Source organism: Rhinoraja longicauda, chromosome 3 (genome assembly GCF_053455715.1).
Source record: "Rhinoraja longicauda isolate Sanriku21f chromosome 3, sRhiLon1.1, whole genome shotgun sequence".
In the NCBI taxonomy this organism is placed as follows: domain Eukaryota; kingdom Metazoa; phylum Chordata; class Chondrichthyes; order Rajiformes; family Arhynchobatidae; genus Rhinoraja; species Rhinoraja longicauda.
In genome coordinates, this window is record NC_135955.1 from 52,510,872 (window position 1) to 52,655,050 (window position 144,179).

At 39.9% G+C, this 144,179-nt stretch overlaps 3 protein-coding genes and 1 non-coding gene across 10 annotated transcripts; 2 read left to right on the plus strand and 2 right to left on the minus strand.

The window, feature by feature from the left end:
* The first annotated feature begins 580 nt into the window (after positions 1-580).
* Positions 581-2,627, plus strand: LOC144592254 (uncharacterized). The gene is made up of 2 exons (XM_078396786.1): positions 581-1,765; positions 2,586-2,627. The coding sequence occupies exons 1-2, from the start codon at positions 581-583 to the stop codon at positions 2,625-2,627; spliced, it is 1,227 nt and encodes a 408-aa protein (XP_078252912.1).
* A 1,593-nt stretch (positions 2,628-4,220) lies between these two features.
* On the plus strand, positions 4,221-108,351 carry shc3 (SHC (Src homology 2 domain containing) transforming protein 3). 6 transcript variants are annotated; one of them, XM_078396128.1, is made up of 13 exons: positions 4,221-4,238; positions 6,252-6,416; positions 48,690-48,760; positions 54,959-55,022; positions 55,990-56,109; positions 72,085-72,138; positions 73,199-73,250; positions 76,665-76,791; positions 89,415-89,598; positions 92,301-92,397; positions 97,438-97,638; positions 103,899-104,194; positions 106,568-108,351. In XM_078396128.1, the coding sequence occupies exons 1-13, from the start codon at positions 4,236-4,238 to the stop codon at positions 106,694-106,696; spliced, it is 1,563 nt and encodes a 520-aa protein (XP_078252254.1). In that variant the 5' UTR covers positions 4,221-4,235; the 3' UTR covers positions 106,697-108,351. The 6 variants fall into 6 exon arrangements, with proteins under 6 accessions (XP_078252254.1, XP_078252253.1, XP_078252251.1 ...); XM_078396127.1 differs by lacking the exon at positions 4,221-4,238 and adding an exon at positions 4,753-4,859; XM_078396123.1 differs by lacking the exon at positions 4,221-4,238 and having other exon boundaries at positions 5,595-6,416.
* Positions 82,708-82,812, minus strand: LOC144592519 (U6 spliceosomal RNA). The gene has a single exon (XR_013547143.1). It is a non-coding gene; the product is annotated as a U6 spliceosomal RNA (small nuclear RNA).
* A 4,584-nt stretch (positions 108,352-112,935) lies between the features above and the next one.
* On the minus strand, positions 112,936-119,750 carry s1pr3b (sphingosine-1-phosphate receptor 3b). Of its 2 annotated transcripts, none has more exons than XM_078396973.1 (2): positions 119,189-119,750; positions 112,936-117,589 (listed from the first exon to the last, which is right to left on the minus strand). In XM_078396973.1, the coding sequence occupies exon 2, from the start codon at positions 117,576-117,578 to the stop codon at positions 116,469-116,471; it is 1,110 nt and encodes a 369-aa protein (XP_078253099.1). In that variant the 5' UTR covers positions 117,579-117,589; positions 119,189-119,750; the 3' UTR covers positions 112,936-116,468. The 2 variants fall into 2 exon arrangements, with proteins under 2 accessions (XP_078253099.1, XP_078253098.1); XM_078396972.1 differs by having other exon boundaries at positions 112,936-117,716.
* Positions 119,751-144,179: the final 24,429 nt, after the last annotated feature.

Below are 144,179 nucleotides of genomic sequence, written 5' to 3' on the forward strand. Positions count from 1 at the left end.
GCAGGTCAACGGTCACTGGCAGCCTCTGGCATTTTTCAGCCGGCAGCTCGCAAAACCTGAGCTGAAATACAGTGCCTTTGACAGAGAGCTCCTGGCCCTCTATTTAGCAGTTCGCCATTTCCGATATTTTTTGGAGGGCCGCTCTTTTGTTGCCTACACGGATCACAAACCTCTCACGTTTGCTTTTTCTAAGGTTTCTGATCCGTGGTCGGCCCGCCAGCAAAGGCACCTCACCCTCATTTCTGAGTTCACCACCGATGTTCGCCACATCGCGGGTAAGCTTAACGCCGTGGCTGACGCCCTGTCCCGGCCGGCCACTTCCTCTGTTGCTGCGGTGGGGGGCGAGGTGGATTTCCAGGAGCTAGCGGAGGCTCAGCGCCTGGAAGGAACTGCCTCAACGTACGCCTCCACTGCCGCAGGGTTGCGGTTGGAACAGGTGGCGTGTGGCCCCACAGGTACCACACTTTGGTGCGACGTTTCCCTTCCCCGCCCTCCCCCGGTGGTGCCGACCGCCCTGCGGCGTAAGGTTTTTGAGGCCATTCATGGCCTGGCACACCCGTCCATCCAGGCGACCTCGGCCATGGTGGCCGCCCGATTTGTCTGGCACGGCCTGCGGAAGCAGGTGGCCGCTTGGGCCCGCGCCTGCATCCCGTGCCAGACCTCTAAGGTCCACCGCCACGTCCAGCCCCCGTACCAGACTTTTGTGGTTCCCCCCGTCCGTTTTTACTACATCCATGTGGATTTGGTGGGTCCATTGCCCTACTCTCGGGGCTATACTCATCTATTAACGGTGGTCGACCGTTTTACTCGTTGGCCGGAGGCTCTTCTGTTGTCGGACACCTCGGCGGCCTCCTGTGCACGGGCCCTGGCGCTACATTGGGTTGCCCGTTTCGGCGTCCCGGCTATCATCACTACCGACCGGGGCGCCCAATTCACCTCGTCCCTCTGGGCCGCGCTTGCGCAGCTGTATGGGTCCCGCTTGCAGCAGACCACCGCCTACCATCCCCAAGCTAACGGGATGGTAGAGCGTTTCCATCGACAGCTGAAGGCGTCCCTCTGTGCCCGCCTGACCGGCCCTGACTGGGCCGACCAGCTCCCCTGGGTCCTCCTTGGTATTCGCACGGCCCCTAAGGCTGATCTGGGTACCTCCTCGGCGGAACTTGTCTACGGTTCGCCCCTGCGGGTGCCGGGTGACATTATTCCCTTGTCCTCCCCCTTGCCGTCGTCCATCCCGTTGGTTTTGGCTTCTCTCCGGGCGCGGGTAGGTTCCCTGGCCCCAGGTCCAGCCTCCAGTCACGGAAGTACAGCAGTGCACGTGCCGGCGGACTTGCAGGATTGCGAGTTTGTTTTCCTCCGGCGGGACTCCCATCGCCCCCCTCTACAGCTGGTCTACCAGGGCCCGTTCCGGGTGCTGAAAAGGGGGACAGTTACCTTTACGTTACAGGTGGGAACCCGTCAGGAGCTCGTTTCTGTCTCCCGGCTCAAACCGGCCCACTTGGACCCGGACCGTCCCGTGCTGGTGGCTCAACCTCCTTGCCGGGGCCGACCTCTGGCCGGCACACCTGTTTCCCCAGCTGCGTCCCTTCCCTCACCCCTCGTGCCTCCACCGCCCTCGGTTGGGTGCACTCTGCCTTTTCTAGCTACGCCCCCATCGCCTATACCGGCGGGCTCCACCTTCCCTCCCCCTCCAAAGGAGTCCCCATCGTCTCCATCGCGGGGCCCTTCCCGCCTCCTGCCACGCTGGCGGTACCGGCCTCCCCTCTTCGTACGCATTCGGGTCGGGCGGTCCGGGCGCCCGTGCGGTACAGTATCGAGGGTTCTGGGGGGGGTCATGTAGGGACATAGGGATTGGTTGGAAGGGTTCGAACCCTCGGATTGGCCAGCGAGGTCACGAGGTGGGTTAGCGCGGTAGATTCGTCAGTCTAGCGTTGGACCCCTTTTAGGTAAGACGTTAAGTAGTAGTCTAGAGCATTGAGTGTTGCGAATTGTCACGGGATTTTTAGAGCTGTATAATAAACTTTGACTGCAGCATCCATCGCTATCGGACTCACTACAGTTGTCCACTTTATAGTAACTAGGCTTGTCAATGCTAAATTTCTCTTCTGTAGTTCTCAACTGTTTCCATTTGGTCACTGCTTGACCGCCACTAGTTTTGCTTTTATACTCTATTCAGAGTTTGGAAGTCGTGTGTCCTTCCTTAAATTATCTTGCTGCTCTGAATTGATACACTTGAGCTTAACGGTTCTCACTGCAACAACGAGTTTACCACCAAATTACTTTTTTAAGTCCCTCATTGTCGTGTGACGACGACTCAATGTCAATCCTCTCACCATAACTCCTGCCATCAGTCTCTACACTGAAATTCTGTGCTGGCAGAAATTTATCCATGCTTGTAGAGGTCATTTCTTTAGACATTGCTATCTTGCATGCCTATTCAGATATCAGATATAACAGATTTTAATAAGCAGAAATGGGAATGCTTATTCCCATTGTTGGACCACACACACTGAAGTTTTAATGCCACATCAGATTTTGTTAGAAAGATTAAATAACTGTCAATTACATTCCTTGAGCTCTGATTGCAGGCTCCAAACTTTAATGCTGCACAGTCTCCAGCATCAGGTTGAAATGATTTTACATCTTTTCTAATACTTTCTGATGTGGGATGTTGATTGGCAAAAGTTTACAAATATCACATAACTATCTTTAACAGGAACACTTGTTTTGTGTTCACAAATAACCCCATTCCAAGCATTTTCACCTGCATCCTCTACTTCAATTGTTATTCTCTCTAAAATTACTCTCCATCAATATGATACATGAATGGAAGAGGTTGGTGCTATGTAATATATACTGAGATTTCCGGTCTGTACTGAGTGTCATTTTTTATTGACTCTCATTTTGATAATAACGAGGCTTGGCTGTACTTGAAACAAACTTTTCCTCTACTTCCATTTCCTCATGCTCGATGAACACCTCAAATGCAGACATTAATCTTGAACTTCGGACTCAACCTGCCAAAGTCCTCGACATCTACATCACTTTTATTACATGCACTACTTTATCCATGGATTGGATGAAAAATTTGGAGACTAGTTATTCAGTATTAAGATTTGACTGTTACAGCAATGATCCACTGAAATTGTAACAAAGTTACATTGATTAACTGAATGAAAGTGGGTTTTTTTCTTAAGTTATATGACTGAGCTCATATATTATTTGGAAAAATCTTGCTTTAATGGTAATGAGGGCAATTGTCTGTGCAGTACGCGACCTGTTTGCTGCAGTCCACATTGTGTTGCGAGTCACGCAGCAGTGAATGAGTGAGATTGCAGGATTCTCTTTGTTCAGTGGTTGGATAAAAATGAATGCCCTTAACACCTACATGCAACCAATCTGTGCTGCTTCCTGTGCTCTTGCTCTTGCTGCAGCTTTAATTATTTACTTTACGAAGTAATTTATACTGCAACAGGAATTTCTGATGGTCCTGATTAACCCATTTTGCTCAAAAATTACCAATGCTGCATGCAGGCCAATTGATTATGAATAACAGTACATAGAATTTATGAAGGTATCATCAGGGATAATGCAAAAATAGAACACGTCAAATATTTTCTCCTTGATCTAAACAAAATGGAATTTAGAATTACAATGTCTCTAGCCACAGTGTTATTTTACTACTAGCAATAAAGGATTGATTTGGTAACAAATGTGTCATTGTATCTCATTAACCTGAAAATTCAGACAAGCTTTCAATTGGACGTTATAAATATAAACGATTTTTTTTTAAAGTGTTTAAATTCTTTACATTTTCTTTGATCATGAATAGCACACAGCAAGTACATATTTTATTATTTTCAAATAATTTAAAACAGTGGCTCTTTAAATGGTTCAGCTTGCTGAATAAATAATTTTGAATCTTTACCACAATATTCAGTAGACCCCATGCACTTGAATATTAATTTGATATGTTAAATACACAATATATTTTGTTTGCCATTTTTATGTGGTGTCAAAAAATCTTACTTCGAGCTTTCTTTTACATAATAACCAAATTCATGTTATTCTTGATTTAATGACTCAATGCCATTTGGAGGTAAAAATCTATTGCCTGGGCGCAACTTTACAGCGCGGACATATAATCAAAAATATTTTTTTCCTTAGTCTGATATCTGCAACAGTTTGATATTTTCAATAAAATCATTAACATTCAAAGCACAGAAAAACTGAACAGAATGGTATGTATCCACTTTGCCGATGTGAATGGACCAGATGGATGCATCTTCTTGGGGGTCAGATAAAAATATATGTGAAGGAGACAGCTATAATTAAATTAGCATCTCAAGTCTGCCTCAACCATTTTTAAATGTGCATTTTGTTTTGTTAAATTTCAAGCAGATACTACTGAATTGAAGTAATTAGTTTATCTTGTATATATGAAAGAAACACACCTGTTAGGAAAATGGAAGAATCCACTATTCAGAAATCCTATCCTGAATGAGTCATCCAAGTTCTTTTTCATTGGATAAAGCCATTAGCACCCAAGGGATTGTTTGGCAGATGCAGCAAGGCCTTATTTCATTCACAGAATTATTGGTATGCGCCCTTACCATTTCATTCAAATAAATATAAATGATTTGAAACATCACTTTCCCATTGGATAAAAAAATTCTTATTTTTTATACATGCTGGAATGAGATGGTATTGTATTAAAACCTAATTATTTTCTAAACAGAATGCATGGGAGCTGTGTTAAAATATAGAGAAATTAATGCAGCAGAGATTATGAATGAGATTTACATTATGCCTCTTAATAATGGTGTTTCTCTGCAGTGAAGGAGGAACTTATCACTAAAATGGTGGGTAAAAATGAAAAGCACTATTTAATGCTGCCTTATAGCTTTGGAAAACAGTTCAATTCATTTTAATGGAATAAACCACTATTGAAAATGCCGAAGCTGCTGTCGCTCTGTCTTAGTTGTACAGTATTCTGAGAATTTTATTTTGTAAAAACATTGCTAAATGAGGAAAGTGTGAAAATGCTCAGTAGTATATTTTATTTTACCTTTCGATACTCAGTTTTAAAATTGAAATGAATGAAATGGAATTATATAAATTAGAGCAGATGTATTTGATTTCATGGTTTTTATTACACTCGTCTGTATTATTGCAGAAAGTTAAAGCTATTTCTCAGTTCCTTTACTATTCAAATCCAGGATTGTGACTTTGTTATAAATAAGATTAGATGGTTTTCTGTCATTTGATGTGTTGTTTAATCCACATAGACATATGCAGGGATTTTTGTAAAGCTATATAACAGCTGTATTCAGAAAGGGAAGGGTGTTTAGCTTGCTGAGTTTAAATGACCGAATGTTCGAGCACAATAACATATATAAGAAGGAATAATTTTGCTGAAGGTGAAATTCCTGGTGATTAGAGCAGTTTACTTTCGGAAAAAGAAAAATTCCACGGCTTTGGGTGAAAATGCCTTTCTATCAAAATGGGAATGGGAAATTTGAAAATTGATTGGTTCTGGTGTGCTGTAAGTGGGTGGATGGTTTTGCAACAGGAAGTGATTTGCAGTGTTCAGTGAGCCTTTTGTTGAAAAGGGTCTTCTCATTTGTGTGAGTCATGCTTTTGCTGCGAGCAGCTTGGCAGCTCCAAGCAGGACGGTGATCTCTGTCTTGGCAAAGTACAACTGTACCAGGCCCTTACCTGTGCACTTTGGAGATGCATTTCTGTGGGTATTTATTTGCCTGGGTTGAGCAGGTTGCTGTTGGCACTATGAGAGATCTGGCATAGTGGAACTAATGCATTCTAAGTTTGCATCAGATCTGGATATACATGTACAGAAAACCATATAGAAGGGCATGCTTCACCGTACAAAGTATAATCGTTTCAGGAATGATTCAGTGACATCATTCGATGATCTTATACACAACTTATCAATGAACGCCAAGGGCTCGACTGTTACGACGACAGCAACAACATCTGCTGCATCTTCATACCAAGAAACACCAGAGGTGCTCCATAAGGACCAGGAAAATGGGCCCACGACCCTCTGCAACTTCATGCAAAAGATGTCCCATTTGAAATTTGCCAGCACAGGCAGCCTGTTGGGCATCAAAAATCTGTCTTCTGCATTGAAAGACCTTGCCTCTTCGAAGCAGCAAGGCTGTTCAAGCACTCCTAGCTCGGTTTCAGCAGCAGTAGACACATGTAACCCTGTCTCCTCCACTCCGTATTCTCAGCAGGACGTGAACAAAATGGGCACGGACAAGAGGACCAAGATAGAAGATATTCACTTGGGTGGAGAGGATTGGAATCACAGTGGAGGCTTTGTAAATAAACCCTCACGAGGGTGGCTGCACTCGAATGAGAAAATCCTGGGACCTGGTGTGACGTATGTTGTAAAGGTTGGTTATTTTTTATCTTATAGTCTTGTCTCAAACTTGAAACCATAACATTTACAAAGCCGGTTCATTAACTCATCACTTCACCACATAGGCTTTAATCTCAACCGACAGCAGAATTAAGTTATACATCATATTTGTGCAACTTCAAAAGCTTGAATGTTTGAAAAATAGCTTTATGTACTTCCTACTTGTATGTGTGTATATATATAGCAAAGATTACATTGAAAATGAAGATTATGTACTTTGCTTTCCCATGTCATATTCTTGAAATAATATGTAATGGTGGCTGTTGTAAATTATCTTTTGAAACTGTGTAGAATTTGTAAAATTCCTATAAATCTTTCTAAGATTTATTTTGTCAGTCTTGAGTATTAATGTATAGCTCAGATGCTATTCATGGAGCTGGTTCTAATTTTAAATTTAGATACCAAAAGCTGAAACCTGCAATAAAAGTCTAATAATGCTATAGTATAAATGTAAAACTTTATCTTGAGCATAACTTTGCTTTAATTATTTGTCCATCATATAGAAATAAATATTAATAACAAAACACCAAAATGTGAAACAATGAATCTTGTTCAGTGCAAAACTATAAATTCTTGTGAAAGGGTTACTGCCAGTATAATTGTGTGTTCGAGGGATTATTGCAGATGCTAAATATTTATCTCACATCGGAATCCTGGTACGGTGAAGGGCACAACAATAAAATAAATTTATAACAAGAAGAGAATATAACAGAAATGCTTGTACAAGTACTTGCTGTCAGAATGCACTTGAACTTGAGGTAAATGGGTTTATATTATACACTTGAAGGAACCTTTCATACAAGGTAATCCGTTTTTGTGAATAGTCATATTGTGGAGGTACATGAAAATGACTAATGAAATTTCTAAATATTATTTAGAGTGATATAAATTACATTTAAAGGAAACTACAGGGATGAATACCTTGCTGTATTTTGCACCTGATCCAGAAAATAAGTGTGCAGCTAAAAACTGTGTACTTTAGGACTGACCATTGACCATACAAAAAAATGTTACAGATTTTAGATACTCATAATAATTATTATTATATAAGCTGAATTGGGCAGATGGGGATATTAGTTTTCATGGAGTTTTATATGAAGGTCTTGTCCCATTCTTATGCTGCCAAATTATTTAAGAAAAAGAAATCATTTTGATAAAAGGTTTTCATCCCCAATGGTCAAGAGCCTTGCAAACTCAGTGTGCCTAGAAATAATTTTCTTTTATGAACATTAATATTTGAAATTACCCTATCCCCTTAATATATTAAGGAAATTCTCCTTCCATTAACTGATGGTGATCTGGATTATTCTTTTTTTGCTGCTGTTCAAAATGGTGGTTTTAAAATCAGATAACGTTGAAAGACGTATTTTTACGCAATTAAATTCCTCAGAGCAGAATGTCCAGTTAATTTAAAAGAAATAAAACTAACTACAGCTTGATTTATTTCAGAGCTACATCTGCACTTTGAACCATATATTCTGAATTTTAATGTCTAGACTATCTGAAGAAATATTATACTGAGAATCACGGTGCGGCTTTAACTACATTTCATGAAGCCAGTGCAAAGGATTTAAGAACAACAATGTGCAATAATCTAAGAATTATGTTATTGCAAATTAAATACCTATCCAGCAGACATAGTGATAAACCCTTTACATGTTGGACTGCTCTTGTTCGGACAACTTTCTCTTAAATTCTTGTAGTTCAATTTGAACCATGAAAAGTGTAGTTAGTGACAGAAGTGTCATTCCTTTTATCATTAAAAATCATCTTTCAATTTACTGTTCATGAGAAGGAAGCAGTGAATAAAATGTACATACAATGCATGCACTGTGATGAAACATTGCTGCTATTCTTAATGGCTGTGTATCGAACAAATTTGTACCTTGCTTGCAGCATTTTTTAATTAGTGCCTCATGTTCAGTCCTCACTTCATGCACCAATGAAATAAATAACCTTTATTGATACAAGTACAAATCATCCCAGCTTTATACTGAGCTTTGTATTTTTAGATGTAATGGGGTTTCTATGATGATAAATTTGAAAAAACAGTCCAAGGTATTTTTTATTGAAAAGGAAGAAATGAAAGGAAAATATTAAAAGATTTTGGGTTTTGTTAGAATTATTAATATTTTGTTTCAGAATTTGGTTTTATCCATTAGCTTGCACCAGGGATTATTTCAAGTCGGGTCATAGGTGTGAATGATTGGTAATTATTATATGGTGCTCACTTCCATTTAGAACTCCTCAGAAGATGAAACCATCCATGCCAACAAGGATAAAAACCTGAACAATATTCAAGCTACAGCTGATAAGCAGCAAGTAACATTCACGCTGCACAATTACCAGCCAATGACCATTTCCAAAATAAATCCCAATGTCCTCCCTTTAATGCTTAGTGGCACTGGCCTGTTTCAATCACCCATTATCAGCACCCTGGAGATTTGTTACTGACCATAAACTTAACAGGGCATGTTATTATAAATACTGTGGCTACAAGAGAAGGTCAAAGGCTAGCTAATTAGCAACGATCTTCTCATCTCTTCATTCCCTAACTTCTTTCTGTCACTTATGAAAGACTAGTCATGATGGAGTACTCTCCATTTTTCTGAGGGCAGCTATTACAACACGCAAAAGCTTGAAACTATTCAGGACAAAACAGTCCATTGACTTGTATCATATACACTTCTCTCAAAATTCACTCTGCACACCTTAAGCAGCACTTTAGGGCGGCACAGTTCCACAGCCATTGATGCCTTACTATGCCAGAAACCTGGGTTCAACCCTGACTATGGACTCTGCACACCTTAAGCAGCACTTTAGGGCGGCACAGTTCCACAGCCATTGATGCCTTACTATGCCAGAAACCTGGGTTCAACCCTGACTATGACCGTGTGGGTATTCTCTGGGTGCTTCGGTTTCCTACTACATTCCAAAGACCTGCAGGTTTGTAGATTAATTGGCTTCATAAATTGCCCCAAGTGTGTAGAATGCGAAACTGGGATAATGGGTGATCATTTTTTGGCCTATTTCCACACTGTATCTCTAAACTAAACTAAAGCACGCAAGGTCCGTAGCGTGTACCATCCACAAAATATATAGCAATTTGCCATTTTTTCTTGGGTCAAAGCTGTAACGTTTATTAAATAGAATAGCAAAGACCAAAAGCTCACCTCTAGTTTCACTGTAAGACACACTATACTTTAATTGTCACTGGGTTAAAATTATAGAACTACTTCACCAACAACAGTGTTGAAAGTACCATTACGGCTTAGGATGCAGAAGTCTAAAATCAGGTTATCAGGATACCTTTTCAAAGGTAATAAATGTTGGTCTTCCCAGCAGCATCCATATTCTGTGAATGACAAAAAAAGCCAATGAAGCCTGATTTCACATTTATATTGTAGAAAGGAACTGCAGATGTTGGTTTAAACCGAAGATAGACACAAAATGCTGGAGTAACTCAGCAGGACAGGCAGCATCTCTGGATAGAAGGAATGGGTGACGTTTTGGGTTGAGACCCTTCTTCAGACAGTTTATATTACATTCATATTAATTGTCTACCAATCCCATGGACACTTGAATGTTATTAAAAATCACGTCAAAGGCACAGGGAAAAAAAAATTGCAGACATATAACAAAGAAAGCAGAGCTAATGTCCAATTCTACTGTTGCAGTGCCTGTCTGACTGAATTAAAATTTCAAAAGCTGCTAGGTTGCTGCAGAAACCAGTGCCATTTTGTTTATCCTTTGCATGAATATGGACCTTGCAGGCAAAGCCAGGATTTAAGGTGATATGAAAGTGATTAGGGAATTCCTGGAGTGATGAAACAACAAGTTGTTCCTTAGTGTGGATGTTGTGTTCGGAAATGAAACTTGCAGGTGTTTACCTTTCCATATTTCTACTGACTTTATCTTTTTAGATGGTAGATGTCGCAGGTTTAAGAAGTGTTACACACACAACTTGGATGTAAATGTAGATGGGTTGGTAAGTAATTTTACAGCGATACACTATTGGTGGAGTTGTGGACTGTGAGGAAGGCTGTCAAAGTATATGGCGGGTTATGGAGCAACTACTGAAATAGGCACAGAATTGTCAGATGGAGTTTAATCCAAGCAAGTATGAGGGATTGAGCTTTGAGAGGTTGAATGTAAGGGGAAAGTAAACAGTTAATGGCAAGACCCTTGACATCATTAATGTACAGAGAGTTCTTGAATTTCCGAGTCCATGGCTCACTAAAGTGGCGACACAGGTAAGTATAATGATAAAGAAAACGTATGGTATGCTTGCTTTCATCGGTTGAGGCATTGAGTATGTGTCACAAAGTCATGTTGCAGCTTTATAGAACTTAGGTTAGGCTGCTTTTCGAGTATTGTCTGCAGTTCTGGTTGCCCCATTACAGGAAGGATGTGGAAGCTTTGGAGTGGGCGCAGTAAAAGGTTTACCAGAATGCTGCCTGGATTAGAATTAGCTATAAGGCAAGGTCGGAGAAACTTGTATTAGAATGTTGGTTGACGATATTGAGGATATAAAATTCTGACTGACCCATAGATCTGGTAGAGAGTCAGAACCTTTATCCCATGGTGGAAATGTCAAAGACTGGAAGGCATAGCTTTAAGAGGAAACATTTAAAGGAGATGTGTGAGCCAAGCTTTTTACACAGAGTGATGGGTGCCTATTCACTGCCAATGGTGCTGGTGGAGGCAAATATGATAGTGGCATTTAAGATGCCTTTTGATAAGTGTGTAGATATTCAGGGAATAGAAAGCTAGTGATCACATGCAGAGTAGAGGAGATTATTTTAACTTGGCATTATGTTCATCATAAAATCACGGGCCAAACGACTGGTTCCTTTGCTGCACAGCTTTGTTTGTAGGTAGTACATACAGCAACCATGGTTCACTGGTGGTGGAGAGAATAAATGGACAAGATGGTGGACAAGCTATCAGGCAGGCTGGTTGGCTTTGAGACACAAGAGACTGCAGATGCTGGTATCTTGAGCAATAAACATTCTGCTGCAGGAATTCGTGGATCTAACAGCATCTGTGGGTGGAAAGCAATGCTCGATGTTTCAGGTTTAAAACCTGCATTAGGTTCTGCATCAAGTATTTCACTGCTGTTCTTTGGAGCAGTAATTTTAAAAAACATATAAACAAAACTGTCGCAATGATGAGGCCTTCCAATCTGTTGTTTCCGAAATGTCCTCGTCCTTCCAGAAAAATGGCTTTTCCTCTGTCATAGTGGATGGAACTCTCGATTGCATTCCCTCTGTTTTCCACACGTCTGCTCTGAACCACTTTTTTTCCAGATAGAACTGAAATAGAATTTTCGTGGTCCTCATTTTTCACTCACCAGCGTCCACATTCAATTAGTTTGCACAATTTCTGCAAGCTCCAACATAATTCCCTCTTCTCCCTTTTCTGCATTTTGCAGGTACTGCTCACTTCATGATACCCTGATCTACTCTTCCGTCCCCATTCACCACCCCTCCCCCGTGGCACCTTGTCATGCAACCAGAGGAGATGCAAGACCTATCTATTCATTTCTTCCCTTCCAACCATTCAAAGCAACCATTCCAGGCAATTTACTTGCACTTCTCTCAATCTACTGTACCGTATTCAGTGTTCTCAATGTGGTCTCTTCTACACTGGAAAAATCAAATACAGATTGGGTGATGGCACCTGTGCTTAGTGTACTGGGATGAGCTTCCTGATGCATGCCACATTCATTCTCATCTTACTACTGTTCTGACCTGCATGTCTGTGGCCTCTTCCAATGCCACAATGAGGCCCAAAGTAAATTAGAACAACATTTTATCTTCTGCCTGGGCATGCTTTGGAATGAACACTGCATTTTCCAACCTAAAGTAAACCGCCCACTCATTGTTTCCCATTATCATGCTTATGCCCCTTTCTTACATTGTTTCTTTAAAATACTTCACTAGCGTTCAATACTCACGTTCCTTATCACCTGATCTGCCTTAACCTATCTCCATGTAATTTTTTTGTCTTACACCTTTCTCCTCCCAGCTCTGCTTTGAAAACTGTTCACCCTTCACCCTTCCATAGTCATAGAGTCAATAGCACGGAAATAGGTCCTTCAGCCCAACTTGCCCATGCCGACCAAGATGTCACATCTACACGTCCCACCTGCCTGCGTTTGGCCTATAACCCTCTAAACTTTTCTATTCATATACTTTTCTGAATGACTTTTAAATGTTTTTTTAGTACCTGCATCAACTTCCTCCTTTGGCAGCTAATTCCATATACCCACCACTCTGTGTGAAAAAAATTGCCCCTCAGGTTCCTATTAAATCTTTCCCTTCTCACCCTAAACCTATGTCCTTTGTTTCTTGATTCCCCTACTCTGGGTAAAAGACTGCATTCATCCTACCTATTCCTCTCATGACCTTATACACCTCTTTAAGATCATCCCTTAGTCGTGCTCTCCAAGGAATAAAGTCCTAGCTTGCCCAAGCTCACCTTACAACTCAGGGCTTCAAGTCCTGGCAAGATCCTCGTAAATCCTCTCTGCAATCTTTCCAGCTTAATGACATCCTTCCTATAGAAGGGTGACCAAAACTGAACACAATGCTCTAAGTGCGGCCTCACCAATACATTGTACATTGACTGGACGCCCTGAAGATTGGCTGAAAAATAATTGGTTTCTCTTTCCACAGATGCTGCTTCACTGGCTGTGTAATAAGCTCATAGGAATAGGAGTAGAATTAGGCCATTCAGCCCATCAAGTCTACTCCACCATTCAATCATGGCTGATCTATCTCTCCTTCCCAACCCCATTCTTCTGCCTTCTCCCCATAACCCCTGACACCCATACAAATCAAGAATCTATCTATCTCCACCTTAAAAATATATACTGACTTGACCTCCACAACCTTCTGTGGCAAAGAATTCCACAGATTCACCACCCTCTGACTAAAGACCACAGATTCACCACCTTCTGAGTAAAGACCACAGGTTCATCACCCTCTGATTAAAGACCACAGATTCATCACCCTCTGACTAAAGACCACAGATTCACCACCCTCTGACTAAAGACCACAGATTCACCACCTTCTGAGTAAAGACCACAGGTTCATCACCCTCTGAATAAAGACCACAGATTCACCACCCTCTGACTTCTAACATTTTCTGTTTTTGGTAAAGAAAATATTGTTCAAAGATTCCCAAACATTATTTTGGTACATCTCATTTAAGGGATTTGTGGTTTATTTTGTGTTCCCCTTCATTGTTTTAAGTATAAATATTGAATAAATCTAATTATTTTTACAATTGTTTTTACGTCCATGGTGATGACATGCTTTGAGAGAATGATTACAATGCATATCAACACTTGCCTTATTGAGGAGCTGCACCCGCTACAATTCACCTACAACAGATCAACGGAATCCAATTTTGCTGGCTCTTCACTCTGCCCTGGACCACTTGGATAATAAGAACACCTACATCAGGCTTTTGTTCATTGAACACAGCATGGCAATCAACACCTATCATCCCCTCCAAACTTATCATCAACCTTGGGGAACTGGATAACTGCTCTTCTTTCTGCAATTGAATCCTCAACTTCCTCATCAGCAGACCGCAATCATTTTGAATTGACAATAACTCTTTCTCCTCAATCACTATCGACACAGGAGCACCACGGCTGTGTGTTCAGTGTCCTGCACCTTTCTCTCGTTAACTGTGTGGTCAGGCATTGCTCCAACTCTATGTTTAAATTCACTGATGATAATGCTGTTCATGGGTAATGATTAGTCAGAGTACAGATGGGAGATTGATAATCTGATTAAATGGTGGCAGAACAACAATCTTGGTCTTAATGTTAGTAAGGCAAAGAGGCTGAATGTTAACATCTGGAAAACCGAGGATCTGTGAACCTGTCTTCATCAACAGGATGGCAGTGGAGCGAGACAACAGCTTCATGTTCCTGGGTGTGCATATCTCTGAAGATCAGTCTTGGGCTCTGCATGTTGATGCAGTCACAAAGAAAGCTCATCAATGCCTTTACTTCCTGAGAAGATTGAAGAGATTTGTTATGCTGCCAAAAACTCTTATCACATTTTTACAGGTGCACATTGGAGAGTATACCGACTGGTTTGGTAACTGGGACATCGAGGAATTAAGGAGGCTGCAGAAAGTGATAGACATTGTCCAGTCCATCACAGGTATTGACCTCCCCACTTTCAAAGGATCTACCGGAAGCACTTCCTCAAAAAGGCAGCTATTATCACCAAAAATCCATACCACCCTGACCATGTTCTCATCTCACTAACTGTTTGTTCCAGGTTCAAGAACAGCTTCTCAGCCAACCAGCAGGCTCTTGAACACTGCATAATACTAATACAACACAACATCAGCAACTACGATCTTATGGACTTTGATTTTGTAGCACTACATACTTTGCACTCTGGTTACCTCATATTATTGATAATTAATTTATTGTATTACTGATCATTGTATATTTATTTAATATGTTATTGCACTAATGTGTGAATGGGCCTATAAAACTGCAGCAAGTAGGAATTTAATTGTTCGTTTGCCGGTACTTATGAGAAGCACATTTGACTCTTGATCAAGTGACCCTGCCCCACATTTTAACATTACCATTTATCCTGGGTTACCAACCTCTGTTTGAAAAACTAGGATTAATGCCAGTTTATACTATCTTAATCAATCTATACTGGTGCAGCTCCAGATAGAATAGTTAGCTCATTATTTAATTAATCATGTTAAAATATGTAAACATAAATTAATATAATTTTCAAAAAAAGTAGTAAAAGGTAATCTATTTTTTTAATTTGACAATTATTGCCTCAAATTGATTGAACTTGAACATTTTGAAATAAAATATATATCTATCCTCTCTGTTTAAATGTTTTGAATGTTTCCTTCCCCAATGTAAATGTCCACAAAGTGTCCGCTGTTGCTTTGATATATGAATAAGATATGTTATATTATGGTTGCTTTTCTTTTACCGTGCTGCTCAGACATGGTAGCATTTTTTTTCAATTTGCCGAATTGTTTAATAGCTGATAAAGCATGTAAGATTATTTTAATAGTAACTGTTGAAAGCAATTGGCATGTTTTAATAGAAGACTTTACTCCATAGTGTCTTTGAGTTATCTGGTACTTTTGTGAATTAAGGTCAGCCTTCCCAGTTCTGATGTAGGATTCTGCACCTGTAATGTTAATATGGGAAAATTTATAATGGGGTACAAAAGGTTTTCTTCATGGAGGAGAATATAAGTAATTTCCCAGAAGTACCAGGGACTCAGGAATGAAGTGACAAGGAGGATATAAAGATAATTAGTATCAGTAAAAAAAGAGCGCTGCACAGATCAAAACCCTGAAAGCTAATAAATTCTGAAGGCATAATCCAAACCTTGAGTATAAAACCAGGAAACTGAAAATAACGGATGCGTTCCACCATTTTTTTCCCAACCTTTATCGAATGTAGAATGGTTCCATATTCCTGTGCCAACGAAGGGCATAATTGCTAGACAGGCACTGCGGCAGAATGTGAGTATTAATCAAGAGAAATGTACCCAGTTGACCTTGTTCTCACCAATCTACCTGTGGCAAATGCATCAGTCTACGATAACACTGGTACAAACGGCCACTACAAAGTCCTCGTGGAGACAAAATCCCATTTTCTATCATGCTGTATGCCACTACAGACCTTCTAAAATAGCATGGTATCAGGACAGGTCTGGCAGCTCAAAACTGTGCCCCCATGAAGTGCCTTTGACTATAGGTAGCCAGAGAAATATAGACAATAGACAATAGGTGCAGGAGTAGGCCATTCGGCACGTCGAGCCAGCACCGCCATTCGATGTAGTCATGGCTGATCATTCTCAATCAGTACCCCGTGCCTGCCTTCTCCCCATACCCCCTGACTCCGCTATCTATAAGAGCTCTATCTAGCTCTCCCTTGAATGCGTTCAGAGAATTGGCCTCCACTGCCTTCTGAGGCAGAGAATTCCACAGATTCACAACTCTCTGACTGAAAAAATGTTTCCTCATCTCCGTTCTAAATGGCCTACCCCTTATTCTTAAACTATGGCCCCTTGTTCTGGACTCCCCCAACATTGGGAACATGTTTCCTGCCTCTAACGTGTCCAATCCCTTAATAATCTTATACGTTTCGATAAGATCCCCTCTCATCCTTCTAAATTCCAGTGTATACAAGCCTAGTCGCTCCAGTCTTTCAACATATGACAGTAATATACACTGTAATATACAATAGGACAAATATACACTGTAATTACATTACAATTACTTAGAGTCATAGTTATGCAGAATGGAAACAGCCTCATTGTCCCAACTTGATCATGCTAACCAAAATGCCCCATCTACACTAGTCCCACCTGCCCACATTTGGCCCATATCCCTCCATACCTTTCCTATCCATGTATCTTTTCAAATGCCTTTTAAATGTTGTTGCAGTACCTGCCTCAACTACCTCCTTGGGCAGCTTCTATATACCCCTCACCCTGTGTGTGTAAAAGTTATACCTGAGGTTGATATTAAACTCTCCCCCCCCCACCCCACCTTAAACCTATGTCCTCTGGTTAATGATTCCCCTACTCTGGGTAAAAGACTGTGCATTTATCTTATCTATTCCCTTAAGATCCTGTACACCTCTGTATGATCACCCCTCATCCTCCTGTGCCTCCTGGAAAAAGTCCTAGCCTGCCCTACCTCGCCCTATAGTTTAAGCCATCAGCTCCTGGCAACATTCTTGTATATCTTCTCTACACTCTTTAACAACTTAACATCATCCTTCCTATGGCAGGGACCAAAACTGAACACAGTACTCAAACGCGGCCTCATCAACGTCTCGTACAAAATCTGCAACTTTTTAAAGAATTGATTTAAAAAAATTGAAAACGTCTTTAATAATTGATTCTAACAATTGATTCTAACATTTTTTCAACACTAGACGTTAGGCTTTTTAGTCTATTGTTACTCCTATCACCCTTTTTGAATAAGTGTGCCATATTGGCAGTTTTCCAATTATCTGGCGCTGTTCCAGAATCTTAGAATTCTTGAAAGACTACACAAAATCACTGCCCTGGTGCCCACCTTTTTAGAACATTGGGATACAACCCATTCGGGTCAGTGGGCTTATCAGCTTTTAGCCCCATCAGTTTGCCTAACACCAATTGTTTAGTGATGGTGATTGTATTTACTTCCCTGTATTATTTAGTATTAATGCAATGCCCCTCTTATCAATGTCTATCTTCATTGAGTGGTGGCTCCCAAGACATAAACCCGGTTGGTAGAGAACTTAGTCTCTGAAGATGTTGACAGTAAGATTGATCCTCTCATATGCTTGAAAGAACGAATCAATGCTGTCTTGGAGCTCACCTCGGAACTTGTGCAAATACAGGCATTAATTGCATATTTCAACCCCACTACCGAGTTTCAAGTGACCATGGTTCCAAAGTGTCACAGGTGGAGTATAGTTGCTGTACGCTTAACAGTTTCTTGTTAGCTTTGAAGATTAGCTCCATTCCCAAGGGATGTTTGTTGGAATGAGATGCAGCCTTGTAGCAAGAAAGGTTGAGAGAAGCGTTGGGACAATGACTTAGACTTGACAATAGTCTTCACCGAGATTAGTTCCATCATGAATCTCTTGACTAGTAACATAGCTTTGACTCCATCAATTGGGAGAGACTGTTGAAATTTCCCCTCAAATTCAGATGTACTAAGAAATTCATCTCTCTCTTTGCTCTACAATAGAGACATAGGAGGCCCATGAGGGAGAAGTCAAAGTGGAAGATAGATGGAGAAATAAAATGACAGGTAGCTGGAAGTTCTGGGATTGAATGGAGATATTCTGCAAAGCATCCACCCTATCTCTATTTGGTTTCTTCAAACTTTTCTAACTTTTCTTAGTTCTAATGAAAGATCATTTGTTCACAGATTCTGCCAGACCTGCTGAGGTCTGCTTTTATTTCAGATTTCCAGGAGTCTGTTTTTAATTCTCATGTATTTTACGAGGGCTTATTTGTAAGCTAATGAGGAAAAACCTGATATGTCAGGAAATTGGAGAGATCTTTCAAAGGCAGGCCAAGGAAAAGGCACATCGGATCAGATGTTATAATGAGTGGAACTTCACAAACAGGCAGATATGATTGCATAGGAATACTCTGAAGCATGTGCACCTACACAACTCCACTCAAATATAGAAGCAAAGATGCACGGTCATAAAATGTAAAATGTCCGAGTAACGATGCATTACGTTTTATCATTCATGGAACATCTGAGTGATATGTTGCTCTGTGGAAGAGGAAAAGGAACTATAGGATGGTTTATTTTGAAGTGAATATGTTGACAGGTTTAAATGCAATTAATAGAAAAATAATTTTCTGGGGTGGATGTGCAATTGGTAAAAGATTGATATTTTGCATCCCAACAGTCCTTGAGAAAACAATGGTGAAGCTCTTTCTTGAAGTGCAGCATTTCTTCTGATGAAGGTACTCCCATACTGTGAACAACTGGAAAAGGAGGATTTGTTAGATGCCGATGTGGGTGGGATAAAAGGAGAGGATCAAGGTGACTCCAAAGGTGTTTTCCCTGGGGCAGGGGTGGATAAGGGCAGATGAGTGGGAACTGGAGGGAATATGTGTGAAGGCTTCATGAACTTTGGCAGAGGGAAAGCTAGGTTTCCAAAGAAGGAGGACATTTTAGAAACTTTGGAGCAGGAGGCTTCATCACGAGAGTGGATGCAGTGGAGCGAGAGAAATTGACAAAAGGGTTGCCATCCTTACATAGAGCAAGTGGGAGGAGGTATTATCAGGGCAGTTGTGGGAGTCAGTGGGTTTATGGTAGATTTCAGTGGCAAGTCTGTTTCCTGAGATCCAGACCAAGAGATCCAGGTAAAGACAGATGGCAGAGATAGTCCAGATGAATTTGAGGACGGGATGCAACTTGGTAGCTAAGGTACGAAAGGACATTTAGTGCTGGAGTAACTCAGCAGGTCAAGCAGCATTTCTGGAAAGCATGGTTAGGTGACATTTTGAGTCAAAACCCTTCTTCAAAACACTTCAGAAGGTCTAGACCCGAAACGCACCTATCCATGGTCTCCAGATATGGTGCCCGACTTGCTGAGTTACTTCAGCACTTTGTGTCCTTTGTGCATTAATCAGCATCTTTAGCTCTTTGTTTTTACTACTTGGCGGAAAGGTGATGGAATTAACAAAAGTCTGCATGAGTGCATGAATCAGTACCGATGCAGTCATCAATGGAGCAGAGAACAAATTGGGGGCATGTGTGGGAATAAGCTTGGAAGGACAGTTTCAAACAGCCTACAAAGGGACACAAGCAACTAAGGCCAATGTGAATGGCCATGGCTACACTGATCTGCAGACAATATGAGGAGTGGAAAGAGAAGTTTGACAATAAACTTCACTTAACTTGTGGGCAAAGATAAATTCTGCCAAGCGAATGAGAGTCTAGAGTGTGGGAATAGCAAAAAGTACATCTGAAGGAGGTGTAAGTAGGAAGAGATGAATGAAATCTGAAACACCAGGAGAGAGAAAATAACTGAACGTGAGATAGAAAACTGGAATAGCTATCACCTGAAATGTTTTAATTCATTATTGGGTCACTGCCATGTGCCTAGTGGGAAGATGAGGTGCTATTCCTTCAGGTTATGTTGAGCTTTATCAGAACAGTGTAGGAAGCAAAATACAAGAGATCAGAATCAGAGTGGGATGGAGAATTAAAATGACAGGCAACTGGAAGGTCAGATTAGATGGAGTCTACAAAGTAGTCACTCAATCATGTCTATTTTTACTTTTTTATTTATACCCTTTGTTACATTTCACCTACTTTATTTGATTCACATATTTTTCCTCATTTTACTATTTAATTGTAATCAAACAACTGCACCTCACATCCACTTTATTCAGCTACACCTTGAATCAGAAATAGAACTGTGATCTTTATGGATCAGTATTCACATGATTGGAGCTAATTCAATGTACTCCCAACTACAGTGGCAAGCAAAATATATTGTTACTATTTGAATCGGAAATCTACAATTAAGTAACAATGATGACATCGCACATGTCCTGTTAATTTCCACAAAAGAAGATTGGAGGGATGGTGATGGGGGAACATTTAATCCCTAAATACATCTGGAACCAAGTTGAGTAGGAAACAAAAACAACAAAAATGAAGCAAAGATGAGCCCAGTCCAGTTACATTACAATCATCAACAGTTTTTAGATGTAAAGGAGAATGTCTCGGATTTTAATTGTTTGTTAGTTAGCTAATTAGTTTAGTTTATTGTCATGTACAGTGAAAAGCTTTCAGCTGTGTGCTATCTAGTCAGCAGAAAGAGTATACATGATTACAATCAAGTCGACCACAGTGTATAGATACAAGATAAAGGGAATCACTTTTAGTGTAAGATAAAGTCCAGTACAGTATGATTAATGATAGACTGAGTGTCTTTAGTGAGGTAGATGGTAGATCACGACTGCTCTCTTTATTAAGACAGCTAAAGGGAGGTGGGGGAATCTCATGGAATAGATAGATGCTTTACCAGCATACCACGCGAAGAAGGTCACCATGTTTTCCTGGCCCCCAAAACGTACCTGCAAATCTTTCCTGTGATCATATCACCTGATCCTATCTGATGCTTTCCACGTACACTAATTCTATGTTGTCCCGCTTTCGCATCTTACAAACTAGGGTCAATTTACGGCAGCCAATTAACTTACAACCCTGCACGTCTTTGGAATGAGGGAGGAAACCAGAGCACCCAGTAAAAACCTATGCGGTTACAGGGAGAACATACAAACTCCACACAGACAGCACCCGAGGTCAGAATCGAACCCTGGTCTCTGTTGTTGTGAGGCAACAGCTCTACTGCTGTACTTTACTGTGCCGTCCCTGTTTGTAGATTTTAGGGAAGAACCAACTGTGGATAGTTGGAGAGCTGCAAACCTGAAGGCTGTGGAGGTAAATGCTTCAGAGTAAATAAGGTCAATGATTGTCTGGGAGAAAATGCTGTTGGTTTGGTGCTGATGTTAGATTTGGTCATTGATGATGGGGATGGTGTGAGTTCAGAGGCAGCTCACCCCCTCCATTTCGACAACACAGCTTACCTCCTCCATGACACACTGGTCCTGAGGAGCACCTTCAACACTGACTGGTTCCACCAAGATGCAGCACATAATGCCACAGGAGATACTTTTTCCCTGTGGCTATCAGACTGTACAACTCATCCCCCTTCTGTTGTGGGGTAGACTGACTCCCCTCCCCACTCCCAAATCTTTGCACATCCCCAATCCTGGACTTTCAACTCATCACTTTAATTTCATGTATCAGATTGTGTATTATGACTGTTGGCAGACCAATTTCCCTCCTGGGATAAATAAAGTTCTATCGTATCGTATCGAAGGTAAGCTAGAGTGATTAAGCATAGTGGAAAAACAGAGGAAGGCGATGTCACGCCAGCAGTTGGCTAATAATATAGAGAATGGAAGAGGCTAGAAGGAGGAATCCAGGTGAATCATGAAGACAGAAAAAAGGATTGACAATCTGTGGTGAAGAGTCTTGGCCGAGGAATTGGGTTCAGAAGTGAGCTCAGTGTAAGAAGATCTCAACATCACGTCGGGCTAGGAATTCACTGAGAAGGGAATATAGTGGAAAGGAACCAAGGTTTTTGTGAAGGACTGATCATTTGGGATCCGAGTTATTCAGTCCTCTTCAATAATCCCAACAAAAATACTATTTTGGAGTAGGAGTAAGTCCCTCACATCTGCTCAGTTGTTCAATCAGATCTTGGCTGATCTCAATGTAACTCCAATTCTGCCTTTTTGTCTATCCCTGGTAACCCTTCCTCCCCTTGAATTTTTCTGCCTCTGCCTTCCAAATATTCATCTACTCTACTTCCACTGACTTTTGAAGAAGACTTAACACTCTGGGGAAAAAAAACCTCTTCAAGTTTGTCTTAAATTGGACAACTAATAATAATAGGTGACGCCTCTTTCTAGATGCTCCCAAAAAAGGAAAGATCCTCTCCACATCTACCCCTGCCAGGACCCCTCGGGATCTGATAAGCTTCTATCGAGTCATGAGTCACTCTTCCAAACTCCAGAATAGACAAGAATGCCTCCCCACCCCCTAGCTTTCCTCATATGTCAATTTGCCCGATCTAGCTGTTGGTAAATCTTTTCTGAACTGCTTCCAATGCAATAACATCTTTCCATGTATGAAGGGATTAATAATGCGCTCACCACTCTACAACCTCTGTTCCATAATCTCTTCCTGTATCTCTCATTAATATCATAACAACCTTAAATCTCTTCCTCTGTCTTCTACATTTCCCTGTTTGTCTTTGTACCATTGGTCTAGCTTCTCAATCTGTCTGGTGAAAGCCAGATAATGAACTGCAAAAATGGCATTAAATGCAGCAGTACGTAATGAAGTTTTGTTCTACGAGATTTACTCCAATTTGTACAGGGTTTCCTCATAATTTAACTTATGCATTCCAGGTATGATTCTGGTAAATCTAATAGAGTATCTTGAAGTTCAGCATGTTCTTTGTAAGTTAGGATGTGCAGTATTCTTCACAGTGTATAGACACAAAAAGCTGGAGTAACTAAGCGGGTCAGGCAGCATCCCTGGAGAAAAGAAATAGGTGATGTTTTGGGTTGAGACCCTTCTTCAGAATGAGAGTTCAGACTAAGAGTCTCGACCCAAAACGTCACCTTTTCTCCAGAGATGTTGCGTGACCCGCTGAGTTACTCCAGCTTTTTGTGTTCATCTTCGGTTTAAACCAGCATTTGCAGTTCCTTTCTACACCCTTCACAGTGTAGCGGATAAGATCAAAGCCAGGCGTTTGTATAACTGTAGCATAACTTCTACCTTTATGTTTTCAAGTCCTTTTGATATAAAAGCCAGCTAAACATTTGCCTTTTCAATCATGTTCTATAACCTGTGACAGTTTATTCCCTAAGTCTTTTTGAACATCCAATATATTTAAGTTTTTCAGCATTCACAAAATGCATTGTTATATCCATTTTAGATCCAAAGTGCGAATAATGGTGACTCCATCAATTCCAAACTCTTTGATCCTGATCCAGGTCCAATTCCATGAAACACTGAGAATTATGTTATTCCTCCTTGGCTAGAGACATCCTTCACCATTAACTACACAATCTGTACCTTCAACCCAAAATATTCTTTCCATTGAGTCATAAATTCTACAGAAACAATTCTTCCCCAACCTTCACTTTCTTGAAGAGTGATGTGGTACTTACAGTGGTTTACATTTTTTGTTTTTTTCAGAGAGTTATTCCAACAAAATTGGTTTGTAATGGTGACAATCTAAGAGCCAGCATTTAAGGGGTCCTCTGATCCTACTCTTACCAGACCTTATCGTGTCATAATCTCTGTATTTCACATTTATGCAATGAATGATCTGTTTATCTTTCACATAAAATATGAATGATCTTTTAGGCACTGTTATTAAATGTTTTGAATAAATAAACACCATAATCAGACTTATTTTCCTGAGAAAATGGGCTAAGAGGTTCATGCCTGAGTTCCTATCCCTCTTTGTCTGGGATGAACTTTGGATGGATAGGAATGCTGATGGCAGAGACTATCATTAACTTGTAAGAATTACAATAACTGTAGCCAAGCTTTTTAAAATATTTTGCTCTTCTGTATCAAAGAGGAATTTGAATCTGAAGCTTAGCGAAAATTAGGGAGGCTAACTTTTCGGGTGCCTGAAAATTGGTCAGAGACTCAAGAAGCAGCAGTACCCTATGAGTACTGCTTCCAATGCAACCTACACACTCCTATCTTTATTCTATCTGCTACTTATGCTATATACTAAACCATTTAATAGTAGTACTGAATGTCTCACTGAGGACCCCAATAAGGTGTCTAGAAGATGGTCTGCATTATTTAAAAGGAAGATTTAAAAGGAGAGAAATGTGAGGTGTTACGTTTTGGGACATTTAACATGGGCAGCACCTACACAGTGAATGGTAGGGCTCTGGGGAGTGTAGTAGAGCAGAGGGATCTAGGAGTGCAGGTACATAGTTCCTTGAAGGTGGAGTCACAGGTAGATAGGGTGGTCAAAAAGGCTTTTGGCACTTTGGTCTTCATCAGTCAGAATATTAAATACAGAAGTTGGGAGGTCATGTTGCAGTTATATAAGACGTTGGTGAGGCTGCATTTAGAGTATTGTGTTCTGTTTTGGGCACCATGTTACAGGAAAAATGTTGTCAAGCTGGAAGTGGTACAGAGATTTATGAGGATTTTGCCAGGACTCGCGAGTGTAAGCCTTCGGAAGAGGTTGAGTTGGCTGGGATTCTAATCCTTGGAGCGCAGGTGGATGAGGGGTGATCTTATAGAGGTGTATAAAATCACGAGAGGAATAGATTGGGTAGATACACAGAGTCTCTTGCCCAGAGTAGGGAAATTGAGGATCAGAGGACATAGGTTTATGGTGCAGGGGAAAAGTTTTAATAGGAATCTGGGGGGTAACCTTTTCACACAAAGAGTGGTGGGTGTATTGGACAAGCTGCCAGAGGAGGCAATCCCCTCCTCACCTTGGGCTACCTCCTCTTTGCCTTCTTCTTCGTATCCCATTTCCTTGTCCTTTCTTCTTAATTCATTCATTTGAATTGTTTAATTCAAGGCCGACTAAAAATAGCATTTCTCTAAAGCATTACTGTGAAATGCATGTGAAATTACTCAATAAATAGAAGTATATTTACAGTAATGTTTACAGTATACATAGAAGTTTATGTTCTGAGGGTGCATATTTTTAGCATCCAAAGAACTCATTTGTAGAGCATCCATTTTAGAAGTATCTGTTTTCAGTTACACAGACGTGTTTATTGCAAAAGAATTACTGGCGGTGTAAATCATTACAAAGGTGGCAATTTTATGTTAACAATGTTAGGAGATTCTCAGCTGAAATGATCGCAATATCGAGATTCCTATATAAGTGTTTAGGGAGAGGTATGTTATTACTTTAAAATTGTACATTAAATGTTGATGTGCTTCGCATTCATAGATAATAGTTACATAAGGGGCAATGTGTACCTTCTACATATGAAACAGACATTTCTACTGGGCTGGTTTATCACCTCATTTAATACTAAAGTAAGCTGCAGTATTAGTGTGCTGAATTCTATTATTCTCTTGATGCTTGACTGGGTGGATTAGGGTTAGCCAGGGATGTCAGATGAATGTGTGTTGTGTAGACTCGATATAAACCATCAAGGGAAGGAGGTCTAAATAGCTGGCATATCCGAGAAGCATCATTAATTATAATTTAGAGTTGTCAGGATTATATTTACAGAACTGTTCATGCGGGGCAATCCTGGAGTCCAGGAAATTGCAGTGTGAGCAGAGGTAACTAAATACCCATAGTAATTAGGGTCAGGGGGTGGAGAATGTTCGTTAAGCATATTGTTTCAACTTTTATTTTGTATTGGTGCAATGGGTGAAGATGTGGTCATGATTAGGATGGGATTTCAAGCACTGGATGAAAGGAGGGATCACTGAAAGTGGCAACATGCTCAAATAGACAGCTCTCATAGAATAGATGTAGCATTCCAGATCCAGTAATAATTACAGCAACAGCTATCTCTGTCCAAATAGCTCCTTAAATTCATTGGAACTTTTCAATAGACAATAGACGCAGGAGTAGGCCATTCGGCCCTTCGAGCCAGCACCGCCATTCAATGTGATCATGGCTGATCATTCTCAATCAGTACCCCGTTCCTGCTTTCTCCCCATACGCCCTGACTCCGCTATCCTTAAGAGCTCTATCTAGCTCTCTCTTGAATGTATTCAGAGAATTGGCCTCCACTGCCCTCTGAGGCAGAGAATTCCACAGATTCACAACTCTCTGACTAAAAAAGTTTTTCCTCATCTCTGTTCTAAATGGCCTACCCCTTATTCTTAAACTGTGGCCCCTGGTTCTGGACTCCCCCAACATTGGGAACATGTTTCCTGCCTCTAACGTGTCCAACCCCTTAACAGTCTTATACGTTTCGATAAGATCCCCTCTCATCCTTCTAAATTCCAGTGTATACAAGCCTAGTCGCTCCAGTCTTTCAACATATGACAGTCCCGCCATTCCGGGAATTAACCTAGTAAACCTACGCTGCACGCCCTCAATAGCAAGAATATCCTTCCTCAAATTTGGAGACCAAAACTACACACAGTACTCCAGGTGCGGTCTCACTAGGGCCCTGTACAACTGCAGAAGTACCTCTTTGCTCCTCTACTCAACTTCTCTTCATGCTAATTCTGCACGGTCAGTTGCTCGGGTATCTCCCCAAATATATATAGTATATATAGTAATAGAATTGGACAGATGATACATTAAACCTAGTATGGACACAGAATGCAAATTGACTCAGACCATATTCTTAAAATAATTTTACTTATGCTAGATACAAATTTTGGGTAAAACAACTTTGGTTTATTCCTTGGGGGAAAAAATTCCAGATGCAGTGGTGGGCACAGTTAATGAAAAATTCTGTCATTCACAGAGTTTGAAGTTTGTTGTTGAATCTACGACAAATCTCCCTAATGATTATCACAAAAACTTTTAAAGTCAGATCAATCGCACTCTCTATGAATGAAGAAATAATGGCATGAATTATGATTACAGTTTCACATGCTTTATTTGTTTTCAGAGGATTTGTTAATGTCTAAGTAATATAAAATTTAATTGGCATCTAGAATGCAACCTCTATCTGATTTCCAATTAAATCAATTAACCTGGCCCAATATATTATTTGTACCCTGGAATTAATATATGATTAAGCTAGTTTCAATATTTTTCGTAACTTTGCATGGTTGGCCTGGCCAACCGTAGCCATTGGTGTCCTCCACCACTGCTCCACCGCTCTGTGTAGTTGCAGGTCACATCAGGTCCATGTCCGCTGCCTCTTGGAGTGGTGCCCAGTCCAACCGAGGCACAGGCTGTTGCAGGGGCTCCAGCGGCACACTCCACCATCGAGACCGGCCTCTTGCATCCGGTCTGCTTACCGGCCCTCTGTCTGACTCCCTCCTCTCCATGCAGGTGAGCCAGGCCTGCTGTCGGGTATGGCCGTGGCACACTGGGGTGTGACCTTCTGCCATGAAGAGGTTATCGGCCTTTCTCCTCGACCACTGTCACCAGCACCCTCCTCTTCGGTACTTTGGTCTTCGGGGGACGAGCAGGGGCTGGGTTCCACGGCTACCTCTCTGCAGGCCTCCTGGCCTGCCGGGTCCTCCTGCATCCTCCGGTGGGTCTCCGGTCTGAGGCAGGTGAGCCGAGCCTTCAGGGTGGGTTACCAGTCCGCAGCGCCGGGTGAGGCGGGCCTACGGTGGTATTTTCAACTAAGTCAAAGATGGCAGTGGAACTGTGTCTGGCTACACAAACATAGGTATAGAGAGATTCATGGGGATGCACACTTGAGCATACAGCCTTGAGATACCTCTGTGCTGAAGGTTAGCAAGAAGGAAGTGGTGTTGCCAATCTATACTGATTGAAGTCTGTTGAGGAGGAATTCGGGGATTCAGTTGTATAGAGATGAGCAGAGACCCAGTTCCTTGAGTAGGATGATATGTTTTGAAGAGATTATTTTTTTGAACACTGAGCTGCAGTCAACAGCCTGACATACATGTTCTTGTTGTCCAAGTGGCCCAGTGCAGAGTTGAGAGTCAGCTAGATCGCGTCAGCTGTTGATGTGTAGGAAGGAACAGCAGATGCTGGTTTACACTGAATATAGACATAAAAGGCTGGAGTAATTTTAGTCCGCTGTTGATGTGCTGTGGTGGCTTTAGGCAAATTGTAGTTGGTCTAGGTTGTTACTAAGGCAGCAGTTTATTTGTGTTACAACTATTTTCTCAATGCATCATCAGAATCTTGAAAAATTAAAATGATAGTTATTATCCTGTTTAAAGCTGATGTTATGCTGGAGTATTTGCACCAACAAAATTCTGCATGGGACAGTAAAAATATGGACCATTAATGTCATTAGAGGTAGAGAAAGATATAACCCAGAAAGCCATTCAACTCCTCATACATGTGTCAGCTTTGCTTTTCCACTAAGATTTCCCAATTGATGTTTTATCAGCTCAGTATTCTGAAGGTTATTTTTAGATGCTAAAAAAGCATGATGAATCTATATTTAGAAAAGGCAGTTCATCCAACAAACGCTCTCCTTCCAATGAAAATACAAATTTGCTCAATTCATGACTGTCTGTTATCCAATCGACCTATTTGGAAGTAAGAATAGAAAGGCAGATTATTATCTGAATGGTGTCAAGTTAGGAAGAGGGGATGTTCAACGAGATCTGGGTGTCCTAGTGCATCAGTCCCTGAAAGGAAGCATGCAGGTACAGCAGGCAGTGAAGAAAGCCAATGGAATGTTGGCCTTCATAACAAGAGGAGTTGAGTATAGGAGCAAAGAGGTCCTTCTACAGTTGTACTGGGCCCTGGTGAGACCGCACCTGGAGTACTGTGTGCAGTTTTGGTCTCCAAATTTGAGGAAGGATATTCTTGCTATTGAGGGCGTGCAGCGTAGGTTCACTAGGTTAATTCCCGGAATGGCGGGACTGTCGTATGTCGAAAGGCTGGAGCAATTAGGCTTGTATACACTGGAATTTAGAAGGATGAGGAGGGATCTTATTGAAACATATAAGATAATTAGGGGATTGGACACATTAGAGGCAGGAAACATGTTCCCAATGTTGGGGGAGTCCAGAACAAGGGGCCACAGTTTAAGAATAAGGGGTAGGCCATTTAGAACGGAGATGAGGAAGAACTTTTTCAGTCAGAGAGTGGTGAAGGTGTGGAATTCTCTGCCTCAGAAGGCAGTGGAGGCCAGTTCGTTGGATGCTTTCAAGAGAGAGCTGGATAGAGCTCTTAAGGATAGCGGAGTGAGGGGGTATGGGGAGAAGGCAGGAACGGGGTACTGATTGAGAGTGATCAGCCATGATCGCATTGAATGGCGGTGCTGGCTCGAAGGGCTGAATGACCTACTCCTGCACCTATTGTCTATTGTCTATTGTCTATTGTCTATACCTCCTGTGAAATTTCTCCCTGAAGGTCATTAATTAAAGCACCAGGATGAACATTGTTAGCGGGTGATGTGATTTGATATTGGTGAAATTGTCCACTTACAGTAAGGCTCATTAAAGCCAAGAGTCAAATAAATTATTTTTATTAATCTGTTCATTTTCCATTACAAAGAAAACCCAGACAATTCTGTAAAATTGTGCTAATTTTGAGGTTCTGCTCATGTACCTGAATTCTGCAGCTTTCATTCGATTAGATTGCACCTGGTGCAGTCGCTTACAGTAATTTCACACATTACTCAACAATGTGATTGTTTCTGCTTCGGAGACTGGTATTGCCAGACATTACATCATGGCTGATGCTTTGTCTGAAATACAAATAACAGAGCATTTTAGGGGCCAAAAAAGATTATAAGAAAAAATGCAAAAATTCCATTTATATTCGCCCCTTTAATATCCTCAAAATGTCTCAAATTACTTTTTAATCAATTAAATGTTTTTTTAAAATATTGTTTTTCATTGGCAGAATTTTATGTCCGGCAAACACCAATCAATAATGGTGGGACAATGGCCAAATAATTTGGTTCAGTGAGGGATAAATTGATGGTTGAGGGATTAACATTTATCAGGGTGTTGGGACTATCTCCATCTTTTCCATCAACTAGGAATCACAGATAGGGTTTCAGCCAAACATCTTTTCTGAAAGACAAGACCACACTGTGCAACACTTTCTTACTACTGCAATGGAGTATTCACCCAGATGTTTGTGCTTGTCTCCAGATTGGAAATTAAAACTACAGCCTCTGCTTCAGAATTTTTTGTTTATTGCTTATATAAGTAAAAGTTTGAATTAATAAACCCACAGACTATACTCAATTATCTGCTGTGGGAGATCTAGCATTATGTCGCCACAAGTGGTAACCTTCTCAATCTAACCTTTGTTGTTCCAAATTGTAACATTTTAATTTTACAACTTTGATTGATGTTGAACTATTAAAACTTCAGTTAGTAGAAAAATGATCAATATATTTTTTAAATAATCTTAATTAAATATGCATCTGAACATTTAAATACTAACCTAATGTTAAACATTGAGTCTTGGATCTTGCAATTCAAGGCCAGCAGGAGGAAATGCCAACACATAAGAACACTGCAGGACCTTCTAGCCCCTTCACAGTGTGGTCTGCATATAGGACTAGGGCTTCAGCTTGAGTGGTTGAAAGCTGGCAGTATTGTTTGGAAGCACAGTCCAGCATGATTTGGCCCATAGTTGAAATAAAATCAATTAGACCATTTTGTGGTCCTGTAAGGCTAATGCTGCCACATTGCTATTTTATTGCCATCGAATGCAAGATTATAATGTTTTGTAATGTTTGTGTGCTATAGGCAACACATAATCTTTCAGAGAATGTTAAAATTGAATCATTGAAACTTTTACTAATGCTGCATCTTAGTTTTACATTTTCCAGAGGCAAATTGAGAGATGCCACTCTTTGTCATTTTGCATAACGTTACTGATAAAACAGGGAGTAAAAGTGTAAACTGTTTATATAATTTCTCCAGTTTCTGTTTGCAAAACACCTTCAAAATGTGACCTGGTATCTCATGGGGGGGAAAGGCAGCCTCTCAGAATAGTTCTTCAATGACTGGGGAAAGAGTTCAATATGTTTCGCATTTTACTTCAGTAGTCTGGGTTTTATTCACATTATTAAGGGAAAGTCATCTCAAACTGTTAACTGGTTAGGTCGCAAATGGAATAAACCTGTAATTTCACTGAGTGCAGCACTGGATTATCCTTCAAATTTGCATTAATTGAAGATATTACTTAAATGATCCAAAACAATGATTAGAACTCTTTCCCGAGGTTGCAGTTCAGTCTGTGAATTAATCTGTCTGCCATAGAATTTCTGTCAAGGCTCTTTTAAGGAAGGGGTGGGTGTGGAAAATGGTTGCCAGCAAGAGGGACAGAGGGACAGAGGGACAGAAGTACATTTCTGGCTTATTGGTTGGGATGGATTGAGGCGATTGTGGTCTCAGAGGAGCTCAAGATGAACAAGTAGTGTAATTTTAAGGAATCAGGGTTGGAGGCATTGGAAGATCAGCTTGTTAGGGCCATAGTGATTAAGTTGCTAGGACCATTGGTGATGTCAGGGTTTAAGTCTAATCGAGGTTGGAATGATGAAGTTAGTGGATGGACAGTAAGTGGCATTACTGGGAGGAAGTTTGTCTAAAAGATGGAAGACAAATATGGGAGCAACCTTATTAAAAAAAAAATTGGTGATGAGCAAAGGTGGGTTTTTTCAAACGAACATAATCTAGTTTCTCCAAAAATATTTAAAAGAAACAAGGAATCGAAAATAACATTACCTCGAGAGTCTTTAAGATGGAAGTTACACCAGGAAATGTCTGGTCAAATTTCCAGATGATATGAAAGGCAAGGTTTCCAATATTTCATTGTTGTGAAAATGGGTTTGCAATTGTGCACTGCTGGAATAATCTATACAATTTGATCAAATATCTGGGTAAGGATCTTTCTTAAGGCAGCTACGTCAATAACAAAATGTCATAGTCCTTTGCTTTATAGCTGCCTTCATAAAGTAGATCTGTTCCTTGATGGAACTTTAAAAAATATATAATGTACTCTTTTATTGGCATTTCACAGAAAACACATTTCCATAAAACGGGTTTCAGGTATAATGCTATATGTATACATCATCCACTTATGTTTGTCTTGAATTGCCTCTTTTTGTAATTTGTACAAAACAAATATAGAAACAGAAACACAGTAAAAACTACAAACACTTAGGGAGTGATCCTTTCTTTACCATATAATTTAAAATTTGTAAAATTAAAGTCTGGCCTATGAGGCGTTACATAATTAACCCAATTTACCCAGCATGTCACAAATAAATCCAATTTAAAGTTAACATATGCTGTTATTTTCTCCATTTTATAAATATCCATTGTGATATCAATCCATGCATTCAGAGTTGGGCTCTCCTGTGATAACCATTTCTTTGTGAGAGCTTTTTTTATCAGCTACCATCAATATATTCAGTAAGTATTTGTCTTTTTTCCGCCAGTCTTCAGGTATGAGTCCAAAAAACATAGTCTTACTTTCCAGGAGCACATAATATCTAAAAATGTCTTGTAAGGCATCATGTAACTCTCTCCAAAAATCTTTAATAACAGGACAATCCCAGAGAACATGATAATGATCTGCCTTTAAATTTCCACATTTTCTCCAGCAAACTGGAGAGTTCCCACCATAATGGGCTTTCTGATAAGGCGTAATAAAATACCGTATCAGGCTTTTCCAACTAAACTCCCTCCAATTTTGTGAGCTCGTACACTTCCATTGATACCTCCATATTGCTGTCCATTCTTCCTCAGATATGATTATCCCTCCTTCCTTCTCCCATTTCATTTTAATATATAAGGTTGAGTGTGATTTAAGAATCAGTAACCCTTTATACATACATGAAACAATTTTACTACCAGTATTTGAATTACACGCTTTCCTAAATAATCCCGTCAAACCTATACTCGACTTCATTATGTTTTTAACATTTGTATTATCTCTTCATAACAAGAGGAGTTGAGTATAGGAGCAAAGAGGTCCTTCTGCAGTTGTACAGGGCCCTAGTGAGACCGCACCTGGAATACTGTGTGCAGTTTTGGTCTCCAAATTTGAGGAAGGATATTCTTGCTATTGAGGGCGTGCAGCGTAGGTTTACTAGGTTAATTCCCGGAATGGCGGGACTATCATATGTTGGAGCGACTAGGCTTGTATACACTGGAATTTAGAAGGATGAGAGGAGATCTTATCGAAACGTATAAGATTATTAAGGGGTTGGACACGTTAGAGGCAGGAAACATGTTCCCAATGTTGGGGGAGTTCAGAACAAGGGGCCACAGTTTAAGAATAAGGGGTAGGCCATTTAGAACTGAGATGAGGAAAAACTTTTTCAGTCAGAGAGTTGTGAATCTGTGGAATTCTCTGCCTCAGAAGGCAGTGGAGACCAATTCTCTGAATGCATTCAAGAGAGAGCTGGATAGAGCTCTTAAGGATAGCGGAGTCAGGGGGTATGGGGAGAAGGCAGGAACGGGGTACTGATTGAGAATGATCAGCCATGATCACATTGAATGGCGGTGCTGGCTCGAAGGGCCGAATGGCCTCCTCCTGCACCTATTGTCTATTGTCTATTAACGTAGTTCCGCATCTGTAAGTATCGATAGAAGTCTTGTTTTTCTAACATGAATTTTTCTTTAAGCATTTCAAAACTTAGCAGTGTTCCTTCTTTCATTGTGTTACAAAGAGCAGTTATGCCTTTAACTGTCCACTCTTTAAACCTACTATCTAATTTATCAGGAGTAAAATCTGTGTCATATGCGCACCATTTAAGGATTGTAATGTCTTCCTCTAAATTATACTCTGTTATAACTGTTTTCCATATTTTAAGTCAATTTTCCCCAAGGATTTTCAATAGCATTTATATAGTCTTGTAGGTTGCTGTCAGCTATAATCGCTTGTACAGGGATGGGGAGTGTTCTCTCTTCAATATTTTTCCATTGAGCATCATATGATGGGTTGCACCAGCATATCATAGGTCTTAACTGTGCTGCCTGATAATAGTCTTTGAAAGAGGGTAGACCCCATCCCCCCTTTTCTTTTGTTAACTGTAAGGTTTTGAGACGAATCCTGGGCCTTTTACCTTGTCATATATATCTTGACAATATTTTGTCCCATTCTATAAATTGTTTTTGGTTAATCTCTATTGGTAGTGTCTGAAATAAATATAACAGTCTTGTTAATATGTTCGTTTTAATAGGTTCAATTCTCGAGCTGAGACTTAAGAAAGGAATTAGGTTCCATCTAACTATATCCTCCTTAATGTTTTAGTGTATAGGTGAATAGTTGCATCGTAATAGTTCTGTAAGATCCCTTGGTAATTTCCAATATTCCAATATTCCAATAAAAAATGCCCAAATATTTGAGATTTTCTGCTTGCCATGCCAGAGGGTACTTACTTCTGACTTCTCCTGATGGGCTGTAATCGTATGTAAGCAGTTGTGTTTTACCTATATTAATCTTGTATCCTGATAGTTTACCATACTGTTCAATGATTGCATCAATTTAGGTAGAGAGTTTGTTGGTTGCCCCAAATAAATCAAAATGTCATCCGCATAACAGGCCAATTTATGTTCAGTCCCTTGAATAGTAATACCTTTTATTTCTTTATTTTGTCTTATATATTGAGCTAGTGGTTCCAGATATAATGCAAAGAGTAATGGTGACCACGCACATCCCTGTCTTGAACCCCTTTCTAGAGAAAAACTCTGATAAATATCCGTTATCTTTAATTCTAGCAGTGGGCTTATTATATAGTGCCTGTATGGTTTTGATAATAGTGTCATGCAGGCCAAATCTATGTAGAACTCGATAGAGAAAATTCCAGTTCACAGAATCGAATGCCTTTTCAGCGTCCACACTTATCACTATTGCTTCAATTTTATTTTTTTGAATGTAGTCCACAATATGTAGTGTCCGTCGTATATTGTCCTGCGTTTGGCGTTGCCGAATAAAACCTGTCTGATCATTGTGTATTAATTTAGGCAAGAACTGTTCTAACCGTTTGACCATGATAGAGGTAAATAATTTATAATCTACATTAAGAACAGATATCGGTCTAAATGACCCACATTCTGTTTTATCTTTACCTTCTTTCGGTACAGCAGAGATAATTGCCTCCCTCCAGCTCGGTGGAATTTGTGCCTTTTTTAAAACCCAGTTTAATGTACGAAGAATAATAGGTGTTAACTCATCTTTAAATTCCTAATACCATTCTGCCATATAACTATCAGATCCTGGTGACTTGCTCAGCTTGAGCCTACTAATTGCAGTTTTTAATTCAACCTCTGTTATGTCTCCAGTCATTATCTTGTTTTGTTCTTCATTTAAGGTGAGCAAATCGAAGGAATTCAGAAAGGTGTCTACTTGAGTTTGGCTACCTCCTGGAACTTCAGAATACAGAGTTCTGTAGAATACTTCAAAGGCTTCCTGAATTTCACTTAATTTACTTTTCAATATTTTTATTCTTGGGTCTCTGTGAACTGTATTTTCAGCCATCTTTATTTTCAATTTCCACGCCAGTACTTTCATATATTTAGAACCACTTTCATACTGCCTCTGTTTAAGGAACATTAACTTTTTCTTGATTTCTTGTGCAGCCAGATTATTGATTTCATTCCTAGTATTCCTAATTTCCACACCAGCGTCAATATATTCCAATATATTCCACACCAGCGTCAATTTGTGTTTCTTCTCTAGTTCCTTCAACTTATTTTGCAAATCCTCAAATGTTTTATTCCTTATTTTTTTCTTATATGAAGATATTGCTATAACTTTTCCTCTTAGAACAGCCTTCACAGCATCCCCTTGGTGGAACTTTTTATTCATCCTTCAGTTCTTGGTTGAACATCACCTTGATGGTTTGTACTCCATCTACGATCTTATTTCTCCTTTGGAAAAAGTATCAATAAGACCATATGAAGAACTTATTTCACTGTGGCATACTGCCATATATAACAACTTCCACTGATATAATACCTTTAAAATAGTAAATCATCCCACAATGCTTCAAAGAATGTTATCATAAAATATAGGCAATATATCATCATAGGTAATGTCAAAAGTTTTCATTCAGGAATTTTATTTCCTCTTATTTTCTATCCTTGTTTTTCCTATATTGCTTTTTACTCAAGTCCTGGAGGGAACAGGGTAGATTCGCTATTGTCCTGGATTTTCCTATTACTGTTATAAAATAAAATATCTCATCATAAATACATTTTCTTCATGGAATGCAAGCAACTTGAAGGCAGTCATTAAATCACATCTTTGGAATAAAATGGGGCATGCAGCTTGTGGTCTAATTATTCATTTATTGCTTCTAAAAACAATCTTGTGTATGTTTACATTTCCTGTCTGCACAACTTGATTCAATATTGCCGTGATTTTATTTGTTTTTGTATCCAATTTTCCCATTTACATTTTCTTCTATACATAACTCTATGACATAAGATATTTTTTAATTGATAAAATATTGATTGAAATCTGTAATGTCCAAAATAAGGGTTTAAATAAAGGATATCAACCAAAACAATACACAATGCATTACATGATCAAACATATCTAACTGTCTTTGCTATCTTTCAATTGATGCACTGTCTCTTTCAATCGATAGGTCAGGGACGTGGTATTTTTGATCTCACCCTGAGCCCACTTTAGACAGTGTGGACATGTGCATTATAGGAGCATATTGCTGATTAGTATTGAACATTTTACAGCATAATTACAAATTTATTGTATGGCTCAGTACCTGATTTCAGAGAATATTGAGCTAATATTAAAGGAAAATAGAGTCTCCTTCACTTGCGCATTCTTTGTATATCACCTCAAAATGCAGTGGAAATATCTTTTGATTGGCATAATATCAAAATTTCTAATATTGAAATAAATCCAAAAGAATACTTCAATGTAAACAATCACACATTTTACCATATTTCATAGTTATTCAGTATGGTTTTATTTTTTATAATTACTATCAGACTTGAAGGCCTCAACCTGTATTAAAAAAATTGAAAGTGCTATTAATAACCCTGTCTAATCCATGATTCTAGTACTGATCCTGCAGTTATAAACTGTATGCTGTTCTAGACTGTAAGCCTGATCCAAGATCCTCAACAATTTATTCACTGCTGGGCATTGGCTGATTGAATTTGAATGATATGGGAGAGACTGGGTCGAAATCAAAGGTGAGGAATTTGTGGAGTGAGAGAGACACACACAATTATTTTTTTATTTAATGGTATTTAAATTTTCAAAAATGCCACTCTTCTGAATTTTGAATCTCATTTTGTTGTATTGACAGTTTGATAAATTAATTTTTAATTGTTTAATTTTATGAATATGAGATCTTAAAAAGTCAAGCATGCAGTGAAAAATTTAGTGAGAAGGCATAATTAGAGAGAATTGCAAATAATTTATTTCTTCAAATCTACCTTTTTTCAAAAATAAATTAATTTTGAAAACAAAAGATCTCGTCAGAGAGACAGAGAAATGAATGGACGAGGGTGTAGAATATGGAAATGTATGAAAGGAAAGAGGCCTCCAGTATTCTCTTGGTCTTTGATGGAAAGTAGAAAGTGAAATAAGATATTGGGCAGATAGGTTAGAGGATTGCAGTGAGAGAATTATAATGGTAGGATTATTTGATGATAAGAGGAACAAAATGGAAGCAATGTGCAATGGAAGCAATGTGAATTTAGTGAAATAAATGCGAAAATTAATTGAAGATCACAATGGAACTAGAAGCTGTTGGCGTATTATTTTGCACAGCACCATTCTATCCATTATGTCATAAGTAAAAGAAAGAAGACAACTAAAATTACAGAGGGTAGAGAGGGAAGCATATGACAACAGAAATAGTGAAATGTTAAGGCGAGATGGACAAAATAACCACCCTTATTCATCACAGAAAGTTATTCTCAAGCCAGCATTGTAATTCTTCCCATTATATTTGATGTACAAAAACAACAATTTCTCTTGCAAAAGTAATCTAGGACTCCGTTAGAACATAGTGATAATTTATACGTATAAACACTTGTTCATTTTTATAAAGTCTGTTATATGGTCTAAAATGTCATTAAACGTGCAGTGTTGGATGAGCCCTTAGGGTATGACCGGCATTATCAGCTCTGATGTTAGTGGATGAATTTGTTGACCTAAAAACAACATTGATAGATTAGCCTGTCATTTCAATAACAGGGATAAGCTTAATGTTTAAAGTTCAGAGAGTAACCTGGTCATTAGTACATGGCCTTTCAAAATTGCTTCTGGCCAAAAAATATGTTTATCATGCAAACTCGGTTTAATAATGAAAAATTAGTCTGCAATATAAAGTAAAAATTCATTTGAAAAATCAGAGGGGGCAACTAAAATAATAGTTGAAATCAAAAAACTGGGAAACAAAAGGACAATTGAGGATTAATGAAATGTGTGATAAAGCAGAAATTGGATTGAACATTTCCGATTTGCAATAAATTTCAAAAGTGGAGAGTAATGCTTTGCTTCCACTTTATAGAGTGTTTAACAAATTGACTGGGATAGATGTTGGAGGTAGTAATATTTAAAAAATGTTGGATAAATTGTCAAAATTGATTAATTTGGACATGAAGCATTACTACTTTGGTAGTACCTATTTCTGCTGTCTGAGTATTTTGTAATTTTTTAATCACCGCAATGCAAAAACTAATTTTCTTTGGAAAATAAAAGCTGGTCTTTCCAACATGGAGAGAATTCCTTGCTTCAGTCGGCACATAAATAATAAATCCAAATCAATCATCTTACAATGGGTGTTCTTTGGTTTTGATTCCTCAAAGCCTTTCTGTCATCTAAAAAGCATAAGTCAGACGTATCATTGAATAATCTCCATTTACCTGATTGAATGCAGCTTCAGCATCAAACAAAGAAGTTGTTATCCTCCAGGACAAAATAGACCCTATTCAATACCTTATCCTCCATCTTAAACATTCCCATCACCAATAGAGCATCATGGCTGTATTATGTACAACTTTCATGACTACTGAAGGACTACTGAAGGATTCCAAGGTTTTTGTTGCAACTAAATGTGTTACTTCTACTGCCTATATAAACATAGGCAGAGGGTAATAGGAACACACCCTATGATAGATAACATGGTGCTCCTGTCCACTTTACATTTTTATAAAATGTTTAACCACCACATCGTTCCATAAAGCAACTCCTCAATGGAAATACCATCACTTGGTTGTAATCATACCTAAAAGTTCTCCAGCAATGTCTTACCTTGTAGTTCCAGGCTTGGCTTTGCCCCACCATTGGTAACATTTCCTGTAGCATTCTAAGCCTCAAAAATCGGAATTTTCTTCCTGACCCCCTCTATTTCTTATTTCCGCTTCAAGATCCACGAAGTAACTCACAACTTGACAAAACTTTTAGTTCCTTTCTTCTTTAGGCTAATATTTTTTTCTCTCATAATGCCTCTCTGCAAATTTTTCCAAAGGATTTCTACCTTAAAGGTACTTAAAATGCTTCATGTTGTTGATACAGATTAGGAAGGCGGAAAAACATTATAAACAAGTCTAAAGTTAAATAGCTGTGATTCTCTGGTGAATCATTCGTGATTCACTCAGTTATTCTGCAATTTAGTAATCCCTTGCTTCTGCATTTCAAAAGAACATATTGTGAATTTCACAGCTGACAGATCCTTATATAACTTTTGTATTTTCAGAAGATACTTACTCATGAGTTATGTAATCCTCCTCTGTTGTTAGTATACATCCAAAGCTGTAAACTGAACTTACAAATTAAATATTAAATAATTAAAAAAGTTGGGAATGCCCAGCAGGTCCTCAATATCTGAAAGATGATACATTTGCATTTTGGGGCTACTAATCCAGCAATTTTCAATTCAAATTTTCCAGACGAGTCACTCCAAAATGTTATCTTTTTAAATCAGATTTTCAGCATTTATTTTCACTTTTTTTCTACATGTAGAAGAGGTTTAAGGTTATTTAAGTAATTTCTGCAAAAGACTGTGAAACGCGTGTTTATGGAGAAGGTGTCCATATAGATTCTCTGCCAGTGGAGGAATCATAAATATTAAAGATTTTTTTTAATTAAAAGATTTTCATACTTGACTATTTGTTGCTTGACTATTTGTCACTTGCTTTTACCTCATCTCTGGAATTCAGTATTTTTGTTCATATTTTACACAATTACATCCAGGATGGTGACTATTCAGTCCATCAGATCTGTTGGGTTCTTTTTAAGAATAGTCCCATCCCCTGATCTCTCCCTATAACCCTACAAATTATTTTCTTTTAGATTGTTGTCCGGCTATTTTTTCTGAACACCATAATTAACTCTGCCTCCACTACCCCTGGCAATGACCTTAGACCTTAAAACAAAACTTTCTTGTGTCACTTTTGATTCTTTTCCCAGTCACCTTCTTTCTTTGCTCCTAATTCTTAAGCCTTCTACACTGGGAATAATTTTCCTCTATCTATCTGTGATTTTATTTACCATCAGATACCCTCCTTGGACAACTACACTTGTCCAGTCCATCAATCGATATTAAGTCCCTCATCCATAGAATCATTTAGAAATTTGCAAAATTTCTTTAAAACTTTTATTTCTTTCTGAAACAATGGCACCCAGACCTGGATACTATGCTACAGTTTGGATAGACACCAGTGTTTTCCAAATATTGATTATGACCTATTTGATCTTGTACTTTAAACAATTCAGCACCATATGCTTTTTAAACTACTTTGTCCACCTGCCCTTCCACTTTCAATGACTGAGCAGATATCTCCTCAGATCTGTCTTTTCTTATACCCCATTTAGAATTGTTCTCCCTTCTTTACATTGCCTTCTGCTGCCAGAGGGAGAGGGCACATTGGTGATGGAGCAGTTGGAAAATTGGAGGAAATATATGAATCTGCCAATTTGATAATTTAATTTTTTATGGTTGTGTGGATTTTGCAGGACCAATGGGCTGGCAATTCCTTTGCAACCTTGTGCCTAAATCCATGTTTGTTATCCATCTGGCTTTATTTTTGTTGTTTTTATTGATAGTTTATTATAATTGAGTGTTATCTTTAGCCATTTCAAAGGATAGTTAAAAGAAACAAGCTCATTATGATGGGAGTCACACAGAGACCTCGTGCTACTGATGCCAAATGCCCTTACATTATCAACCAGACTGTTTTTGTTCTGCGAAACAGGTAATTACATGGCCTTTATGACAGATACCTGGTTCTTATTTAAATGACCAAATTTAAGTTCCTCATCTGTCGTGCTGAGATTCAAAATATTGCCTGAATTATTTAATTTCAGGCCTTTGCGTTACTACAGTAGCTGTGTAATATAGCCTCACTAATACCATTCCCAGTAAACAGACCATGTCTGAGCTCCCACTGCAGATGCTTGTGGATGTTGCTCCTGCTATAATGTCCACCAACAGATCCTGAAACTTCAGTGTAGTCTGTTCAGACTCATTTGTAGGATAACTGTCAGAAACCAGTGGACACAGGGATGTCATAGATTGTGATCCTGAAAGAAGTTTTGCGTGTTCTAGTGTTCCAAAAATGCTCAATGCAAGACGCAGATTACATTTTTGGAAATGGTAGGTCCACCTAATCAGGACTGCTTTCTGTGGGGTACCATGAAATCTTGTTGATCGATTGGTATGAAAGCATTAGAACTTCTGAGGAGCAAAAAAACAAATTGCTGGAAGAATTCAATTATTCAAGCAATATCTTGAAATTTAAAATTGTAAATTTCCCCGGTGTGGGACGAATAAAGGAATATATTATTATTATTATTATTATTATTATTATTATCTGTGGATAAAAAGGGACGGTGGATGTTTCGGGTCAAAATCCTGCATCGGGCCTGAGGCAGGTCTTCATCTTGAAACATTGACAATCCCTTTGTCTCCACAGATGCTACTTGATAAACTGAGTTTTACCAGCAATTTGTTTGATGCTCCAGATTCCAGCATCTGCAGTCCCTTGTGTCTGCAGAATTTTTTACTTGTGTCTCAACAGAAATCAAGATGTTCCATAGATCTATGTTAGGGGTCTTATTAAACTTCGGACTTTTAAGAGTGAATTTGCTTTGAGTCTCCCCATCTCAGTTGAACAATTGAAGTGTTTGAAATTTAGTTTAGTTTAATTTAGAGATACAGTGTGGAAACAGGCTCTCCGGTCCATCAAATCCACGCTGAACAGCGATCCCCCCGCACACCAGCACTATCCTCCACGAGGGACAATTCACAATTTTACAGAAGCCAATTAACCTATAAACTGGTACGTCTTTGGGGTGTGGGAGGAAACGAGAGCACCTGGAAGAACGTACAAACTCCATATGAACAGCACCCGTAATCAGGATCGAACCTGGGTCCCCAACACTGTTGAATTCGTTTATTAAAAGGAAGACATCGGTGAGTTTCAAGTTCAGTTTGAAATAATGAGAGAAAGGTATAGAGTATCAGGATTGTGTCTCCTGTGTAATTTCAACAGACTTTCTGTATCATTTCTGTGAGGTAGGATGAGTTAAATTTGGGTCTTCTTACCCTATTTACGATGTAAGCAGTTCATCACAAAAAATGTATTACATTTTACCGGTTTACGAAGCAATATTTTGTGGTTGTATAGAAAATTATTTTTGAGTACTTGATTCTGCTTTTTGAAGAAGTAACCAAAAAGGTTGATGGGGGCAAAGCCGTGTACATTGTCTACATGGACATCAGTAAGGCCTTTGATAAGGCTCCACACGGTAGGCTGCACCGGAAGGTTAGATCGCTCAACTTCCAGTGCGAGCCAGCTGCCTGGATACAGAATTGGCTGCATGGAAGGAAACAGGATGTGGTAGTGGAAGGTCGTTTTTCAGACTGGGGAACTGTCAACCTAGTGGTGTGCCTTGGTGTTTGCAGTTTTTATTCACAATTTAGATGAGAATGAGCAATGCATGATTAGTAAGTTTGCAGATGACATTAAAGTAGATGGTGCCTTATACAATGAAAAGGGTTATCAAAAATCATGGCAGGATCTTGATCAGCTGGGCAATTAGACTGAAGAATGGCTAATGGAGTTCAATGCAGATTACAGATAAATGTATGGCGATGCATTTTGGAAAGTTAAACCAGGGCAGGACCTTCACAGTGAATAGAAGGGACTTAGAAGTGTTGAAGAGCAGAGCTCCCTCTGCCCCAGAACACTGTACAGGTGCATAATTCTCTGAAAGTGGTATCACAGCTAGATAGGGTGTTAAAAAAGATTTTGGTACGTTGGTCTTCATCAGTCAGGCTTTTGAATAGAGACACAAAAAGCTGGAGTAACTCAGCGGGGCAGACAGCATCACTGCCTGTCTTCACTGCTTCAATATTGTTATTAATTTTGGAAAGAACACAGTGGGGAAAAAACAGGTGTTGTTTAGAAGTATTTGGTAATTTGTACAGAAAGTACTGCAGTGAAAATGCAGGTATGGGAAGTGATTCAGAAGGTAAATGGTAAATCCATCTTTTTTACAAGGAGTTTGGAGTTAAGAGTAAGTCCTTCAATTGTGCAGGGCTTTGAGGTACCAAACATCGAAAAATAAAGTGTGTAGTTTGGTTTCTGTGCACAATAAATGGTTTACTAGGCTAATTCCTGCAGTAGAGTTGTTGTTCTGTGGATGGGTCCATAATCATTGGTGTTTCAATGGGTAAATCGTAAGAGGCTGTTTTCCTTAGCTGGAAGGTTTAGGAGACATAGTTTCAAGATAAAAGATCAGGAATTAAAGACTGAGATGAAGAGAAATGTCTTTGTTTACTTTTTGAATTCTCTCCCCAAGAGTGCAATGGTGCTCACTTGCTGAATATAATTACGTCTGACATTTATATATTTTTGGACTCAAAGTAATCATGAGATATAGAGACAGTTGCAAAGTGGAGCTGCTCAAGCTGTAATGGAAGCTATAATGTTCACCATCAGATCCTGAATATTCAGTACTCAGTACTCTATTCAGACTCCTTCGTAGGAAAACGTTTAGAAACCAGCAGACACAGGGATGCCATATATTGTGAATCTGCAAGCAGTTTTGTTACTTTGTTCAATGGTGGAGAGGGTTCAGTGGGCTATGAGACCTAATCCTCCTCCTATTTGTTTTGTTCATGTTTTGCCATCAGAGAAACCTCTGGACATTCCTGGGCAGATGTTTAAAAGATGAAAATATTTGCATTGCTCGATGAATTTTATTCTTATTTGTTGGAAGCAGGCTAATGTTTCAAGTTAGACAAATTATCTTTCAACTTAAATGTTATCAAAGTATTTTCCATCAAAATGTCTCATATATGATTTCCTCAAAATATCACTGTACTGTAAAACTTATGCTAAGATGATATTTAAAATACTGAAAGATAAATTTGATTTTAACTCAATAAAAAATAGCTGTTTGTTCCTTTAAATTTGGAAACAATGAATATCATGCCTGGTGATTTAATGAAGTTGTGGCGGCTCCCAAGGGTCGGGCCATACCACTACCGACCCCTCGGCACGGGAATGGACCGGTCCAGGGGGGCGGCCCTTTGCTACGGGTATAAAGGACGGGGTTTTAGGCGCGATCGCTCTCTGGCAGACTCGACTGATCTAGAGAACGCATTAAACACATTGCTCCCGAAATTCCCGGCTCCTCGCCTTTATTTCGAGCTTTTTCGACGCGCCACAAAGTAATTAATACTCAAAACAAAAATCGCTGCAGATGTTGAAAATTTGAAATGCAAAGAGGAAATCCTAACCAGTTCTGGCAGCATCTGTGGAGTGAAAAACAGTTTAATGTTTCCAGTCAATGACCAGAACTCCAAAAGCTAAAATGTGGTTGAGTTTTAACTTTTCCTGGGTCTGATGGGAGGTCATCAACCTGAAATGTGAACTTTATTTCTGTCTCCACAGATGCTATTTCCTTCTTTTGCTGATTTAATTATGCATACTGATTAACTGTTAAACGGCAATTAATTTTTCAACTTTCATGACACATTTGCAGTTTTGCAAATTTGTAGTCCAGATGTGGAATCTTGCAAATAGTCCTTGGTGTAGAGTTTACCTAAACGTTGTAGTTCCAGCTCTGTACTCTGAGCGGTAAGCTATTGTGCAGAACAGCAATACGATGCACTCTTCGGGATAATGTTGGTGAGACTCACAAATTAATAATCAGTCAGAAGTACTTAAAGTGAGGTAACTTTTGTCTAAACCATAATAAATATGATAACTTTGTGAGGAACTGTTTCAATTTTCTTCATTTAGGAATTTGTGGAAGGGGTAAGAATATCAATATATGAAATGAGTTGGAATTAGTCAAATATTTGGAGTCGTGTGGCCATATGAGGCTGTCTTTCATGTTGTCTAGTGTCACCAAGTCTAGGATGTATAGCTTTGTCCTTCATTTTGAGAATTAGTGAGTTTTGAAAATCAATAAAACACTTGGATGTGTAAGAATCGATGGTACAACTTATTAAACTTCCTTTTTGAGGTTACCTCCCCATGTGTTTACTCTATAATAGTTTTTGGTAACATTAAGATAAAATGATTTGCTTGATCCTGGATATCTTTGTGAAGCACAGAAAGATGATGAAACATTTCTTAAGGATGCAGTTTAAGCTTAGAGCATGAGAAGTTGTAATAGAGTGAAAGAAACATTAACTTTTTCCCATATCCTTGACATTATTCAATGCCCGGGTATCCTTTCCTTGGCAGAATTTCAGTGAATTTTGACTATCTGGTGTGAAAACAGATACCAAAATTATCCTGAATGTTTGCTATTGAAATACGGTTGTATAAAATAAATAAAATGTGGTGTTCTATGGAGGTGGTAACTCATCTCATGACCACAGGGTCATCTGTTCATCCACTTACATCTTGAATTGTTGATGGTCTGATTTATTGGCTTGGAGCTTATGTGAATATTGTAATAGATTACTGAAAAAGTCTTTGTATCACTTTTCCTGTTATGATCACATCACGCTCTTAGGGAAACTCTTTTGCTGGTTCTGCCAGAGTTTACAGGAGCAAGAAGAGTTTATAGTTTACAATTTAATTTATTGTTACGAATACCGAGGTGCAGAGAAAAGCATTTGTCGTGTGCTATCCAGTCAGCAGAAAGACAATACATGAATTTGAGGGCTTGGCGCACCCCTCCGATTCCTCCCCATCATGTGTGGTATTCTCTGATTTAATTCAATAGCACGTACACAAAGGTTTACCACAGTACCTTATACAATAACAAACCAATACCAGTACCCTCCACAGCTGAGATTCTGAAAATGTTAGTACCAGCTTTCTAGCACACTGTTCAATGACATTTATAGGTTATGATAACTTTAGTGAACAAGTTTAGGTCCATGCTATTTCTTTTACAAAAGCAGAGTGCTTCAAACCGCCAAGAAATGATTTTCAAATGATTTTGTTCCCTCATTTCTAAGACATGGGGTCCTCTCTTAGGCCTGGAACAACAGATGGACTTCATTCCGACTGCAATTGTGCAGACGCATCTACTGAAACCTTGCTGGAAATGTTGATACAAGTCAGGGTGGCAGTATAGTTAGATCCCAGTTCACGATTATTTAATCAAACACTTGTTACAGCATGTATTGGTGTACATGGATAGAAATTAGAAGAGTTGTCCTGTAGGTAAATCAAATAATAGCTTGATCTAGTTATACCATCAGAATTTCGACTTAAATCTGCATCATTAAAAGTTTGCTACAGATCATTGCACATCATGTCCATGAACAATTTTGCTGTTTGTTTGATCATTGCACACTTTCCAAAGGAGGCATTCTATGAGAGAATGTTTTTTGGCAGGGTAGGGATGGGGTTGGGGGAGGGGGCGGGGGGGGGGGGGGGGGGATCAACAGGTGCTCCTTGGAAAAATGTGACCCGAGTTCCCTTACCATTGTCTAGAGGAGGGATACACATTGAAGAACATCTCCCCCTTGTAGGATAAAAATAGAAAATGCTGGACATTCTCAGCAGCTCAGGCCACATCTGTGGGAAGAGAAACAAAATTAACATTTCAGGTCAGAAGTGGGAAGGAGAGAAAGGAAGCTTGTTAAGCTGCAAAAAGGATGTGGAGGAGAATGCCTTGGATAGGATAAATCTGGGATGACCACGGGATATGCTATAAACAAAGTTGTCAATGAGAATCCCATGTGTGACTGACATGAAGAAAGAAAGAATGAATTTCAACCAGAATTATCTGATAGAACTTCTCCATTGGTGGGATTCCATTAGAAAATAGTTGCAATTGCAATTCGCTCTGAAGTTAAGTGAATTTTCAGGTGTATGGCATTGGGAAAAAAACAGTATGCATCTGCATTTATAGGCCTATATTTATTATTAAAGGATTTATATTTTTCCAACACCATTATAATAGTAAAATAACATACTATTATCTATATATATTACTAAAAAACTCTCATCTTGTTTGTTTATGGATAGATTTGTTCTGGAAAGCCAGCCAAAATGGTACACGATAGTGCAACAATTTTAGGCCCACCCTACTCACCATTCCCCCGCGGTCTCAATAAATGAAGTTTTGTTACTTTTTAAAAACAATTTACAATAAACTTTAATAAATGCGCTTTCCCCCCCTCCCCGTCGGGAGGACCAGCGGGATGCGTGCACTGCGCCTGACCTTCCTCCCGTGGTGCAGTGCGGCGGCAGAGGGTCAATCAAGATGGCTGTCGCCTCCGAGCTGCAGGAGAGGTTTCAGGTCCACAGCTCGCTCTGCCTGCAACGCTGGCCTCACGGGGCCGAGGTGAGTGGCTCCTTCTCCCCTTCCCTGTCCCCCTCGCCCGCCACGGCCCCGGGGCACACTACCCGGCCGGCAATGGGTCCACGGATTGTCAGTTGGGGGAGGGTTGCCGGGCCCACATGAGTGCCTGCAGGAGTGCCCGCAGGAGAGATTTGGACCCAACGGGTCCACATTAGTCTGGTGTTATAACAAAGCCATACATAAAGGTGGAAACCCAGTGATGTCATAGGAGAATTTGAATACAGAAGCAAGGATGTCTTATTGAAACCATACTTGCAATATTTCGTGCAGTTGGGATCACCTTACCTAAGAAGAAATATACTTGCCATGGAGCGAGTGCAATGAAGGTTCCCTAGACTGATACAGCATCCTTAATGTGGAAAGGTGTCTAAGAGTGGTAATGGCAGTACTGGAGGTGTATCCATTAATGCCAAGGAAGTAAAAGAGTATGTTATAGTGCAGAGCGTTTCAAACAATACATATAATACGACAGTAAAACCTACCTCTTGGAGCAAGTTTGTTGGCAAATATGGCTGTTAATACACTTATCAAATGACGTGTGATATTTTTCTGATTGTAAATGCTATATAAATGTCAGTTATAGTTATTAAATGATTTCACATATAGTGAGAAATTAATTAACTAGAAATAAATTATTATCCGAATGACGTATGGAAAAAAGTAGTTAATATGCTAGAGCTTATGATAAATAGTCCAAACATGATTATTGAAAAAAATATATTGATGTTATTTTAATTTTCTTTACAGTATCTAGGCTGTATAGAAGTGTTACGGTCAATGCGTTCCCTTGATTTCAATGTAAGGACACAGATTACAAGGTAAGGCACTATTATAAAAATATATGACTCAATTGCTTCAAATGTAATTTTTCAAATCTTAATCCTGGTCGATAACTTTATGACATCAAATTAACATCAAACCTTTAAGTGATCATAGTATATATGAGAAACATGATGTTGCAACCTGTAAGGATTGAGTAAATACAGTGAAAGCTTGCTTACGGAGTCGAGCTGTTTATCAATCTTTCAGAGATCTCAATGATCTTGCAAATTATGTACACAGAGAGTCTGTGATTTATTTACAATATGCTGCTAGGGGTGAAACATGATCAAGTGCTTTGAGTACAATAATTTATTTTCATGTACCCCAGGGTGCCATGAAATTCTTTGTTCGCAAGGAGCTCACAAAGTAACCAGCATACATACAGTGATGACATATGCAACAATAAACACGTGATGATATATGCAACAATATTTCCAACAATAATTGAGTGCAGAAAAGCAGAATGGTGCAAGATTGTAATGCAAAATCCAAGAACTATAAGGAATATGAGTACAATAATGCAATAACCGAACGCGGTAGAATTAAGGGTAAGCGTACGTGACAGCACCGCTGGGAATGGGATGTTAAAGATCTTGGCATCATCTTTGATCAAACCCTCTCCTTCGACAAACACACTAAACACATCACCAAGACAGCCTTCTTCCACCTCAAAAACATCGCCCGTCTCCGTCCATCCCTCTCCTCCACAGCTGCAGAAACCCTCATCCACGCCTTCATCACTTCCTGTCTGGACTACTGTAACAGCCTCCTCTATGGTTCACCCTCAAAAATCATCAATAAACTCCAATACATCCAGAACTCCGCTGCCCGTCTACTCACCCACTCCCCGACCCGTGACCATATCACCCCCGTCCTTTACAAGCTCCACTGGCTCCCCATCCCCCAGAGAATCCAGTACAAAATCCTCCTCATGACCTACAAAGCCCTCCATAACCCGGCCCCATCCTACCTGACCGACCTCCTCCACAGACACACTCCCACCCGCACCCTCCGCTCTGCTGCTGCTAACCTCCTGTCCCCCCCATCCGGACCAAACTCAGATCCTGGGGGGACAGGGCTTTCTCCATCGCTGCTCCCACCCTCTGGAACACTACCCCAAACCATCAGAGACTCCTCCTCACTCACCACATTCAAAACATCACTGAAGTCCCACTTGTTCAGTACTGCCTTCAATCATTGACCGTCGCTCACCTTATTCTTCCTTTTCTGTTCGTTTATTTATTTATTTATATTTATTTTTATGTTTTATCTAATATGTAAAGCGTTTTTGAGTTTCTAGAAAAGCGCTATACAAATGTAATGCATTATTATTATTATTATTATTATTATTATTATTATTATTATTATTATTATAAAAGAGGTGACTGGTTCAAGAGTCAGATAGCAGTAGGGAAATTGTACTTAATTCGTAGATGTCCTGGTTTCAAACTCCTAAATCTTCCTCAAGAAAATAGTGCAGAGAAAAGGGAAAGGCCCGGGTGACAGGCTTCCTGAATAATACTTTTTACCTTCCTGATGCAACACATCATGAAGATGGACTGGATGGAAGTGACGAGCCATTGATGGACTTAGATGTGTTCACCACTTTCTTTCAGGTGGTCAACAGCAGAGCAGTTGCCATACTAGGTTAAGATGGATCGTGCCAGAATACTTTCGGTAGAAGTTCATGAGAATCTTCGTGGATATGCTAAATCTGATGCACTTTCTTAATCCTCACACCAGTGTGAAGGAAGCAGGTTAGGTTGCTGGTGATATGGATGCCGAGGAAGTTGAAGCTGTCGACCATCTCCACCGCAGCTCCGCTATGAGGACAGGGTTGTGATCACCCCCTTGCTTCCTCAGGTTATCAACCAACTCTTTTGTCTAGCTGACATTAAGGGCTAGGTCATTGTCATGACATTAGGTTCTCCATATCTTTCCTGTACTTCATCTCATCATTGTAGATCGAACTGAACCTAAAAATCGAGTTGGCATTGTACTTGCTCAGACAGTCATGGATGTACAGGGAGTAGAACAAGAGACAGATCATGACAATCTTAAGGGGCATCAGTGTTGAGAGTCAGGGTGGGAGCAATGTTATGACCAATCCAAACCATCTGCTGATCAAGGAGCCAGTTGCATATGGAGGCCTGAGTCCAAAATCTGGACGTTTAGAGATTATCCTATTTGAAATTATGGTTTTGAAGGCTGAGCTGTTATCAACAAATTGCATCCTGAAGTAGGTCTTCTTATTGTCAAGGTGATCCAGGGCTGAATGTAGTACAAGGGAGATGACGTCCTCCCATAGATCTATTTTTCTGCACATGAATTTCAGTGGGTATAGATTATATGGAAGACTGGAGCAAATGCAGGCCATTATCGCTCTTTGTAAAGCACTTCATTATAGTTGATGTTAGAACTCTTAGATGGTGGTCATTGAGACAGGGCACTTTGTTTTTCTTTGGGACTAAATGATGAAGATTTCCTTGAAACAGACAGTGTAGATGACTTGTTACCTTTTGTTACTTGTTACCTTGGTGCACAATTTCAGAAACTGTCCAGGGACTCCAGCCTTTTATCGAGAGTTGATCCTTGTGAAAGCAGATCTGACTACTGTCTCTGAGGTGTATGGGACAGAGCGGAGGATGGAGGACACACCTTGGTAGAGGTTTGTTCGCCTGTTCAAAATAAGTGTAAATAAACAAACTGAGCCTGATAGGGCTCTGAATAGTACTCACGGATGCCATTGCAAACCTAAGCTGCTCAATGTCTGCTTTAGCTGTAACTAAGGAACCATGGCCATATCTAGTCTGCTGCTTGGATTTCTGATACTTCTGTCATCTTTTTGGTGGGTCTTCTCAGCAGTACTTTCACGATAGTAGTGTAGAATTAATGTATTACTATCATGAGCTGCTGTGATATAATCAATATGATTATTTACTCAACCATAGTCTTCGATTAGCTTTAACTCGTGCAGTTCTAGTTATAATACAGTGCAACACCAAAGGTTAAGAGATGAGATGAACTGTCAAAATAAACTGTCCAAACAACATGATTTTGGATGATCCTTAAACTGTTATATACTATAAATAAATGAACTTTCATCTTTCATATCTTGCTATTGGTGCTTTTGTCCTAGCTAAGATTAACGTATACAATCATACTTCTTTGTCTCAGTAGCCATCTGCAGTTCCATATCATTCTAAACATTTTCTTTGACTTCCTAATCTTTGTTAAATTGATGAAGATACCACACAAAAATGTTAACTTGCTGTCCAGTCAACAGAAGCTGCCTGACATTCTGAATTTTCCTAGACTTTCTGATTTTGAGTTATCGAGTGCATAATTTAAAAAAAATCTTTTATCAAACATGCTAGGAGAAAGCAAAAATGTGAGAAAGGCATAACTAGTATATACGAACATTTGATTAATGTCATCGTTATGAAATAGGTTTTTTTTCCACACTGTAAATGCTGCTTGACATGTTGACTATTTTCAGCATTGCTTATATTTCAGATTTGTAGCTTTCTGTATTGAGTATTGATTTAAATGAACATAACAGCTTAGACCTGCAGCCATTATTTCTAGTGCTTACATGTTCCTTGGTGATGCAGCCTGCGCACTGTCATAACAACCAATGAAGAATGGGGAAAACACATTTATAGGTTATAAACACTGCTTCTCCTTTTTGGGCAATGTTACAGAGACAAAACAAGAACAATTACCAGGAAATGTCTGCCTGTTTGCCCTAGAGTTTCCAGATAATTCCGGTCACAGTACACTTCTCGAGTAGAGTGGACTCTGCCTTGTTTTGACTGGATAAAAGGATGGCTGGATAAAAGGATTTAAAAAAAAGAAGCATTATGTTACTAGATTCATTAAAAAAAATTAAAAGAAACAATTCACCATAGCCACACTATTTGGGGTTGTTTCAAGAGAGTATGTTATGCTGAAGATCTTATTAGTACACACAAAATGCTGGAGTAACTCAACGGGACAGGCAGCATCTCTGGAGAGAAGGAACGGGTGACATTTCGGGTCAAGACCATTCTTCAGACTGATGTCAGGTGAGTGGGCAGGACAGAGATAGAATGTAGTCGAAGACAGTAAGACTGGTGGGAGAACTGGGAAGAGGGAGGGGATGGAGATAGAGGGAAAGCAACGGCTATTTGAAGTTAGAGGTCAATGTTCATAATGCTGGAGTGTAAGCTGCCCAAACGAAATATGAGGTGCTGTTCCTCCAATGTGGGCTGGACCTCACTCTGACAATGGCGGAGGCCCAGGACAGAAAGGTCAGATTGGGAATGGGAGGGGGAGTTAAAGTGCTGAGCAACTGGGAGATCAGGTAGGTTAAGGCAGACTGAGAGGAGGTTCAGCCAAACCATCGTCGAGCCACTTGGTCTCGCTGATGTACAGGAGTTGACACCTGGAACACAGTAGATGAGGTTGGAGGAGGTGACACTTGGATACAGTAGATGAGGTTGGAGGAGGTGCAAGTGAACCTCTGCCTCACCTGAAAAGACTTTCAGGGTCCTTGGATGGAGTCGAGAGGTGAGGTAAAGGGACAGGTGATGAATCTCCAGCGGTTGAAGGGGAAAGTACCTGGGGAGGGAGTGGTTTGGGTGGGAAGGGACAAGTTGACCAGGGAGTTGTGGAGGGAACGGTCTCTGTGGAAAGCAGAAAGGGGTGGAGATGGGAAGATGTGGCCAGTAGTGGGATCCCGTTGGAGGTGGTGAAAATGTTGGAGGATTATATGCTGCATGTGACGGCTGAGGGGTGGAAGGTGAGGTCAAGGGAGACTCTGTCCTTGTTACAAATGGGGGGAGGGGGAGCAAGAGCGATGCTGCGGAGACCCTAGTGAGAGCTTCATCTATAATGAAAGAGGGGAACCCCCGTTTACTGAAGAATGAGGACATCTCCGATGCCCTGGTATGGAAAACCTCATCCTGGGCGCAGATGTGGCATAGACGGAGGAATCGGGAGTAGGGTATAGAGTCTTTACAGGAAGCAGGGTGGGAAGAAGTGTAATCTAGATTGCTATGGGAGTCAGTGGGTTTGTAGTAGATGTCGGTCAATAGTCAATAGTCAATAGTCAATAGTTAGGAGGAGGGGGAGTTCAACGAGATCTGGGTGTCCTAGTGCATCAGTCAATGAAAGGAAGCATGCAGGTACAGCAGGCAGTGAAGAAAGCCAATGGAATGTTGGCCTTCATAACAAGAGGAGTTGAGTATAGGAGCAAAGAGGTCCTTCTACAGTTGTACCGGGCCCTGGTGAGACCGCACCTGGAGTACTGTGTGCAGTTTTGGTCTCCAAATTTGAGGAAGGATATTCTTGCTATGGAGGGCGTGCAGCGTAGGTTCACTAGGTTAATTCCCGGAATGGCGGGACTGTCGTATGTTGAAAGGCTGGAGCGATTGGGCTTGTATACACTGGAATTTAGAAGGATGAGGGGGAATCTTATTGAAACATATAAGATAATTAGGGGATTGGACACATTAGAGGCAGGAAACATGTTCCCAATGTTGGGGGAGTCCAGAACAAGGGGCCACAGTTTAAGAATAAGGGGTAGGCCATTTAGAACGGAGATGAGGAAGAACTTTTTCAGTCAGAGAGTGGTGAAGGTGTGGAATTCTCTGCCTCAGAAGGCAGTGGAGGCCAGTTCGTTGGATGCTTTCAAGAGAGAGCTGGATAGAGCTCTTAAGGATAGCGGAGTGAGGGGGTATGGGGAGAAGGCAGGAACGGGGTACTGATTGAGAGTGATCAGCCATGATCGCATTGAATGGCGGTGCTGGCTCGAAGGGCTGAATGGCCTACTCCTGCACCTATTGTCTATTGTCTATTGTCTATTTTCTATCTCCATCACAGGAGAGATCTGTATGTAATCAGAAAATTAGTCTCATTTTATTTCTCCTGAAGAGAGAGAAAAGATCTCTGGGCAATCTGTGATGTTGTACACAAATAATGCCCATTTTTTAAGAATTGTGGAGATTCATAGAAAAACCCATGAGGCAAAATAACATAATCTTTATCATTATTCAAATTTATTCATAAACTCAGTACCATCCCTTACCACACAATAAAATATTTTTGGAAATAGTTTAGATGATATATTACACTCCCTGCAGCACAAAGCTATTTTGCTGGTTTCATTTGTCCCATGAATCCTTCCTCACGATAATGCCTTTCTTTTTCAGGGAAGCTATTAGTAGAGTGTGTGAAGCTGTACCGGGTATTAAAGGAGCTTTTCGGAAAAGAAAGGTATCCTACCAATTCTTTCTTTTTATATTTGCAATCTTTTCAACTTGTGGTAACATCACCTCATCAATCCTGAATGTTAATTCCTTCATATTTTGCTTCCAATGGGGAGGATGTGCCTCTGGATATAGCTTAAATATTGGTCTCCAGAATGAGCATGACTCACCTTCACCATTCAGAATGCAGGATCCCATAACTCGAACCACTATTAGATTATTGGACAAATTGAAGTTAGAAATGCACCCGTACCTTTTTATTAGCCATTTTTTAATGATTCCCATCCACCACTCCACCCCCCCCCCCCCCCAAACCTCCCATGCACACAGCTGAATCTGCAAAACCTGAGTGAAAATGATTAACAATTCCCTTTGTTCTTCATCTGAAAAATATACCCTGTAAGGAGGAACCTCTTTTGCTAAGGGGGGGGGGGGGGGGGGGGGGGACAATCTAAGCAGTTGGTTTGCTCCCATCATCATCCTCTGATTGTGGTGTCTACTCTTTACAAGATGCACTTGTCAAGGGATCTGTAGCAGGAGCTTCCAAGAGCCGAGCCTTTAACCAGTAGTCAAGGATGGCAAATGCAAGGGAACAATACCTGGCTACCTTATCACCCAGTGTCATAATTGAATCAAAATTCTGGAACTTCCAATCTTATGGAAGTGTGGAAACTCCCTTGGTCACAGATTTCACAGTTCAAGAGGAAAACTCATCATCACCTTCTCAAATTTGAGCTAGGAATGAATACTAAATGCTAACCTTGTCAGCAATCCTTACATCCTGAGAATTAGTTTTACTAATTATCAAAATAATAACATGGAAATGTAATTTATATATATATTTGAAAAGCAGAAAATAAATAATTGTTGCAATTTTACAATAATTTATTATGTACACAGTTCAAAATTACTATTTTAGTGTCTTCCTGTCAGTAAAGGTTTGGCTATTTCTTTTGTACAATTTGCCTCAACAGCCACCAAGTAAAGCATTGTCGAGTATACTTGGTAAGAGTAATTTGCAGTTTTCTGGAATGAACATCACTCTGAATATTTCAACGAGTAGCCTCAATCTAATGACGCCTGACACAAAGCAGGTAGGCAGGATTTATCCTGATTTGTGCCGGCAGCACAATAAAAACATCCAGCTTCTTATTAGCCAAAATATACTTTCTGGTTTAATCATCCATCTCAAATGTATTATCTATGTTGCATTACAGCTACAATTTTTAAATGTATTGAAGTGCTTGGTGGGTGCTAATCAGTGAAGTCAGATTATATATAAGTATGCCTTTGAACATTATAGACAATTTACTTTCTGGCTCAACTGAAGAATTTGGGTCCTATTTTTTAAAATATAACACGCACACATATGCAATTGATCTCACAGAATTACTTAATGTGTGAAATGTCTGGTAATGTACCAATCTTAATGTAAATATTCTTCAGAAAAGAATGTGACTGTCAGATCTTGTAATCAATTGAGGAGACATTTGTGTTGGATATCTGCCTAACGTATAGTAAACTTTTGGAAGATGTATTTCTTCCTAAATTTATTGGGTAGGAGAAACAGAACAGAAACTGCTGGAAACACTTACAGTGCATTCAGAAAGTATTCAGACCCCTTCACTTTTCCACATTTTGCTATGTTACAGCCTTATTTTAAAATGGATTTTTTTTTTTTAATCATCAATCTACACACAATACCCCATAATAAAAAAGCGAAATAAAATACCATAATAAATAAAAAGAAATAAGTGAAATATCACATTAACATAAGTATTCAGATCCTGTACTCAGTACTTTGTTGAGGCACCTTTGGCAGAGATTACGGCCTCAAGTCTTCATGGGTATGACGTTACAAGCTTGGCACACCTGTATTTGGATAATTTCTCCCATTCTTCTCTGCTGATCCTCTCAAGCTCTGTCAGGTTGGATGGGGAGCGTCGATGTACAGCTATTTTCAGGTCCCTCCAGAGATGTTCGATCAGGTTCAAGTCAGGGCTCTGGCTGGGCCACTCAAGGACATTCACAGACTTGTCACAAAGCCACTCCTGCATTGTCTTGGCTGTGTGCTTAGGGTCGTTGTCCTGTTGGAAGGTGAACCTCCACCCCAGTCTGAACATTTGGTTGGCGTTTGGTTGAACATGCTAGGCTAGAGGCACATGTTTCTAATGACCAGACTCTGGTTGCCATTAACAGACTTCAGTTAAGCCAAATGGATAGAAAAGCTATTCTGACATCTCCCTGGAGACAAAGATTATATGCCAGTTTCTCCTCAGAGGTGTTGGATTTTAGCTTCGTTTAGTTTTAAGATACAGAGTGGAAACAGGCCCTTTGGCCCACCAAGTCTGCAACGACCAGTGATCCCCATAAATTAGTTCTATCCTACAAACTATAGTCAATTTACAGAAGCCAATTAACCTATAAACCTGCATGTCTTTGGAATGTGAGAGGAAACTGGAGCATCCAGAGAAAACTCACATGGTCACAGGGAGAACATACAAACTCTGTACAGACAAGCACCCATAGTCTGGAATGAACCCGGTCTCTGGTGCTGTAAGTCCGCAACTCTACCTCTGCACCACTTTACCACCCCTGGCACAGTTGATGAGGGCGAAGTTAGGTGTACATACAAAACAAGACTGATGTGGATGCATGTGTTAGGATTTGGTGCCTGACATCATGTCAGAAATATCAAAGGACACTGGAGAGTCCTTCTTCAATCTCTCACAGGATCAAGAGGAGCCCAGGTGGCATATTTCAGTGTCAATAGGACTGACAATCCATCAGCCTTCTGATCCGTGGAGCCACAGTTAGAGGTCATTTGAAGTTTTTTGTGCATTAGGGACAATGCCTCAGCTTGCCTTCCCTTGGGAACCCACTATTGTTCTTTTGGAGAAGGGAAGTCCTACAATAGACTGCTGTTCTTTGAGCAGAGGGTTACCATCAGGAAAGAGACAGCTGAACTAGTCTTGATCATTGGTGTTAGTATTGCTTTGGAAGCATTGATGGCAGCTTTATGAAATGGTTCAGGGAAGCCACGCAGTCTGCTGTCACCTTCCATGTCCTGGATTTATTGCAGTGCCATTGTGGATCTTGCCTGTTAGGATGTCGCAACCATCCCTCTACAACTAATGCTCAGGCAATGCTCCCTTTGGTGTGCACTTACAGCTCAGTAGCCAGAAATGCTGCAGTTGCCTGGAGCACTTGCCTGTTCCAGAGTTGTTCACCGGTGTCACTGTGACCACAAGACGAGCCGATATACATAGCGAGAACGCTCATTGCTCTTAAGAAAGGAAGCATGATAAAAGGTCCTTTAGATATTTTTTACATCTTCACCCATGGCAACCTCAATTGTAGAATGGTTGATGGCCTACATCTGCACAAAATTACAGCACATTTCCCTTAGCCTGCACTGAAAATATCCCTTTGGACTAGGGATAGGTAGCCATTGCAGGATACCCCATCCTGCAGCATGGCCAATGGGAGAATCCTCAGGAGGTCTGGCTACAGCCTTTGGAGCTCGGGGGGATTGAGACTTGGGCTGTGGAAAATAGGACTGGAAAGCAAAGTTAGAAGGATTTCACTAGGGGAAGCGGTGGCCAATTTACATTAATTGTCTGAGATTTAGTTCATGATTTTTTTTTCAATTCATCCCAGTCTAACCACCTCAATGAAACATCTCAACAGAATTAGGAGGCTGTGGAATTGGTGAGCTATGTAAAATGCAATGGTTTTTATCTGTGTAACTGATTATTTTATGCGTGTTAGGCAAACATGTTGTGGAGGTCACGGTTTTGTTCATTGTACACAAATTCAAGAAGGACTTTGACATACCTCAGCAACTCAGGTGGATTTAGAACAAGGTGTAGGCAATGGATTTTCTGGCACATTTGTGTAAAGATATCAGTGTTAGGGAACTTTGTGAGTTGTAGCCATTCCTTAGATTAGAACATAGAACATAGAAAACTACAACACAGGAACAGGCCCTTTGACCCACAATGATATGCTAACATGATGCCAAGATAAACTAATGTCATCTGCCTGCACGTGACCCATATCCATCCATTCCCAGCATATTCATGTGCCTATCTAAAAACCTCTTAAACAGCATATCATCCGACTCCACCACCACTCCTGGCAGCACGTTCCAGGCACCTACCACCTCTGTATTTAAAAAATTGCCTCGCACATATTTTTTAGACTTTACCCTTCTCAACTTAAAGCTATGTTCTTGGAAAACACTCTGTGAAACAAAAAGTTTTGAATTAAATAAGTTGGACAAAATGCATTATAGGAATTTTGGATAAATGTAATCTTATGTCCAGAGAGTAGTGCATTTATAGTGAACATTCATAAAGCAAACTTTCCTAAATAATGGACGCTATGTACTAACATTGACTGATCCTGATCTGGTTGTAATTTCTTCTTCATGTTTATTTTTTAAGAGAATAATCTCCAATCATCTTCCCTTAGACCTGGATTGTCAGTTAGGCCTCCTTGTGTGTGTACAGAAATGGAGTAATGTTCTAGATGTGAAGACATGATGACTAGGTAATACAGCGACTCAAAGACATCAGATAAATAGGACAGTGTGTTCACTTACATTATGATGAGCATACATCTTTGGATTTCCTTCCCACTTAAAGGTCAACTGGTCATTTCAGCTCAATAGCTGAAATTACTGTAAATGATCCCTCAGCTGAGAAATGAAATGTTGCAGTATAATGGTCAGTCTTCAGGGGCTGAGCAACAGAGGTAGTCCATGGGTTTTAGTAGTGATTTAGGTGAGTGATCTACTATCATTCATGGTCATGTTTGTAATAACGCACAGTTTCCTTTCAAACCTATGAAATTATTCTCAGATCTAAACAATTAATGGTATTAGTTTATTATTGCCACGTGTTCCAAGATACAGCGAAAAAAATGCTTTGCATGCTATCCATGGAAATATAAAATGTACAAGTACGTCAGATGGGGCAAAAGAGAAAATAAACACTTTAACTCCCTCTCCCATTCCCATACTAACCTTTCTGTCCTGGGCCTCCTCCACCTTAATTGGAGGAACAGCACATCATATTTCGCTTTGGCAGCTTACAATCCAGCGGTATGAATATGGATTTCTCTAAAATCATGAAACCTTTGATTTCCCAGAAAAACTTCCGGTTGAACGAGCTACGAGATGGCAGATTAGGGTAAGAGCTCCCGACATTTTGAGTCAATATTTACCCACTACAACTCAAATATTTCCAAAACTTTTGTTGCAGTGTCGTAAATATTGTGGGTCAGGATTATGCCTAGAGAAAAGAGTAAAAAGTCGACGCAGATGGAGTTTTTCGATGGTGAGGGGGAAGGGCCTAGCCGAGCCTCCTCAGCTAGCAGTGCAAGGGAGGACGATGATAAGCAAATGCACCCAGATAAGGAACGAGAGAGAGCGGACCTCAGCCTCATATTGAAAGAGTTGAGAGAGTTTAGAAAGGACAATAGTGAGCAGCTGAACGGAATTCGGGAAGAAATTACTAAGACGAACACCAAAATCGGGGAGGCGGAAGAGAGGATTGACGCGGCTGAAAACAGGCTACAGGTGGCAGAGGACGTGGTGACGGAGCTGCTGCAACTCCAAATATACCTAGATGCCAAATTGACGGATATAGAGAGCCGCTCCAGACGTGAAAATATCCAAATTCATGGAGTTAAAGAGGGAGCAGAGGAGAACTCCCCGTCAATGGTGGATTTTGTGGAAAGTTTGTTGCGGGAAGGACTGGGGCTCCTGGCCGCCTTTAAACTACGGGTAGAGAGAGCGCACCGAGCTCTGATGTCGAAGCCGCCCGGGGATGCCCGACCGAGGTCCATGGTGGCCTAGTTGTCAAGTTACAGGATGAAGGAGGAGCTGCTTAGACTGGCCTGGCAGAATAGAGGATTTCAATACCTCGAGAAGAGAGTTAACCTGGATCACGATTATGCGCCAGATGTGTTAAAAAAAACGGAGAGAATACACTGAAGCGAAAAGAATCCTGAAGGAGAAGAAAATCTGATTTCAAACTCCATTTCCGGCCAAGTTAAGAGTTTTCTACCAGGAGGGAACAGTGGTATATGGATCGGCGGAGGAGGCAACGGAGGATATGGCGAAGAGTCAAGTCAAGTCAAGTCAAGTCAATTTTATTTGTATAGCACATTTAAAAACAACCCACTAAAACGACTGGGCTTTAAACATCAGGACTCCTCATCATATAGTGCTGGTCATAGGAGGGGGGTGGCAATATTAATCTCTAGCAATATAAATTTTGATCCCACCTTTGAAAAGAGAGATCCAGAGGGGAGATATATCTTCATGAGAGGTCATTTAGGCGGCTCATTGGTTACTCTGTTTAATATTTACGCTCCTCCCAACTCGGATTGGAAATTTTTTAAACAAGTGTTTGATTTGATAATATCTGAAACCCAGGGAGTATTAATCTGTGGGGGGGATCTTAATGTTAGATTAAATCCTAAACTGGACTCTTCAAATGTTCATATAGCTCAGCCAAAATTGATAAATAAAAAAAATAATTTGGCAATGAAGGATATTGGATTAATTGATGTATGGAGAGAACTAAATTTGTCAAAACGAGACTACACATATTTTTCTAATCCACATTTGGCATATTCTCGGATTGATTATTTTCTTACCTTTGGAAAAGACCTTCACAGGGTTGTAAGCTGCGAGGTGGGGAGCATGGACCTTTCAGATCATAGTCCTGTGTATTTAAAACTACTTCTTGATCGGTATCAAAGAGACACTTTATGGAGATTAAATACATATGTACTGACTCATATAAAAGAACAGATTAAGAACGATATTACAGAGTATCTGGAACTAAATGACAATGATGAAGTTTCACCTCTGATACTGTGGGATGCATGTAAAGCGGTGCTTCGGGGCAAGATAATAGGATACAGTGCTCACATAAAGAAAGCTAGACATGAAAAGTTAGATCGGTGCAAGTGGAACTGAAACAACTGGAACAAAACCATAAGGATACAAATGATCAAAAAATCCGAGAACTACTTGTGAAGAAGAAGAAGAATGAAATAAATGATATTTATACAAAAGATATAGAAAAAAAGTTGATTTTTGTAAAACAGAAATATTATGATGGGGGAGGAAAAGCCAGTAAATTATTAGCCTATAAACTAAAAAAACAACAGGCAGAGAATACAATTCATAAAATAAAACACCCTGTAACTGAAGAAGGGTCTCGACCCGAAACGTCACCCATTCCTTCTCTCCCGAGATGCTGCCTGACCTGCTGAGTTACTCCAGCATTTTGTGAATAAATCGATTTGTACCAGCATCTGCAGTTATTTTCTTACACCCTGTAACTAATTTTACACACTATAAATTGAAGGAAATACAAAATTGTTTTGATATATATTTCAAAAGATTATATTTACAACCTCAAATCAGTGGGGAGAAAATGGAGGATTTCTTTAATGAGATTCATTTGCCAAAATTGACCAGTGAACAGAGTAATTCCCTTGTAACTGAAATAACAGAGAAAGAAGTTAGGTCTGCTATAGTACATCTTAAACTAAATAAGGCCCCGGGCCCAGACGGGTTCCCTTCAGAATGGTACCGGGTAATGGTGGACTCATTGGTCCCTACGTTACAACGCACTTTCAATTGGGTTCTCAAAGAGAACGTAATACCCCCCTCCTGGAAGGAGGCAGTAATCTCATTGATTCCGAAAGAGGGAAAAGATAAATCTGTATGCAGTAATTTTAGGCCAGTGAGCGTACTCAACCAGGATTACAAAATTTTTACTCACATACTAGCCAAACGATTAGAGTGTTTGCTACCACAAATTATTAGCCTGGATCAGACAGGGTTTGTTCGAGGGAGACAAACCCAAGACAACATTAGAAGGACATTGCACATAATTGACCACATAACAAAATTTATCTTAGAAGCAGTCCTAGTTGGGTTAGATGCTGAAAAAGCTTTTGATTGTGTAAATTGGTCTTTTTTGCTTAGAGCTTTAGATAGATTTGGATTTCACAATACTTTTATTAAAACAATACAGGCTCTTTATGATAGCCCAAGTGCAAGAATTAAAATTAACGGAGTAGTTTCAAAACCATTTTTGCTAGAAAGAGGAACAAGACAGGGATGTCCAATCAGCCCCCTTTTATTTGCGGTTTTTATCGAACCTTTGAGTCAGTGGATTATCCAGAATAATAATATCAAAGGAATAGTAATGAAAGGAGGGGAACAAAAGATTTCTTTATTTGCCGATGACGTATTGGTGTATTTGTCAGACCCTGAACAGTCTTTGTTACAGTTATTTTATGTTTTGGAACGATATGGATCCTTCTCTGGCTACAAGTTAAATGTTATAAAAACACAAATTCTTAGTTTCAAATATAGCCCCTCAGTAAAAGTAAGGGAAAAGTTTAATTTGAGGTGGGATTCTGAATCCATGAGATATCTGGGAATAAACATTCCAATAGATCTGACTAAACTGCACTTGCTTAACTACCTCCCATTGAACAATAAGATCAGGGAAGACATTAGGAGGTGGGACCGAATACCTTATCTTAATTTTGGATCTTGTATTGAATCGGTCAAAATGGTTATATTACCGAGGCTGTTGTATCTCTTTCAATCACTTCCACTAGATATATCAGACCAACAATTTCAAGAATGGGATAAACAAATCTCGAGGTATATTTGGCAGGGACAAAGACCAAGAATCAGATACCAGGGGTTACAACTGACCAAAAATAAAGGTGGGGTTGCACTCCCGTGCTTGAAAGACTATTATGCAGCTGCTCAGCTGAGAACATTAATTTATTGGTGCAACCCCGACTATTGTGCTAGATGGAAGGAGATTGAGATTGCTATAACAGAGGAATTTCCGATTCAGGCTGCAATCGGAGATAAGGAGTTAACAAATAAGTTAATTAATTTGGGAAACTCATGGATTCGATTATCACTTAAGGTATGGAATAAGGTCGTTACCCAAAATCATCTGAGGGATGCTGTGAAGGTTTTGAGATGGTGCACGTTTGATCCAGATTTTGTACCAAAAAGACAGGACACTAGTTTTAAAAGATGGAGTTCTCAAGGTTTGACATCATATTGCACATTTTTACATAAGGGGTATATGAACAGCTTTGAGAATCTGAAGAAGCAATTTGGTTTGAATAATGATGATTTCTATAGATACCTTCAAATTCGCCATTATATAGATCAAATACAAAAGGAATGTGCAGAAGTAAAATGGGATAATATTTTGTTAAATGTATTTATTGATGCTTACCATGGAGGCTCAAAACAGAAAACCATCTCAAAATTATACAAGGGTTTACGGCAGAGAAAAGGCAACTCACTGTATGTAAAACAGAAATGGGAAAGGGAAGGTAATCTGGTTCTAAAGGAAGAAACCTGGGAGAGCTTATGTGAGATACAATGTTTGGCGGGTGTTTTGCTGGAAAACCCTTATTAGGTTTTTTATTACACCAGTTCAAAAAAGGCATTACACAAATTCTTCTTCATGCTGGCGACAATGTGGGTGCCTTGAGGCAAACCATTTTCACATATTTTGGTCTTGTGTATCAGTGATCCCATTTTGGCAGGAGATTCATAAGGTTTTACAAAAAGTTTTTTATATGGATATTCCATTTAAATTTGAGTTTTTATATTTTGGTGCTTTACCAGTACAAAATGCTTCTATTAAAGATAAGTATCTTTTCCAGATCTTAAGTGCTGCCAGCAGGAAAGCTATTACTAGGAAGTGGTTGAAACCTGGAAAACCTAATGTGGATGACTGGATTAACATTGTATATGATATTTTTATAATGGAAAGGATAACTTTTGCTTTAAGATTGCAACAGGGAATATTTTTGAAAAGGTGGGAAAAATGGATGTTGTACATTATGCCCGTACGGCCATCATTTGTTTAAAGCGGATCTTTGTATCCTACTTCCGTGTCCTATCTCATTTTCCTTGATTTCATACCGTTCCAGAAGTAGTGATGAAATATTATAGAGATATACCCCAAATGTTGGTTTTAGTTGTTTTTGTTTTTGTTTTTGTGTGTAGTTAAGTTTTGGATATGATCAAATGTCCAGTAAGTCATTACCCATCCTTGTAGTGCTTCCAATACCTGTGGTATGATTTATTTTGGGATATGCAGTATTTGTTAACTACGGAGGGTTTAAGGTGAATGAGAATGTGTATCATTGTGGAATGTATGGAACTGGAAAATCAAAATCAAAATAGAATTATAAAAAAAAAGAAACCTTTGATTTCCCACTCTCTCCGTCCCTCTGCCATCCCAGTTCTCTGACTAGTTTCACTGTCCTCCTGATTACATTTTACTGATTGTAAGCCTCCTTGTCACCTTCCCCTCAGCTAACAATGAACCATTCGATGTTTCCTTATCAGCTTCTGCTTTGATCAGTGTTTTCATACCTTATCCTGCCATATCTCCATGTCTCCCTCCTCCTGACTCTCAGTTTGAAGAAGGGTCTCAAACCGAAACCTTGCCCATTCCTACACTCCAGAGAAGCTGCCTGACCCACTGAATTACTCCAGCATTTTGTACCTATCTTCAGAAAATAAACAGTTCAGAATATAATCTAGCTACAGAGAAAATGTGGATTAAAAAAAAGTAAGGGCTACAACAATGTAGATTAGAAGAGGTCTGTTCATGTGAGAGGTCCGTTCAAGAGTCTGATAACAGCAAGGAAGAAGCTGTTCTTGGGTTTCGTCGTATGTGTTTTCAAGCCTCTACGTTCTGCTCGATAGAAGAGGGAAAAAGAGAGAATTGGCCAGGGTGTGAGTGGTACTTGATTATGGCTGCTTTTGTAAGACCATGTGAAATGCAGATGGAGTAGGTGGGGGAGGGGAGGGGAAGGGGGGGGGGGGGGGGGGGGGGGTGTAGCTTTTGTGATGGACTGAGCCGTGTTCACAATTCTCCGTAATTTCCTAAGGTCTCGGGTAGATCAGTTGCCATAACAAACTGTGATGCAGTTGGATATGATTCCTTCTATGGTGCACCTATAGAAATTGATAATGTTGAATTTCCATAGTTTTCTGGAGAAGTACAGGCATGGTGTGCTTTCTTGGCAGTAGTCTCAGTATGTATCTAGTCTCAGACTAATTTTTGGTGATATTTATTCTAAGGACCTTGGCGCCCTCGACTATCTTTACTTCAGCACTGTTGATTGTGGAGCAGTACCCCATCCCACTTCCTGCTGACATCGAAGAGAGGTTGGCTTAACACCATGTTGTCAGAAATGGCAGCTACGTACTTCTGTGCCTGTCATCAAAGAGGCATAGGATAATTAGTTGACATTTCTATGTAATATTACAAAGTTTAATTTTTATATTGATTTGACATGTTTATTTACTGTTGAATGTACCTTTTATTTTTTTGCTGGGTGGAGGCAATGATAGACAAAGACATTTTATCTTCCCTCTAAGTTAAAATGTGGTTCTCTAGGTTAAAAAGGAATTTGTTGGTGTCACAGTTGGAAGAAATGTTCATTTGTGCATTTGTTCAAATGTTCATATCAAGAAATGCATCTCCTCTTGCGCCTTCTTCCTTCACCTGTCCTCATCCGTCTCGAGGTTGCTTACGGCCTAGTTGATGGCAAAATCTGTGGCTTCATAATGGTGATGTTGTGCAGCAGACTGTGGCAAATTCAACAATAGACAATAGACAATAGACAATAGGTGCAGGAGTAGGCCATTCAGCCCTTCGAGCCAGCACCGCCATTCAATGCGATCATGGCTGATCACTCTCAATCAGTACCCCGTTCCTGCCTTCTCCCCATACCCCCTAGCTCCGCTATCCTTAAGAGCTCTATCCAGCTCTCTCTTGAAAGCATCCAACGAACTGGCTGCTGACGTTCTCCCCTCCTATATACTAACCCTTAAATTGCACATTTTCTCTCAGAGTCATAGTCATAGAGTGATACAGTGTGGAAACAGGCCCTTCGGCTCAACTCGCCCACACCGGCCAACAATGTCCCAGCTACACTAATCCCACTTGCCTGCGCTTGGTTCATATCCCTCCAAACCTGTCCGATCTATGTACCTGTCTAATTGTTTCTTAAATGATGGGATAGTCCCAGCCACAACTACCTCCTCTGGCAGCTTGTTCCATACACCCACCACCCTTTGTGTGAAAAAGTGACCCTTCGGATTCCTATTAAATCTTTTCCCCTTCACCTTGAACCTATGTCCTCTGGTCCTTGATTCCCCTAATCTGGGCAAAAGACTCTGTGCATCTACCTGATCTACTCCTTTCATGATTTTGTATACCTCTATAAGATCTCCCCTCATCCTCCTGCGCTCCATGGAATAGAGACCCAGCCTACTCAATCTTTCCCTATAGCTCACACCCTCTAGTCCTGGCAACATCCTCATAAATCTTTTCTGAACCCTTTCAAGCTTGACAATATCTTTCCTATAACATGGTGCCCAGAACTGAACACAATATTCTAAATGCGGTCTCACCAACGTCTTATACAACTGCAACATGACCTCCCAACTTCTATATTCGATACTCTGACTGATGAAGGCCAAAGTGCCAAAAGCTTTTTGACCACCTTATCTACCTGCGACTCGACCTTCAAGGAACCATGCACCTGTACTCCTAGATCCCTCTGATCTACAACACTACCCAGAGGCCTACCATTTACTGTGTAGGTCGAGCCCTTGTTCGATGTCCCAAAATGCAACACCTCACACTTTTAAATTCCATCAACCATTCTTCCGCCCACCTGACCATTCGATTCAGTTCCTGCTGCAATCTTTCACAACCATCTTCACTATCTGCAAAACCATTAACTTTTGTATCATCAGCAAACTTGCTAATCTTGCCGTGTATGTTCTCATCCAAATCATTGATGTAGATGACGAACAGTAACAGGCCCAGCACCAAACCCTGAGGCACACCACTAGTCACAGGGGTCCAGTCTGAGAAGCAACCTTCCACCATCACTCTCTGCTTCCTTTCATGGAGCCAATTTGCTTTCTATCCAGCTATCTCTCCATGGATCCCATGCGATTTAACTTTCCAGAGCAGCCTACCATGCTGAACCTTGTCGAATGCCTTATTCTCATAAATACTAATCTTTTTCCTCTCTTGATTGTCAGGGACCTGTTCCAATGGTCACCTGCCAGGTGATAGAACCACAACATAAAAATACAGCCCTGCCTTTAAAAGAGTTTTGTGCCTCTGGTCTTTGGTAATTTGTATTTTCACCCAAACCTTTCCAATCTCCCTGTAAATCTCACAGATGTTTCAATGCAGTGCTTGAAGGGAGAAAGAAACTAACCAGCAAAATACTCCAGTGAAGTTTCATGCACTTTTACATTCTCTAGGAAAATCTGAATCGTGAATATTCCATGCTTTTAATAGATGAGACTCGGGAATAACAAAATATTAATTCCATAGCATCATCAATCTAATTACAGCAAAAATGAAACTGCATTTGAAAAATACCGAGATTTGTGAGGATGCTTTATGGAATAGAGAATTTTTGATCTCAGAATGATTGGACTGCCCTGAGCTATTTTCTTTGAAATAGAATGATTGAATGAATGAATGAATGAATGAATGAATGAATGAATAAATAAATTAATGAACAAACGAATGAATGAATGAATGAATGAATGAATGAATGAATGAATGAATGAATAAATAAATGAATGAATAATGACTGAATGAATAAAGGATGTAAGGAAGCAATGAATAAATATATGAATCAATCAATCAATCAATCAATCAATCAATCAATCAATCAATCAATCAATCAATCAATCAATCAATCAATGTATGAATTAATGAATGATACTTTGATGACACATCTACCATAGGTACCTAGGTACAGTGAAATGCTTTCTTTTGCTTACAATCTAGGCAGTATACAAGTCCTCCGTCATTGGCCCATGGCGGGTGTTCCTCGGTGGACTAGTCCTCTGTCGGTGGGCTAGTCCTCTGTCGGCTAGTCTTCATTCATACATTGATTCATACATAGAGTCTGCCGCTTACCGGGAGTGTCCTGGCAAGAGGAGGTTGAGAGAAGGTTTAATTGAGATGTATAAATTTGTGAGAGGCCGAGGTAGTAGGCAATGGATGGATCTCTTTCCTTGAACAGAGGTCAATAACCAGGATGCTTAGATTTGAAGTGAGTGAGAGAGTGGAGGAAAATACTTTCACCCCTATAGAAAGTCTTGAACTCACTGCTTAAAAGTATGGTAAAGTCTGCAAACCTTGCTATATTTTAAAAGTGCTTGGATATGTACTTTGACCACCATAAACTGCATGGTTACAAAATGAAAGGGTGAAGGTGCAACAATGCTGGCAGGTTCTTGTTTGGTTGAATTGCCTCCTTTTGTGTTGTAACTGAGGAATTGTTTGGGGAAAAGCAAAATCAAAGCACTCTAGAAAAAGGTGACAAATTTTTGTCAGTTAATGCATGTCCATGGGATGTAAATGTGATGTTATCAAGCATTAACCATTCGTTTTCATATTATTTAACTTGCAGTCTTACAACATATATTGTTCGAAATATTACAATACTAATAACAGTAGAGAAATATTCCAAACTTGTAATATTCCCTATAATTGCATGAATAGATATGTAATTTCTTAAAAGATTTTTAAAAGATTAATATTTTCCCTTTCTTGTTAAATTAATCTATTAGTTCATAATGATTTTAATGAATGTTCAAACATTAAAGATCTTTTTGGGTATTTTAGATTAATGGACTTGATTTTCAAGTTTAATAAATGGATGTATGATACTTTATTAGTATTACATGTGACATGTCATAGTGAGATTCTTTGTTTTGCATACACAAATATGCAAAGAGTAGCCACATGTAGGGCACCAACAAAGTTACAAAGTTACCATTTTGTCCCCAATGGTCCCTCTTTGGTCCCGGTGGTCCCACCTTTGTTCTCAGCACCCCACCCACCCCCACGCCAGGTCCCTCTTTTTTCTTAGTGGCGCATCCAGCACCCACACGGGCCCGTCTGACCCCCATTGACCTGTCCTTGACTACCGGCCCCTTCTTCGACTGCCAGAGTCCTCCTCGACTGCCGGCCCATCTTCGACCTCGACCGCTGGCGCCCATCCTTGACCGCTGCCGGGTCCTCTCCTGATGGCTCCGCGGTGCCCAACCTGAGTCTGGCCACGGGGATCTGCCGCCCAGTTTCTCAAGGGAGAGTCTGCCACCTGTGGCTTCCTGGGAGCGTCAAGTTCTTCTGAATATTGGGTTGAGGATGGAGGTTTTTGTGATCAGGAAAGACAAATTACAGCAGAACAACTTCATGCAGATTAATTTTTATAATGCCAGCATTCTGAGTGTGACGTTTTGTCATTGCAAGTTTTGGGACCCAAAGGGGACACTTGGCGCATTTAAAGGCTTTATACAATGAGTCTTAAAATCAGTCCTCACTTTTAAGGTGTTAAAGATTATAAACACCAATTTATATTTAAGTTGCAGAAAGAGTGGAGAGGGGTAAGTGGAATATCTCAAGATTGCTGTGAGAATAAGCTGTTGATTATCTTGCGTTAATCTCATCAAACACATCCCTAACACTGTCAACTAGATAACTTAATTAACAGTTTATCTACTCAACAGCCTTGCCCTCGCCATTCACCTCTCCATCCCTCACAATTCACTTGTTTTCTCTCTTTCCCAGTTATGACAAAAGGTCTTCAATCTGAAATGTTTCCATAAATGTTCCTTGAGTGTTTCCACAGTAAATCTGACACTGGCCATGTTAAATCATAAAGCATCAAAATTCTGGTATCAGCCATGAATCTTGAAAGCTGATTTTTTTGTGTTGTTGTTGTTGTTGCCCACATCAATATATAGTGTGGTACTTTTTCAGTTTGTAAAGGGGATGTGATTGCTGTTCACCATAAATATACATTTACCATTCACCAGGTTAATTCCGGGGATGGCGGGACTGACATATGATGAAAGATTGGGTTGACTGGGCTTGTATTCACTGGCCATTTAGGACTGAGATGAGGAAAAACTTTTTCACCCAAAGAGTTGTGAATCTGTGGAATGCTCTGCCACAGAAGGCAGTGGAGGCTAATTCACTGGATGTTTTCAAGGGAGAGTTAAATTTAGCTCTTAGGGCTAAACGAATCAAAGGATATGGGGAAAAGCTGGAACGGGGTACTGATTTTAGATGATTAGCCATGATAATTTTGAATGGTGGTGCTAGCTCGAAGGGCCAAATGGCCTCCTCCTGCACCAATTTTTCTATATTTCTATGTTTCTACTACAGTTAGAATTTTGGGGGAGGAGAGGTCACAGTTGATATTTCTAGCCCCAGCCAGCAGAGAGTTCATCCAAAGCAGTGCTCCTCACATGACGCATAGCAACACACGTCAATTGTGGTGACTTGGAGGCTGGTTCCTGCCTTTTATAAAGATTCATGCTGTGGAGCTAAAAATGCACAGCATGTGAGGAAATCAGAAACCAGTTCTACTGTTCAAAATTCTTTCCCCTTGCCAAGGTAGCTCGCCCATGGGCTTAACAGGAAATGTATTACTGGGATGTTACATTGCAGAAGAAATAGATTTCAGCAAAGATGCCAGATTCAAAGTGAGAAAATTAATTGGTGAAGGGAAAGTGGATTTTCTTTCACTTTCTCTTTGCTAATTAATACCGAGCCACTGGGTAAGTTACAAGATAGCTGCAATGGTGCTTTGTTGTAGAAGTTTAAGATTGGGAGAATGGAAAGAACAACAATCCAATCATCTTCGGGAACTCTATAAAGTTTTGTTGAAGTGTTCCTAATTGAGAAATGTGACTCAACACCGTACACAATTGCTTCTCCTCAACTCTTTGAAAGCAGCATCCTAAATATTTTCAGATAATTATTAAAGAGTATGATTGATGTTATCTTTTGATGATAATTACTTTGTGAGTACCTTCAACAGCTCCTGATTCACAGCCTTTAATTGTTTGGCGCTCTTTATGTTAACCTGGTTTTCAACTCTCTTGACTGAGATTAATGATTGTGTTTTTGGTCCTGATTCGACAGATTATAGCAAATCATCATATGCAGTCCATTTCCTTTGCATCTGGTGGTGATCCGGTAAGGCATTACTTGATTTAAGTGACAGTATAAGCCAGGATTTATATCTTATGTTAAGAAAGAGTGATAAGCTTGACAGCCCTTATTTCTTATTCAGTAAGCTTTCAATATTTTGTTTGGCAATGGGATCTTTCTTCATAAGCACCTGACTGGCCGAAGTAAACCCTTTCCACTTGGACTGATTGAAATGCTCCGTTATGCAGCAGCCATAGTCTGAATCCAAATTAATTTTAATAAATACTTCAATAAAAGTGTTTATCCTTAAAAGATCTAGCCAAAACTACCTTCACTTCGTGTAATGTCAATTAGATTTAGTAGCTGCAGTTAGATATCTGCTTTAAATTCAGTAATATTCTGAAGATTTTGAATTTTTTATGACTTTTATGGGATACACTTCTTTTAAGCATGAACATTATCGGGATGAGAGGAATAAAACTAATACTTTATGATGCTGCATAAAATGCTTTAAAAAGAAATGCTAATTTACATGCAATTTCAATTTTGTTGTAAAATACATAACAAAATTAATCTGAACAAAACTGTCATTACAGACGTGCTATCAAACAAAACAGCCCATTAAAACTAACAAGAAAAATGAATATATTTTCCCTTCTTCATTAACTTGCTGGTTAAAAATGATGCTTACCTGGATTCTGATTTATTACATACTGAGAGTCATTCCTTCCGTGGGTGGGAATTGAAGACTTGGGAATTGTACTATTCACTGTGTCAGTCCTACCCTTGTTTGACTTCCCAAAATGCAACACAGCACACTTAGAGTCATAAAGTCTTACAACGTGGAACCAGGCTCATCGGCCCAACTTGCCCACACACATATTTGTATAGGTGAGGAAAATAGTGCAATTTATATATTACATATAATATAATATAGTCAGTAATATATATATATATATATATATATATATATATATATATATATATATATATATTAGTGAGAATTTAAAAACAAAATTAGTAAACGTTCTCATAACAGCAAATGTATTTTATTATAAATCCTACAGCATTCCATTGAACTATTTTTCTTCTTTATGCATAACAGGACACTACAGATTATGTTGCATATGTGGCAAAGGACCCAGTGAACCGTCGAGGTAATAAATGTTTTGATTTGCTTTTGCACTGCCAATTAGTCCTTCAATTTTTTTTTAAATAAGGAATTACACTCAGTTAAACCTGAGAAAAGATTTCTTCAGTATACTAGATAAAAATATTGAAGACATTTAGGAATCATTAAATTATGATATTTTATGATTTTGCTGCACTCATTGTATCATGAAAATCGTCTCATTAAATGAACATGAGCATTAATATCATTAACATCTTACAACTACAGTTTTATGATAATTGGTATCAATTTGCAATTAAAAATTACACAAGAAAATGGGCTGAATTTCAGGAAGGTTGTAACTTTATGGAAGGATTTATGACATTGTTTTAAATGTACTTCAACAACCTCTTGTTGAAAAATTATGGTTAGAATGAATTTTCTCTTTGTAAGTTAAAAATAAATCTCGGAGTAAAAATAGTTTGCACCTTTTTTTTCCTGTCAGTGTGGAGGTATCATATTACAAAGCTGTCATGTGTTATGACTTCTTTCTGACAGATGACACCTTTTGAAAGCTGTGATATCCAAGTGGGTAATTGAGGGAGGGTATGAGGGAGTGTATACCAAAGCACCTGTGTGGTGACCAACACAAATAAGTACTTACCTAACCTTACTAAATAGTGCCAATGCTTAATGCACTCTTATGACATTTTGTTTTTAACTTTAATGAAGATATTATTGTTAGCTTAAGAATCGTGCGAGTACAATACTGTAAAGGTGCATAAATAGTTTGGGCTAATGTTATCAATGGCAATTTCGAGGCTTAGATTTGCCGGAATGTTGCAGAAAGCATAGATTCTATGTCTGTAATGCATGGCAACCCATACAGAGACTCTAATGCAACTGTCATTTATTTAAGTTAATCCTTCCCCTCTCTATGAATATTTGACAGATAGAAATAAATGTACAACCAATATCAATCTGAGGCTTTTCATGGCTTTCCACTTGCATTGATGTTTTGACCATAATATTTGGCTACTTGGATACCGTACCAAAGAAGCCAGCTGTATTCGTGCTATCAATATCAAAGTGGGTGTGAGGAGAACATTTGTGAATTATTTAAACAGAAGAAAACTTTACTTAAATTTAGATTCTACACTTTTTGTAGAATCTCTATTGTTCAAATCTGCTAATGCAGAATCAGATTTCTAGAGGTTTTTCTGCCCCTAGAGAATAATAATGTCCATTGTCCTGCCCACTGTTTGTTCCAAGGAATAAATGGAAAACCTTGGAATACCCACACCACTTGCTTTGGATGTAATTTGCTGACCAAGTGTATTTCCCTATTGATTTCAGGCAGTCTTTTAGGAAGTCCTAGTTACTTTTATGTGGTCCCATTTTTTTCTTATACAGGTTTTGGTTATTCAGTAGCATAAGTCTTCTTAATATCATCAAGTGCCTATGTAATTGCAAATGCATTCAGGCCCTAGATTGTTACATGACTGAATTATTCTCCCAACATATATCTGGGATCTGCTGGCTAATTTGGAATAGCAAGTACTCGGGAAACATAGGCATAGGATTAAACCATTCAGTCTAGTTCATTTAGTTTAGAGACACAGCATGGAAACAGACCCTTTGGCCCACCAAGTCCATGCCAACCAGCATGCCGACCTGTACACCAGTTCTATCCTACACACTAGGAACAATTTACAGAAGCCAATTAACCTATAAACTTGCACGTCTTTGGAATGTGTGAGGAAACCAGCGCACCCAGAGAAAACCCATGCAGTCACAGGGAGAACGAACAAACTCCGTACATTCAGCACCCATAGTCAGGATTGAACCCGGGTATCTGGTGCTGTAAAGCATCAGCTCTACCACTGCACCACTGTGCGACCCACTGTGCAGTCCTTTGAACTTATTCTGACAAATGATTGTATTGTGGCGGATATGCATCTTAATTCCATTTATCCATCCTTTTCTGTAACACCTTTATACTTTAACGTACAAAAGTATGGAGATTGCAATGTTGAATTAAAAGCCAGGTACATTTCTAACTTGCCCAACATCCATAGGTTTGTGGAATTCAAATTTATGATTTTGACTACTTTTTTGTGAAGAAGTGTGTGAAAGAAGGTGGAGTTGATTAATAATGGAAGAAATCAATGTGATGGTGAGGATGGATATTAGCTCGGAAAATTATGATGTGGAATATGTATGGGTAGACCACAAGAGAACAAGGCATGAACTGGCTATGATAAATTGGGTAATTTTATCAAATGGGTTGATGGCGGACAAGCAATGGATAATATTTAGAGAATATACACACGAATCACAACAATTACTCACTCATGTTTGACAAAAGAATTTAGGAGTAATATCAAATCAAACCAGTATTAAATAAAATTGCCAAAAAAAACAGTAGGCTTGAGATTTGGGAGAAGTTCTGAGTTCAACGAAAGAAACTAAAGAACTGTCTAAGAGGGAGATGATGAAATGTCGGACACATAGCTGGATTGGGCAGGAGAAGAAGGTACGTGTTGTGCGGCAGAGGCTTCAATGTGGTTTAGACAAGCTTGATGAGTGAGAGATGCAGTTTAATGAGGAGAATTTTGGGGTTATCCGTTTTGGTTTTATAAACAGAAAGATATAATTACTGGAATGATGATAGATGATGAAGTAGGTGTCTTTGTGTGCCACTTACTGAAATCAATGTCCCAAGTGCAATGAACAGGAAAGATAAATTAAGAAGGGTCTCGACCCAAAACGTCACCCATTCCTTCTCTCCCGAGATGCTGCCTGACCCACTGAGTTACTACAGCTTTTTGTGATACCTTCGAATTATATGTTGATCTTCAGCTCAGTGCAGGAGCAAGGATGCCTTGCTGCAGGGCCTTGTGAGACAGTCTCTGGAGTTTTATGTGCAGTTTTAGTCTCCTTATTTGAGGAAGAGTGTTCTTGTCATGAAGGTAGTGTAATAAATGTTTACCAGACTGATTCCTGGGATGGACGGACTGATGAATGAGCAGAAATTTGTGAACTGTGCCTATGCATCTTATGGAGTACTTGCATTTTAAATAGCTAAGCTGCTCACATTTGACAAAACTCATTTAAAACAGTAAATCAGATTAGCTCACATAATTAGGATAAATCAAAACCATTATTGTTTCCTACTTTAACCACATACCTGTGTTGAGCTGTCCGCATTGTAACTGCATTTGTCCATTTGTGGTTTACAGAATCCATAATGAAATGTTCAGATTGCAATGCCAATTTTGCTGTGCAGTGAATCACATTTAATTTTCTTCTGCGAATTTGGCACTGTTGACATTACTTGCAGAAATCTATTATTGTGATCACAGGAATGAATCTTATATTTGATTTGACAGCTAAAGTTAATTCAGTAGAAATCACGTATAAGCTGAAACATGACAGCTGTTATTTAATGTTTTTAAAGCATGCCATATATTGGAATGCTGTGACGGGTTGGCTCAAGATGTTATCAGTACCATAGGCCAAGCTTTTGAACTTCGATTCAAGCAATATCTACAGTGTCCCACTAAGATATCTAGTATACATAGCAGGTGAGTACTGATAGCATTGCCAATTGTTTTGTTATTCATTCCTGCAATAAATTTGGGAAGTGTATTTTTATCAATTGAAGAAAACTCAAAGCAAGCTGAGAGTATAAATATTTTAATAGCAAGCAATAGGAAATTAAATGTGGATGAAACCCAGCACTTTAAAAAAATGTTCCAATGGTTTTAATTGGAGTGAATGATGTTAAAACTGGGGAATGGACATCTTTCCATTTCAGTCACCTAGCCAAGATGATTGACCAGCAAATTGAGATAAAAGATAGTTTATCACTCAATCCAATACCACCAGCTTATATGCCATCACGCATACATAGGTAAGGGACAGTTGAGCCAGATACAAAGTAAGGTTTCCTGGTAACAACTATTTCTCATTCTCAGTCTTGACAAGAATGTCAATTTTTCGAATTCTTGTTGCAGGTTTAATGTGCTAAAGATTTAAAGCATAATTGCAATTAGTATATAATCACTAAGATAATCACTGAGTACCCAAAACTTATTTACATGGAATGGAACCAGGCAAATGAATTGTTTTAACTTGTATGTGAGGATTGAATTGCAATGTAGAACCCAGAAGTGAACAGCATTCTTGTGATTATTGGATCATTCAAGTCCTTGATTTGTTCTGTAATTGCAACTTGATGGCACTGTAAAGGAATCTAATGTTATAAGGCTGTGCACATCACGAGAAGTACTATTATTTCTCACTTTTGAATGGGCAATCACTTAGACTGGGAAATATATCAGGCATAATTAATCAGCACCACTTTTGTACATTTTATGTTAATTTCTGATTTTAACTGGTTTGTCAACTGGTTACCAAAATTTATTTTGTGTCTGATGGTTAAAAGTAAAAAATGATTGCGCTATATATTTTGAAAGAATGTTCAATTTCAAGTTAAATATTAGGTACTGTAAATTCTTTATTTAGAATTGCTGAATAAAGTACCACACAACCCTATTCCATTCATTGGTAAGTATATTCCAAGAAAATAAATAACAGAATTGGATTTCTTACTTATTAATCCCTCATATTTCACTAAATTGCAGCCAAAGAGATTACAAAGCATTTACTGCCTATTGACCAAGCAGATGTTTGATAATCATTTCAAATATTACCAAGCACAATGGAATTGTATTTGTTGTCGGCAAATATGCGAAGAAAATCCACCAATGGTTGATAAGGATTTTTTTTCTAAGTTTAAGGAAGTATACATTTAAATATGCAAATGCTTTCCAATATGCCTCCAGTCAAATCAATGAGGTGGTAAAGATATTTTTAAATTGTTTTAGTTGTAGCAAGGCAACCCTAGTAAGTTTTTATTTAGCCATCTTGAACCTGAAATGCCGACAATTCCTGCCCCCTACAGATGTTACTCCACCTGCTGTGTTCCTCTAGCAGTTTGTTTTTTGCTTCAAATTCCAGCATCTGCAGTCTCTTGTGCCTCTTTTTTTTAAGATCTTGCTATGATTCTGATATTAATATTAAGATTGTAGCACTAAAACTCTTCAGGAAAAAAAAGCCATAAATATGGGGCTGAATTTCCAGTTGCAAATTTGCCATGAGGAAGCAACTCCTGGCTTCAAATGAGAATGCATAATCGAGCAGCATGTCTGTCAGTGTTTTTTAAACTCAACCACTGTTTCTCTGACACTGCCAGCAATGAGAAAGTTCAGAATTTCTACCTGTGTGTGTGGTTGCAGAAGACCTGGAATTTCTACATCTCATTGTCTTTGATTTTTTTGATGACTCTCAACTGTTCAACACCTCAAGGTGTTAAGTGGCAGGGCAATACGTTCCCACAAATTTACAAAATGTAGACTGGGAAAGCTTATCACCATTTCTTAATAAAAATATTCATTTATTTGGGGCATTGCTAGCAAGCCATGCATTTGTTGCCCATCCCTAAATGACTTGGGAAGTGGTGGTGAGGCACCTCCTTGAACTGCTGCAGTTCTTCTCCTGAAGTTCTTCAGTGTGGTAGGGTAGGAATATTCAGTGATGAAAAAGCAACGTAGATTGAGAAATTCCCCTGCTTGTACGTGGTGGTATTGTGGGTTTGGGAGATGCTTTTGAAGTAGCCAAAGTCTTGCTGCTTTCAGGCACAGATTTCTTTCTTTGCTTGAGAAATTCTGAACAGGAAGTCAGCATCATGCTATGTTCAGATAAGGTCTCCATTTATGACGTTAAGATGGAAGGAACAGGGTAATAACAAGGATGCTGCTTTATAGCAAAGGTAGACGCAAAATGCAGGAGTAACTTAGCGGATCAGGTAACATCTGAAGAAGGGTCCCAGCCTGAAACATTACCTATCCATCTTCTCAGAGATGCTGCCTGTCCAGCTGAGTTACTCCAGCATTTAGTGTGTATGGAAAGAACAACATTAATTAAACAATTGAAGTAGGATGGCGCAAGACAAAGCCCTGAGGAATTACTGCTTTGATGTCCTATATAGGCATGAATAACCACAACTATCTGCCTCTGTGTGATTGAAGTTTCTTTACCCCTTGTTGTCCATTGACTTTAGTTTTATCTCGGTGCCTTGGAACCTTCTCAGTCGATGTTACGTTAATATCAAGGGCAGCCACTCTCAATCCTTCTCTGGAATTCAGCTCTAGTTCATGTGTGACAAGATCCAGAGCTGAATGATCTTAACAACTTCCAAACTGGGTATCATTAATCAGGTTATTGGTGAGTGAATGCCACTTGATAGGTCTGTAGTCAACACAGTTCATCAATTTCTGATTTGGGAATAAACTTTTTGTCAGTAATTTGCTGCATGGGTTTTCCCTGTTTATGTGAGCAAGATGTAATAGACATTTTTTTCATATCAAGTAGTATATAGCGGTACTGCATCTGTATTACAATAGACAATAGACAATAGGTGCAGGAGTAGGCCATTCAGCCCTTCGAGCCAGCACCGCCATTCAATGCGATCATGGCTGATCACTCTCAATCAGTACCCCGTTCCTGCCTTCTCCCCATACCCCCTCACTCCGCCATCCCCAAGAGCTCCATCCAGCTCTCTCTTGAAAGCATCCAACGAACTGGCCTCCACCGCCTTCTGAGGCAGAGAATTCCACACCTTCACCACTCTCTGACTGAAAAAGTTCTTCCTCATCTCCGTTCTAAATGGCCTACCCCTTATTCTTAAACTGTGGCCCCTTGTTCTGGACTCCCCCAACATTGGGAACATGTTTCCTGCCTCTAATGTGTCCAATCCTCTAATTATCTTATATGTTTCAATAAGATCCCCTCTCATCCTTCTAAATTCCAGTGTATACAAGCCCAATCGCTCCAGCCTTCCAACATATGACAGTCCCGCCATTCCGGGAATTAACCTAGTGAACCTACGCTGCACGCCCTCCATAGCAAGAATATCCTTCCTCAAATTTGGAGACCAAAACTGCACACAGTACTCCAGGTGCGGTCACACCAGGGCCCGGTACAACTGTAGAAGGACCTCTTTGCTCCTATACTCAACTCCTCTTGTTACGAAGGCCAACATTCCATTGGCTTTCTTCACTGCCTGCTGTACCTGCATGCTTCCTTTCATTGACTGATGCACTAGGACACCCAGATCTCGTTGAACTCCCCCTCCTCCTAACTTGACACCATTCAGATAATAATCTGCCTTTCTATTCTTACTTCCAAAGTGAATAACCTCACACTTATCTTCATTAAACTGCATCTGCCATGTATCCGCCCACTCACACAACCTGTCCAAGTCACCCTGCAGCCTTATTGCATCTTCCTCACAATTCGCACTACCCCCCAGCTTAGTATCATCTGTATTGGAAAGTTTGACTTGAAGTTTGGCGAGCTCTAGAGTGTAAGATTTCAGAATTACCATGCTACTCCAAGTAATAATAACTCAGCGGGTCCTGTAGCATCTCTGGAGGGTATGAATAGGAGACGTTTCGCTTTGGGCCCTTCTTGAGACTCTGAAGAACTCCAGCATTTTGTCATCTATGCAGGATTCCAGCATCTGCAGTTCTTCCTGACACCTGGTAATGGACATAGAAGTTCCCACAAGAGTATAGGTACATTCTTGCTTTGTTCAGAGTTTTTCATGTGTTGTTTCACATGGAGAAGGGTTGCTCATGCATATAGAACCACCTCAGGAGGGCGTCTTGTGAGTGAAACAGGACATAACCAGGGATTGTGTTGGAGCAATCTGCCACACTGTGTGTAAGGTTTGATTTCTTATGGACAATTATATCGGGCTGTTTCTTGATTATTCTGTTGGACAGCTCTCCCATTTTAAGCACAAAGCCCTAAGGATTTGTGAGGAGGGCTTGTCTGGATTGGGAACAACTTTGCAGAGTCTGAATTTAGTTACTCATCAATGCTGGATGGTTCGTCCAGTTGCAATCTGAGCTAAGTTAGACCAGGAACTTTAACATTGCAATTGAGAGAACACTACTAATATAGACCAAGGAAAGTATTATGTAATTAACATTTTGTTGAATTAATTGAGGTTACTTGAAAGATTTTCATCTTGGAAATCGTCACAAAAGAATATTAATGTGACTTGGCTTATGTCCTGCTGAATATGATCTGCTTTATTTTTGAAAAAATGCACATGGAATTGAATATCACACAATTATCTGCAAATATCCCCACTGGTGGAAATGTCATTGCTGATGCAGGTAGAAATAACTGAAGCTTACTGAATACTTCCTGGAATTCCCTGTTCAGGCACAGTATTAATTGATCTTCAAACCCCACAATTGACTTCCTTTATGCTGATTTGGAAACATCTACAATGTCTGAAGGTACCTGTGCCTCTCAGATTACCAAGGCACCTCAAGATCTATCAGTGAACCATGGAAAAGATCATCCTCAGACTGAGGAATTGCCAAAAAGATGAGGGAAGGGCTGCAGGTTTCCTGTCTGCAAGGTCATTACTGGACTAGGAGGATTTTGATGCGGATTTGGTGATCACAGCATCTCACACAATGATGATGTTAAGAAATTGGAGTAGATCTTTGTGGCGTGGCAAATTATTTTTATGTTGTTATTACATTTGGAACATCAGAGTCTCCTAAGTTATCAGTTACATACTGGGGCACTGATCTAAGTTTCTTTTAGAAGGAGTTTGGAAAGATTAAAACATTTATAGGGCAGTACCAATTCACAGCTCATGAATCAGATTTATCACATTTAAAAGAACATTGTGTGGGCTTGAAAAGTCAGTTCTTTAAAAAAAAAATTCAATTGCATAAAATCATGATTCATTTTCTCAATCAGTTACCATGACAGTAGAAATTATTAGATTGTGCTCTTTAGTAACGGCTTATAAGTGAACATAATAATGCACCACCAACCAACCCTTCTGTCAACTTAATCTTTCAACTATTGTCTCTCTATCACTGCCTGGTGACCGGATTCTTGGGATAATAGCTGAATAATAGGACACATGTAATATAGTTGATATGTGTAGAATTGTTGTTATGGCTAGACGCAGAGTTGCAGATATTAATTTGATAAGAGTTTTTTTTTATTTGAAAGAACCATTTCTGCATTTCTTCAGACAGACTACCAATGGATATATATATATATATATATTTATTTACTTATCATATCATATCATATCTATACAGCCGGAAACAGGCCTTTTCGGCCCTCCAAGTCCGTGCCGCCCAGTGATCCCCGTACATTAACACTATCCTACACCCATTAGGGACAATTTTTACATTTACCCAGCCAATTAACCTACATACCTGTACGTCTTTGGAGTGTGGGAGGAAACCGAAGATCTCGGAGAAAACCCACGCAGGTCACGGGGAGAACGTACAAACTCCTTACAGTACAGCACCCGTAGTCAGGATCGAACCTGAGTCTCCGGCGCTGCATTCGCTGTAAAGCAGCAACTCTACCGCTGCGCTACCATGCCGCCCCTAAATATGGAACGCTTCACGAATTTGCGTGTCATCCTTGCGCAGGGGCCATGCTAATCTTCTCTGTATCGTTCCAATTTTAGTATATGTGCTGCCGAAAAGTGATAAAGATTTAACAGAAAATAGTAATGACATTGATTGTTTCCATATATTATGAGACAACTTTTGAGAGAGAAACAAAATTAATGTTTAAAGCAGATGACCTTTTATCATCTGGAGCAGCAGCACCTAATTTTCCAAGCTTGGTAGTTTACAACCCAATGAAATGAATGTTGAATTATCCAACTTTAAGTTGTTCCACCCAATTCCTCTCTCTTTCAAAGTCTCCCCATTCCCGTCCACCCATCTCGGTGCGCACACAATTTTCTCATTATCTCGCCCTTCTTCCCCTCCCTCCGCCAACCCTCTTCCACCTATATCCCTCCCCTGGGCTTTTCTCCACATCTGACACTCTTTTATCTCCTTTTCATCTCTAGCCTTTTGCACTAACTCCACCCATCTGCTAATCAAACAACTCTCATCTTTATAAGAAGGAACTGCAGATGCTGGTTTAAACCAAAGATAGATTAAATAAATGCTGGAGTAACTCAATGGGACAGACATCTCTGGATAGAAGGAATGGGTCATTCCTTCTATCCAGAGATAACTGCCTGTCCCACTGTTACTCCAGCATTTTGTGTCAACCCTCAGCTGTATCCACCTATCACTTACCAGGCTTTGTCTGACCTCCACCTCTGTTTTCAAGTTTTCTCCCCTTGACTACAATCAGTTTGAAGAATGGTTCTGACCCGAAATGTTGCTTATCCTTCCACAAATGCTACCTGACCTGCTGAGTTACTCCAGCACTTTGTGTTTTGCTCTGACCTTTTACCAATCTCTTAATTATATTAAGTTTCTTGAACAAAGGCTGGGTACCATTTTCTGGTTGGTACAATGGCAAAGCAAATTAGAGAAACATGAGTTAAACATGAGTTGTTGGCACAGCAAACTCAGATGCGAATGGAGATACTTGGAAGTAGATATTTATGGATTCCTGAAAACATCAGTCCAGGTAGATAGATGGTTAAGATGGATACTTTTGCAAAAAAATAACATGCTGGAGGAACTCAGTGGGTCAAACAGCAACTGTGGAGAAATGGACAGAGGATATTTCTGGTCTAAATCCATCTTCAGACACAGCCAAAATGTTGCTGTCCATTCCCTTCATGGTTGCTTCATGATCTACTGAGTTCATCCAACAGTTTATTTTTGTTCAAGATTCCATCATCTACAGTTTCTTGTGTCTCCACATGGGAAACTTTATTAGACACAACATTACATGTAAAGTCAAAAAGGCTAAAATTTGAGTCAGGCCACCGCAAAAAATACTCTGCTAAATTCTAATCAACAGATAACAGTTAAGTTAAGTTAAGGGCCCCCCCGGTCATGGCTGACCATGGTTGATGCATCCTGGTTGTTGGCTGCTTGCTCCAAACCTCGGCTAGAACAGCGTCGATGTGTGGCTGGATGCAAGCCTGGGCGATGTCATATGAAGGACAGGCTGTTGCCCATGCAGCACATCCCCCTCTCCACGTCGCTGATCGATCCAAAGGAACAGCAGAGCCATTACAGTTTGGCACCAGCGTCATCGCAGGAGCTGCCAGAACGAGGTTGTAGACAACCACGAACTGCCTTAGGGACTCCAACTCCAGATTTTTCTTGAGGTTTACTCCTGGAGCCTTTTCCATGACTGGATATGGCCACAAGGCTGTGGAGGTTTTAGATCAGAGTTTTCCCTCTCCTAGATGGACTGCCTTCCCAGGCTGACAAGTCTCGTCTGCCCGAGGCTCATGGGGGCGGGAGCATCTATCTTCCCGTCTATAGCATCTGCCCACTGCAGCCTTCATCCGCCTTCCTAGCCGTTGTGACGCTCCACTAAAGTCAGCCATCATCCTCCGCCTGTTTCAGGTGTTGAGGTCTTGGTTGGATTTCTCTTTGTTAGGGACCTCTCCCTCGACCTTACCACTATGGGTGACCCTACCAGGAGCATAGCTCCTGACAGCATTGCTCTCAGGATCTCAGGATCTCAGGACCACACAAGCTTCTCCACCACGACAAGGTGACAATCCACGGAGATGCAGATAACAGTAAGATCATGATAACATTAGGGAAAGAAGAAAGGAAATTTATGAGGTAGTTGACAGATCTGAGAAATTTTAGTGAGGAGTTATTAGGTTGGCATGGAAACAATAGGCCAAATTGGCTCCTTGTTATAACTTATTTGATAAACAATTAAATTAACATTTTGAAGTGTGCACCTGGCAAATGAGGCCTCCTGCTGGGAGCTTGGAGTCAGAAAATTATCCCTGTAGACATTTATTTCTCCATTGTCTCAACAGATGACACTGTAATTTTTTTAATGAGAAGTAACAAGGCATCAGGAACATTTTCCTGTCATGGATTTCACAGTTGTTCGAAGTTAATTGAAATCAATGCCAATATGAATTTAATTCCCTTTGGTGTTTTTATAATATCAGTGCACAGGTGCTCAGATAAGTTTATTGTCATCTACACCAGGGTGCAATGAAATACTCTGTTCATGTTAAGCACATAAAACAAATATTATACATACGGCAATAATAAATACAACCATAAATATTACGTGTGCAAAACATTCGTTTTTGGTGGAAGACTTTTGTACAAAAAGGGTACAAGAAAGGAGTAGTAAAAAATAATTTTAAAGTACAATAATAGAATAACTGAATGAAGGTTAAGAATAAGAGTACATGGACCTCCATAATATTTGGGACAAAGACCCATCATTTATTTATTTTCCTCTGTAGTCCACAATTTGAGATTTGTAATAGAAGAATCACATGTGGTTAAAGTGCACATTGTCAGATTTTAATAAAGGCCATTTTTATACAGTTTGGTTTCACCATTTAGAAATTACAGCAGTGTTTATACATAGTCCCCCCATTTCAGGGCACCATAATGTTTGGGACACAGCAATGTAATGTAAATGAAAGTAGTCATGTTTAGTATTTTGTTGCATATCCTTTGTATGCAATGACTGCGTGAAGTCTGCGATTCACGGACATCACCAGTTGCTGGGTGTCTTCTCTGCTGATGCTCTGCCAGGCCTGTATTGCAGCCATCTTTAGCTTATGCTTGTTTTGGGAGCTAGTCCCCTTCAGTTTTCTCTTCAGCATATAAAAGGCATGCTCAATTGGGTTCAGATTGGGTGATTGACTTGGCCAGTCAAGAATTGACCATTTTTTAGCTTTGAAAAACTCCTTTGTTGCTTTAGCAGTATGTTTGGGATCATTGTCTTGCTGTAGAATGAACCACCGACCAATGAGTTTTGAGGCATTTGTTTGAACGAGCAGATAGGATGTGTCTATATACTTCAGAATTCACTATGCTACTACTATCAGCAGTTGTATCATCAATGAAGATAAGTGAGCCAGTACCTTCAGCAGCCATACATGCCTAGGCCATAACACCCCCACCACTGTGTTTCACAGATGAGGTGGCATGCACTGGATCTTGGGGAGTTCCTTCTCTCCTCCATACTTTGCTCTTGCCATCACTCTGATATAAGTTAATCTTCCTCTCATCTGTCCACAAGACCTTTTTCCAGAACTGTGGTTGCTCTTTTAAGTACTTCTTGGCAAACTGTAACCTGGCCATCCTATTTTTGCAGCTAACCAGTGGTTTGCATCTTGTAGTGTAGCCTCTGTATTTCTGTTCACAAAGTCTTCTGCGAACAGTGGTTATTGACAAATCCGCACCTGACTCCTGAAGAGTGTTTCTGATCTGTCGGACAGGTGTTTTAGGATTTTGTTTTAATTATTGAGAGAATTCTTCTGTCATCAGCTGTCTTCCTTGGCCTGCCAGTCCCTTTGCTATTAGTAAGCTCACCAATGCTCTCTTTCTTCTTAATGATGTTCCAAACAGTTGCTTTTGGTAAGCCTAAGGCGTGGCTGACGTCTCTAAAAGTTTTATTCTTGTTTCTCAGTCTCATAATGGCTTCTTTGACTTTCATTGGCACAACTTTGGTCCTCATGTTGATAAACAGCAATAAAAATTTCCAAAGGTCATGGAAAGACTGGAGGAAAGACGAGGTGCTGAGAACTTCTTATACCTGCATTAAAGAGGCAATTAAACACACCTGAGCAATTACAAATGCCTGTGAAGCCATGTGTCCCAAACATTATGGTACCATGAAATGGGGGGGAGGGGGGGAATGGCTGATCATTCTCAATCAGTACCCCGTTCCTGCCTTCTCCCCATACCCCCTGACTCTGCTATCCTTAAGAGCTCTATCTAGCTCTCTCTTGGACGCATTCAGAGAATTGGCCTCCACTGCCTTCTGAGTTGGAGTCACTCACACCTGTAGCTCCCTTTCCCACATTACCCACAAAGGCAATTTAATTTGTGAAAATATTCCTGATCTGTACTTTGCAAAGCCTTCCCACCAAAAATGCCATGCCACACCACAGAAGTGTCTTGACAGCTCACTAAATCATCCCGACAGTCTTATTGCAGTTTGCTGAAATTGTCCAAATACTTTGAATGTCTGTGGATGTAATGAATACTCAAAAACATTTAAAAATGAAAACAATTATATATTAATCACATTACCATAAAATTACAAATATTTATTTATTAACAATTATTAAAAGTTAAATTAATTAAAACACCTATAAGATTCAAAAATCAAATCAAATACATTTACATTAATCAGCCACTCAATTAACTTTAAAAATGCAAATTACCTGAAACTTGCCTATCTCGGTGCAATTCCCTCTACTCAAGATAATGGAGTCACTGTACTTCTGCTGAGTCTAACCTTGGACAGCTTCAAAATACCGATTTTGCCAGCTTTACTGCTCGGAAGCTAAAGGAAGGTAATATTCTACTGCTGTTCCTCTGCATCCTCACTAAAAAAAAGTTGCACACTACCATGTCAACTGATGCAAGACTATTATTAATATGCAAGAAAGGATTCAATTTACCACCACTGTCGCACCAAATCTGAAATCTGATTAAAAAAATGACCACTGACCTTGAATCCCTTGCAGGATTTAGGGAGGAGGGGGGGGGGGGGGGGGGGGGTTAAATTCATCTCTACAAATGCTGGGTAATATCATTACAGTAACTTACAATGGATTTGTTTTGCTAGTAAAATTGAACGGGCACTCTCAAATACAATGGTTCCACCTTCACAGTGCTCCTTTGTTGACAATGCATAGAGAAGTTCAGATGCTGTAATGTTTTACTAAGTATCATAATTATTAAAACATCTGAAATGTTGTCTAGGACCATGATATGTGATTAACAGTGCCAACTACTGTTTCTCAGCAGTGTTGTACAAAGTGTAAAATGCAATGAGCAAAGAAATCACTGATGAAGGGTTAATAAATATTCCTTCCTCATATTGTCCTTTGTGTCCTGCTCCTGCACTGTTGGCTGAACAACAGAAAGTCTCTTCTCGCCATACTGTACATCATAGAGTTGTCAACATGATTTTTCCAATAGATTTGGAGGATATTACAAAGTATTGATATATTTTAATCTGCAAGTAGTTCATCAAAAGCACCTAAATATGATTTGCGCGAGCCTCACCGGACTAATCCTTGAGTTAAGCTCCTGCATTAATATTTGTTAATGACATTTGTCTATCAAATATTGCCCTTAAATTAGGCTGCCTGAATGGAAGAGAAGAATATGACATAGGCTGCTGAAAACCACTGTTTGTATATTAATTGGTAGGGAATCAATCACAGGCTTGTCAAATATGCTGCCAGAACTAGGGACGTGACTGTACAACTGCAAATATCACTCTGCATCATTAAGAGGTTAATCATATGTTTAATAAAAAAATAGCCTTGCTCTGCTAAAAGATAAAATGAACAACATTTGATTGAATCACTCAGTCAGGTGTGACTTGCATTACTAACAACTTTTATTGAGAGATTATTGCTCAGGTTGTCTAATACACTAAGTGGTGGGATTTTGTACGTAAATAAGAGGCCTGTGTGTCAACAAAACTGGAAATAAGTCTTCATCGATGTGCTTCTGATGAGTGGCAATTGTTAATGTAAAGAGGATCAGTTTGAGCCAGGTTTCTCCTCAGCTCTTATGAATTTGATCCTGAGGGGCGAATAAAGGGAGAGGATGGAAAGTCAACGTAGTGACCCAGAAAAATATTATAGAGTAAGAGGATGATTCTGGTTTATCACAATCACACGTAAAGTTAAGTGAAAAAACATACTTAACTCTTTAGTGGCAAACCAGTGAATTCTTGAATGACTACTGGTTAGATCAGATTATAATTGAAAGACACCAGCAGACATGGTGTCAATATTGGTACAAGTCACAATGAAATACATTCAAGGGGTCCAACTAACTTTAAGTAGATCTCAGAGGTGTTTAAATATCATCCAGTCCATTTTAGGGCTAGATATATTTCAGGCATTCTTGAACAACTGCAAGGAACAGGATTGAACGGTTTGCTTTGCTTTTCCCCCGAACAGCAGCATCAAGGTCCAGTTTCTGCTTCTAATCAGTAACTCAGAGACTCAGGCAAAACCCATTTCCTTAGGACACATGATATCTGGTCTTGGTTTTCTGATATTTATGATATAATTGTGGGGATGTTATAAGAATGTTATTGTGCTTGTCTTTGTTCCATGAATCAAGTATCTTCTAAATTCACGCAGAATTCCAAATTTGGAAGAATCACTATGGTTTGGTGAAGATGACAAGGTAACAGAACATGCCTATTATAACAGTATTCCAGGGAAAGTCCCTCCTCCTGGTGGGTTTATTGATGCCCGACTTAGAGAAGTTCATCAGCCAGGGTTGAATCAGATTCTGCCTGCACATCCTTTTGATGCTAACCAGGTTGGTGCATTTACTTATTTGACTGTGAGATCATTTTAGCTTTAATATTTAAAACTGATATTTGATTGCTGAAACATGCCCAAAGAATAAGATGATTAATGCTTGAATTTAAGATTTAAAAAGCTCTCAATAAAATGCAATATGTTCAAGTAACTTCTGCATATTCTGGACCCGGCAGAGTGATGGGAGTGGCGGCCAATGAGGGGGGGGGGGTGTTCCGGGCCGACGAGCTGCCACTAACTCACCCACTCCACCCCCCCCTCAACTCCCCACCTCCCCTCCCCCTCACCCACTCACCCACTCCATCCCCCCTCAACCCCCCATTATCCCTCACCCGCTCCCCCTCCCCTCTCCCCCTCCCCCCCCCCCCCCCCCCGACGAGAGGACGAGCTGCGTTTTCGACGTCAGTCCACGCTTGCGCAGTTGGGGCGACCTACAATATTTCGCAAATGGCAGCGACCCGTAGCGAGGCGCAGCTCGCATCTGGCCACGTGAGGGGGATGGAGTGGGTGAGTGGGGGGGGGGAGCAGAGGGAGATAAACGGTGGTTGAGGGGAGATGGAGTGGGTGAGTGGGGGGGAGGAGGGGAAGTGGGGGAGGGGAGGGTGCTAGACCAGAAGAGGTTTGGGGAGTTGAGGGGAGATGGTGAGGGTGGGTGAGGGGAGGGGGGGATAAGGGGGGTTGGGGAGGGATCAAGTGCGTGAGTGGGGGGGGGGGTGAGGGGAGGAGGTGGGAATAAGGGGGTTGAAGGGGGATGGAGTGTGTAAGAGGGGGTGAGGGGGACGGGAGGGGAGGGGCAGAGCAGGGGGGAGAGGGAGTGGGGGAGGAGGGTGCTGGACCAATGCAGGAGAGGTTTGGGGCCAATATGGAGGAGGGGACTGCTGAGCCCACGAGCTGCCGCTAACTTTAATAGATGTGCTCCCCTTTGCCCGCCGGGAGGACCGGCTCCCAACCCGGCATGCCCCACACCTGACCTTCCTCCCATGGGGCAGAGGATCCAACAAGATGTCCGTCGCCGCCCTTCTCTGCCATTCGCCGACGATCGCCGCCGTGCTGCAGGAGAGGCTTCGGGTCCACGACTCGCTCTGGCTGCAGCACTGGCGGCATGGGGCCAAGGTGAATGGCTCCCTCTCCCCTTCCCTGTCCCCCCTCGCCCACCCATGGCCCCAGGGGACACTCCCCACCCGGCAACAGGCTTCGTCGGTTGGAGTGGGTTGCCAGACCCGCAGGATCGTCAGTTGGAGGAGGGTTGCCCCAGGAAAGGCCCACAGGAGAGATTTGGACCCAACGGGTCCACCTCAGTCTAGTATTTTTATAAAGTCACAATTGTATTTGCATCTGTAGCTGCTGATGGTGGTTCATTTCAGAGACAGACAACCCTCTGAGTGAAAAAGTTGCCCCTGAGCTCTCTCTTAACTTTCTCCCCTCTCACCTTAATCCTGTGCCCTCTGGTAAAGTTTCTCCGTGATAATTTTAGTTTTGTTTAGTTTAGAGTTACAGTGTGGAAACAGGCCCTTCGGCCCATTGAGCCTGCACCGACCAGCGATCGCCACAAATTAACAGTACCCTACACCCACTAATGACAATTTTACATTTATACCAAGCCAATTAACCTACAAACCTGTACGTCTTTGGAGTGTGGGAGGAAACCAAAGATCTCGGAGAAAACCCACGTAGGTCACAGGGAGAACGTACAAACTCTGTACAGACAGCACCGGTAGACAGGATCGAACCCAGGTCTCTGGCGTTGTAAGGCTGTAGCTTTACCTCTACGCCACCATTCCGCCCGTAATATTACCAATGATCTGTCGTAGACCAACCACATTGATGCAACAGTCAAAAAAGCACATCAATGCCGCTAGTTTCAAAGGAGTCTGTGGAAATTTGGCATGTTTCCAATGACTCTTACAAACGTCTACAGATGCACCTTAAAAGTATACAGTCAGGTTGCATCATAGTTTGGTTTGAACCAGTTCTGCGCAAGACAGCAAGAAATTGCAGAGGTGTAGATGTAGCCCAGTCCATCACACAGACCAGACTTCCCACCATTGACCCCATCTACACAATTGTGCTGTCTCAGAAAAACGTACAAAATAACATAAGCACTTGGTCAGGCCCTGGAAATTTATCCACCTTACTATGTTTTAAAGCCACCTATATTGTTTCTTTGGTAATTCATATCTGATCTAAAACTTCTCAACTCCTATGCCTCAACTCCTTAGCTTCCATGACCTTCTCCTCTGTTTATTTAATATTTCTCCATCTCCTGTGTCTCTATGCAAAAATAACCATGCAGATCTTTCCCAAGCCTTGCTCTTACTCTTAATATACATGCAGAATCTTTTAGACTTTTCTTTTTCCTTGCCATCCAACTCCATTTCATGTCCTCTTTTTGCCCTCTTAATTGCTTTCATGTTCTCCAACACTTCTTGTACTCTGGGGAGAAAATTTTGGGGTAAAATGTAGGAATCATTGAAACTAAATGAAAGGTGACAGAATCAAATTTAGAAAGCTAGTAGAATATTTCAGAGAGATTGGAATGCAACAGTGGAAGTTATGTTGCAATTATATAAAACGCTGGTTAATTCCCACTTGCAAACATCATTCCAAATAGAGAAATGTTTGCATTCTTTTAATCTTTCTTGCTCTGTTATTTTAGGCTTGGAACCCTTAGTGTTGAACAATTTTACTTTGTTACTGTAGCCAGTGTTGACCATAGGACAAGATCAAAGCTACTATCAAGGCAAGCGCCTGGGCGAGGATCACAGTGAAGACTGGAGGCATGCGCTCGGCAGATCTGGTAAATAAATAACACTTCAAAAAATGGCTAGTCACTTGGTGCATGTGCAACAAAAGCTAGTAAATATAATGCAAAACAATCCTCCAGTTAGGCAGCTTTCAAGATATTCTTATTGATGATGGGATCAGAGTACATCCGTGTCACTTCCTCATTCAGCAAATGAATTTCCTTTAGCTCTCCATGGAAGTGTTCATTTGTAAATACACCATGTAAATACACCATGTGATGTTGTAAATTGTGCTAAAATACATCAATTCATCTCCGAATTATTGGGAGAAACTGCCTTGTCTGACTTTCATTTTTGCTCTGAAAACACAAGATAACCTTTCATCAACAGAGCTGGTGCATATTGTGAAAATATGAAAACAACACAATAGGATGTCACTTGATCCATCATATCTGTGCTGGCTTTTTGCAAGAGTCATCTTTGCTAACCCTACAACTAGTTTCTCTTCATACCCTTGTATTTTACTGTAATTCGTCTTTATCCTATTTCCTCTAAACTGACCTCTATGGCAAGGCATTTCATACTTATGCAACCCTCTGTATAAAAAAAATACTCCTAACAGGTATTCGCATTTTCTCCAAAGCCGTTTTCATTTTTTAAATCTTGCTGTATCATCTAGATTAAAATGTTTTCTAAACGCTGTATCAAAACATATATCAAAAATATGGCAAAGAAATAGTTAATAAATCTTACCTTTGCCTTCACATAGAAACATGTCCAGTATTTCATGTTTTTATTGAAGTCTTGCTTTACTCGCCCATTTCCATCAACATAATTTATACTTTATGTTGTCTGCGGCTCTAATGCCTTTACTGGAATGTTTAAAACTGGAAGTAGTACACCAGCTGTGGATTAACAAATATTTTGGTTACATTTTACTTTATTTCTGCTGTACCTGCTAATTCTGTTTAATATTATTGAGCGATTGTACAGTAAGAATATGTTTTTTTATACAGTGTCTTTAACTTAGATATTTCCAAGAATACTAAGACTCTGATGTGCATGCATTTTAAACCAAAGATGATTGTTAAAATGAATGACCAAAATCTTGGTGAGAAGGGTAAATTTCAGGCAGAGTTTTGAAACCAAGGACGTGTTGCAAAGACAGGGTGGATTTAAATGAAAAATCCTTCCACCAGTGGGACAACAGGATGACAAAGACCAGGATTACAGTTCCAGATTTCTAGTGCAGCTATCGAAAGTTATAGGTTTTCATGAAAGAGCAGTCCATGAAGAAATTAAACAAGAAGAACAAGAGGCAAGATGAGAATGACTTATTTATGCATTAGTTTATGTTCTGAGAATACATTGTCTGAAAGGGTAGAGCAAACATATAGTTTTCAAAAGGAAATTAAACCATGTGAAATGTAAAATTATCACAGAACTATGGGAAAAAAGCATAGGAGAGGATGTTTTTATTTCTTCACTATTGGGGTTGTGGGTATCACTGACAAAGTCAGCATGCATTATCAATCTCTAGAAACCTGTGAGGAGATGGTGGTAAAGGACTTTCTTCATCTGATGCAGACCTCTGATGCAGAACCCAACCATGAAGTTGGGGAGAGAGTTAGGCACACAATACATTTCCATGTCAAAATGGTGAGTGAGTTCAAAGGGAACCTCAAGGTGTGATATTCCTCACTGCCAGAAACCATTGGTCTTCTTGGTATTAGAGTTTGCTATTAAAGTAGCATATGAGTAACTGCAATACATATTGTAGATGGTATACCCTGCAGCCACACTGTACTGTTGGTGAAGGGAATGAATGAATGTTTAGGGTGGATGGCATGGCAATCAAATTAGTTGTTTTGTCCTCAATGGTATTGAGCTTCTTGGATTTTCTTAGAGTTGCACTCATCGAGACTAGTGGAGGATATTCCATCACACTCTGCTTTCAGGTGGTGGAATGGATTTAGTATGTCAGGAGATGAGTCATTACCTCTGAACTGCTCTTGTAGACACAACATTTATGTGTTTGGCTCAATTAAGCTTCTGGTCAATGATAGGCACACAGATGTTGATCACAGGGAGTTCAGCAATGTTAAGATTCTCAGATATGTGGTTTGACTTTCTCTTGGCCATTGCCTGGCACTTGTGTAGTGTGAATGATACTTGCCACATCGGCCCATGCCTAAATGTTGTCTGAGTTTTAAAGCTTGTAAGCATGGACTGTTTCTTTTTCTGAGGAGTTCTGAATGGAATCGATTTTTTGATGCCACACTCATCCCTTGCTATCATGTGAAGACATTCTTGCCTCACCTCTGGAAATTAGGTCTTTGGTCTATGCTTGGACATGGTGATGATGAGGTCTTCAGTCGGGTGGTTCTGCTGAAACTCAAATGGTTGTTAAGCAGTTTATTAATGCGTAAATGCTGCGTAATAATACCGTTAATGACACCTTTCATACTTTGATGACGAAGAGGAGATTGATTGGGTTGTTTGTTACATGGCTAGATTTAATCTTGATAAATAAAGAACATTTTCAAATATGATGTGGCAGAGGACACGTTCTGTGCTATAATATCATATATCATATCATATATATATACAGCCGGAAACAGGCCTTTTCGGCCCACCAAGTCCGTGCCGCCCAGCGATCCCCGTACATTAACACTATCCTACACCCACTAGGGACAATTTTTACATTTACCCAGCCAATTAACCTACATACCTGTATTGTATGGTTTATCTATGTAGAATATCACAAGTATGACTGTGTTATTTGATATTTTAATTGTGGAAACATACGCTCAAACAGCAGGATTACACAACCTGACCTGCATAATCAATGCCATTAGTCATTCCTGTGTTCCCTGTGAGTGTGTCTTCCCTGCTAAGTGTAATATTTGGTGGAATCTGACCTCACACAGCTCAGCATTAATTGTGATATGAATGTTGGCCTTCATAACAAGAGGAGTTGAGTATAGGAGCAAAGAGGTCCTTCTACAGTTGTACCGGGCCCTGGTGAGACCGCACCTGGAGTACTGTGTGCAGTTTTGGTCTCCAAATTTGAGGAAGGATATTCTTGCTATGGAGGGCGTGCAGCGTAGGTTCACTAGGTTGATTCCCGGAATGGCGGGACTGTCGTATGTTGAAAGGCTGGAGCGATTGGGCTTGTATACACTGGAATTTAGAAGGATGAGGGGGGATCTTATTGAAACATATAAGATAATTAGGGGATTGGACACATTAGAGGCAGGAAACATGTTCCCAATGTTGGGGGAGTCCAGAACAAGGGGCCACAGTTTAAGAATAAGGGGTAGGCCATTTAGAACGGAGATGAGGAAGAACCTTTTCAGTCAGAGAGGGTGGTTTAGGTGTGGAATTCTCTGCCTCAGAAGGTAGTGGAGGCCAGTTTGTTGGATGCTTTCAAGAGAGAGCTGGATAGAGCTCTTAAGGATAGCGGAGTGAGGGGGTATGGGGAGAAGGCAGGAACGGGGTACTGATTGAGAGTGATCAGCCATGATCGCATTGAATGGCGGTGCTGGCTCGAAGGGCTGAATGGCCTACTCCTGCACCTATTGTCTATTGTCTATTGTCTAATAAGAAAGTTATGGTATTTGGCATTTACATTTATAAATCTTTGAAACTCATTCCACAATGATAATTTTCCGATATGTATTTAAGTATTTGTCAGGAATTTCAATGTACATTTCTTAATTGTACTTTCTTTCTTTCTAATTTGCAAGTGCCTTTAATCTTTGTTCGCAGATGAGCTGCTGGGTTATTGTATCCGTTTAAATGGACTAATTAGAATCACAAGAATCTGTGGACGCTGGAATTTTGAGAAAAGCATAAAGTGCTGGGAGAACTCAGCGGGTTAGGCAGTGAACTGTGGAGGGAATGGGAAGATAACGTTTAGGGCCAGACACTTCCTCAATCTTAAGAAGGGCCCCCGACTTGAAACGTCATCTGTCTATTCCCTCCACTAATGCTGTCTGATCCATTAAGTTCCTCTAGCAACTAGTGTTTAGACTACTAATTGGTACTAACTGTTACCAGAAACAAAGCAAAGTGTTGTGTACCTTCATTCTAAGATGGGAAACCTGATGCTTGAATTGGGCTGATAGAAAATTGCAGGCACAATATTTCACATTTTCTTCAGGGCAAAGATGTTATTTTTTTTGTTTTCAGTCTGGTTGATAACCTTTTTTTTCCCCTCATGGAAGTATAAATTGTGTTACATTCCTCATATACCTGGGGTGGATATATGGACCGAGTTGCCAGAGGAGGTAGTTGAGGCAGGTAGTATAACAACATTTTAAAAACATTTGGATAGGTACGGATAGGAAATGTCTTTAGAGGGATAAGGGGCAAACCTGGGCAGGTGGGACCAGTGTAGATGGGGAATGTTGATTGGCGTGGGTAAATTGGGCTCTAGGCCTTTTTCCATGCTGTATGACTCTATACATTTTCAGAAAATAGAGGTCAATAATAGATCAAGCTGATTAGAAGCTGACAAAATATTCCGGAGTGTTCCATGGCACCATCAGAGTTTCTTTTCTGATATTAGCGCAGCGGTAGAGTTGCTGCTTTACAGCGAATGCAGCGCCGGAGACTCAGGTTCGATCCTGACTACGGGTGCTGCACTGTAAGGAGTTTGTACATTCTCCCCCTGACCTGCGTGGGTTTTCTCCGAGATCTTCGGTTTCCTCCCACACTCCAAAGACGTACAGGTATGTAGGTTAATTGGCTGGGTAAATGTAAAAATTGTCCCTAGTGGGTGTAGGATAGTGTTAATGTACGGGGATCGCTGGGCGGCACGGACTTGGTGGGCCGAAAAGGCCTGTTTCCGGCTGTATATATATGATATGATATGATATGAAGTCTAGGAAGTGCTCATCACTTTTGTAATGTTTTGTTTTGATAGAAGTTATATCACCTAGAAACCATGGATGACAGACTCTTTTCCAAATTGTAGCTGCCTCTTAGACATGCCCATAGTCTCAGTCTTCCACATTATTTAACTTCTGCCTCCTTGCATTACTGTAATGGCTTAGACCTCCTTTACTTTCCTTCCTTGAAATCTATAGGATCTTCCGGTGATTTATATGTTCAGCCTGAGATGAGACTCCACATACCCAAAAGTGGAGAAGCTCCAACATATGTTAACACTCAACATTTAGATCTGAAGGCCCTGGCAACATTGCAGATAGATCCCAGCTTCAGCACGGAGATCAGCGAGTCATCAAACAACAGTGAAGATTGCTCAATAAAAGATGTCTTTGATATGAGTAAGTATAGATTTTATTCTCTTTCCATTCCCAGACGTTTTAAGAATGATTGTCAGAAACATGGGCACTCCAGTGCTCCCTAGAGATTATTTTAAAAATCTCTATTTGGACAGCTTGTGATAATCAACAACAGATGTTTGCTCAATAAATCCACCATAATTCTGTAATGTTTATTCTCCTTTCACTGTAAACTTTGGCCCACCTTTAGACCAGAAAATACCAGAATTAAGCATTAGTCGATGCTTATTTCAGAAATAAATAATGTCCGGTTAGTGCATATAAAGATTTTATTTTGTATTATTGTAGTTGATGTCAAATTAAAGGATGTGAAAGGCAGTTTAACAGCTGTAATCAGAGACAAATATTCATGTGTTGCTTTGAGTATCAATCACTATTTTGATGGGAATGCAGAAGCCGTTAGAGTAAGATTTGTTAATATTTAGAGTCAGTCTTAAAAAACACATAAAAATTCTGTTACCAAGTCCCCAAGTTGTTAGATATTCTAATTATCCCCTGTAATGTTTTTAGAAGTAAAAGCATATCATTTCAAGTTTGTTGTCCACCCACCACGTATCAAAGAGAATGGAGTAAATAGAAAGCACAATCAGCAGGTGCATAATTATCATTTCAAGGCGTTAACAAATAGTTCCTGGTCGTTCAAAAAACCATTGAACTAACCTGTTCTTATTGAAGACGTTTTATTACTAAATGTTTTCATGTGTCAAAAGGAGTGTGAGCAGGGTCACAGCTGTCATGAGCACAATGGGCCAAACGGCCTCCTCCTGTGCCAAAAATACCTATGGTTCTGTAGTTATGGGCGCAAGTGGACTGATCCCAAATAGTCTTGCTACACAGGGCCCCAAACTATCATAATCCAGCTCTAGTAGAAACCATCAGTGCCGTTTCAGCTTTGTGTAGGTTCAAGGTCACTGGTAATGAAGAATATTTGAACTAACAAGTGTTAATAAAGGTGGATGCACCTTTTAGATGTTTAGAGATACAACATGGAAACAGGCCCTTCGGCCCACTGAGTCCATGCCGACCATCGATCACCTGTTCACTCTGGTTCTATGTTACCCACTTTTGCATTCACTTTCTGCACACTAGCAGCAATTTACAAATAACCTATAATCCCGCTCATCTTTGGGATGTGGGAGGAAACTGGAGCACCCGGAGGAAACCCATGTGGTCACAGATAGAATGTACAAATTTTATACAGACAACACCTGAGGTCAGGATTGATCCAGGGTCTCTGGTGCTGTGAGGCAGCGGCTTTTCAGCTGTGCCACAGTGGCGCCCTCTTCTTCTCATTATTAATTTTTCAATATTTTGTTGCTCCTTGCCCTGAGAGGTGATAATCTGACACCTAGAATCCGTGCAATCCTCTAGCAAAAATATTCACACAATCCTATTGGGATTTCCAAGATTTAGACCCAGCAATGTTGAAGGAGTTGTGAAATATCCAGGTCAGAAAGGTGTACAACTTACAGGGAAACCTGCAGATGGCGCTCTTGTCATGCACTTGCCACCCTTGTTCTTAGTCTAAGTCAGCGGTCTCCAATCTGTGGCCCGCGGGCCTGCCACGTGATTTTATCCGGCCCGCAGCAGGCACGTTCCATGCTGCGGGTTCTGTGGAAGCGTGGGAACTTTTTTTTTAGTGGCCTGTATGAATGGTGGTTTATTGTCACATGTGCACTGCACAGTGGAAATATTTTTGCATAGATCACACGTGCACGAGTCACCACCATATTTTGGCGCTCTTTACAAAAAGTCCAAAGTCGACGGGCTTTGCCAGTCGAGTCCAGTGCATCCAGGCGAGCCCCAGGCTGCTGCAGGCCCTCCTCTGTTGCCCTCGACTGGCAAAGCCCGTCGATCGACGTCCCTCTCCTCGTCCAACCAACCGCCTGTGTCCTGGGGGAAACGCCTTCTGCAGCCGACCTGGCAGGCGCTGGAGGCATTACCCCTCCCCTACTGGCTCACTCATCATGTCCGTCGCCGCCAGCGGCTCCCTCCTCCTCGGTTCAGGGCCGATCTCGGCAGTTTACAAACTTACACGTCAGGTAGGCTATCAAGTTGAGGGCTTGTATGCAGCTGCCAACTTAATAATAATTTTAAATTTGAATGATTTCTTAGCGGAGTTCCCACCCGTGAGTCACTGCAATGGTGACACACATGTGGTCACTCCACCATTATATCATATGATATTTCTATACTGTCTGCATGCCTACTGGTGGTCACTGTATTTTTTCTGTTTTATAAATAATTGTATACCTACGGAATATATATATTCCAATATTTCAAGCTCTTTTAAAAATTTGAATATTATTTATTTGTTGCCATATAAACCCCATTAAATTTATAAAACTGACATTTCTTTATTTTGTCCTATGGTCTGCAAATATGTGCCAAATATATAATGTAGCCCTCGTGCTGAAAAGTTTGGAGGCCCCTGGTCTAAGTGATTGGCAGGTGCTGTCAAAGTAGCCAGGTGAAGAAGTGCAGTACATTTTGTAGATGGGACTGCACATTAGTGGGGAAGCAATGAATACTCAAGGTGTTTTGAGTATTCAAAGTGTCCTGGGTAATGCTGAGTTTCAGCACTGCCACCGGAGCAGTATATCCAGGCATTTAATGAGTTTTGGATCACACTCCTGGCTTGTGCTTTGTTGATTATGGAAAGGTTTGGGGTGTCAACAGGTGACACTGCAAATACTCAGCCTCTGACCTCTGGCTTGTAGCCAAAGTAGTGGGCAGATTGGCTATTTCTGGAACCTGTATTTAGTACAATATCTAGGATGATGCCTGGTCACGTAGCTTCTGCTGTATTCTGAACTGTCAGCCATGTCTTGATATCACAACAATTGAATTAAAATTGGTTGAAGACTGCCCTCTGTGAGAGTAGGGATGTCAGGAGGAGGCTACGATTGATCACCTATCGCTGCTTGGACTCCAGAAGTCTGACCTAATCCATGCATTGCAAGATCATTTAACTGTCTAACACATGGGTTTGCTGGTTATTAGTCATGAAATATATTCCCTAAGATCCATAAACAGAACTGCCCTGACAGAGCCATTGTTTCTGCCTGCTTTTGTCCCACTGAACTCGTCTCTTCATATTTTGACTTCATCCTGTCTCCCCTTGTTCGGTCCCATCCTATGCACATTCTAATGCCCTCCACTATTTTGACCAAATTCCAATTCCCTGGTCCCAACAGGCCTCATCATCGTCATGGACGTACATTCTCTATATTGATATATACTGATTTATTATTATCACGTGTACGGAAATACAGTGTAAAGCTTTGTTTCACATGCTATCCAGCAAGTCATACCATACATCAAAGTCGTGGGTGAGCAAAAAAGAAACAGAATGCAGAATATGGTGTTTCAGCTACAGAGATAATGCAAATTAAAAAGTGCAAGAGACCAAGAATTCCATTTCTCATTAAGAAGATTTTAGGGCCCTCCACTTCTTCAGGAAGAAAGACTCAACTAGTTTCACTCCTCCATCACTCTCACCTACCTGGCAGAACGTTGTCTTACCCTCAACAACTTCCCAACTTCGATTCCTCCTGCTTTGGGTATCTCCATGATCTATCTAAATAAGTTTCAATCTACTGTATTCTGCCATTTTATAAAATAAAATGGTTTCCATCATATGCTTCTTTATAATATCTGCTTTCAAATAGATTAATCAGGAAGTTGGTCAAGAAAGTTTGCAAAAAGCAAGAATTGCAGGGATATTCAAACCTCAGTGTGGTTAATTTCTTGCTCAAGTGCAGAAGAACTGCTGGCCTCCACAGTGTATACACGTGGAGAATTGTGATGAAGATTGAGAAATTGCTTGAGCCCTGTTTGGTTTTGAAATTTGAACAGAAGCAGTTAAATTAAAAACATCACTAACTTTAATCTGCAAAAACACAGTTTCATGGAGAATGTGCCTGTTCATGTTCATAGCCCAACTTGCAAATCAAGCTTGCATAAATCAGAAGCAGATATCATAGTGGAGGTTTTAGAGATATTTGGTTGAAGGTGGCTAGAGAAGTAATATTTTAGAGCAAATCATCTCTTGATTCACAGAGGAGAGCCAAGTCTAGCAATGGCAGCTAAATCTCAGTAGGTGGGAAGGAAGAGGTTGGGATAGGAATGAATGGTTGTTTTGGCAGAGGCAAGGGACGACCCAACGCCTTCCAGTTCAATGGAGAAATGCTGCCAGCTGAGATATGATTGATGCTAGACACAAAAAGCTGGAGTAACTCAGCGGGACAGTTAGCATCTCTGGAGAGAAGGAATGGGTGACGTTTCAGGTCGAAACCCTTCTTCAGACTGGTTAGGGATAAGGGATGTGGAGAGATAAAGAACAATGATTGAAAGATATGCAAAAAAGTAATGATGATAAAGGGAACAGGCCATTGTTAGCTGTTTGTTGGGTGACAATGAGAAGCTCGTGCGACTTGGGTGGGGGAGGGATAGAGACAGAGGGAATGCCGGGGCTACTTGAAGTGAGAGAAATCAATATTCATACCACTGGGCTGTAAGCTGCCCAAGCAAAATATGAGATGCTGTTCCTCCAATTTGCATTTAGCCTCACTCTGACAAAGGAGGAGACCTATTACAGAAAAGTCTGTGTAGGAATGGGAAGGAGAATTAAAGTCTTCAGCAACCGGAAGATCAGGTAGGTTCAGGCTACAAACAGTTAATAATTCCCTGTTTCCTTTATCATCGTTACTTTTTGCATATCTTTCATTCATTGTTCTTTATCTCTCCACATCACTGTCTATACCTCTCGTTTCCCTTATCCCTAATCAGTCTGAAGAAGGGTCTCGACCCGAAAAGTCACCCATTCCTTCTCTCCAGAGATGCTGCCTGTCCCGCTGAGTTACTCTAGCTTTTTGTGTCTATCTTCGGTTTAAACCAGCATCTGCAGTTCCTTCTTACACAAATGATTGATGCTAATTTGATTGCTGACAATCGTGAGAACGACATTAAAGTACAATGGCTCCCAAATGGATGTGTGGACAGAGTGAAGGTATAATTCAAGCTCCAGATCTGCAGCTATTTTCATACATTTTTTTCCTGTCTCTGCCTTTTGCAATTATCAAGACAAAATGAGTGCTGCATTTCAGAGTTTCTGTGATGCACTATTTACTAAATATTACAGCATTACATTTATCAGCTCTGCCTATTAAACCACTGTGCTCTTATCTGGTGTCTAGGATTGCTAAATCGCTGTTTAAAGGTGGAAAGAATTTAGGGCAAACAAAAGGTATTACAAAAACTCATGTAATATCTTTATTCTAAATAATCTTTCAATTTTTCTTGGCTGCTGATTCATTGATCTTTGTGGTTCTGTTGTGCGACTCCCATTTTATCCTCTCCCCATTCTTCAAACCAAAATCTCAATTGGTTTTTTTTAAGAAGAGGAAGAGCATGAGAAGGAGGATAAGTTGCTTGGGCAACATTAGAGGTTTTGAGCCATATAAGGTTTTTAAGGAATCAATTACTCACTTAGTTCTCCGTTTTATTCTAGTTCCTGTATACCATTGTAGGGTGAAGCACAGTAATAAGGTTCAGAAAGGAAACATAGGAAACATTCATGATTAAAGCTACGATTTCATAGAAGTTGATGTTCACGCGAAGAATCTGGACACGAGAAGCTCTCCTAAATAAGCAAATTATTTGTCTCAGGAACAGTAATTGGGGGATAAATATTATAAAATCATCAGACATAACTGTCTTGCTCATTTTGCAAAATCATGTCAAGGGACTTTTGCTTTCGTAAGAAGAAGCAGACAGAATATTGCTTTGGAAACCTCATTCAACTGATGTAGAACTTCCTCTATTTTGCATTATGGTAACAGCTGACATCCTTGTATTCCAGAGTTAGGCAAACCCAAAGCCTACCAGTTCAATGCAACAAATGTTACCTGCTGAGATATGGTCGATGCTAGTTTAATTGGTGATGATAATAAGAAAGACACTAAACTGCAATGACTCTTCAATCAGAAAAATCACTGCAGAGAGGCTAGATGAAATATCTCTTCAATATATCTCTTTCGATAACACACATTCAGCTTTCAATCCTAAAAAGGTCAAATGCATTCTGTTTATTGAACTATCTTTTGTAAGGTTGCTGTGTTTTAGTTCATCTCCAGATAGCCAAAGTAGTCCTGGTTAATGTGAAAAAGTGCTCATTGATTGAGGTAACTGTCCAAAGGAGAATCTAATGATATGTTTCTGACTTGTTTCCACTGTAACAGAACCATTTGAAGATGCCTTGAAGTATCAAAGTTGTGAACAGCTCTCCATCAAGACTTCACCTGTCCCAAGTGACAATCCTCATTTATCCAGGACAGTCACAGATGCAATGAAAGCATGTCTTGAGGAAGAGCCATGGTATCATGGGGAAATGAGCAGAAAGGATGCAGAGGAGCTTCTGTCAACTGATGGTGATTTCCTTGTTAGAAAAAGTACAACTAATCCTGGATCCTATGTATTAACTGGCATGCATAATGGCCAGGCTAAACATCTCCTCCTGGTAGATCCCAATGGAATTGTAAGTAATTGTAAAACTTATTAAAAATTAACACTGTCATATCCTCACACGTTTGGATAAATAGTTTTGTTCCAGTTATTTGGAATGTCCTTCTGGAGATTTTTTTATGATAAAACAAAGTAGAGATGTTGAAGGCTAGTTACTTAATGATAATAATAAATCCGATCCAGAATCAATATGTCTAATAATGGTGGGGCATATCTGGAGATCCAGTGTTACATTCTTTGTTAGTATGCAGCAAGATGAATTGGACAAGCTGTTTTGTAGCAGACATTATAGAGTTCAGGGAGTATGGATGGCCAAGTATGCAATAGAGTGGCAGTGAGCAGCAGCAGTATCATGTGCTGTGATTCTCCTGATTGTCCAGCTTTATCTACAAAGTTAAGATATTTCTGGCCTGATTTCAATAACACATCACCAAAAACTAGTAACATTCAAACACAGGAAATTACTGTGTCATATTCTGAATCACATACCTTTTATAAGGTTTGATATTCACATTAATATAATTTCCAATATCACTTACGTCTCTGTTATAAGGAGCAACCATATATAATTCAACACACATCTACCAAACTGAAGGCACTTTGCATTCAAGATTTTCTGCAACAATATCAGTTTCTCTTTTATGAAATGGACACATTAACAATTTTTGCAAATAAATAATTAGTGCTCATTAAGATTAGCATAGAAATATTCTGAACATAAGCTCTTTGATTTGAAGGGTATCTCCTCCAATATTCATCTTTCTTGATTGCATCATAATAATGTTCACAATTCTAAAAGTATTTAATTGACTACAAAGAACTTTGCGATTTTAACATGAGAAATGCTTCTTCAGAAATATAAGCCCCTTCCTCTTCATTAGACAGTCAAATTTATTATTTTGTGATTTCCATTTAATGGTGTTAAACTATCTCAATATATCATTCTGTTTCCACATTTAAAGCTATATTTAACCACCATCAACTCAAAAGTTTCCCCCCTCCCAATCTCCTGTTAATTCTTTGGGAGTTTGAAACACCTTTCAACATTCTCAGATGACATGCTTGACTTAGAGTTTATTATGTAGGCTCTTTAGTTTTCTTTAATATTTTCAATAAATAAATGAGTTTTTAAAAAATTAGGCAGTGGCACAGCGGTAGAGTTGCTGCCATACAGCACCAACGACTTAGGTTCAGTGCTGTCTACAGGTGCTGTCTGTATGGAGTTGGTACATTCTCCCTGTGACCACCCGAGTTATTTCCAAGTACTCAGGATTTCTCCCACATTCCAAAGCCATGCAGAATTCATGTAGGTTAATTGGCTTCTGTAAACTGTCTCTAGTGTCCTGGATGGAACTACTGTATGGGTGATCATTGGTCGGCGCAGACTCGGTGGGCCGAATGGTGAGTAGGGTGGGCCTAAAATTGTTGTGCTATCGTGTACCGTTTTGGCTGTCTTTCGAGAACAAATATATCCACATACCCACAAACCCACAAACCCACATACCCACAAACCCACAAACCCACAAACAAGATGAGAGTTTTAGTAATAAATAGATATTAGAGGTATTCTGCATTTGGCTCCAATAATACTGGCCAGGATTTACATGATGCAAGCAATAAATATTCTACATGTAAACACATATTCCCGACGGGCTTTAGTATCTTAATTACTGTAAAATCTGATCTTTTAGGATTATATTTTCCCAACAATCCTCATTATGGCTAGACAATAGACAATAGACAATAGGTGCAGGAGAAGGCCATTCGGCCCTTCGAGCCAGCACCGCCATTCAATGTGATCATGGCTGATCATTCACAATCAGTACCCCGTTCCTGCCTTCTCCCCATACCCCCTGACTCCATTATTTTTAAGAGCTCTATCTAGCTCTCTCTTGAAAGTCCAAACCTTAAATAAAACTGCCAGTAAACTTGTATGTTTCACTCTGTCTATGGTTTCTCCCTTTGTTCCAGCACACAAGAAAATAGGAGCAGGTATAGGTCACTGGGCCACTCAAGCTTGCTTTGCCATTCAGCAGCATTATGGCCGAGCTACTCTCGACTTTAAATAAATTACCTACCTCTACTTCAAATATGTGTAATGAGCTAGCCTCCATAACTCGCAGGAATAGAGAGTTCCAGAAACTTGCCATTATCTACAAGAAGAAAGTTCTGCATAACAATTGCATAGTTGTTCAGTGAACTATTATTAAGATTGTTGCATGCTGCATGAAAATAAGTCAATTTTTCATTTACCAAAAAGCTTTAAACAGAATTAAACAAAAAGTCGTAATCATTCAAGTTCAAGATGTTCTTTTTTTCGGAAATGACTAGGAAATGCAATGATGCATATCTGCACTAACATTTTCACATTTGTGTGTTCTTAAAGGTTCGGACAAAAGATCACGTGTTTGAAAGCATTAGCCACCTTATCTACCATCACCGTGACAACAATTTGCCAATAGTCTCATCTGGAAGTGAACTGTGCCTGAAGCAATCGGTTGAGAAAACACAATGATTGCTAGAGCCAGTCATGTGATTTTAATAATCTGGTGGAAATTCTTATTCTCTGGCTGTTATTTAATGGAAAAAAGGAGGGATCTTTAGATCTTGTGATAAGTGTTTGATTTATGTGAAATGATGTTGTCTGGTTCAGAAGAAGTGGATGTTTTACTTGAATTCATATTGCAGAAGATTGGATTGGCCAAAAGATGTGTGAAGGTGTTTTATGTTTCAACTTGAACCAATATATTTCTAAGAGATATTGAATCCTTTACTATTGTACAGATTAAATGCTGACATCTAGCAGTCATGATGAAGAAAATATATTTTATGATTTTTTTCTTGATCTCTTCAAATGGAACATTTTACAAAAGAAGCACAATATTTAAACTGTTTAAAGGAAGACATATAACTGAAATGACTTTAATTGCAGCTACTATTTTAAAGAACTACAGTCTTTTAGAAAAATAATCCAAAAGTTATGTGGTGATGAACCTGAAATTGATGGTGTAGTTTATTTTGTCCTTACAAATTGTAAGTGAAATCCTATTTATGTTGTATTTATGTGAACGTTATATGAATGTGATGTTTTTATCTAAATAATTAAGAACACATGAGAACCATAATAACAAAGTGTCTGCCACTGCTAAGTGGTTATTACATGGATTTTTCACTTTGAATGGTTTTCATTTATCTGCAGACTATTTTAATTTTTTTGAGGCACCAAATGCTTTTGCACAGAGATAAAACTGATATTGGTATGAAACCAACATAGTGTACATTTTAAATACAGCTGACGATAAATGATTCTATAGTTAATATTTTATTGATGAGGCAATTTATCTGGCATATTGTGTAAATGAATGCAGATAACATGCTGTTTTCTCAGAGATTTAAATATAATATAATTGTTATTTAAAAACAATTCTTAAATTTGTATAATTACTTTGTTCTGTGAGTTGAATGAATAGCTATGTTACAGTTTTTCTCATGATTGTGAACTGTAGGTAACAGAATATTTTGATGTAATAGATGCCAAACAATTTTCAAGATAATTGCATAGCAGCAAATCGTACTAGCTTATTAAAGGTAACATAAAATACGCACAAAGCCTGCGGTAGATTAGTTCTTTATTTAAATCAATTGGAAGGTTAAAAATTTAAGAAAAGTGCTGAAACTCGTGGTTGTTATTGGTTGAGATGGCTTTTCTCATGATATTACTATACCAAATAAACAGCTACCAATCATGGACTCTCTGATAAGTAGAAGAAATCATCGACTAAACTGCCATCAAGCTTAGCACAAACATGAAATTAATGCACAGTATCCGATATATACAAGTTGTCTTCATATGTAACTCTTATAATACTAGTTGTGCTAACAGCATAGAGTTCATTTTTATTCAGCAGATTGAAGGTTAATACGACGTTTTTAAGACATCCAAAACAGTTGCTGAAGATAAGAAAATTATTTTTCATAGATTCATTCAGGCAACACTAAATTTCTAGCTGTGCTATGAAAAATGTGCCTTTTGATCAGATAGTAATGCGTATCTCAAAGGCTGCTGTTTTGAATATAAATGAATTGCAACATTTTTTCCCAAACTATGTTTACATTTGTATCTGTTGTTTATTACAAAAATTGTATGACTGTTGGCAATAAAACAACAATTATGGGGTAATTTGGTTTTTCTTTATAAAATTCATGTTAAAAAGACTTCATTCATATTTTTTTTCTCAGAAACCATTATTATCCATAATAGAATCATAACAAAGCAATGGCCATGGAGTAAAAAAGATTAAAAAAACACATGAATGGTAGAAATTCAAAATAACACTAAAAGTAGTTGGGAATGTGGTGTATCTATTTCACCTCCTGTCTTTTGTAATCTTTGGCCATAGAATATAGCGACATATTTGGCTGATGATTGGCCAATGATGATTTGTGTCCAATTTGGCAAGTTATGCCTATGCACATGTATGAAATGTGAGTTCCACCACAGATTGTCCCCATACTACTGAGATTTCGTGAGATAATCTATTACTGCGGGTTAATTTCTGATGTATTTCTACGGATGATTGGTTTGAATGAACCATTGTTGGTGCTGCCAAATTTCTTAAGAGTTTGTACAATTGACAATGAATATTGTATCAGGAGGACAAGGAGATTGTGTTGATTCTGCTGTACTTGATTGCTGCCAGACATGGTACCTATGTAACCTTGGAGTGTAGTGTGTTGGGGAGAATGAGGAGACAATATTCATGCAGGCCAAGATGCAAAAAGAGGGAGAAGGTGGAGGAGAGGAGAAGGGGCATTTCCACCAGGGACCTTTAAATACAATTCATATGCTCCCTTCCCATCAAGAATGGCAGCAGTCTGGGTTGGTTGGAGGATGAGCAACAGCAAGGACAATAGTGGACTAGCATTAATGGGGTTCAAAAATGCTACCAGGAGTTTGCTTTATAGAACCATTGTCACTACTCAAGTTAAAGTTTCTGTAATACTTCAATAATACATGTAATTTGTTGCAGACCACCCTTGAAATTTAATATCTAAAGTCGTAATGAGAATAACCTGAACCTTTATAGTCATGTGCAGATATCAGCTGGCTTCTCTGTATGTAATTAAATCATTGACCAAAGGCATTGCATATTGGCCTCCTCCATTAGTCTGCTGATAAAGTTTCCCACTGACCCTCTGCTGTGAAGAGTAGCAGCAGTCAGGGCTGCAAAAGTGGAGGTGGATTCCTCCATACACAAAGCATTTCATTGCAAACTACTGCTATGGCTGCAGCCTGCTCATGCTCAATGACTCACCATGTATGAGGTCACAAACTCTCGACATAGCTTGGAATGTTAACTCACATGGCCCTGTGTATCCATGATCTCCTCCTCCTCGATGTGGCACCATTGACCAGCTTGCTAGGTTGCGCAGGTGGTTTGGTTCGTGATGAAAGATAAATGGGATAAAGTTAACCCAATGCAGGTTTTTAAGAAAAAGGTCCTGCAGACTAAGGTGGAAGCATGATGTATGAGGAAGAAATATATATTCGACAAGGTTCCGCGTGGTAGGCTGCTGTGGAAGGTTAGATCGCATGGGATCTAAGGAGAGATGGCTGAATGGATAGAAAATTGGCTTCATGGAAGAAAGCAGAGGGTGATGGTGGAAGGTTGCTTCTTGGACTGGAGGCCTGTGACTAGTGATGTACCTCAGGATTCGGTGCTGGGCCCGTTACTGTTTGTCATCTATATCAATGAGTTGGATGAGAACATACATGGCAAGATTAGCAAGTTTGCTGATGATACAAAAGTGGGTGGTTTTGCAGATAGTGAGGATGGTTGTGAAAAATTGCAGCAGGATCTTGATCGATTGGCCAGGTAGGCTGAGGAATGGTTGATGGAATTTAATACAGAAAAATGTGAGGTGTTGCATTTTGGGAAGTCGAACATGGGCTGGACCTACACAGTTACTGGTAGGGCTCTGGGGAGTGTTGTGGAGCAGAGGGATCTAGGAGGCTCCTTGAAGGTGGAATTGCAGGTAGATAGGGTGGCCAAAAAGGCCTTTGGCACATTGGGCTTCATCAGTCAGAGTATTGAGTATAGAAGTTGGGAGGTCATGTTGCAGTTGTATAAGACGTTGGCAAGGCTGCATTTGGAGTATTGTGTTTAGTTCTGGGCATCATGTTATAGGAAAGATGTTGTTAAGATGTTGTTAAAGATGTTGTAAAGGGTATAGGGAAAATTTACTAGGATGTTGCCAGGGCTGGAGGGTCTGAGCTATAGGGAGAGGTTGAGTAGGCTGGGGCGCTATTCCATGGAGCACAGGAGGATGAAGGGTGATCTTGTTGAGGTGTATAACATCGTGAGGGGTATAGATTGGGTAGAGCCTTTGCCCAGAATAGGTGAATTGAGGACCAGAGGACATAGGTTTAAGGTGAAGAGAAAAAGATTTAATTGGAATCTGAGAGGTAACATTTTCACACAAAGGGTGTTAGGTGTATGGAACAAACTGCCAGAGGAGGTAGTTGAGGCAGGGATTATCCAAAAATTTAAGAAACAGTTAGACAGCTACATGGATAGGACAGGTGTGGAGGGATATGGACCAAGTGCGGGCAGGTTGGACTAGTGTAACTGGGACGTTGGCCAGCATGGGCAAGTTGGGCCGAAGGGCCTGTTTGCACACTCTATGACCCTCTGACTCTGTGTGAATACTGTCATGTTCTTTGATGAACTCAGCCACAGGTCAAGGTTTCAGCTGTGACCATTTCCATTGTAAACATCATCACCAACATTTCCACTGAAAGTAATGGGTGGATGGGGGAATGAAGTGATGTTGGTGCTCTTGCCTTTGTCAACTCCTTGCTGCCTCCAGCAATTCTTTCTTGCAAGAGGAAGTGTGTTGATGAGCATGATGCACTATGTGAGTGATGTGACTAATATTTGAATGGTTTTGTCAGTGTGTAGTATCTCAGGGATGTGGATGTGAAGGCTACTGTTTGAGGGAGCATTGTCATAGTGAGGTCCAGCGCAAATTAGACGAATAGCATCTCATATTTTGCTTGGGCAGTTTACACCCCAGCAGTATGAACATTAACTTTTCCAACTTCAGATAGTTCCTATGTCCCTCTCTTTCCCCTCCCCCTTCCCAGCTCTCCCACGGTCTTCCTGTCTCCTACTACATCCTATCTTTGTCCTGCCCCTTCACCTGACATCAGTCTGAAGAAGGGTCTCGACCCGAAATGTCACCCATTCCTTCTCTCCTGAGATGCTGCCTGACCCGCTGAGTTACTCCAGCATTTTGTGTCTACCTTCAATTTGAACCAGCATCTGCAGTTATTTTCCTACACATCTTACCGACATGAATGTTCGGTATGAATTCTGGAAGTGTTGCCTTGAATGGTATGTGTGGTTCGTGGTGCAGTGGGCTCAATGCATGCAGGTAAGCCTGCAGTATAAGCCCAGTGTCTATTTTCTAATACCATCAACTTATCGTAAACTCACCAGGTTTAACAAGTTGACATCTCATCTTTGAATAAATAAATTGTATTTATTTAAATCAAAACATGTTTTTAATTGTTTCTAACAAAAAGGTTGAGGTTTATGTTAAAAGGATAACAATTCTTGTCTCATCTTTGCAAAGACAATGAAACTATTGGAAGCACCAGTGCAGAACATCTAGCCCATGGGATGACTCAGTCAAGCTTACCTGAGCGAGTGGCAAATCATCCACATGGGAATGAATGGGTTGTGGAGAAATGGGATGAATGGAATTGTTCTGAGAGCTGGCAAAGGCTCGATGGGCTGGATGCCACCATCTCTGTCTTGTGAAATACAGATTCCTCCCCAGAACTGTTTTGACAGCAAGGCAAGGAAGATCTTCATGTCCTTTTGGATGAGGTCAAGAAGAGAATATAGCGGCAGAACTCTCAGCAAACATTCCCACCACCATTGCCAGTGGGGCCCACAGCATCTCACAGATGGCTGTGAAGTGCTGAACATATGTTTGGATTTCCTACCAGATATGAGACAGCCCAGCTCCAGTCCACCTCCCAGGGCCACCAAGATCTTTCTTTGGAAGCTTTATCAGCAATGCCCATAAACCCAAAAATAGATTTTTTAAGTGTTTCTGAATCCTACTCCATATCTGCAATTTGATTCCATTAAAGCCCAACATCATTGAAATTCAGCAATCAGGTTTACAAAGTATTTTTTAAATTTATCTTGCACTTAAGTGTTTTATTATTTATCAAACATGCAGCTTTAGTTTAGTTTAGTTTAGAGATACAGCACGGAAACAGGCCCTTTTGGCCCATTGGGTCCGCGCCGACCAATGATCCCCACACATTAACACTATCCTATACCCACTAGGGACAATTTTTACATTTACTAAGCCAATTGACCTACATACCTGTACGTCTTTGGAGTGTGGGAGGAAACTGAAGATCTCAGAGAAAACCCACGCAGGTCACGGGGAGAACGTTAAAAATCAGTACAGACAGCACCCGCAGTCGGGATCGAACTCTGGCGCTGCATTCGCTGTAAGGCAGCAACTTTACCGCTGCGCCACCGTGCCATCCTTAAAATGTATGTTTACTATTAATACAATGCACACACGTATGTTGCAAAAGATTATTCAAGCTTTGAAGTAATATCTGATTTCAAATAACACAAAATACATAACTTTATTTTAAAAGCTAGAGCACATAATTTGTACACTAGCATTTTTATACACAAATACAAGCATGGTTCACTTATAGCACTTGTTAATGGCATACTTTTGTATAATTTCCTACAATTACCTTGCAATTTACACGATTATTTCTTAAATATTAAAAGCCATTTTGTAAAAAAAGAGTTGTAATCACATGCACATTGCTACCATCAATAATATAATTACATTACACGCATTGAATAGAAGATATTGCTGGCAGATTAATAGGTTGTAAGTTAGGTGCCCTTTGTGTCCCAGAAATTACATTGTAATGGTTTTGGGAGGGGAAAAGGAGAGGAGGTATTTGGGAAGATATTATTGGAGAACTGTTGTTTGAATACCTATAAACTCTAACTTACATTAACAGACAAATCTAAAAACTGATTTACAACTGATGCTGACCTGGAAAGTATCAATCTAATCTACACTGGTAATTCAGTGGCCATAAATTGAGCTGGGTAAAATAAATATGTGGACCAATTAAACTCCATGTAAATATTGCTCAGAAGAAAATGAATTATTCCACAAATGCTATGAAAATGAAACTAAAAGGAAGGTTGCAGTTATAATGACCTTGTCTTAGTCAGTGCAGAACAACATAAATATTAGCATGCTTAACTGAATAACCAATGTGGAAGGGTAGAACTCGGAGAAAACCATGGTGAAATGAACAATGTTGATACCAAGCCCAACACACCAAATAAAGATGTTGCCTTTTCTATGTTCAAAGCATTTTCAAATTTTATTTTAGATTTTCAGCATCTGCAGTTTTTTTTGTTTTATTGTCATATTGAATACTTTGCCTCGAGTCCCAGCTTGAGGTGTCAATGAGAAATTCAAATACATTACTGGAGAGGCTGATCCATTGTGTAAAAAAGGAATGTATATCCATTTAGCCTTAAAATGTAACTTAAAGGCGATTTTATAAAAGACAGTATTAGACATGCAAAAAATATGTCTAGATCTTCAGACAACATCAAGATGAGATGACAAGAGAAACTAGTTAAAATTAATTAAAAGAACACAGAGCAACATTATTAGGAGGTTATTCCCCATTAAATAAAAGTGCTTAATGCATGGAAAGGAAATCCAAATGGAATCTTGTTGTAAAAAAAAGTTATAATTATTTAGAAAGCAGTAAAATTGTGTGATGTGTGATGTGGGGGGAAGGAATTTTGAACCTTTTGGATAAATAAAATAATAAAGGGAGAAAGAAGTGCCAGGTATGTGTTTCTACCTGGTGGTCTTGTGAGATCTTTTCAACATGGATGATATAGGACACAGATTAAAACTGAACTCATCAAAAACATTTTTTGACATATAGTATATTCTTAATGAAGTACACATGCATCTCTTAGTTAATTTTACACACATGTAATGATTATCATGGAACATTCACTGTGGGAAGTTACAGTACCATCTCTTAGTGAACATCAGTTTTCAACAAAACAGGGTGCTTACAAATAAAGTAAATCCTCATGCTTATAGATTGATTGATTGACACTTCTTGAAGTCATATATTATCTAGGCATGTAGCTTAATTTTGCAAATATAACTTCATTGAAATCTTGTTAATGCATTTTTCAATCAGTTGTAAATTTGTAAGAAATGGAAAACTGTGGGTAGATTTTAGGAGATAATTCTAAATACGTAATAAAATGTACATGAAATACAAATAAACACACCTATTTTCAATACCGTTCTTCATATACTGATCCTAAAGGCAAAAACATTTATTCTTGAGAATAAATGCATCATATTACACTATAGAATTCCATTTATTCATTTAAGGCAGGCAGTAACAAACTTATAATTGTATGTCATTTACTAATTCTATTTTCTCAACGTGATTTTATCCATCTAACTGTATTTCTCTTGTGTTGTATGTCAACCAAAGATATCTTTAAAATAGTCATAATTGTGCAAAACTAATATACATTCAGTCAGGGTGTTACTGGGATGTCAGAGAAAAGGCAAAGCACTTCTATCAATTCCACCAGAAGAACATGTATGGGCTGTCGTGAAACTTTTATAAAATCTCAGGCTTGCATTTTCAAAAAGCTGGGTCAGATGTTGCCATTAGCAGTAGTAAAGCACTTTGCAGTGAATGGCAGCTCAGTTTGCATAGAATCACAGAATTCAGCAGCATGGAGGCAATACTCCATCTCTTTGAAAGTTTCCCAAATTAAACCGAATTGTCAACATTTTTTTTAGTCCCATTCCTCAATATTTTCGAAATGCCCCATGCAACTGTATTATTTAATTCCCATTGAACTATTTTTTTAAATTCCTTTGCCACAAGGATTTGCCAATATATGATAACATAGCATTTGAAGCAACTGTTGTGTACAAGAGTATTAATCTTGTTTTATTAAATTTTTTATTAAGCTGGAAAGGTTTTAATTTTTTCCACAGTTCTATTTTTTTTTTCATTTAATGAGGTTTACTCGAATGAAATGACAGGCAATTAATGTTAATTAAATATTTGTCATTATATACATAGGAAATCGGGTCAAATATTTTTGTATGTAAGGAGAGGTATGGCTTTTTGCCTATTTCATTCTGTAAATATATGATTGATGCTTATGAAGCTTTGAATGGAGTTTGGCTTTGGGAAGAAATTTAAAACCCCACACTCGATTGTAGAGGATTTATATTAGAGGGAATATATTTTTAAATACTTTTAAAATACTATCTATATTTAACTTTCATATTATGCGTATGATATAGTATGAAAAATTTAAAGGGATTTCTATGATTCCCAATCTTATTTAAGTGATCTTTCAACCAAAAATGGTTAAGAATCCTATGTCTTACTTGATTACGATCTGATGTTAATATTTGACATACTGAATTTGCACATGCTTTATATTGCAAGCATTAGTGAACAAACAAGGAGCACAGATGGAATTAATATGAGGGTGCTGGATGTTCACAGAGGAACAACATATGGACAGAAAATGCATTCCATGCAGATTTACTGATAGTTCAATGTTTTTTTTAATTCTGTAAAGCTTCATATGATCTCAGGACAGAGGTTTTCCCATGCTATTGTTGGAAGTAGTGTATAGTTGCTTAGTGTAACTCAGGGCACTGTAGATCTTTGCAAAAGGGTTTAAAAACTGGTGTCAAAAACTATATAGGTTTGAATTCAGTGGAATCCATGAAATTACACGATGGGGGAAAAATGGACAGATAGCCACATAAAAATTCAAGTTTAATTGTCTTTACAAAGAAGATACCAATTTATATTAATTTTTTTTAATGAATTTCTGGATTAATATTAATATTTTCACTGCAACTGAAATGGTTACCATAGAACTTTCATAGCACTTTATGCAAAAAGTCGATAAAAGTCCTTTGTACATTATATGATGTGTGAATACTTTGTAGACAACTTTGGTTTGTGATTTTAGTGGCAGATATCAGGATTCTGTGGTGGGCATTCTTTTTCAAAGTTCAGAGCTAAAGAAAGGACAGATCTTTCATACAAGGAATTAAAAGGTTATAAAAATAATGTTATAAGCTTATTAACGAGAAAATAATACTGTATTGTAACATAGATTAGCAATCAATAGTCACAAATCTCCTTTGGGAGTTGATAAGTTCATAGTTTTGATTTCGTTTAAATGATTACTGATTTCTATGGGCTCTCCTTTTGGTTTCTGCATATTACCGCCATTAGACTTGCTTTTGCTATTATCTGCTGTTGACTGAATTGGCAAGGTCTTGGAAACATTAGCATTGGCCAAGCAGCCACAAAGGAGACGGAAGAAAGCCCGACGCATCTCTTTACTGGCCAGCGTGTAAATGATGGGATTCATGCCAGAATTGAGGACTGCAATTGCAATGAACCAATCTTCCTGATACAGTATGCTACACTTGTTTGGTTTGCAAGCCACATCAAGGAGCAATAGAATGAAAAGTGGGGACCAGCATGCAATGAAAACCCCCACAACAATTACCACTGTCCTCAGCAGAGCCATGGATCTTTCTGAATTGTTTTTTGTGAATTTTCTGTTTGCGACTTTGCGGCTACTTGACTTAACCAATATATAAATACGAGCATAAAGTATTACAATGGCCAGCAAAATTGCACTAAAGATGCCTATACTGAAGAAAATATAATGCTTGGAATAGAGGGGCAGGACTGTGGAGCAGTCTGGAAAATTGCAGATACAATTCCAACCAAGGATAGGCAAAGCACCAAATAAAATGGCGATCAGCCAACAGGCACCAATGAGCAGAAACACTCTGTGGTTTTTACTAGAATCGTAGGGTCTCATCTTTATCATAGTCATGTGCCTCTCAATTGCTATCGCCAGTAAACTGAAGGTGGAAGCTCCCAATGCTACAAACATGCTTCCTTCCCTTATGAACCATACTGTTGGTGTGAGTCCATATGTCTTCTTCCCAGACATGAGGATATTCACTTTGTAGGCTATTCCTGCCAGCAAATCAGACAGGGCTAGATTACCAATGAAATAGTACATGCGGTTATGGAATTTGTTGTTTTTCCAAATGGCCAGGAGAACCATGAGGTTTTCAAGCACGATGAAGCTGCAGATGATCAGAAAGGCCACCGTAGTTAGGTCCATGCCATCAGTGGTTTTCCCCCTTTTGTTGAACTTCCCAGTGTAATTATAGTGGCGCTCAATGAGCTCTGTTTTGACACAGCCATTGACCATTTCAGTTGGAACTGCAATTAAAGACATAATGGTGTTGAAGTGTACTTGTAGTGTTAGAACTTGCCCACTAGATGGAGGCTTTGTGCCATTATTGATGCTGTCAGCCAGAAGGAATCCTCCAGACGATTTTCTCACTTGCTATGATCAAGAAGAGGTATGAAATTTTAAAATCTGTGTGAACGAACATAATGTTTATCAATATATAGTCTAATTTCAGGAAAAACGTGTTTATATGAACAAGCACCTATCAATCTGGGCAAAAGGATCAAGGATTTCTAATCAATCTCCTTTTAAATAATATACAAGGCACATTTAGATAATATGCTTTTAGAGCAAAGGGAACTTTCTAAATGTCTAATGCATTTCAATTTGACAGCTCAAAAGCTATTTTGGAAATGGATTTCTAAACTATATATATAGAAAATTCCCAATGGACTTGGAAACTATGCAGGAAATGAATGATTAATGCATGAAATCTTGGAAATAAAAGGATATTATGAAATTAACATTTTTTACTTTGGCTATGGTCACACATTTTACAACTAACTTGTAACAGCTGTTCCATATAAAAACCTTCTTAACAGCAATGGTCAGATTCTTTATTTTATATATTTTTGGTGGAATGTTAAAATGTATTAATTCAGCCCTAGTAAATTCCAAGAGACATAGAGACTGCAGATGCAGGAATCTTGAGTAAAAAACTAAATGCTGGAAGAACTCAGCGGATCCGGCAGCATATGTGGATGGAAATGGATAAACATTTCTGGTTGGGATCCTGCTTCAGTCTGACCAACTGAATTCCCCTGCAGTTTATTTTTTACTCCAGTAAATTCCTAACCATGAAAATATGATGTTGAAGTAAGGACTTTGCATGGATAGTTGACTCTACTTTGCAAATCAAGATGGTTATTATATAGATGATTGTCCATTTATTCAGTTAGCAATTAAACCTCACTAGAATAAGGGAACACACAGGTTATTAATTTAAATAAAAAAGAATTATAAAGTAAGATTCTTTTTAACGGTCCACTCTTATTAATTTCTTGCCATGCAGAGTAAAAATTAATTGGAAATACCTTATTTAAATTATGAGTATTTACCAAGCAGTTGTCCCTATTATGTGTAGAAGCCAATATAGTGATAGAAATGAAAATCACACTCAGTAAATGGATTCCTGTCAGACCGCAACCCTCCATTTGGGGTTTTGTGTGGTCAGAACATTATATTACACTGTGAGCATGCAAAATATATATTAATCGCCAACTATATTTATATCTGCATATTTGATTCTTTAATAGGAGTGATTATGAGGAGGTGAATTCAATTAGTGACTGATAGTATTCACTGTGTTTAGTACTGGTTATCAAAGATAAATTTGTCCCTCTATAAGTTTAAGGAAAATTCGAATTATGTGTTAAGATTTAATCTATGTATTTAATTTTTCGCCATTGGAAAATTCTGATTTACAACTTTATGGACACTCAATATACAAGTAACAATTACGTTATTACTCATATATACATTGTTAAGATTGTTTTCTTAAATGAACTGAGTGGCAATAAATAATTAAAATAATGAATAATAGGACAAGTCTCAGAGTGAAAACTCACCTTTCACATCATTTTCAGTTTTTGTACTTTACGTCTAACAAGTCAAAGCCTCAGGTGGGAGAGTGAGACTTGCTGCTCATTTCTTTATGAAGACTTCTTGTTAATGGTTTTGTTCTGAGTTAAAATTTCATTGCTTTCTTCGGCTGAATTTCTTCTTTTCTTCTTGTGTTAAATTCACAAACACTCTCCTCATTTTACCATTCAGGTACACTTCATCAAAACTCCACATCGGAAGTCACAAGCAATTTCTGGAAAAAGTTTGTACGATATTCCAATCCTTCCAATAGGAATGTTTCTGCTTCATCAAATTGATTGTTCTAGGCTCAAGGTGCCAAATAAATTCACAATCACACCTTCTTCAGATTAATATATCAAATACACTCAAATTACATTCTTCATTGCTAGATCCTTTGTTAATGCCACTAACTGCTTGTTCTCTTCAGCGGCCTGTTGCAGTTTCCTCTGTACTTTTTGGCAGTATTATGTTTCAAACTTTCTGGCCATATTCTTTGTAGCTAGTCCTTGCAAAAGTCAGTTGTTCAGCTCCCACAGCTTGCTTCAGTTTACATAATCACTCTCGGACTGAGTGAGTAATCTCAGGTTCTGCATTATAATCATTTCTGCCTGGTCTTTCGAGAGGGCCAGTCACTGAATTGACAACTGATCCCGCCCACAGAAGGCAGTTCTTGGCACTTTTTCATGTGTGATGTGCTATTGAGGGAGGCTCTAGATTTGAAAGAACTGAGAGAAAGATGCACAAGGGCAGGAAAGTTCTCTGCGCGAGCTAAACATGGAAATTAGGAAGGAAAGAGAAAGCATGAGGAACAAATTATTCAGAAATAATTCCTGGAAGTAAAAAGGTGGAATGTCTGATTTTATAAAATTGGTATTTCCCTTAAAATAATTTTGCGGTATGAGCATGAGATAACTTAAAGACAAAAAAACATTTGTGTTGAATGAAGATGATGACATCATTGGGTTCTTAATGTTTTATTCATATCGTACATCAGAAATCTTAGGTTTTCTGGTCCTGCCATTTACTTGGACGAGCATTGGTTTGCAGCTTGACACTCTCATCCAAATGCTTTATGAACTCACACTTGAAATTTAAATTGCCAAAAAGAAAACAGCCTGACTGCATCTGGGAATCCAGACGTAAACTGTGCCCATGATGAATTCAGCTGAACATAAGGTCATAAGAGAGGAGCAGAATGAGGCCATTCGGTCCATCAAGTCTACTCTGCCATTCAATCATGACTGATCTATTCTTCCCCCTAACCCCATTCTCCTGCCTTCTCCCCATAACCCCTGACACCCATACTAATCAAGAATCTATCTATCTGTGCCTGAAAAAATATCCATTGACTTGCCCTGCGCAGCCTTCTGAGGCAAAGAATTCCACAGATTCACCACTCTCTGACTAAATAAATTCCTCCTCATCTTCTTCCTAATGGAATGTCCTTTAATTCTGAGGCGATGACCTCCACTCCTAGACTCTCCCACTAGTGGAAACATCATCTCCACATCCATTCAATCCAAGACTTTCACTAGTCTGTATGTTTCAATGAGGGAGTTCTTCTAAATTCTTCTAAACTCCAGCGAGTAAAAGCCCAGTGTCATCAAAAGCTCATCATATGATAAACCACTCATTCCTGGGATCATCCTTGTAAACCTCCTTTGGACCCTTTCCAGTGCCAACATATCCTTTCTCAGATATGGTGCCCAAAATTGTGCTAAATATTCCAAATGCAGCCTGACCAGTGCCTTATGGAGCCTCAGCATTTCATCCCTGTTTTTGTATCCTAGGCCTCTTGAAATAAATGTTAGTGTTGAGTTTGCTCTCTTTACTACCGATTCGACTTCCAGATTAAATTTTTGGGAATCTTGCACAAGCACATATAGTGTAGCAAAGTCCCTTTACACCTCCGATTTCTAGATTCTCTCCCCATTTAGAAAATAGTCTACGGCTTTATTCCTACTACCAAAATGCGTGACTCCACACTTTGCTTCACTATATTCCATCTGCTACTTCTCTGCCCACCTTCCCAACCTGTCCAAGTCCTTCTGCAGAATCCTTGCTTTCTCTACACTACCTGCCCTTCCACCTATTTTCGTGTCATCTATAACATTCGTGTGATCGGAAAGACAGTGACCCAACTACACACGTAGCTGTCCAAAACCCACCACTAAACTGGATGCTTTTTTAATTACCCCCTTTCTCAGATTCCCTTCCAGTAACTAATCCTATTTCACAGTTACAAAATCAGTTTCTTCATTTAAATGACATTGGAACAGCAGAATAGATTCAATATGCCCCTGAGGAGAGGACTGGAGGAGACTCACTGTGATGGATGTTTCTTTGATGGATGTTTCTTTTTTTGTGTATTTTTGGGGTTGTGTAATTTTAATGCCTATTTTAATGCTTTTGTTGTTGGACTGTGGGTGACTGAATTTCATCCAATTTGGATGACAAATAAAGCTATCTTGACACATTTATGTGCAACACTATGGCTGGACATTTCAACATCTAATGTCAGGCTCCAAATCTCTAGGACAAATCAGATTTCCTTCCCTTTGCTTAAACAGGAAGATAGACACAAAATGGGTGATGTTTCGGGTTGAGACCCTTTTTCAGACTGAGCTCAGTCTGAAGAAGTGTCTCGCCCCAAGCGGTCACCCATTCCTTGTCTCCAGAGACCCTGCCTGTCCCGCTCAGTTACTTTAGCATTTTGTGTCTAACGTTGGTGTATAACCAGCATCTGCAGTTCCTTCCTACACATCTTAAACAGGAAACTTCAATCGGAAAAGTTTGGCATCAAAGGACAATTATACATCATCTGCAATTCTGTCAGGAGTTAAGTGAAACCACACCGTAAACACTAGCTATTCATTTATTTTAATTTAACTGCACAACGATGTCATTCCTCTGTCTCAATCACCAGCAGTAAATTAATTGACCCCAAACTAGCAGACAGAACCCAGATCAAAAGGACAAATGTAGACAGCTGAGATGAGCAGTTACTGGAAACAAAGAGTGAAAATGGCAACTAAAGATTTTTCATTATGGCCAACTAATTATCAGGAATTCTGGACTTAACTATTCAGGCATAGAATTAAAAACCTTAATTGTATTGTCACCTTTATCCAGTGCCTCTCAAGCCTACAGACGAATCCATTTACTCTAATTGCTACTGATCAGGAGAAGTTGATGGCAATGTCTGTGAGGGGGGGGAAAGCTGTACCCAGTCAGAATGAACGAGGCAACACTTTCCACTGGTGCAGTCTGCCAGCATTAGCTTTGCAGAATAATGACAATGTTTTAGACCACAAAATGCTGGAGTAACTGAGCAGGACAGGCAGCATCTCTGGATAGTAAGAATGGGTGACGCTTCGGGTTGAGACCCTTCCTTCAATCTGAGAATCTCTCCAGAGATGCTGCCTGTCCCGCTGAGTTACTCCAGCATTTTGTGTCTATCTTCAGTTTAAACCAGCATCTGCAGTTCCTTCCTACAACAATGAAAATGTTTTAATGGGACAAACGCACTTGGCTGGACTCATGTCGGACTCTGGCCAGAGCAAAAGGCCACAGTACTGTGAGCAGCAAACAAAAGGCTTTATTCCACAAATCCAAGAGAAGATGTTTGCAAATCCTGTTTTTCATTTTTTCACTCTTGCTAAATATGATGGCTGTTCGTGTCTAACCCTGGGTTGTGCTGAGTGGAAATTATATCACCCTGGCGTGATATCGCTGGAGTCAAAGATAAGCAGAAGCAGGTTGAGCCAGGTACTTCCTGCCAGGTCCACTGATGTCAGCTGTGATATTGAATAGGGGTGAGAGATAAGCATGGGATCAATAAAGCCACCATCGGGATCTCCTGGTTAGCTCAAGCACACACTGTTTTAATTATACTAGAAGTGGCTCCTGCAGCATAGGTTAGCCATGATGTCAGGCTGCAGAGAGTAGGCAGGCTGCTATGGTTAAATACTTTCAGGAACATTTTCCAACAGGTAATAAATTGTGGGTAGACACAAAATGCTGAAGAAGGGTCTTGAACCGAAATGTCACCCATTCCTTCTCTCCAGAGATGCTGCCTGTCCCGCTGAGTTACTCCAGCATTTTGTGTTTATTTTTGGTGTGAACCAGCATCTGCAGTTTCTTCCTACATAATAAATTGTGGGTGTTGGGGTAAGGGGTTGGATGAATGAATTAATACTTTATTGGCAGATGTGGCAAGGCACAGTGAAATTCTTTGCTTGCAAAGGTATGCAAATAGTCACCACATAAAGGGCGCTGACAAAGTTACAAAGTATCCGCGCCAGGTCCCCCTTTGTTCTTCCCCCTCCCCTCCCCCCTCCCCCTCCTCCCAACGGTTCCCCCCACACCGGGTGATCCATTGTTCATTGTTCTTCAGCAAGAGTAGTCATGTTCCCTCAGTTTCCATGTGGGTTCTGGAGAGTTGTTCCTTTGCACTGATGAAACACACCAAGCTCTGACCTCCCCCACCTAATGAATGCAGTCACACAACCACAGAATCCATAACTCACCGTGAGAGGAAGTGCATGAGATCTTTCTTTGAATTCTTTTGAGGTGCTGCATGCAGTTTATTGCCAGAACAAAGGAAAAATTAACTGAATGTTCCAGGAGACAATGAAAGGGAGTTGATTTTACATTCACAACAGGCGTTCTAACAAGCCTGGTTCTACTTTCTGCCAGTGCAGCCCCCGCACACTGACTACTTCACAGGAGGTCGTTGCTTTACAAACAAAGATACATTTGGAGCGTTCAACCCCCTATCAAACCACAACTCAATAGTTTGGTCTTGTATTGAGGAAAATGGGAAAGAACAACAAGCAATTAGGTCTCGTTGCACTTCCCCTTTACCTAATCTGACACCATTGAGATAATAATCCGCCTCCTTGTTTTTGCCTCTGTGGATAACCTCACATTTATCTACATTATACTGCATCTGCCATGCATCTGCCCACTCACTCAACCTGTCCAAGTCACCCTGCAACCTCCTAACATCCTCTTCGCAGTTCACACTGCCACCCAGCTTTGTGTCATCTGCAAACTTGCTAGTGTTACTTCTAATTCCATCATCTAAATCATTCATATATATTGTAAATAGTTGCGGCCTCAGCACCGAGCCTTGAACCTGTTCTATAATTTAAAGAGGATCTACATGGTAACATCATTTACACACACTTTCTTTGCATTCCTTTACACTCTGACCGAAGAAAAGATCAATGCTTGAGATTTTCAGTTGACTTTGCATTCACAAACATTTGGATAGTGAGTGATGTGGGAATTCAGAATTGAGAGAACCACAGTGACAAGCGGTACAGTTGCTGCCGGGTTCGAACCTGACCATGGGTTCCGTCTGTACGGAGTTTACACATCTCCTCGTGACCACATGGGTTTTCCCTGGATGCTCCAGTTTTTTCCCATATTGCAAAGACTTGCAGGTTTGTAGGTTAATTAGCTTCTGTAAATTGCCTCTAGTGTGTAGAATGTGAAACTGGGATAACAAAGAACCAATGTACAGGTGATCGTTGGTCGGCACAGACTCGGTAGGGCGAAGGGTCTGTTTCCATGCTGTATCTCTGAACTAAAGTAAACTGGAATGGAAGCAATTCATCCTTGATCCCAAGGAAATGCCTAAAAAAGAAAATACCTTAAAGCAATTAGTATTTATGGGACTATAATGTAAATTGTATATTTATACATTTGGAGTGGCGCAAGTAGTAGAGATGCTGCCTCACAGCACCAGAGACGGATACAAACCTGACCTCAGATGCTATTTGTGAGGGGTTTGTACATTCTCCCTGTGACTGCTTGGGCTTCCTCCTGATGCGCCCATTTTGTCCCAGAACATTAATATGAACAGGTTGGTAGATAAATCAGCCACATTAATTGTTCCTAATGTAGAGCTGAGGGCTAAAATCTGGGGGAGTTGATGAGAATGTAGGGAAGATAAGAATGGAATTAAAGGGTGCTTGGTTGTTGCTGTGGATTCAATGGGCCCAAGGGCCTGTTTTCATGCTGTATTTCTCTGCGATTCTGTGACTCTAATGAAGAACTTGGTCACATGCCAAAAAAGAGCTGGGCAACTATTTTCAAAGTTTAACATATTATCTTTCTGTCTTCATAAAGACCATAAAATCCTAACGAGGTAGTATTGAACAATTAGTGTTGTCTGCTTTGCATTACTTTGAGCATGGAATGAGTGTAGACTGTTTTCAGACCCTGAGGTCATGAAAGGCACTCTGTAAATGCAAGTTTCTCCTGCATATAACAGCAGGTATGGACTACAAGGCACATTCAACAAGATCTTATCGACAAGAACATATGAAAAAACATCGGTGTTTGTAGCCTCGATGTTACACTTGTAATGTCAATAAACCTGTCAGTGTTTGGTGTTTTTAAACTGTAAAACCTCCAACTACATCCTGATTTCCTCATATGCCATCTAACTCAGAATTTGCAACACCCCTGTCAGTGATTCTGTCATTCTCAGGAGGTCAGGCAGCATCCATGGGAAGAGAAAGAATTACCGTTTCAGGTCTATTAGAAACATTAACTCTGTTTCTCTTCTCACTGATGTAGTCTGATATACTTAGTACTTTGAGCATGTTCTGCTTATTTTAAATTTCCAGCCTCTGCAGATTCTGTTTTTGATTTTCACTGTTATCCCCATGGACTGCATTACCTTGAAGGCTTTTCCTGTAGGATCAGGGTAATCCATGATCTGATGACTTTCAGCTATTTACGCTCTAATTTTATCACCAAATACCATAAAAATACAATGCCTTTTAACACAAAACGCATATAGTCTTAATATGGAAATACAAGATACCATATGGAAATATGCCCTTTGTCAGTGACTGTTAGGTCTTATGTATGGTCCTCTGACGTATGAACTAATCGTGAGGCAGAGGCACCACTATGCCACTCAAAAATGATTTCTCACTGCCACAGTAAGTAATGTTACTGATTTTTAAAACTTTCTGGCTCTAATAAATCTTAATACCTGGAAAACAAAATACTGAGTGATCTGAAGTGATCGGAAAGGAAGCACTCACTTTAAGACCAATTGGTACCAAAAATATTCACTGTATCTTGTTGACATAACTGATCACATTACAAGAAAAATTCTCCTTATACCTTATAATCATCCTTAAATTGACCATTAATTAAATAAAATATTTTTTTAAATAGTTCAATGGGTTCAAGAACATTTTTCATTTTGATTTATTAATATGTGGCTCAAATTAACCATTACTTATAAGATAAAATATATTTTAAAATATATAATCCTATTGTCTATTGAGGGGGTATGGGGAGAAGGCAGGAACGGGGTACTGATTGAAAGTGATCAGCCATGATCGCATTGAATGGCGGTGCTGGCTCGAAGGGCTGAATGGCCTACTCCTGCACCTATTGTCTATTGTCTATCTATTGTCTATTCCTGGTAGCTATACGTCTTTGTCAACATGGATACAAGTACCATCTAAACCTCAAAGTACAGATGAGCTTGAATGGAGACATCCAACATCCTTTGCCACATCCACTCTGCGTGGGCCTTGATTATACATGCAGTCCCCAACAAGAGGTTGAAGATCTGCTGAATAATGTCAAGCTATCTGATTAACAGTGTTGGTATGCCCTTCATTTTCATATGCACAGCCTTGAGGAAGTTCAATTTTTTTGAATAATTTACCCTGGCTTGATTCCTTCATCCCTAACAAAAAACACAAAGTAAAGCATGTCGGCTGTAGTAAACATATGAGCCAAGTATTATTCTGGCACTCATCAGTGGATCTGAATTAAGTTTTAAACTGTTGTACTAAACCTTTGAATAATGAACAACAGATGGTAACACTGACATTTGTAGAGGTAATTTGACCATGCTGTTTTAAAATATAACATTCAATTCAATCTGTGTTCCATTTCAAGGTCACTTAGGAATAGTGAAATCAAGTTGTAGTTTATTAAATTCTCTAATCAGCAAAAATAGGTGAAGGTATAAAGTTAGTGTACAAGAATATATTCTCAGTTTAAAATATTCTGTCCAATCAGTGTAGTGTCAAACAATGAAGATTTATTCTTCTAAAAATTACTGTAATTTATGACGCTTTCTCCTAGCTACAGGAAATCTACCATATCTGGAAAACCCCTACTTAGAGTAAACTGAGCATCCTGTGTACTCAAATAGTTCTCATTTATCAACTTCAGCTTTTGTAGGTTAATATAAACATTCTGCTTATTTGATGGAATTTCTCCTGAGTGAAGATCTTTGCTTTCAAAGGCGAATCCTTGGGTAATAAGAACCGATTGAATCCTCTGACAGTTCTGATTATCAAGTTAAGGTTCATCACCTTGTGGGTTGAGTGGTCTTAAGGAGATAAACAATAGGTAAATGACACAAATTCATCTGATTGAAGCTGATTCCTACCACTACCTAAAATCTTTCAGCTTTGGTTTTGCCAATTTCTGCATTAATTTTGCAGAAAGACAGAGATAGGGTAGTTTGTCAGAGTCTTTCCGTTGAGGTGCAAATGTCAAAGACTAGAGAGCATGGCTTTAAGGTTAGAGAGTAACTTTTAAAATGGAAGTGTGGGGGAGGTTTACTATAAAGAGAGTGTTGCGTGCCTGGAACATGCTGCCCGAGATGATAGTGAAAGCAGATAAGATAGTATCATTTAAGAAGGTTTTGGATAGGCACATGGATGTGCAGGGAATAAAGGGGATTAGTTTCACGGCATCATGTTCAACATGGACATTATGACTGGATATCCCATTCTATCTGTTATATCATCTGCTGGCCTATTTTCACATCCTTTGTTTCTTTAACATTCAGAAATCTATCAAAATTTGTTTTGAATGCAATTAATCTTTGAGCCTCCACTATCTACTTTGGTACAGAAGATCAAAAGAAACATCACTCTCTGAGTGAAGACATTTATCGTCATTTCAATCCTAAATGGTCAGCCCTTTTTCGAACCTGTGTCCCAGGGTGCTTCTCTCAATAGTCAATAGTCAATTTATTTGTCACATACACATAAATGTGCAGTGAAATGAAAGATTACCCACAGTTCAACAATAAGACCAATAAAAATAAGCAATAAAAATATGCAATAACACATACAATCATAAACCAACACCAAACAAAAGAAACATTCATCACAGTGAGTCTCCTCCAGTCACCTCCTCACTGTGATGGAAGGCCAGAATGTCTTTTTCTCTTCCCCTGCCGTCTTCTCCCGCGGTCAGGATGTTGGAGTTGCCACATCGGGGCGGTCGGGGTTCCCGACATTGAAGCCCCATGATTCGGGGCGGGCGAAGACGCTGTCGCTGCCGCTGCTGGAGCTCCCAATGTTGGCCCCCACCCAGTGGCCTGTGGGCTTCCGACGTCCACGCGGCCCGTGCCGAAGCCTCCGGAGACGAGTCGCAGCCGCTCCCGCAGCATCCGAAGGCAGCCAGCGCCGCAGGTGGTGAGTCCGGGCCGCGGGCTCTGTGAACCAGAGCCCGGGTGGTCCCAGCTGGAGGCCGCCAGCTCCAGGTGTATGGCTGATGGTAGGCCGCAGCGGGAACGGAGACACGACACAGAAAACAAAGGTCGGGTCTCCGTTCGGGAGAGACAATTTTACAGTTCCCACCCCCAACCCCCCCACATAACACACAACCACAAACACTACATCATATCTAAACTACAATTAAGACAAAAACAACAAAAAACACAAAAGACAAATGGACAGCAGGCAAGCCGCCCCAACTCTAATTGCCCTTAAGAAGGGCAGCAAGGTGGCACAGTGGTGGAGTTGCTGCCTTTTTAGCCAGAGACCCAGGTTCCATCCTGACCACGGGTGCTGTCTGTACGGAGTTTGTACATTCTCCCCGTGACCTGTGTGGGTTTTCTCTAGGTGCTCCGGTTTCCTCCCGCACTCCAAAGACGTGCAGGTTTGTAGGTTAATTGGCTTCGGTAAAATTGTAAATTGTCCCTAGTGTGTGTAAGATAATGTTAGTGCACAGGGATCACTAGTCGGCGCGAACTCAGTGGGCCAAAGGAGCTGTTTCCGTGCTGTATCTCTAAACTAAACTAAACTAAACTAAACTAAATTAAACTAAGTTAAACTAAACTAAAGTAAAGAGGATGGTGAGCCACTTACTTCAACTGCCCTCTTGCTGATGGTATTTCCAGTGTTGTTGAGCAGGGACTTCCAGTGTCTGAGCACATTTCTAAATCTTCATTTAAGTTCCCAAGATCATGCATTTTTAATTTAAGCAGGCTGCAACGTTTTCACTAGGAATATAATGTATCTTGAGGGAGAGAGGGTGTCAATGCCATACTATTATACTGAACAAAAACAATGTGCACCCAGCAGAGTGAAATTTATTAAGCATATTTATGTCTAATTACAAAACATTCTCGTTTGTTAAATAAATTAGTTTCCTGAAGAATGTTTAACAATTGCTTCAGCCAGGCCACTCATTTGCACTTGCAATATATGCAATGTTATATAATTAGAGCAGTATTTTACCATAATGATCATACTTGCATAACTGAAGGGTGGTCTGGAGAAAATCGGGAACAAAATAGTTTTTCTGCTTCGTGAAATTGTCTATTTTAAGAAGCCAGGAAAATGATTGGGACCTTTGAGGATCTCAAAGATGTTAATCTCTGGATTTGCCAACGTGCCACACACTGGTGACTTTAGATATAGGAGGATAGTACAGATGTATATGTGGCTGGAGTGATGGTACAGCAACAAGGTTCTTGGAGTCTTAGAGATATCATTTGATTGGGGGAGCAGGAAATGGGATCAGGGTACATTAACAGGGCTGGGTCCAATGACTTCATGGCAACATCCACCAATGCTGGGATGTAAGATTTAAACAAATTTGGTGAGGGGGTTACGACCAATTAGGTTTTCCTGGGTGCTCTCCCACATTCCAAAGATTTGCTGATGGGTTAATTAGCTACTGTAAATTGTCATGAGTATAGTTGGGTAGCAGGAGAATTGAGAATGGCTGATTGGTATGTAAAATAGGAGAATGTGAAGAGCAAAAAGTTTAGTAATTGGGAAATGGCATTGATGGGAAATCTCTGAGAGCTGGTGGAGACTCAATCGACAGAATAACCAAAGGATAAAATGAAGGTACATTTCAAAAGGAAAAAAAATAGGATTGACAGAGATAAATAGTGACAGAGTGGGAAGCAGATAGGTATTAGAGTGGGGGAATGTAAAAAATTCTCGGGTAAGATTACAATGTGTATATGTAAACACGAGTCTTTTAAGCAAGGTTGGTAACCATGTGGGGGTTACAATGTTGAGGCAATAATTGAGACCAGACTTGTTTATTTAAAAAAATATGGGTGGGTTGTAAATACTCATGGAGATAATATGTTCAGGAAATATCGATGTGGGAAGAAAGGAGGAGAATAATTGATGATGGAGAATATTATTGTATTAAGGGTAGAGGTTGTACTGGAATGATTAAGTACAAAATCATCTTGTTTAGAGTTGAGAAACAACATAAGTATGATTACACTGCTGGAACTGTTCTATAAGCCACCAATTAATGGGATGCAAATTACAGAGAAATTGTGGGGATGTACGAAAGCCACAGCGATTCAAGTAAGCAACATTCATTTGGGTAGCAATAATACGTGAAAGGTATACGAGAAGAAAACTCTGCATGTATTCAAGAGAACTTAAAATGTTCCAGCCCAGGTAGGGAACTATCAATGGAGAAATTATCATTGAAGATATTAGTGATCATAATAACATCATGTTTAGATAAGCTATGGAAACAAATATTGGCCACTCCAAGATTTCAATAGAAAAGCAATTGGATAATGATCCATTTTCATGAGGTGAGAATACATTTGCGCTACTTAAATTGGAAACTCTTTTTGGCAGGCAAAGCCACAATTGAACATTCGAAAGACTTTAGAATCAAGATATTTCAACCAGGCAGCCCAAGCATATTCCCATGAGGGAGAATATGTAGGGAAATCAAGGCAAGAGTTCTGTGGTTGATCAAAATAATAGAGAAGAGCTAAAGTAAAAATAAAGAACATATGATAGATGCTATATTGTTAATACTGGTGAGAATTGGGCTGATTATAGAAAACTGAGGAGAAGGAAGAAAGGAAATGAGAGGGGCAGCGAGAATTGGAAAAGACTGACAGCAAACATAAAAGGGAATGGAAAAATATGCTATGGGCATGGTAACAGGAAAAAGGGTGTAAGAGGAGATTTGAGCCAATTAGAAACCAAAGAGGAAATCTATTAGTGGAGGGAAAAGGCTGAGGTACTAAACAATTATATTGTATTTGTTTTCACCAAAGACGAAGATGATGCTGGACGTCAGCAAACGAAATGTAGTTGAAATTCTGGTTGGGCTAAAAATTAAGGAAAAGGCTAAAAAAGACTTGAATTGCATTATGCATTGAAATGGATAAATTGCATGATCCAGAGTGTTTGTTTTTGACTGTAAGAAGTCTTGGTCAGAAGTGAAGATATCTCTAATAACTGCACAATGCTGAATTCCATTTGCATCTTCTTAGCAAATGAAACAGCCCATGTCTGTATGCAGCAAGACCTAGACAAAATTGAGGCATTAGCTGTTACGTGACAGGTAAGTAATAGTGCTAGCCAATGACCATTTCCAACATAGAGACTAATCAACTACTCTTGGCTTTCAATGGGATTATCATTGCTGATTCCTCATCATCAATGGTTAGCTACATAAATGATATGTTTACAAGGACAGGTGAGAAACTGAGTATCCAGTTTAGTTTAGAGATACAGCATGGAAACAGGCTCTTGGGCCCGCCAAGCTTATACAGACCAGCGATCACCCCACACAATAGCACTATCCTGCAAACTAGGGAAAATTTACAATCTTTACCCAAGCAATGAACCTACAAACCTGTACGTCTTTGGAGTGTGGGAGGAAATCTGAACTCGCGGGGAACAAACTCTGTACAGACAACACCCATAGTCAGGATCGAACCAAGGTCTCTGGCGCTGTAAGGCAGCAGCTCTACCACTGCGCCACCATGTTGCCCCAGTTTGGAGTGTCTCACTTTCTAACACCTCAAGAGTACAATACTCTCCACCTGTAGTGCCAGCAAAGCTCAAGAAGTTATCCAGTATAAAAAGTTCAATCCAGTAGAGTGCCAGCCACAAAATGCACTGCAGTTACTGGCCCAGACTACTCTGGCAGAACCTTCCAAATCCAGAACCTTCTCTCACCAAGAAGGGCATGGGCATTGAGTGCATGGCAACACCTACGTTGCCACCTGCAGGTTTGCAAAGGCATGTAACCCTGACTTGTCATCGGTCATTCACTAGCTCGGGTTCTAAGCTCTGAAACTCTCCCCAACCACACTGGGGATGACTTTAAGCTGAAAGGCCACAGTGGTTTAAGAAGGTGCCTCCGCAAATAGGTTCTCGAGGACCAATGGGGATGGACATAAAATCCTGGCCTGGCGCAGATCCTGAAAATTAATGAAAAACATTGGAAATAGTGAAGGTGATTGACAAAATAACCACAAGTGATATGAAAAATCTTTTACATTGCCAAAAGTAGAAATGGAGAGTGATTTACTTGTAGCATTCAAAGTAAGCCAGATACGTATCTGATGGGCGCAGGGAGAGGGCAGTGGATTGAGACTTGAATCCCCTGTCCTTCTGTTCAATGGTTCTTTATTAAGAATAAAGGCCCGTTGCCCCCATCCAGTCATCCCGCAAACTGTCGTCCCTCTCCTTGCTCAGCCATCTTCAACCTTTGTGCCCCAGGGGTGCTTCCTGCAGCCAACCTTGAGGGTGTGGAAGATAAGACCGCCGGTTCTTCCCCAGTTCTTCTTATCGGCCCATTGTCCAGCGTCCGTCATTGCTCCTGACTCCCTCCACCCTCCTGTCAGATTTCTGGTCTTCGTGGTCAAGCAGGGGCCGAGCTAAGCTACTTCCCTCTCCTTGTTTCGTGGCGAGTGAGACTGGCCTGTATTGTAATTGTTCTGTGAATGGGCAATCAAATCTGGTGAATCCATCTACAAATAATCCTTCTTAAGAAAATCAATGTGCATATTTTATACATGATTTTGTTCTGACTGTTTTGCATTGCTGAAAGCCTTTATACTTTCTAATTGAGGTTTCTGCTGCCATCTGAGTAAATCAAGCCCCAAGAGATACAATGTGAGCAAGAGGAAGGTGAAAAGTTGTAAAGTTTATGATCTCTGAGTTTATGATTCACTATCTCTGACTCTGCTTAAATCTCCTAATCCACTGGCAGTGTAAGCAAACCAATGTCAGTGCCCGCTCCAATCCAAGGTCCCCAACAATGAAGTCCTATTTACACACAGCTATGAGGTCTGATGAGCTGGCCACATTGTTTGCATGCCAACACCAGCTTCCTAAAATGGTCACGTCACTCTGTTCCATAAGGAAACAAAGGAAAGCTTCCTCGGGGAAAAAAAAAAAAAAAAAAAAGTACTCACTGACTTGTGGGAATTTCTGACCTGTGACTGATCAAAATGGAGAAAGGCCACCTGGGACTGAGAATCTCTTTGTCAGTAGTAGGAGGAGCAAATATAGAGGAAGGTGTCCACTACCTCTCCAACATCCTACCCCATCAAGCTTCCTATCCGGCTGTGGCAGAACCTGTACTTCTATTAAATCTCAACAGCCTTCTCATAACTCGTAGGATTGGAGAGATGGCGAGTCAACATCATTGATCCTGAGGTACAGCATAAGAAGATGATTCAGAACTGTTGATGTATGTTGTGGAATTTTGTGATAATTGGAAACAACATGATTTTGTCATTCAATGTCTTTCCTGTCGTTAGTTTCCCAGCCTTCTACTGAATTACTTTGACATGTTGGACATGTGTAGGAAATGAAGATTGATCTCCAGGACACTGCTGCTGGTAATATTCTTTGAACATTATGACGTCCAAAAATATTGATGGAGAAAGTAAGCTTTTTGATTAACCATTTTGTTTAGGTAACAAAAACTCTGTTTGCTTCGTATGGGAAAACCAGGGTGACAGGAGAATGGCCCTTTGGCGGGAATGTGGCAGTGAGACAGTCTAAGATGGGAGATCATGTAATGAAATCTCCAAGAATAAAATAAGACCTGTCTTAGCACTACAGAGTGTTGATTCGCTCTAGTACTCTTGCTCCTCGTATGTACTCCTGCTGTAATTTTAAAGAAGCACCTGCTACTATGCTGAGAACCCAGCAGTCCCAAACCTATACAATGATCTGATCACCGCATGGCTCTGTGTGAAGTGAGCCACTTAGGCAATCTGTAGAAGTTTCCTGTGAGCACTGGTGTTGATGGCCTGTGATGTGCAGTCAACCCATCAGCGCTGAGGGGCGAAGTTCAGGGCTACACCATGGCCAATGCACTGAGTGTGAACCATTGTCAAATCTGCTCGGTGTTCTTCAGACGGTTCAGGTCCCATTGTGTGTGCGTGTGTCTCACTCTCACTCTCACTCGCTCTCCCCAGCCCCCAGGGTACCAATCTCTGTGGCCATTACTAAGGCTGCAAACTCCCTCAGCTGACTTACAAACATATTGTGAAATACACTTCTGCATTTAATTTATGCACACTTTGAAATGTTAAAGTTGCCACCTGTTCTCAATTACTTCCTAAAATTCCTGGCTATTACTACAAGCATTTTTAGTTCATTTTGAGATTTTTGTACACAGTAACCCTTCATTATAATGGACTGGGGGGGGGGGGATTGTGCCCGTTAGTGCCGATTGTCCGCTATAATCGAGGAAAGTATTATCGTTGTATGTAGTTGAAATAAATAACTGTAGATAATAGTTAATTAGCGAAAGGACACACAGTGCTAGAGTAACTTAGCGGGTCAGGCAGCATCTCTTGAAAACATGGATAGATGACGTTGGGACCCTTCTTCAGACTGATTTAGTCTGGAGACTGGCGTCGCTCCAGCACATTGTGTCATTTCACCTTAAAACTGGGTGCCGATGCCACTGGTCTGCACCAGCGAGCCCGTTTTCACCAGTTGACGTGGCTGTTGTTGCAGCTCACATTGTACCCTCCAACAGCGTGCAGTTTCTTCAGGCTGCCTCTACTGATACCATGGGGCATCTCCCCCTTCAGTCGTTTGTCTGCACCACCACCACCTCTCCTTCTCCCCCGCAGTTGCTGACATCTTCCAAGGTTGGGTATGTCAGTAACTCCGGGGGAGGAGGAGGTGGCGGTGGAGCTTCAGATACCCTAAAGTTCCAGGGTCAGCCCCGCATAGATATTTTTCATTACTCTCAAGGCGAGTTTGGCGAGAAATTACTGTCTCGGAGTTAGACAGTTGCTACATGTTGGAGAGCCTAACAGTTTTCTAGAATTAGTCCAATGCATGTTTGAAAAGTTGGCTGAGGTTGATTGATTGTAACTGCCAAAGCCCTAATATATCTAGCACACTTCTGGCACTGCTACACCCTCTGTCTTGTGCAAATTTAAGCAACATTTGGTGGTGCCAGAACCTATTAGGCTAGTGGGAACACCAGATATTAGATTTTCAATGGTGCTAAGTATATGGTTGGCGCTGGTACATATGGTGAGGCCAAGGTGTGAATGTGACATTATTGTACCATTTCCTACTGAGATTGTGCTCTGAGCTTTAATTCAAGTAAATTAACAAATGGGTTAAAACAATGTTCAGAGAAATATCATACATGTATATTAATATGTTTATTATAAGTTTAAGGGAGAACAATTTCATTCTCAGGACATCAATGCTAAATCCCTTGGATAAAATCATTCCAGCATTTCTTTCTTTCCTGCGTCAAAGTGGTGTTCTATCTTCCGGGATGATCCCCTTGTTGCAAATACAGGTAGTTCTGCTATCACATGTTTCCATAACATGAATTGGATATAATAATATTGATGAATTAAAAAATACTATTGTATTACATGGGTGAAATAGTTATAATATGATTTTGAATAGGAACTGGAAAACCACAAAAATTACTTTGACAAGTGACAAGCAGAAAAAAAAGTATTGTTGAATAAAAACAGTCTAAGGAAAAAGACTGTTACCATGTAATGTCCCCACAGTATTATCTCTTAAAAACAGTTTGTCAGTTTCATTGCAGGTGGCCATTTAAATTCACGAACAATCACTTCTATTAATATTTCCGTAATGATGCTCTTTTAAACAATGTAAAATGCAGACCGTAGGTATTTTTAGCAATAACAGAAGTAAACATAGTGATAAAAAACACGTTTATCTTTTAAAATCCTGTGGGGGAAGAAGTTAATTATTGCAAGACTGAAACACTAATTTTTTTAAACATGATTTTCGAGAAACATGAGATTGCTTCGGAATGGAACTATCGCATTATAGCAGGACGACCATGTAAATATTTGAAATTTGTATATATGACCAATTTTGAATGAATAAATCACTGATTTTGACTATTCCCCAGGGAGCTATTTTTAACAATGATTATTTATTCATAATGCTGCCTGCTTTGGAAAAGTCACATGTAATTCATTGTGCTATTAACTCATCACTCTATCTCTGCAGGGTGTTCAGAATATGTAGCAATTTTATATTTAGGAGAGAGTTTTTTAAATATATGCTACTTTTTTAACAACTGGATAGAATTAATCATGAATGAACAATGTTCAATGTTCAGAATGGCCCTTGGGCTGAGCCCTCTATTACCCTACACTGGCATTGCTGATCTATGATTAAATACATTAAAATGCACTTTAAAACACCAGAGCTGCTTCTAACTCTAACTAGCTGCAGGAGTTAAAGCTGTGATCGTTGAACTGATTCCAATAACGTACCTTCTCTGGAGCCAGGCTGCTCTTTAGTTTGATTTACGGTGATCCTTTTAACGTGACCATTCTTTTCCTGAACTAAATGAACAACAAATGGAGTTTTGGGACTAATAATGAAAATAATCAATTGCTTTCAGCTTGGGATGATCAAATATGACTATTGATCGCCACTGAGATAGGATGAACAATCGATTTTAAAATATTTTGATGCCAAAGAATAAATGCAATTGTCTCAAGGTCTTTGTGAGCAAGAAGTGCTAGTTGCTCAGCTTCAGTCAGAGTTTCTCCACGACAAAAATGTTAATCCCATAATGTTTCTTTGTTTGGAGATCCAGGATTTCATGCATTCTCTTTCACGAATGGGTTAATGTGAGTACATTACGAAGGACTCGATGTTAGTAGCAGACCTGCACTGCTATTTTGAGTCTTTTTGTGTTATATTCTTATGAAAATGTACTTGAGATGGGGGATAGAGAGGAATGGCGGGGTGAATGAGATTGGATATTTATTACATGCCTGGAAGAAAAATTATAACAATGTTATACAATAGGAAATAACAATACTTTAATAGTAACAGTTATGATCCTTGTTCTCAATCAAACGTTTCCTATATTCACATCAAGTTTGTTTCTTGCAGGCATTAATATAAAAGTAACAGTAAAGTATCCAACATCATCATTCTATAAGCAGAGCCATGTAATTACTAACTTGTCCTGAACTCTGTGAGATTTCTGAAGTGCAGGCAAGATGAGGATACAGACCCCTTCGTAATCTTAACAGCAAGACCTTGTTACAGTTTTGTGAGGATGTCTTTTGCTTGCGATCCAAGTGATAAATTGGTCAGAAGGCAGGGTGGAAAACCTGTGGCAGAGTATTCAAACCTGGTATCCACAGGAAGGTGCTGATCCTCCAAAGGATGTATTGATAATCAGGGTTATGATTGTTTGATGCTGAAGGCAGATGAGTGGAGGCTGCAGATTGGAGACGAGCATGATAGGGTGTTTGTGGAGAGGGGGATATGAGGGGGTGTTGAATAGCCCAGTTCCAATGAAGTCCAAGACATTCCTGGGAAGCCCACAGGTATGATTCTACTCGGGAGTGCAGGGGGCACTCCTAAGGACCTTCTACAACACTGTGGTGGCATCACCATTTTCTATGGAGTGGTCTGTTGGAGCAGCAGCTTCTCAGCAGCGGAGGGGAAGAGACTTGACAAGCTGATCAGGAAGGCCAGCTCTGGTCTGGGTTGCCCCCTTGACTCAGTACAGGCGGTGGGAGAGAGGAGGATGATGGCAAAGATAACATCGCTGCTGGACAACGACTCCCACCCCATGCAGGACACTGTCACTGCACTGAGTAGCTCCTTCAGTGACAGACTCCTTCACCCCAAGTGTGTGAAGGAGAGATATTGGAGGTCCTTCCTTCCCGCTGCTGTGAGACTGCACAACAAGCAGACCAGTCAACTGTAACAGTAAAGAAAAAACACAGTAAATGATGACAATTATCCTTATCTTTATTTTAATTTATAATGAATGTCTCTTGCTATCCACTTTGCTGCTGTAACACTGCAAATGTCCCCGGTGTGGGACAAATAAAGGAATATTATTATATTATTACTCTCTTACTCTCAAAGAAACCTGAAAAAAAATGGAATGGCTGGTCTTTAGTCAGAGGGTGGTGAATTTGTGGAATTCATTGCCACAGACAGCTGTAAAGGCAATGTCGATGAGTATTTTTAAGGTGGAGATTGACAGATTCTTGATTTGTAATGGGTTATGGGAAGAGGGCAGGAGAATGGGGTTGAGAGAGAAGGATAGATCAGCCATGATTGAATGGAGTCATAGGCTTGATGGGCAATATGGCCTAATTCTGCTCCGAGAATATATGAACTAATGAGCAGCACGCAGTTCCCAGTTCTCAGCAGGCATCGATCCAGAACCTTCCCCTCCATTCCACTTACGATTCTGGTTGATACTGATTTCAAGAATCGCTGGCACCATGGGAACAAGCCTGTTTGCAATGCACAACCCCACCTCACATGAGGAAATGTTATGTTTGCCGCAGTCGAGGTTAACATGAAAATATCCCAGGGAAACCATGATTAATTGACATTCGTTTTTTATAACTAAAGTCTGGTTTCTCCCTTTTGAGTTAAGTTTGATAGTATACAGGCTGTTTTAGAAGTGAAGAATTGAGACAAATTTTAGTGAGTTTTGAAAATGTAAATTCTGTCAATGAAGAAATCTCATCTTGTAGACCTGATTTTAAAATTAGGATACATGCAATTAGGATATTCCAACACATACAATAAAATCAATAATGTAACAACTACTTTTTCAAATTGACTTTGGATGACCTTCAAAAAATGATCATGAATGATAAATATATAATAGTAATAGGCTTTATGTTTTATTCTGGAACCAATGACCGTGCTATGAAGGAACATGTTGGTCTTGAGAAAGCATTAATAGCAACTTAATGACACTAAAAAGTGTTTCATGGCTAATTGAGTTTAGGTACTATTGTAATATTGTCTGTCTGTGACATCGTCTATATCTCTCATATTCCTTTCCCCTGAGTAGTCTGAAGAAGGGTCTCTACCCGAAACATCACCCCCCTCCTCTGCAGAGATGCCGCCTGTCCTGCTGAGTTACTACAACTTTTTGTGTCCATCTTTGTAATATCAGTAAACACAGCAGCCAATTTACTCAAAGCAAAGCTCCACAGAGGTCAGTGAGCTGATGACACTTTGTTTCGGAGCTTTGAGTGGTAAGGTCTCTACACTTGCAAACAGGCTTTCTAGCTGCCAAAACCATCAACAGAAAGATCGCTTGGTACATCAAATATCCATAAATATTCAAACACAATTACAAATTATCCATAAATTATTTCAATAAAAGGAATATGAAGACACATAGCCTGCAGCTAGAAAAATAATGAAATCTATTTAAATTAACTCAATTAATCATAAAAAGCAACTTGCCTGATTCCACAAATCTACTTCTCCCCAAGTAAATAAATTGAGTTGTGGAATATGTGCTCGGTGTAAACTTGATTGACTTATCTTATTTCTTCCTACCTTAACTCCATCTTTTCTCCCTTGGTCTAGTTCAGCCCCATTTGCATTCATGACATCTCTAAACCTCTCCATCACTTTGACAGTTTCAAATTCCCTGGTCCCAACAAGCTTAACTTCACCATTGATGTATATTTCCTTTACACCTCTATCCCACACTAGGTTGGTCTGATACCATCCACTTCTTTCTTGAACAGAAGCCTACCCAGTTCCCTTCCACAAACATGTAGCTTCACAGGGCTGAATTTATTCTCGGCATTGTAGCATATCACTTCCATAGGCAAAGTCCTATGTCAACGTTGGGGAGAGGTGAATCGGAAAGTACTTTAGCTCATGAAAAGGCTGTTCAGAAGCCTGATAACAGAGGGGGGGAACCTGTTCTTGAGTCTGATGTTGCATACTTGCAGGGTTCTGTATTTTCCGCCAGACGGGAGCAGCGAGAAGAAATGACTGGGGTTGGACACGTCTTTGGCTATTTTGCCTGCTTTTCTGAGGCGTCTGGAAGTGGTGATTGCAAAATGGAATTTGCCCTAGATGGTGGGAATTCTGGTCTGTGTGATGGACTGGGCTACATCTACAACTCTCTACAATTGCTTGTGGTCTTGGGCAGAGCTGTTGCCAAACCAAGCTGTGATGCAACCTGACAGCATTATTTCTATGTTGTGTCTGCAGAAGTTTGTATAGATCGTTGGATTCATGCTGACTTTCCTCAGTCTCTTAAGGAAGTAGAGGCATTGGTGTGCCTTCTCGATTGTTGCATCAATGTGGTGGGTCCAGGACAGATTGTTGGTAATATTAATGCCACGATTAAAGACACGATTGCTTTATTATGGAAAGATCTGGAGTAGGGAGGTGGTAGGTGATGAGCAGGTCGCGGAGGGAAAGGAATGAGGTATTGGGAGCATTCCTTTCCTCTCTTCGTCCTCCTTCATCCACTCATCACTAACTCCCTACTTCAGGTCCCCCTTTTTTCTTCTATCCCACTCCCCAGTCGTTCCCTTCAATCTACCATTCTCTTTGTTCTCTGTTCTATATTTCTCTCCCCACCATTTGTTCTTATCAGATTACACCATTTGCATGCCCTTGGTTTCTCAATTTTACCACCTCCAGCTTTAGTTACTATCTCTACCCTTTTCTCCCCCAACTGTCTCGTCTGCTAATCAAACCCACTTTACCTGGATTTTACATGTCACTTACCATTTCTTGCCTCACCCCTTCCTTTCATCTATTTCTACCGGCTATCTCCCCTCTACTCCATCAGTCTGAAGAAGCTTTGTCTGCCCATTGCTCTCCACAGATGTTGCCTGACCTGCTGAGTTCCTTCAGCAGTTAGTTTTTTTGCTCAAGATCAGCACTCTTTGCCTCCATTAACACTGCAATATTTATGTACATACATGTACTTGAAAGTCACTGGACTTGAAGTTTACAATTGGGATGTATTCATTTACTAGTGTACACAAGTTCTTAGCACAAATTATGTTCTCCTGTTTGTATAGTGTACTGTGACAGTTTATTTTAGTGTAAAAGGAGAAGTAGTGTAGTGCATGCTCATTAACTGCTAAGGAAACTGTGGTTCGTGGGTTGCTATTACCAGTAAGAACTATCATATGGGTGTATATTGTTCCATTCACAATGTAATTCCGTAAGAACCCAATGCATTCCAACAGTGATCCACCTTTGGCAAACTTAGTCAAACTGAGGGGTCTTCTCCCTAATTTAGGGGAATTGCCACATTTAATTTAATTGGATTTGCAGAGTCAGCTGTACAATTCATCTCATCAACTGTTTATAGATGGTGGAAGCAGATTATTGTGTACACGAGATCAGGTTTTTTAAAACCTGTTCAATGACAGTGACCTCACAAACAGCAAACAACGTACCGGATGATTTGTTTTACCGAAAATGTTTCATTAATTGGTATTAAATGACTGGAAACAGTGGTGATTTTTCTGATGAATAGTATGTGGTCCCTCACACCATTTCACATTTGATAGCAGCATTGAACATAAAGAGCCATAGTTACTCTTTTTTTTGTTGTTGCTTTCATACATATTTTAAATCATAATAATAATAATAATATGTTCCTTTATTCGTCCCACCGTGGAAATTTACACATCTATAGCCCTGTTGGCAAGAGTCTGGAGGAAGCAGATTCACTGCTTGTATTGTGTTGTTTAAATTTGTCTGTGGAGATTTTCCTTTCCCTCAGTTGTATTGGGCGCGGTCTCCAGCCTAATATGTAACTGTTGTGAGTATGGTGGATCAATCTAACTGTCTGTTTGCTTCCCTGAGTCTATTGTCATGGTCTTCTAATTTCTGGTGGTCAAATGTGGAGGCCAAGCATCTGAAATCTCCCAACAAATTTCAACAGTCAACAAAACTGTAATCCAGCTTTGCTATCTGTTAAAGCTCTGACTGTTAATAATTTTCAATCATGTTTCACATTTAGACATTGCATATTAAATGCAAAATTGGAGTCTGGTGTCATAGTGTACTGACAGGTTATTTCTTAACTTGTGACGCTGATAGCACATGGAGGTATCTGAACCTAAATATGTGTTTAAGTGGATAAACACTGGTGGTTCTGATTGGAGCCTCTAAAAGCACCCAGCAAAATCAGTCCGAGCATGTTTCTTTCCACATTACCTGCAAACCCTTGCCTTCCTTGTTTCTACCTTTCAGCCTTTAAGTAAATAGATAATTTGACATGGCAATCAAGCAAGAAGCAAGTTAAATCAATAAAGTAATGTGGTTTAAAAAAAAACCCAAATCCATCCATTTATCTATACGTTCGTTGATCACAATCCTTTGATCGAACCTTACAGAATAGCGCAGGTACGAGCCCTTCAGCCCACAGCATCTGTGCTAACCACGATGCCAAGGTAAACTGATCGCCTCTGCCTGCATATGATCCATGTCCCTCCATCCCCTGCATATCCATGTCCTTATTTAAAAGCCTCTTAACTCTACTGTCATATCCGCCTCCACCACCACCCTTGGCAGCACATTCCAGGCACCCACCACTCTCTGTGTAAATAAACTTGCTCTGCACATCTCTTTTAAACTTTGCCATCCTGGGGAAAAGGTTCTGACTGTCTACCCTTTCTATCCCTCTCATAATTTTTATAAATTTCTATAGGCCTCCCCTTAACCTTTGGCATTCTAGAGAAAACACTCCAAGTTTATCCAACTTCCCCTTCTAGCTAAACCCCCTAATACCGGTAGCATGCTGCTAAACATCTTCTCTGTCCGTCCCCCCCAAAGCCTCCACATCCTTCCTGTAATGGGTCGACTGGAACTACATGCAAAACTCTGAATGCAGCCTAACCAAAATCTTATAGAAGTGCATCATGACTTCCTCACTCTTGTACTCAATGCCCAGGGATGTGCAGTGTTTGGGTGAAGGAATGGGGAAAGATTTTTTACATGTTGTTTAAACATTACTTTTAGATTTGTGTAGTGGAAAGTCTGGAATATTGCACCTGAAAAAGGTAGAAGTGGAGAAGCCACCACTGGAGAAGGGCACACAGAATCAGAATCAGAATCAGAATCAGAATTACCTTTATTGTCATCCAAAAAAAACAAGTCTTTTGGACGAGATTTCGTCACCCACAGTCCAACAATAAGAGCAATAAAATAAGCAATTACATACACAACCACAAACCAACACAAAACAAAAACAAAAAAAATCCATCACAGTGAGTTTCCTCCAGTCACCTCCTTGCTGTGATGGAAGGCCAGAATGTCTTTTCTCTTCCCCTGCCGTCTTCTCCCGCTGTCAGGCTGTTGTAGTTGCCACGTTCCAGGCCACGCCGGACGGTGAAAGGTCCGCAGCGGGCCGACCCAAGCCCCGTGATTCAGGGCGGGCGAGGACGGTGCCGCTGCTGCTGCACGTCGGGGCGGTCGTGGCTCCTGACATTGAAGCCACCGCCGGGCGGAGAAAATCCCGCGGCCGGTTCCAGGCTGCGCCGGATGGTGAAAGGTCCGCGGTGGGCCGACCCAAGCCCCATGATCCGGTGCGGGCGAAGACGCTGCCGCTGCCGGAGCTCCCAATGTCGGCCCCCACCCAGGGGGCTGCGAG

Coding starts and splice junctions, on each gene's coding strand:
- LOC144592254 (XM_078396786.1), top strand. CDS start 581: ATGGTGGCCGCCCGATTTGTCTGGCACGGCCTGCGGAAGCAGGTGGCC. Junction 1,766..2,585: donor GGTACCGGCCTCCCCTCTTC/GTACGCATTCGG, acceptor CTCTGATTGCAG/GCTCCAAACTTTAATGCTGC.
- s1pr3b (XM_078396972.1), bottom strand. CDS start 117,605: ATGTCTTTAATTGCAGTTCCAACTGAAATGGTCAATGGCTGTGTCAAA.
- shc3 (XM_078396123.1), top strand. CDS start 5,871: ATGCTTCACCGTACAAAGTATAATCGTTTCAGGAATGATTCAGTGACA. Junction 72,139..73,198: donor TTGCATCTGGTGGTGATCCG/GTAAGGCATTAC, acceptor TATGCATAACAG/GACACTACAGATTATGTTGC. Junction 89,599..92,300: donor ATCCTTTTGATGCTAACCAG/GTTGGTGCATTT, acceptor TTGTTACTGTAG/CCAGTGTTGACCATAGGACA.